This window comes from Molossus molossus, unplaced genomic scaffold, assembly GCF_014108415.1.
Source record: "Molossus molossus isolate mMolMol1 unplaced genomic scaffold, mMolMol1.p scaffold_m16_p_17, whole genome shotgun sequence".
NCBI classification, from domain to species: domain Eukaryota; kingdom Metazoa; phylum Chordata; class Mammalia; order Chiroptera; family Molossidae; genus Molossus; species Molossus molossus.
This window is the reverse complement of record NW_023425352.1, coordinates 70943486-71063586: the sequence shown is the minus strand read 5'-3', so window position 1 is coordinate 71063586 and position 120101 is coordinate 70943486. Positions and strand designations below refer to the sequence as shown.

Genomic DNA, 120101 nt, shown 5'->3' with positions numbered 1-120101 from the left:
ATTGGGCAATGCCGGCCAGGCCAGCATTTTGTTTTCTTATGAAGTTGCTTAGTTGGCAAAAAGATTTGTCAAAAATTGTTACCCTGTCTAGATACTTAAAAATGATGTAATAAAACTAAATGATATCACAAATCAAATATTTAAATTTTAAAAATAGAGCTTTTAAAATAAGAAACTAAAAAAGCTGATTTTTAAAATCAGGTCCCTAAGTTGCTCAGTTTAAAGGTTTTGGTTCACACATGCTTGTCAGAGCTCCATTCATCAGCCAGATGAGCGGTGAGACAGAGCACCCAGCCCTGTCCTGCGGGAGCACACGCAAACGCTTGAAGATGGCCAGACCACGGTTTCAAAGTACAGGCTAGCAGACGCTTCAGTTGAAAGTAATTTGTTCGTCACAACAATTTGGCTTAAATAGCAATTTGGTTGAAAATGAGTATCACCTGCTTCTGTTTTTTTTCAAGTATTGGTAATTTTGGTGCATTATGGATTGTTTTTTGAGCCTTTGTGGCATAGTTTTCAGGAAAAGTTCTAATATTTGATTTTGTGTTTCTAATTGATTTTAGAAAAATTTGTAATTTTGATTTTTTTTCCTTTCAGTGAGCATGTTTTTGTAATAAGCAAAAAACAATAAAGAAAAATATACTGCCCTGGTTGGTATGGCTCAGTTGGTTGGAGGCCAGTACACTGGAGGGTCATGGGTTCAAGTTCCGGGCAGGGCACACACGCAGGTTGTGCGTTTGATCCCCGGTCAAGGTGCACAGGGGAGCTCTCATGTTGATGTTTCTTTCTCTCTTCCTCCATCTCTAAAATCAATTTAAAAAATGAAGAAGAAAAAGAAAAATATATCAAAGAAAAGGATCTGAAAATTTCAGGGTTTGTCGTCTTTTTCCTCTTAATAAATGTTTTTTTCCTAATAAATCAAATGTCAGTTATATGTGCTTGTCTGGTTGCTTCGACTTTGCTGCATTGCTGAATAATATTCAACAAGGTTTTATCCACTTTCTAAGGGTTTGTTTCCATGTTGTGGGTAACATGGAAAATAGTAGGACCTTTTTATCCCTTAAGCATTGCATGTAAGAAACAAGTGAGGTCTGAAAAATTAATTGTACTAAGGTAGGGTTTTGAAATCACTGGTAGGTAACTCATGCCTCTGTCATCTTTTTTGGTTTTCAGTTGAAGTTATGTTTTTTGTTTTCCTGTATGCAAAAAGGACAGCACCTCGATTCATTCATCACTCAGGATGCCTCACCGTTCAGCTCCATTTATTGATCACTGTGGATGAACCTCTTTAAAAGCAACTCGTTATTCTACATTAGCATTTCATTTTTGGAAATTTTAGATCAGTTGTGATTTCAATATGAGATTGGAGTTTGTATAGTAAGACAATATAAGCTAAAAATTGGGACACTTCTGTGATGCTGTTAAAAGCAGACACAACTGAAAAACATGCCGGAGGAGCGAAAAGGACAGAGTTGTGAAAGAAACATGTTATTGTGAAGCATAGATGTGAATACAGTTGCACTGAATTTGCTCCTTAGTGACGGGAAAAGACAACATGAGTGAAGCAGTGGAGTGAAGGCAGACGCTGGAAACGGCTGGAGTCAGCTAAGGGCAGTGGTCTGACTCCCTAATCTAGACAGCATGGAGCAGACAGGTATTTGCTACCTGTGTTAGTTAGGAAACTCTGGCGCTCAAGTAATAATATCCAAATAAAAATGGCATAAACTAAAGCCATAAGTTAACCAAGGTGGCTATTATCTAACTAGGATTCAGGAAGCCAGGCTATTCCATTGTTGGTATAGGGTCAGTGATGCCATCTGAGACCCAAGTGTTTTTCTCAGCAAGTTGGTGACGGTCTTTCCTTGTGGTTGTAAAATTGCTTCAGTAGCCCGGCTGGTGTGGCTCATTGGATTGAGCCTCGTCCCATGGACTGAGAGGTCCCAGTTGCCCGGGTTGTGGGCTCAATCCCCAATAGGGGGTGTGCAAGAGGCAGCTGATCCATGTGTCTCTCTCATATCGATGTTTCTCTCCCCCCTCCTCTCTTTCTTAAAAAAAAAAAAAAAAAACATATTAAAAAAATTTGCTACAGCAGTTCCATAGTACTTATGCAGACACAGCTGAGCACTGCGCAGGAGAACAGCAGTTTTCTTTCATACAGATCTCCTCGTTGGGGAAGAAAGCCTTCCCAGAGGCCTGCCTGCCAGCTGAAGTGCTCGTGAGCCCCAGGAGCTAGGAGTGGGTCAGTGCCCATGACTTCCGGCCACTGAGCTTCTGCAGTGCAGGCAGGTTCTGCCAGCAAAGGTAAAAGTGTAGAAGAGATAATTGCAAAGTTGACAACCAGTAGTGTTTGTCCTATTCGCCACAGAAAGTAACTGACCTGCTGTGTTATCTTATTGTGATCATCTATTTCCTTAGAATACAAGGTTTAAGAGGCATGAAACATTGGGGCTTAGGATGTTGTGGTCTCATGTTCAATACATTGAGAAATCTGCAGATTCTAATTCCCTTTGAAAACTATCATATTCTCTACATTGAGAAATTTGCAAGCTAGTTCCCTTTGAGCTCTTATATAGTAATGATAGTTTTAACATTATGCCTCCCCTTTTTCCAACAGCTTTTTATCATTGACAGTTTGTAAGGTAGCAGCTCCAAAATGTGATGCTTACTCTGTTGCCAGACAAGTAGACAGAAGAGAAACCTGTCCTCAATGTGCCAGGGAAAATTTGGGAATTGTAATGAAATGTCAAGTGTTGAAATGATTTCAGCAGATTTTCAGGTTAAGTTGCCATCAGCAATTCTCATTGGTGTAACACATAGGCAAGTAGCTTAAATGAACAAAAGAGGTCTAATCTGGTCTTTATGTTGAAATTAGGAGTTCTTGTCTGTGTGCTAAGGGTAGAAGTGACAGTTTCTTTGGACTCTGTGGTGTAGCAACACTATGAGAAGCACAGCTTGGGGTAAGGTACATGGAGTGAGTGTTCAAGGCCCCCTGTACCTATTACTGTCGTCACAGTTTCTCATCAAATGTGGAACCATTATGATTGCTTTCTCGGAGGCACAGCTGAAAGCAATGCAACAGATTCCATCTCAGATTCAGATGTTGATACCTGCCAGCATCAACGTGAAAGCTCTGGTTAGATTTTTTTGTGGGGGGGTTAATCCTCACCCAAGGACATTTTTCTCCATTGATTTCTAGAGAGAGGGGGAGAGATGGAGGGGGGGAGAGAGAGAAACGTTGATGTGATAGACACATTAACTCCCTACGACCCTGACTGGGGCTGGGCATTGAACCTGCAACCCAGGTACATGCCCTTGACAGGGAATCGAATCCACGACCCCTTGGCCCTAGAGCCAGTGCTCCAACTGCTGAGCCAAATGGGCCAGGGCTGGTGAGATACTTTTAAAAAATGGATAAATGCCCTTAGGCCAAAATAACTCCAGTGCTACTCTAGATGCCTGGTTTTCTATGTTTTTATTGATTTTCGAGAGAGAAAGAGAAACATCAATGTGAGGGAGAAACACCGATCAACTGCCTCCTGCACGCCCCCTACTGGGGACCAAGCCTGCAGCCTGGCCATGTGCCTTGACCAGGAATTGAACTGGGACCTCTCAGTCCATGGGAGGACGTTCAATCCACTGAGCCACACCAGCCGGGCAATGCCTGGTTTTCTATTACAGTTTTAACTGGGTGATTTCTTACTATCTTGGTATGTCTAATATTGGTCATGATTAACTTTTCTTTTTTAATCCTCACCTGAAGATATGTTTTTATTGAATTTTAGAGAGTGGAAGGGAGAGAGAAAGAGAGAAACATCGATCAATTGCCTTCTGCATGTGCCCCAACTGGGGTTCCGGGGATCGAACTCACAACATGGTTATGTTTCCTGACCAAGGCTCGAACCCGAAACCTCTTGGTGTATGGACAGTGCTCCAACCAACTGAGCCACCTGGCCAGGGCGTCATGATTAACTTCAAAAAACAAACAAGCTCTGCCCCAAAACAAAGCCCTGGCCCCTGTGGCCGAGCTGGGTGAGCATCGTCCTACGTGCTGAGAGGCTGCCATGCGACTTTGGCCAGGGCACGTGTCCAGGGTAGGGTTCCGTTCCCGGTTGCTGTGAGGGAGGGAGGCAGCCATTCCACATCGATCTTTCTTTCTCCTTTTATTTCTCTAAGAAAATCAATTAAAACATATTTTAAAAAACAAACAAACACAATATCCTTTTGTAATCTACTTGACGTTATACTAGATGTGTAGATTCATATGGGGAGAGGATATCTTACGTTATTTTTTAACCATGAGAGAGTATGGAGCATCTTTCATTACAACCACAGTCTCTTGTTCTTCAGGAAAGTTTTATAGGCTGATTTTTATTTCTTTGCACTGTATGGCTGTTGTTGTTGTTGTTTTGAATTTTAGGGACACTGTCTTGATGATTTGTTGGATTTGTTTGTTTCTGTTTCATGTTTCTGATTTAATGGGTTTTAGGCTGAAGAAGACATCCTGTGATTTTTACATACCATCTTTCTAAAACTCCATAATTACATTGTTCTTAAAACAGAAATAGGAACTTACTTATGTTCTTTTATTTGACCTTGATATCCAAATTAAAATATGGTGGTTCTCTACATTTAATTTTTTAGAACTCTTTAATAATTAGATTTACCAGAAGTGAAAAAAAAAGTTTATTTTTTGTTTATTACACTTTACATCTTTTGTTGTTGTTAATGTTTACCTGAGGATATTTTTCCATTGATTTTTTTTTTTTTTTTTTGAGAGAATGGAAGGGAGGGAGGTAGAGAGAGAGAGAAACATTGACGTGAGAGAGACACATTGATTGGCTGACTCGGATCAAACCTGCACACCAGGTATGTGCCCTTAATGGAATCAAATCTGCGACCTTTTGGTCCAAAGGCCAGTGCTCTCTAATCACTGAGCAACCGGCCAGGGCATATTACACTTGACTCTGTTTCACTTGTCCACGTAGGAACTATTTACTGAACAACTGTTACTGCCATCACTGGGGTAGTTGGTGAACGGGACACACAAGAACAGAGCTCTCATTTTCATGGGGAGGGTAGAGCGGGAGGTTGCTCTGCCACGGGACGGGGGCCCGCTGTACGCGTGCTGGTCAGGGGCGGCTCTAGGGCGGGAGGTTGCTCTGCCACGGGACGGGGGCCCGCTGTACGCGTGCTGGTCAGGGAAGGCCCTTCCAGGAAGAAACATGTGAGTGGAAACGAAGGACGAGTTGGAGAAACTTACATAAAGAGCTGTGAGCGAGGGGAGGAGTAGACTGGAAACGCCCTGACTGACGGAAGACCTCGACATGTTTCAGTAATGGCCAGACACCGGTGTGGTCCAGGTGGAGAACAGCGCATTCTGATTTTGGAGAGGTAGGTCATGTAGGTCTGTTTTCTGTGCTGCAGGAAACCTGAGTGGAAATATAGCAGGCATACATTTTCTCAGCCACAAGTTTGTGCAAAGATGTAGTTCATTTCTTTACAAGTTCCTTAGCTCTGGAACTTCTTATCTACTGGGTAGTAGAAAACAATCTTGCCAGTTTAAGATAAAGTCAGTAACTTCTGGTTTAACTTAATTAATTCAGACCCTTGGGTAAAATTTTAGTTTTTCCAGATAGGTCTCCCCCACACCTTTTTTTTTTTTCCTGGCATGGAGAAGCCTTTTAATTTCTCCTGGCTTTGAGAAGGGGGCGTTTCATCACTGCACCGCCCTCTGTCATTGGCCATTGCTAAGGTCACCTTGACGGGTGGTCTCGAATAGCACTGTCTGCTCTGCTCAGCTGAGGCTGGTGTCTGCTCCCGCCATGGCCTCTGGTCAGCAGGTCTGTGCCTGCTGGGCTCTCAGTAAGCATGGACTTGGCCCAGTGGCCCGGAGCAAACTCCGGAATGACTCTTCCATCCTGCTGGCAGGCTTGGGTCCTGAGGCAGCTTTCCCGGAACATGGTCTGGGCGTGCACTGGCCATCGCTGCCCTGCACCTTGATGTTAGGGACACGGTTCTGCCTGAAGGCTTGCGGTTTCCTGGGCCACATCTCTTATTCTGGGTTCTTCCCCACAGATATGCCGTAGGTTTTCTCACCCCAAGACAATACCAATGGGACAGGTGGTAAGAATTCTGAACTTAGAGCCAAGCTGTCTTCTCACTGGTCTTTCTCTCCACATTCCTCCCCCAGGTTTGTATGTCCTTTTCATTGTTATCGGAGAATTGCACTTAACATTGTCACCTGCCACTTTCTCTGTGCTTGCAGCTCAGCAGTGTGAAACCTTTTCCCTCTCCGGCACACATGAGCTAATCACTGAAGGTCTGTGGCACACCGAAAAGTAGGTACAGTTGCGATTCGTTCCCACCGGGCAGCTATTGTGTTGGCTATTTCCCTTTTCTATTTGACAGTCTAAAGGAAAAGAGGTCAGTGCCACTAACGAAATAGTCAGGTATCACGTTTTAAAAATTCTTGCAGTACACTGGGTGAAAATCGTGGCTGTAGTTTTTTTGCTTTGTGTTATCAGAGATGGGGGTGGGGGTGGGGGGGTTTGCAAGGGGGGTTTCTTGGTGAGATGCCCAAGGTAAAGAGAGCACGGAGCCGATATCAGGAGGGATCCACAAAAGGCGGCAGCACCTTCATTCCCAGCAGAAGCAGCCCCTTTATTCAGTTCTTCTAACGGCTTTTACAGACTCCAGACCTGTGCACCGGGATCATCTACACGGGGCGCTGCATGGCGCATGCGTCCTACGCTTTTGCTGTGTCATGCTTATGTGAGAAAACAGGGTCTGCGCCTGCGCAGCCTGCTCCAGGTCCTGAACCATGGCCTCTGTCAACAACAGGCCAAGTTCCCAGGCCCCAACACTCCACCCCCAGAGGCTGGGGTGTCGGGACTTGACCTATAAAGCATTTCCCTGTGCCCAGGACAGGGTGCAGCACGTAACTAAGGAGCCTCCATCAGGCCTGCAGGGGTGTGTGCCCTGACACGTGGTGGATCAGGCCCGTCCCCACAGGTCCTGCTGCATATCCTTCCCCACGGGGTCGGTGTCCTATCAGCCATTTCCAGGCTGCCCAGCGAGGCAGCCGTAGAGTTGGTCTCTGTGCGCCGCCCAGCTATCGGTGCACACGGCCGACTCTCATCAGCACTGCCCACAGAGCTCTCAGGCCGGCCCACTGGCTAGAACATCCAGCTCCGGTATTGTGCCAGAAGGTATGCGTACGTTGCAGGGCCCCCGCAGCCCAATTCAGCATTGGCCTCCGCAGAACCATCGGTGCACCAAGCACCTGCCGGAGGGGAGGCTTCCCTCCGCAAAGGGGCGGGGCTTTCCTCAACCCCCCGCAGAGGGCTCCTCCCGTCCTGCCCTACACTGCGTGGTCGTGCGTGGTCGTGCGTGGTCGAGTAGCCCCAGACCGTAACCAACCCTCTACCGGGTGCGTGGTTTGCACTGTGGCAGGACAATGACCAGTGATACTTTCACCGGCCAACAAGGCAGCGCACATCGCCGCCCACTGCTTCTCAATAAGGGAGTGACGACTCCCAGCTCCCTTCAAGGACCAGAACCTGGTAGGACTCTTCCAAGCCCCATGTTTCTGCCAGAGACCCCAGCCAAACCCCGAGTCTTCCACCTGCAAGTCAGGAGGAACTGCAAAGCCAGATCTAGGACTCGCAGCTTCTGCGCCTGGGCTTCCCCCACTTCGTGGCCAGAAACGCTTGCTCCACCACAGGAGACCAGTCCCAGGCTGCCCCCTTTCGGGCCATGCGGTGGAAGGGCTTCATCAGCGTGGCTGACTGGGGTATAGAGGTTCCCCAGAACCCTAGCAGTCCCAAGTATGTCTGCAACTGTTTTCACTGTTTCTGGTCGGGGATAGGCCTGTATCTTATCTATAATTGCTTCTGGCTTGACCTTCGTCTTACCCGACCAGACAACACCCAAGTGTCCTTGCCACGGCCCACCTCAGCCCACCAGGGCGTCTCCAGGGCTGCGTGCTCTGGCTTACAGCTCTGCAAGGGATCAGAAGTCATTACAGTCGTCCCTCCCACTTTGCACTTCGACTTTCGCGCCTTTACTGTACTGCAGTCTTTTCAAGTATAGTATTTGGAAAAACCGCGATAGAGTGAAGCCGGGAAAGGCGAAGTGCGAAGTGAGGAGGGATGGCTGTGTATGCTAAATGGAAAGAGTCAGTAGCAAGGGAAAGATTGAAGGCATAGGAAAAAGATTGAGAATCGTCCTGAAGAGCAGAAGGGAAGAAGTGAAGATGCTGAGCTTGAGTAGGACTAGGGATGTAGTTTCCACTGAAGTGGGGATAACAGAGAGGATGGTGCAGGTGGGAAAGTGGGTGGTAGGTAAGGAATTTGGGGCATCAACACACTTGATGTAGTCGGGGGATAATGTCATCAGCTCCGATCATAGGGGGGAAGATGGTGACTGTCTCAAGGTCTGGGTGGTTCTTACTAAAATGTAGCATGGGCTGGGCCAGTGTGGCTCAGTGATTGAGTGTCAACCCTGTACCAAGAGGTTGCCTGTTCGATTCCCGTCAGGGCACATGCTGAAGTTGTGGGCCCGATCCCCAGTGGGGGCATGCAGGAGGCAGCCAGTCCATGTTCTCTCTCCCTCTCACTCTCTCTCTCTCTAAAATCAGTAAAGAAAAAAAGTTTTAAATGTAGCATGATATTTTGCAGCCATTGTTGTAAATAAGATGGAGCTTGACAGGAACCTAACTTGATAAATGTAGCCAACTGCAAAGAAGGTGTCAACATGCAGTTGACCAAATAATGTATCATAAGCAATGGCTAAGCCTCCCTTTGGGGGACAGAGCTTTTTATGTGAACCCCCTGTCTCTACTTGCTGCAAGTAAATGAAACTACCTAATGACAACCACGTCTGGCTCTTGAACAGAACATCTCCAGTGGTGAACCCCGGGAGTTCGGTAACAATTGTAGGGGAGAGCTTGAGGAAAAAGGAAGAATTTGAGGCCATTGAGGGAAATAAAAAGACTAACTGAATTGGATTATCTAGAAGAATTTTAGCAACACATTTTCCCTGATTCTGGTACATATAGTTCTGTGACGATTCCCCCGTCGGGCCACCAGCCTGAGTGTCTAAGCAGACAAGTGGAGCAGTTGGGCTGATCTTGGGCTTCGCTGGCCATTGTGACAGGAGGTAAGGAGACGAGAGATTCCAGCAGTGAGTGTGGGAGGTGGTGGGCATTGAGTCTAGGCGAACAGGGAACGAATGAAACCAGAGAGGAGCTGCTGGAATATGAAGTGGTCAAGACAGATGTTGACATTTAAGATGAAAAGGAGGAACGGTGGCCCGTTGTGCCTGGATGCCAGGTCCGGCTTCTGACGTGGAGAGGAAGTGACGGTGTTGGAGCTGAGATGAGGGGGCTGTAGAGCGGGCGTGTCCAGGAGTCCTACGCAGGAGGTGAGTGGCTGAGAGTGGGAGCAGAGCGAGGGGTGGAGAGATTGTGAACCAGGTTCCAAAGTCTCTACTGAATGTGGGAGTGTGACCAAGAGGTCAGCAGATGACAGTAATGAGAGAGAGGTGACAGCAGATGACATAAACCTCAAAAGAGGTACTTTTATTTGAGGGTAAAGAACTAAGGGTGAACAAGGAATGAATGACTTCTGTGCTTTCATCTGTGAAGTGAGAGAAAGGATACTGCTGGAGTGTTACTTCAATTGGTTCAGAGTTTAGGGTACTTGTTTACTGTGGAACAGTGTAAAGGGTTAACAGGAAGTGTAGCTATTGAAGGATGTGTGATTTTCGAGGAGAAATTTGATTGGAGTGCAGCAGGAAAGGAATTAATTGGAGAGGCTTAATTATCCGAGGGGCTTACATTTTTTATGGTTGTGGTGATGATGAAGAACATGGTGGTCTTAGGTGATGTCAGAATTTTTTTTTTTATCCTCACCCGAGGACATTTTTGCATTTATCTTCAGATAGAGCGGGAGGGAGAGAGGGGGGAAGAGAGAGAGAGAGAAATATCAATGTGAGAGAGACACATCGAGTGGTTGCCACCTACACAACCCCAACCAGGGCCGGGGACAAACTGCAACCGAGGTACGTGCCCTTAGCGGGAACCGAACCCGGGACTCTCCAGTCTGCGGGCTGACGCTCTAACCGCTGAGCCAAACTGGCCAGGGCTGATTTCAGAATTTCTATTGATTTGTGGGAAAATAGGTTGATACTGACAGACTGAGATTCTGGCTTCTGCACGCAGCTGGGCGACTCCGTTGTGCTCAGGTTTGCTCAGCAGTGTTGAGCGATCTGGGACCCTTGGTCAGCTTGCCGTGAGGACCCTAGGATGGAGCTCTTGACTTCTTTGGCAAGCCCTGGCCCTGGCCCTGGCCCTGGCCCTGGCGAGGAGGGAGGCAGGGGTGGCAGTGACTGGTGAAAGGGTAGAAGCACTTCTGAAAAGCCTGACACATACTGCTCAGAAGAAACTCTAAATGGAAGGGTAGCGTGATTGACACTTTCAGTAATGATTGTAAGTTTCACAAATGGGCACAATAAGCACTGAAGGAAGAAAACACCATCATTTGAATATTGATTTCAAATCTGTACAGTGGAGGGGGTGAGACGGAGAGGGATGGCCATGTCTGGATGATGGAAAACGTCCTGATGCAGTTGAATCCAGGCTGGAGGATGGCCGACCAGGCTGCACACAGGCTCTCAGGCGCTTGAATGACTGCTCTGATCAGGCAGACGGTCACTTAGCTACGGAGGGCTGCAAGGCCATCTCCTTTTCCCTCCGTGCACATTCTCCAGGCACTCAGTCCACTTGCTGGAGCCTGTGCGGAGATATTGCTGGTTTACTGTGAGGGATACAGGCCAGGAGCAACCATGTGGAGGAGAGGCGGGGGTGGGGTAGGGGCGGCTGGAGCCTCCGTGCCCTCTGGACATGCCAGCCTTTCGTACCTCCATGTTCACAGTCGGGAAGCACTAGCCTTGTTTTTTTTAAAAAACATTTTATTTCTCAAAAGCAGTCTTCTTGAGGGATGGTCTGTGAAAAAGTGGGTTCCATCTATACGTTTGGAAACGGCATCTCTGCCCACCGCGGTGATTCACTATAAACACTGACTCTCACCAGCTTATAAGGCTCAGGGAAATGCTGTTAGCACTCACCGTTTAGCATTATTGAGCACTTCCTATTTTAAGGCTCTGTTCTAACAACCCCACGTATATTAGTCTGTCTAATCTTTATAGGAACTCTGTCTTCTAAGTTGTCCGGGTGGTGAGACAATGAGCGACAGTGACATGGCTGGGCCAGTAGGTGGAAGGGCCAGGGTCCAGACCCCGGTGACAGGCCGAGGGCTTTCTGCAGCATACTGTACTGTGTGTGACCAGTCATGGAGCTGGTTGTGTGTTAAGCCTACCATTTCTCAAGCTTGTTTGGCTCAGGAAACACATTATGTCTGGGAGAGGCTGCTTTGAGCCAGCCTACACTGGAGACCTATTGTCTTTTAAACACCACCATTTAGAATATAACTCAGTTTTAATTTTTTACCTTGCTTTTCTGTTGATAACATTGAATGTTTATTTATTTGTTACCTTTTTTCTACTTGAAAGCCTAATATGTTGACCTCAAGCCATTTCATGTTGTCCTTCATAATGACCTCAGGAGTTTTTGCAAGATAAGTACTCTGTAGGACTTTTGCAGTACTAAACCCATTTATAATCCATACCTCTATTTCACTGTGTCTTCTCTGCTCTCAAGTATATTATTATAATTTTTAAAAAATGTTACTTTACAACTTAAGAAACTGACAACTGTGGAACATTATAATACTTGACATCTGAGTTTGAACCTTGGCGTGGCCTCTCTATTTGGTATGTGACCTTAGAAAAATGTTACTTCCTTTCTCAAAACTTCCGTTTCTTTTAAATGACAAGGTTAATATCTTGCAAGGTGGCTATAAGAATTAGTGGGAAAATTCAGGTGGTGTCTGGCACATAAAAGGCTCTCAATAAATGTTAATTACCCTCTTTATTCCCCTAGGGAGGTTGTCTCAATTCTGTACTGTGAATGAATTATGAAAATAGTTTTAAGAAAGATCTATTTTAAATTTGAACTATCTCAGTGTTATGCTGCCATCAGCCACACTGCTGACAAAGTGATATTGTCCTCATACAGGTTGTATGGGAGTTCAAACCAGTTTCCTTCCGGCTTTTCAACTGACATAATAGCAAAACCTGACTGGGCAAACATAAGCCTATTTATTAGATCACTTATTATTAATGTTAAACTAGCTTTGGTGCTGACTTCTCCTGTTCTTTTTGAAATTTCACTGTTGTCATTTAAAATCTGACAGACCTTCCAAGCACCATAGAATGCTTAGTGGTTTAACTCACTCCCCGGAACAGGTGGGGAACACTCTCCAGAGCGTCCTCTCCACCCAGCAGTGTGCTCCAGAGCACGCGGGTCGGCAGGATGGCGGGAGCTGCATGGCCCCGGCAGGCAGCTGTGGGTTTGCGCACAGTACTCGGCATATATGACCAAGCAGGCATAATCATTGAAACGAAGTCTGGGGAGGTTTCAGTTTCGCAGTTCCTTACTCCCTGAAGCAAAAAGAAAATGGGTTTGGTTTGAGCTGTATGAGGGGAATCTCTAATATTGGATTCTAAGTCTCTCTGATAGCCTTGATACATAGTAAACACTTAGTACGTATTTGTTGATGGACTGAATTTGATTTCGAATCTTAAGTTTGTGCCTTTAACCTTCTTGAACCTTCTGAGCTTCAGTCACCTCTTATATAGAAAAGGAGGTACCAGTATTTACTTCTCAGGATTGTAACAATGAAGTTTATGCATTTAAACTAGCCAGCACAGCCTGGCCAGTGTGGTTCAGTGGTTGAACATCGACCCCTGCACCAAGAGTTTGCTGTTTCGATTCCTGGTCAGGGTACATGCCCAGGTTGTGGGCCCAATCCCCAGTGTGGGGGCATGCAGAAGGCGGCCAATCAATGTTCTTTCTCATCGATGTTTCTGTCTCTCCTTCTCTCTAAAAATCAATAGAGAAAAAAATACAAAAAAATAAATAAATAAAGTAGCCAGCACGGCCCTGACTTGTCACACAGTTGGTTAGAGCATGTCCCATCTGTCCCATCTGTCCTGTCTCATCCATTGTTCCCCTCACCCCCAGTAAGCCAAGGTCTTGGGTTCTGTCCCCAGTCAGGGCACATGCAAGAAGCAACCAATAAATGCATGAACAAGTACAAGTGGAACAACAAATTGCTGTTTCTCTCTTCTCTCAAATCAATAAGTAAACATTTTTAAAATGAAATCAAATAGCCAGCGCTGCATGTGGCACACGCAGCACACAGCGCATGGGCACACAGTGGGCACACAGAGCATGGCCTGCTTCACCGACACCTCCCTTCATTCCTCAGTGCTGGTCTTTTCTAGTACTTTCTCCTTTCTCATTCCGTAAACATAAGAATCTGTGTTCAAGAGAGATTACAAGTGTTTGACGATTAAACTGAAAATATGTTCTTTTGTAACCCACATTTGGAATATTTTAGCAAAAATAATTGTATATCTGACAGACCTTGGTTTGAATCCTGGGATTGAAGTATACTAATGTTATGACCTTAGGCAAGTTATTAGCCTGTGTAGAGTACCAGGAACCTGAGATGAGTACTAATGTGTAAAGCGTCTAGTTCATTGTTTGGTTTGTGTGGGCCCAAAATAGTTGTTACTGTTTTAAGTTGAAACTGTTATTTAATCTAATAATTTACATGGTTCAGATATAGCGTAGCCTACTCACAGAAACCCCAGTAAGAGCAGTCAGGAAGACCGTGAATGAACATTGGGCATATTCTGTAGGTGGCTGAATTTGACCTTGCTTAGAATCAGGGTCAGCAGAAGTTGTGTTTTCTACTATATTTGAAGCAAAATAAATGAATGGGCTATTATTGCACTTGGCATGACTTTTTAATTTTATATTAATTGGGTGTTTTATTTCCCTACTGAATATCAAAATTAAAAAAAAAATGAATGTCAGATTCATGAGTGCTAAAGCCACATAGACTTTGCTATCTAAAGTTCTTAAAAATCTTTTGCTGATCTTGTTTATTAGAAATAAGTATGCTTCTCTCCTGTACTAAAATTCAAGAAATGATATTGGTAAACCAAATTTAATATTCTGCTCACTTTAAATCTCCCTGAGTTATTTAGATATTATATAAAATTGGTTCCTACCCTGGCAGACTACACATTGCAAAGCTGGTGCTAAGAGATTTGTGAGAATACCTAGCAAATAGAAGTCTTCAGAATGGCATTGGGCATTACAGAAAAGCTTAATTTTTTAAATGTTTATAATGACCTTATCAAATCAGAAATAATGTTTTTAAAGGGGTACCAAAATACTCAGAATTTATCATGCAAGTTAACTTTCTCTGATGTTAACATCTATTTTTTGTTATGTAGGGTTTTGTTTATTAACTAAAATATAATTCACATAACCTAAAAGTTTCTGTGTTGTATAGTATATTCACAATGTTGTGCAACTATCACCATTATGTAGTGCCAGGACATTTCATCACCCACCAGAGGAAACCTCATCTCCATTGAGTACTTACTTCCCATTTTCCTTTCCCCAGCCCTTGGAAGCCACACTCTGCTTGTTTCTCTAAGGTTTTGCCTATTCTGATATTCAATATATTGTTTTATGTGTTTGGTTTCTTTCACTTAGCATGTTTTGTCTAAGTTTATGTTGTGATGTATATAAGTGCTTCATTTTTTATGGCTGAATAATATTTCATTGTAAGGATATACCACATTTTGTGTATCCATTCATCAGTTGATGGACGTTTGGGTTGTTTCCACTTTTTTTGCTGTTATGAATGATGCTACTTTGAACATCTGTGTATAGGTTTTTGTGTGGACATAGGTTTTCAGTTCTCCTCGATAGATACCTGGGATTGAGTTCCTGGGTCATATGGTAACTTTTTGAGGAACTGCCAGATGGTTTTGTCAGAGCAGCTGCATCATGTTGTATAGTTTTTAATGCTAATATACTTGGAAGAAATGAGAGAAAAGTTGATTAAAATGTTAACCTAAGAATATTAGTACTCATGACAGCCCTTTTGACAAGCCAGATTGAATCTCAGTTTACTTCATTTGCTTTTCAGAATCAACACATGAAAATATAAACCTACACCATAGACTCCGTGTCCAATCTTTGTGCCCTTATCCCCGCGCCGCCCGCTCCTGAGTTCGGATGTGCTTGTGGTGGATGCTGCACCTAAGGCGGGCTCTGAGGCTGGGCCCTGCTGGGCTTCTCCGTGGGAGTTCCCGTTTTACCGCAGAGCCCCCGAGCAGGGAAGTGGAGCACTGATCTGTCTGCGGGAAACATTTCTGAATCAAAACTCACAATAGGTTTAATTAATCATGATTAAACTTTTTTGGATGTAAAACTAATTTTCAAAAATATCACATAAAGACGGACCTCACTAAAAGCCTTGTGTGAAAGGTGCTCTGTCAGTGTAGCGGGTGGGCTCGAGGTGCTTTGTCTCCTCTGCTGCCGACACCGCCATGGGCTCCGCTGCTCCCAGGCCGCCGCTCGGCCTCCTGTGCTGTCCCCTTCATGTTCACGCAGCCTTGCTCCGTGACGTCACGTGAAATCATAGGAATTGGTTTCACTGGGGTGTAGAATTTTAAATCAGAAAGTATGTAAGAGAAATGCTGTTTGCGGAGTGATTTCAGTGCTATATTGGAGCCTGCCTAAGTGCTTCTCACTCTTTCCTCATTTAAGGTGACAGTCCATGTGAAGCCGATGTTCGGAAGAAGAAATGGGACTGTCAGTCATCCCTTAAAGCCCGCAGTGAGCTCTGGCTCTCTAGGATAAAGTCATCTGTATTTTGTAAGGATATTGTAGAGAGATTCAGTTGTTTTGAGTAATGAAAAATTAAAAGGAGTTCTTTTTTTTTTTTTTTTTAGGAGAGTTTCAGGTTTCAAAATATAAAAGTCAGGGCAGGAGGATGTCAAGGGGTGGAGGAGAAGGAGGGACATCTGTAATACTTTCAGCAATAAAGATACATAAAAAATATGGAAGTATCATTGTGGATATTGAATATGTTGTTTACTGAATTCTATAATTTTCAGTTATTTTTGCAATTATTTTGGTTCCTTACTATTTATGCTGTATTGGGTACTTTTACCTACTGCACTTTTGGAATGTGTGAGGATAGTTGCATCTGAGCTAGAGAAATACTGGCTTTTAATCAGGATTTTTGTCTGAATCTTGATTAAAAAAATTTGGGGGGGGTCATAGGATTACATTTGCAGTTAATAGCCTCTTATACTAACAAGTATTACAGAAACTGCAAATAAAAACATCTACCTCAAAAAGTTAGAACTATCATTTAATCTAGCAATTGGGTATATATCTTAAGTAAATGAAATTTCTATCCAAAAGAGATTATCTGCACCCCCATGTTCATTGCAGCATTGTTTACAATAACCAAGAAATAGAAACAACCAGGTGTTCACTGATGGATGAATAGATAATGAAAATGTGACACACGCACACACACACACACACAGGAATATTATTCTGCCATAAAAAAGGGAATCCTACTATTTAAAAAGGGAACCCTACCGTTTGTGACAGCATGGGAAATAAGTCAGACCGAGAAAGACAAATACTGTATGACCCCACAAAAGTGAAGGCATAGAAACAGAACGAACAACAGACTGGTGGTGGCCAGAGGCAGGAGGTAGCGCTTGGGGGAAATGGGTGAAGGTGGTCAAAAGGTACAAACTTGAGTCGTGAAATAATAAGTCCTGGGGATATTATGTGCAGTATGGTAATTATAGTTTATAATACTGTATATTTGAAAAGTGGCGAGAGTAGATTTAAAAAATTATATAAAAGAAGTTCTCATCACAAGAAAAAAACACTATAACTACGTGAGGTAATGGGTGTTAACTAAATTTAATGTGATAACCATTTTGTAATATATACATATGTCAAATAATTATATTGTACAACTTAGACCAACAGTGTTATATGTCAATTATATCTCAATAAAACTGGGGGAAATGTATTCCCAGATAAAATATTATGGCTGCTATTTTATTTTAACGTATTGGTAAAGGGAAAGAAGCCAGGAAAATTTTAGAAGTCAAGTTTTATATTGCAAAAATCTAGCTTAGCGATTTATACACACTTAGAAACAGCAGGGTGGTCTGCGGTCAGAACGCGGTCTCTGGGAAGAGTGACTTATGCAGATGGTGTGGAATCGCCCACTCTTTATTGCTCTTGGGGTCCAAACTCTGGTCTTGTTGCCCGAGTTCCTCCAAGTGTTCACTTATTGGGACATTCTAGTGCATTTCTCCATAGAAATAGTGCTCTTAATTCTAGGTATACGTTTATTAAATACATCTTTTAAGTTCTAGATAGAAGGCAGGTACTCTGTTATATACTGTTTATGTTTACAAAGGTACAAAGATGAAAAAACAAAGTATGACACATTCCTTAATCTCAGATAGCTATTATTTTGTTGGGTGAGAGAGCACAAAAGAAGTTACCAAATATGATTACATTATTGCATTATTTCTCCGTGGTTCGTAGGTACTGATGGGTTAAGCTGACCTTTGAATGCTGCCCAGGATCTCAACTTCATTTTATAATTTTGTCTAAAGAGAAACATCTTCCTCAAGTTTTTGTTTTTTTCCCCCAATCCTCACTGAGGATACTTTTTTCCATTTATCTTCAGATAGAGTGGGAGAGAGGGAGGGAGGGAAAGAGAGAAAGAGAGAGGAACAAACATCGATGTGAGAGGGACACAGAGACTGGGACCCCGACCAGGGCCGGGGACGAACCTCAACCGAGGTACCTTGACCAGAATCAAACTTGAGACTCTGGTCCGAGAGCCAATGCTCTAGCTGCTGAGCCAAACCAGCCAGGGCATATGTTCCTCAGGTTTTATGATAAAGTATGATTGGACTTGGAGAACACAATCTGTGAATATTTTGAAATGGAGAAATGCTTGCCTCAGCATTACTCAATGAATGTATAGTTGGTACAGAGTTTTCAGGTCTAATTGCAGACTTGCCTAGTGTGTTGATTGATCAGAATTAAGTAAAAAGTGTAGGAAAACGGAGCGTGGGCTAATTAGTTTTTCAGGTATGGTCAATAATTCAGTGTGATAAACATCTTTATAAACAACTTTCAGTAATTGTTATTTCTGTTTCTGATGGATAATCAGTTTCTCTTCCTACCTGCCTTTTAAAAATCTTTATTGTTGTATTACAGATGTTCCCCCATTTTCCCCCATTGATCCCCTCCTCCCTGCTCCCACCCTGCGTCCTGCCTTCCCCACTCTATTGTCTGTGTCCACTGCACATAAGTTCTTTGGTTTATCTCTCCCCACCCCCTTCCCTTTGAGGTTTGTCAGTATATTTCCTACTTCCCATGTCTCTGGGTCTATTTTGATTGTCAGCTTATTCTGTTCATTATATTCCACAAATAAGTGAGATCGTGTGGTACTTGTCTTTCTCTGACTGGCTTATTTTGCTTAACATAATACTCTCCAGGTCCCTCCATGTCGTCTCAGAGGGTAAGAGATCTTTCTTTCTTACAGCTGCATAGTACTCCACTGAGTATATGTACCACAGCTTTTTTTCTTTTGAATCCTCACTTGAGGATATTTTTCCATTTATCCTCAGAGTGGAGGAGAGACAGAGAGACAGAGACATTGATGCAAGAGAGACACATCGATTGGCTGCCTCCCACACAACCCCGACAAGGGTCAGGACCAAACCACAACTGAGGCACGTGCCCTTGACAGGAATCAAGCCGGAGACTCCTTGGTCCAAGGGCCGATGCTCTAACTGCTGAGCCAAACCAGCCAGGGCACCACAACTTTTTTATCCACTCATCTACTGATGGACACTTGGGCTGTTTCCAGATCTTAACAATTGTAAATAGTGCTGCTGTGCACATGGGGGTACATATATTCTTTCTGGTTGGTGTTTCAGGCTTCTTAGGGTACATTCCTAGAAGTGGGATCACTGGGTCAAATGGCAGTTTCATTTTTAATTCTTTGAGAAAACACCATATTGTTTCCCATAGTGGCTGCACCAGTCTGCATTCCCACCAGCAGTGTACTAGAGTCCCCTTTTCTCCACACCCTCACCAACACTTGTTGTTTGATGATTTGTTGATGGCGGCCATTCTGACAGGTATGAGGTGATACCTTATAGCCATTTTAATTTGCGTCTCTCTGATGATTAGAGATGTTGAGCATTTTTTCATATGTCTCCTGGCCATTTCCTGTTTGGAGAAGTGTCTATTCAGGTCCTCTCCCCATTTCTTAATTTGGTTATTTGTCTGCCTTTTGTTGAGCTGTATGGGTACTTTATATACTTTGGATATTAACCCTTTATCTGATATGCCATTGGCAAATATGTTCTCTCAAAGAGTGGGTTCCCTTTTCACTTTGATGCTGATTTCTTTTGCTGTGCAGAAGCTTTTGACTTTGATGTAGTCTCAGTTATTAATTTTTTCCTTTGTTTCTCTTGCCTTAGGTGATATATCAGTGAAAATTCTGATACGTGTGATGCCTACCACCTTTTTAAGAGACATATGTGAAAGGGTTAGAGGCCTTATATTTGAGTAGACAAGGTAAGCATTCAAGTGAATTCTTTAGTGTCATTGTGACAATTGAAGTGAATGATTTGATATAAAAATAACTTTGGTTATTTATTTATTTTTTTATTGATTTTAGAAAAAGAGGAAGGGAGAGAGAGATAGAAACATGATGAGAGAGAACATCGATTGGCCGCCTCCTGCGTGCCCCCCACTGGAGATGGGCCCACAACCTGGGCATGTGCCCTGACTGGGAATTGAACCAGTGACCTCTTGGTGCAGGGTCGACGCTCAGCCACTGAGCCACACTGGCCGGGTTCATTTCCGTTATTTAAAAAGGAGTGAAGTATCAGCTGTGTCAATAGTGTTTGTTTCTCACATTGCTGTGAGCACTTCATGTTCATTATCTGATCAAGCCTCACAACAACCCCATGACAGACACTGTTCTTCCTGCTTCCGTCTAGGGACGGGGCACAGAGACCCGAGGATTTATGCTGCTGGCGTCATGCTTCCGGCAAGATTATGATAGCGTGAGAGTAGTGTTTCTTTATTGCCCCCCTCCCCCGCTAAGCTTATTTGTTTTTGTTTTTTAATCCTCACCTGAGGATATTTTTCCATTTATTTTCAGATAGAGTGGGAAGGTGGGAGGGAGGTAGAGACAGAGAGAGAGAGAGAGAAACATTGATGTGAGATAGACACATTGACTGACTGCCTCCTGCACGACCCAACCAGGGTTGGGACTGAACCACAGCTGAGGTCTGTGCCCTTGACTGGAATCAAACCTGCAACTCTTTGGTCCTCTGGCCGACGCTCTAACCTCTGAGCCAAACCGGCCAGGGCTGTTTTTTATTATTATTTTGCTTTGCAGGACAAGGTTGTCACCTTTTTTAGTTTCCAGAGGTCAGATTTAGATGCCAGAGTAGGTTTTATGTCCTTGGGAAATCCTTAGGTACCTATGTCTTTGTCTTCACATTTTTATTATCTTCATTTTTTCAAAGTTACAGTTTAACAAGTAAAGTAGTTTGTCAGGGCTTGTTCAGGTGAACAGCAATTCTCAGTCTTCACCTTAATTCTCCTTCTTAGAGGTAACCATTCTCAATTCTTAGCTGTTTGACATTTTCAAGTAACGTATTTGAATTGAATTTACTGAGTTTTCAGTTTAGGACATTGTTTGTATGTTTTCTGTGTCCTTATGAACGGAACCTAAGATTTTCCACCAATTGCCCAGATGTCCTGTTTCCTTCCATGTCCTGTGTTCGGTCAGTGTCCTGGGGCTGCAGTGTCCGGTCTGGAGTGGTTTCGGCGGCCGTGCAGTGCTCGCTGTCCGCGTCGGACTCCTCCTCTCCCTCCTCCCTCTGTCCTGGCCTTCCTCTTCTTGGCTTACTCCCACGTTTTGCTGAGAAAAAGAGTGAATGGGAGGCAAGTTATTTGATACCTTGCACTTCTGAAAATGCCTGTATTTTCCTCTCAACCTTGATTAATAGTTAGGCCTGTCCACGTTTAATTCAGATTGGGAATCGTTTTCCTTCAGAATTTTGATGATCTTGTTCCTTTGTCATCTAGCTTAAACTGTGGCTGCTGAAAGTTCAAAATCATTCCGATTCTTCATCTCTTTCTACCTATTTCTCTATGCCTGGAAGCTCGTAGGATATTTTTTTTGGTTTCCACTGGTTTGAAATTTCAAAATGCTGGGCTTTAGTGCCGATGCACCTTTCAAATGCATTACACTGTGCATTCTGGGTTTTCAATAGTAAACGTACATTGTTTAACTGGGACGTTTTCCTTAATGATTTCATTGATTTTTCTCCTCTGTTGTACAGGTATTGGATTATCTTGACTAGACCTCCAGTCTGTTTTAGGTGTGGCCCATCCTTGGTACTTGTTGACTGTGGTTCACTGTAGGATGGTGATCTGACTGCCACTATCAGGGAGTCTTGATATCTGCTCCCCATTTCTTTTTCTTTTTCCAAAAAGAGACGTCTTAGTTCCCTGCCTGGTGTGTGAAAGCTGGTCTCCGGGAGCTAAGTGAGGGAAGTGTGTATGTGTTTCCCTAACCTTCCTGGCTCCATCCAGCCTTCTCCCCAGTGTGTGTGTCCTTCTGCTCGGAGCCTGCTCCAGAGAGGAATCCTGCAGAGTTCTGCTTCGTGACAGACACGTAGCCAACCGCATGGAATGGGAGACACTGAAGGCTAAGCCCCTTCTTAGTGAGCTCTAGCGGCCCTCACTCTGTTTCTGGAGGTGCGGCCTGTTGAGTCCTGAGTGGCTGAGGCTCTGTGACTGGCAGGTTGGTCTGGCTCTCCAGCGGTGGGTTTGGACTCGGCTTGTGTGGATCCTCTGAGTCCCGTCTGCTCTCCAGCCTCCAGGTTCTGCTCATGCCTTGAAAATGCCTTCTTGGCATTTTCGCAGTTTTGAGAAGGAATGAGATTAAATGTGCATGTTTATTCTTTGATTTTTACTTAGAATCTAGTTCTAGACTTTTTGTGTTTAAGCTTTTGTCTATTCATTTTTTTTTTCATCGTGATGAAATACATATAAAATGTATTAACCATTTTAAAGTATTATTAACCACTTCAGTATCATGAAGTACATTAGCAGTGTTGCACAGCCATCACCACTATCTCGTTCCAGAACTGTATCATCTCTGCCAAAAATGAAGCCCATACCCACTGCGGGGCCGTCTCCCCTCCTTTCCCCAGCCCTGGCAACCACGGCGTCTCTGTCTGTGCGCCTGCCTGTTCTGGCTGTTGTACCTAAATGGATCAGACATGTGGCCTGAGTCACATATTTTCATGTAGCATAATGTCTTTGGAGTTCATCTGTGGTGCAGCACAAATCAGTACTTTCTTTCTTGACGACTAGTTTCCATTGTGTGGATAATACCACATTTTGTTTGTTCAGGCATCAGTCGGTGGACTTTGGTTATTTCCACTTGTCAGCTATTGTGAATAGTGCTACTGTGAACATTTGTGTACAAATTTATATTTGAACACTTGTTTCAATTCTTTTTAAAAATATTTTTTTGTAAGAGTTTGAGTCAAAGTGATGACATATGCCAGGGACCAGATCTCAAACGCTCCAGAGAATCTTGTTTTCATCAGTTCATTAGGGGTATAGACCTAGGAGTGAAATTGCTGTGATAATTCTGTGTTTAACTTATTTAGGAACTATTAAACTGTTTTTCACAGCAACTCCTTTAAAAATGTATTATTATTGCCATTTTCATTCACGTTTCCCTAATAACTAATGACATTGAGCATCTTTTCATGTTCTTTTTGTCCATTTGAATCTCTTTTTTGGAGAAATGTCAAAAGCATTGGCCATTTTTAAATTGGGTTGTTTGTTGAGTTGTAAGAGTTCTTTATATATATCAGATAATCTTCAGATATATTTTGCACATGGTTTTTTTCCTCTAGGTACTTTTCCCCCCTTGAACACCCGCATATTCTCTAGTTGTGATGTAATGTTGACAGAAATGGTGTCTTCTGTGTTTACTATTCTGGTTACCTGGAAGGATTGTATTTTAGGTTCTCTTAAAAAAAGGAGACTTTCTATTTTTATTTTATTTTTTTCCAAATACAAGCAAAAGTTTATTTAGAAAGGACAGGATTCGAAGAAGTGAGCCGTGGAGGAGGGACCCAGCTGGGCTGTGGGCTCAGGAAACAAGCTATAGAGGCAGTGGAAGGGCCCTTGGAAACTAGGAGGAGAGCAAGGCGTGGACTGGGCAGAGGAGAGGGCCACCGCCTGGGTGCTCCAGCCAGTGCTGAGCTGGGAAGGAGGGGCGGGCAGGCCTCCGTCCTGGGGCAGGGCCCGGGGGAGGGTCTCAGTAGACGCTGCCTCAGCTGTCCAGGTGCGTCCTTTCAGGGCCACAGTCCCCCTGACGTCCGCAGCGCGGCAGCGGGTGTCAGTCATCACAGCTGCTCCTGATGTCGGCCGTGGCCTCGCCGGCCTGGCCTTGCTGCTTCTCTGGCCTGGAGCTGAAACACTCTGTGACAGCGCGGAGGGACCTGGAGAGCATCACTGCGTGAAGTAAGCCGCACACGATCTCACTCACACGTGGAATGCGATGCACAAAATAAACCTGCGCGCAGAATGGAACCAGAGGCGCGGGTACAGAACACACAGAAAGGCTTCAGATGGTGTGATCAGGGAATGCGTCTTTTTGTTTTTTGGTTAATCCTCACCTGAGGATATTTTTCCATTGATTTTTAGATACAGTGGAAGGAAGGAAGGATGGAGAGAGAGAAAAACAATGTGAGAGAGACACACCAATCGGTTGCCTCCTGCATGACCCGACCAGGCTGGGGATCAGACCTGTGGGCCAACGCTCTAACTGCTGAGCCCGTCCGAGCAGGGCAGGGAATGCATCTTTGAAGAGGCGATGTTTGAGCAGAGCCCTCATGTCCTTGGGGACTGAAGAAAGTCTTGGGAAAGAGCCTGGCCTGAGTGGCTCAGCTGGTGAGCATTGTCCTGTTTCACGAAAGGTCGCCGGTTCAGTTCCTGGTCAGGACACGTACCTGGGTTGCAGGGTTGATCCCCTTTGTTTTTACCTGATGTCCTTGTCCTGTTTCAGGACCCCACCCAGGGCTCCACGTTACATTTAGTTAGCTGTCATGTCTCCTTAAGCTCTTCTTGGCTGTGAGGTTCTCATCCTCCCCTTGGCTTTGAGCAGCATTATTCGGGCAGTTTATGAATGTCTCTCTGTTGGTGTTCATCTCATGGTTCCTCATGCTTAGACGGGTTCTGTGTTTCTCAGAGGAAGACCAGAGAGGTTAAGTGCCATTTTCAGTGCATTATATTAAGGGTAGATTGTCAACATGAGCTAGCAGTGTTGACGCTGACCCTGATCACCTGATCAGGGTGGTGTCTGCCAAGATTCCCGACTGGGCAGCTGCTCCTCCGTTCTCCAGCTTCTGTGCCGTGCTCTTCGGAAGGCAGCCTCCGTGCAGCTCGCACCCAGGGTGGCGGCTCTGCTCCCTCCCTGCCGACGGAGCAGCTCTGTGAACGTCTGGAATTCTGTGCAGGATTCTGTGTCTCTTCTCCCGCATGTGTTTATTTATTCAGTCGTTGTTTATATCAGTATTGACTCATGGCTATTTGCTTTATATTTGAGGTCACAGTACGATTACTACTTTATTTTGATGGTGAAATTGTTCAAATTTGGTCATTCAGGGCTCTTTCCATTGACTCTTATGTTTCTTTGACATATCCCCATCAGTGTGTGTGTGTGTGTGTGTGTGAGAGAGAGAGAGAGAGGGAGAGCGAGAGAGCGCGAGCACCCACTTTCTTACTTTTTGGTGCCTAGATAATGCTCCAAGTCCATTTTGTATATTATCTGCCCTCATCGGCCATTTCTTCGAGGAGCCTTGGTTCCTTTTATTGGAGACCAGAGAAACCAAGATCTAGGTGCTGAATGTGCTTGATGCTATTGGGGCGTGGCTGGCTGTAGGTCTTCTCAGCTGACAGAGTCAGGAAATGTATGTGTGTATTTGAAGATCAGTATATGCACACTTCCATACTATTTCTGTGTCTACATTGTGCTAAGTGTGAGTTCTTGCTGAGGTGTCCACCTCTAGTCCATCACCACGCCTCCCCGTGCTTATCTGCAAATGCCTGTTTCGATAGTGAGACAGCTGCCTCACACCATTTGCCATCAGCCCCAGTACATGCAAAGTTCTCCCACAGTTCTGAAAATTAGTGGTTCAGCTTGAAGCAGAGGCAGCTTGCTGGAGCCCTGCCTGGGCTCCCATCCAGACCCTGCTGAAGTGCAAGTCCAGATCCTATCCTCTGAATATTTGAATCCAGTGCTGGGCTGAATCAGACTCAAGTTGCGTCAAAGTCCAGACCTAGCTCAGTTACAGATGAGATCGACTTAGACCCCATTCTGGTGGTCTGTCAGATGGGTCCGCTCTCTTTATAGGAGTGAAATATTACTTATTTCAATTCTAATGCATTTTTATAGAACATGTCTGGCTTAAAATAAAAATAATTAGCAAGATGCAAGAAAAGGTCAAGAGAGGAAACAATCATTGGAAAGGAGACTCAGAGATTATTTATTTACTCCTCCCTTCCTCCCTCCCTCCCTTCCTCCCTTCCTCCCCTCCTCCCTCCCTCCCTCCCTTCCTCCCTTCCTTTCTTGTTAATCCTCATCTTAGGATATTTTTCCATTGATGATTAGATAGAGTGGAAGGGAGGGAGAGAGACAGAGAGAGAGAGAGAGAAACATCAATATGGGAGAGATGCATTGATTGATTGCCCCCTGCAGGACCCCGGCTGGGGTCAGGGATCAAACCTGTGACCCTTTGGTCCTTGAGCCGCACTGAACCAAACTGACCAGGGTCAGAGATAATTTAGGTGGTGGAATTATCAGACAGGGATTTAAAGATAACTATTAAAAAAAAAATGCAAGGGTGTCTAATGGTAAAGGTGGACAACATGCATGAAAGGATGGGGATTTTTAGTGGAATCATAGAAGCTGTACCAAAGAACAGAATTGAAATTCTATAAGTGAAAATACAATATTGAAAATGAAGATGTATTACATAGGCTTAACAGCTTCTTCACATACCAAGGCAAGGCCAGCACATGTGAAGGAAGGTTGACAGACCACATACAAAGTGATGAGCAGAACAAAGAATAGCAGAGTGATAGAGAAGAGCTCTCAGATATGTGGGATAATGATGAATAGTCTCACATCTGTGTAATTGGAGTTTTAGAAAAAGAGGAGAGAATGTGGCTGAAGACATGTTTGAGGAGCAATGGTTAAAAAAATTCTAAAATCGATAAGAGGGGTAAACTCACAAATTCAAGAAGTTCAACAAACCCCAAGCAGATGAAATACAAAGCAAAATAAAAGCAAACCAAGAAATACAAAATTCCAGACCTAGGCACTGAAAACTAAAGAGCAAATCTTACAAGCAACAGAAGAACACATGAAATCACGAGAATAACCATTTGAATTATGGCTAACTTCTCACCAGAAAAAATAGAGGCTTAGAGACACTGGAATGGTACTCATAAAAATGATGAAAGAAAAACACCCATCAACCTAGAATTCTATATCCAGCAGAAATAGCCTCCAAAAATAAAGGCAAAACAAAGATATTTTTAAACAGATTAAAAAATGAACGAATTTATTTCTAACAGACCTAGACAGCCAAGAGACGCTAAAAATGTTTCATGAGCTAAAGAGAAAAGAGACCATGTATGTAGACCAGGGAGAGAATGAGTGAGGACAAGACGGAGGCACTGCAGGAGGAGCTGAAGGACGTGGAGGTGGAGGGAGTGAGGCTGGTCCAGGAGCTGGAGAAGGGGGAGAAGAACCGAGGAGGGGCAATCTGGGCTCTGGAGGCAGCCCAAGCACAGACCGAACCAGCAGGAAAGCAGTACCAAGGAGACTACAGTAAACCGCAGCGGCCGCAGCCCGAACGCACGACGAACTCGGAGCGTGGAGACCCGGCTGCCGTACCCCGATCCAGCGAGCTTGGCTGGGGAAAACCAGCGCGCTCAGCTCAACATTTGAGATCCACCGTGATGGCCCCTTGGCCATCATCAGTAACTTCAGACTGGGTGGTCACCCAGCTGTCCCTGTATGCTGGAATGAGATTAGTGCAGTCTGGGGACAGACAGCCTTGGAGTTTCAGGGGTCTTGCCTTATCCCCTGAGGAAGCCATTCCTATCTGCAGTCATTGGCAGAGTACCCATTGAGCTGCCCTTGTCCTGTGCCAGAGGCAGAGTGCTCTCTCTCTCTCCTTTTTTTATCCTCACCAGAGGACATGGTCAGAGAGAGACATCAATCGGTTGCCTTCTGGACACCCCCCAGCTGGGGTGAAACCCACAGCCCAGGTGTGTGCCCTGACAGGGAATGGAACTGGCAACCTTGAGGCGCACCCGACGGCGCTCCACCACTGAGCCGCGCTGGCAGGGCCAGAGCCCCTCTCGCAGCACAAGTTTGACGGCGGAGGAGGCCGCTCGAGGAGGAGGCCGCGGAAGGCGAGCTGGGTCTCTGCGTGCCCCAAGGCTCCGTGTGGAGAAGGGCCTGGAAGAAGACCTGGAGCCAGTGGGGCTTCTGTTTCGGCGGGATTCACCCGAACATGGAGGAGCGGTAGACAAGGCACCCACCCTCATGCTTACAAATTTAAATGGAGTCTCACTTGGTCTCCTTAAGGTATTGTCAAAAATAATTATTTTTCTATGAGAGAGAGGGATATTTTCTTGCTTGAAAATATTTTATTAGTGAAAATCTTACCAGATCAATTGTAAAGCTTAAGAATATAACAGGTTTATAATTTTAATAATTAGTGGTCACACAGACATTAATTTAAGAGGAATGACAGTGTTGCCCAGGGCAAACTGAAAGCCATTGGTGTCTTCCTCAGCATGACTTTGTCCTCCTTGTACCTGCCTCTTCCCTTCTTCCCAACCTGGCAGACAGTTCAGGATGACGGCAAGATTAGACTCCACGCGATGGGGGAGAGGGTTATGGAGGGAAGGGCTGAGGGTGGGCATGAGGGAGCGGGTGGGAAAGGGAGAGGCGGAGGTCTTCGAGGGTTTTACGAGAAAATACGTCATTGGCCACAGGTGTGTGTAGAACTTGGGGAGGGAGGGTATTCAAAGACTTTCACGTTTTCGCCGTGATGTTTAGTGTCACCCTCCTCCCTTCATCTCTGAGAAACTTTAAGTAGGTTTCTAGACATTGCTCAGTGAAAAAAAGACAACCAAATGGAACCCTGATCTGTAGAAAAGAATGAAGAACACCAGAAATGGTAAATATCTGCTTAAATATAGAGAAATTTTGGTACCTTCATCTATAACACACACACACACACATACACACACACAGAAACACACACAGAATATTGAGTATTTAAAGCAAAAATATTGGTATATGTGGATGTATGTGGGGTTTACAGCAATATAGATGTAGTTTAAAACTATGAAAATGCTAAAGCAGGGAAATGGCCTTAAACTGTCATAGTATACTCTTATTTTTTAAAATATTTTTTTCTTTATTGATTTTAGAGAGAGAGGAAGGGAGAGGGAGAGATGGAAACATTGATGAGAGAGAACATTGATTGGCCTCCTCCTGCACGCCCCCCATTGGGGGTTTGGCCCACAACCTGGGCATGTGCCCTGACCAGGAATCGAACGGATGACCTTGGGTCGATGCTCAATCACTGAGCCACACCGGCTGGGCTAGTATATTCTTATTCGAAGATAGGTTTTAATAATTTCAAGACACATATTTTAATCTAGAGCAACCCCTAGAAAATAACACAGAGAGAGATACTGTAAAAACAATACATCTGCCCCTGCAAGGTTAGTGCCATGGAAATTACCTCCCTACTTAAACACCTAGAAAACAGGATTAAATGCATGAAACAACTGTTTTCAGCCATTGGACCACAGTCAGTTCATGGTGATCCTCGAGTGAAGGAGCAGATGAGCCCTGAGGTGCCCGCACACTGCCCGGGCAGTACTCCTGGCAGCTCCGAGTGAGGACTGGGGAAGCGAGGCAACGAGACTGCGGGGCAGAGAACTGGGGCAAAGGGCACTGTGCAGAGACCCCCAGGGCTAAAGATCTCTGGAGGAGCAAAGGGCACTGTGCAGAGACCCCCAGGGCTAAAGATCTCTGGAGGAGCAAAGGGCACTGTGCAGAGACCCCCAGGGCTGAAGATCTCTGGAGGAGCAAAGGGCACTGTGCAGAGACCCCCAGGGCTGAAGATCTCTGGAGGAGCAAAGGGCACTGTGCAGAGACCCCCAGAGCTGAAGATCTCTGGAGGAGCAAAGGGCACTGTGCAGAGACCCCCCAGGGCTAAAGATCTCTGGAGGAGCAAAGGGCACTGTGCAGAGACCCCCCAGGGCTAAAGATCTCTGGAGGAGCAAAGGGCACTGTGCAGAGACCCCCAGGGCTGAAGATCTCTGGAGGAGCAAAGGGCACTGTGCAGAGACCCCCAGGGCTAAAGATCTCTGGAGGAGCAAAGGGCACTGTGCAGAGACCCCCAGGGCTGAAGATCTCTGGAGACGTGCGGGGTCTTTCAGAGTCTTTTGTTGCATACCCATCTGCACGTGCAAAGTATGAAACTCCACAGCACTGGGGAAGGCACAGGGGAATTAGTACGTGACAATCCAGGAGCTCCCATAGTGCTGGGATAATGCATGTCTCCACTACACATACAGGCGGCAATGGCTAGAGACCTTCAAGTGGGGTTAAGTTAGCCATACACTAAAGACCTCTCTAAACCCATGCTAACAAAGCTTAAAAACAAGTTTCAAAAGTATCTAATTGTAAGTACTCAACTGTGTGGCAAAACTAAATCTTGATCGCCTTTAACTGGACTGTGTGCCAAAACGAAGTCCAGCGCTGTTGTTTTAATCCTCACCCAGGACATGCTTAGAGAGAGCAAAGGGGAGCGGGGGCGGGAAGAGAGAGAGAGAGAGAGAGAGAGAGAGAGAGAGAGAGAGAAAGAGAAACATCGATGTTAGAGAGAAACTTTGATTGTTGCCTTCTGTACATGTCCTGACCAGGGATCAGACCTACAACCCAGGTATGTGCCCTGACCGGGAATTGAACTGGCAACCTCTTGGTGCACAGGATGACACTCGGCCAACTTAGCAACTCTGGCCAGGCTCCAACACTCTTTAAAGAAAGACAGTAAAAACCAGCACCCAGCAATGAAAATGTCCACCCTCAAATAAAATATTATTAGCGATATTAAACAAACAAACCGGATAAGGACCCATAACTAGGAGAAAGAAAACCAATCAATTGAAAGAGACCTGGAAGTGAAGAATCATCTGAAATATTTCTGATGATAGAATTGTTATACAAGGATGCTGAAACAGCTACTGTAAAATGTGTTCCTTATGTTTAAGAAGGTACAAGAAAACGTGAACATGATAAGGAGATATATGAGTGATAGAAAAAGGACTCAAATGGAACATCTAGAGATGAAAAATATAATATCCAAAATAAAAAACAAACTACTGGATGGGTTGATTTTTAACCTGTTCAAAATGAAATGCAAACTGACAAAAAGATGAACATTATTTATAGAACATCAGTAACCTGTGGAACAATATTAAGTTGCATAATATATGTATAATTGGAATCTTAGGAAAGAGAGGGTAGACAGAAAAATTATTTGAAGAAATAATGACCACAAAATTTACAAATCTGATCAAAATTACAAGCCTGCAGATCCAAGAACCTCAAAGAATACTAAGTAGAATAATCATAACTAAAATCATACCTGGATAAATAGTAATCAATCTTGTGAAACTCAGGGAAAAAAATTCTTAAAAGTATCCAGAGGAAGAAAAGGCATTACTTAAAGTGGAACAAAGCTAAGATGAAAAACTATAGCCCTGGCAGGTTTGGCTCAGTGGTTACAGCATTGGCCTGGGGACCAAAGAGTCGTGGGTTCGATTCCGGCCAAGGGCACATACCTCGGTTGTGGTTCGTCCCTGGCCCTGGTTGGGTCATATGGGAGGCAACTGATTGATGTGTCCCTCTCACGTTGATGTTTCTCCCTCTCTCTCTCCCCATCCCTTCCACTCTATCTGATGATAAATGGAAAAAATATCCTCAGGTGAGAATTAAGAAGAAAAAGAACATCAGAAAACTATGGAAGCCAGAAGACGCTGAATCAGAATTTCAGAGTACTGAAAGAAAAATAAATGCTGTCAATATAGAGTTTTAAACTCAGTAGAAAAATATGTTTAAAAAATAAAAAGCCCTGGTTGGGTGGCTCAGTTGATTGGAGTACCGTTCTGAAAAGTTGCAGGTTGGATTCCCAGTCAGGGCACATACCCAGGTTGTGGGTTTGATCCCCAGTCTGGGTGCATACGGGAGGCAGTTGATGTTTCTCTCTCACATCAATGTTTATCTCCCTTTCTCTCCCTCTCAAATTAATAATGACATATACTTGGGTGAGGATAAAAAAAAAAAAGAATTATTTCAGACTAATAAAAAATGAGAGAATTTATTGCCAGCAGATTGGAGCTATAAAAAATATTAAAGGCCCGCCAGTGTGGCTCAGTGGTTGAGCATCAACCCTGCACCAAGAGGTCACCGGTTCGATTCCTGGTCAGGGCACATGCCCAGGTTGTGGGCCAAATCCGCAGTGGGGGGCATGCAGGAGATGGCCATTCGATGTTCTCTCTCATCGATGTTTCTATTTCTCCCTCTCCCTTCCTCTCCCTCTAAAATCGATAAATAAATATTAAAGGAAATTCTTCAGGCAAAAGAAAAATGATGCCAGAAGGAAAGTTAAAATGTGTACACCGAGTTCTAGAAATAATCATGCGAGTATATTGTAGTAAAGATATTTAACTCATTTTTAATCTCTTTGAAAGATCACTGATTGTATAAATAAAAAATAGTTGCAGCAGCCCTGGCCAGTTTGGCTCAGCGGTTAGAGCATCGGCCTGCGGACCAGAGAATCTCAGGTTTGGTTCCCGATAAGGGCACGTACCTCAGTTGCAGTTCTTCCCTGGCCCCGGTTGATGATGTGCAGGTGGCAGCCAGTCGATGTGTCTCTCTCTTACATTGATGTTTCTCTCTCTCTCTTCCTCCCGCTCTATCTGAAGATAGATGCAAAAATGTCCTCGGGTGAGGATTAAAAAAAAAAAAAAGTTGCAGCATAGCCCTGGCCAGTGTGGCTAACTTGGTTGGAGCATCGTGCTGTATACCGAAAGGTAGAGCGTTTGATTCCCAGGCAGGGCATGTACCTAGGTTGTGGGTTTGGTCCACGGTTGGGGTGTGTATGGGAGGTAACTGATTGATGTTTCTCTCTTACATTGATGTTTCTCTCTCTGTCTCTCTGTCTGTCTGTCTGTCTGTCTCTCTCTCTGTTTCTCCCTTCCTCTCTCCCTAAGAATAAATAAACATATCCTCAGGTGAGGATTACAAAAAGAAATTGAAAAAAATAGTTGCAGCATATAGTTTATGACATAAAGAAGTGAAATGTATGACAAAAATAGCACAAAGAATGGGAGGAGAAAATGGAATAATGCTGTTGTAAGGTCTTTAAATTAGGTTAAGTGGTACAATATTATTTGGAGACAGACTGTGTTAAGTTAAATATATAAATTGAAAACCTTATAGCAAGGTTATAAAAGTACAAAGGAGAAATGATACAAATAATAGCGCAATTAAAGGTGTGTTTGGAGGAAACTTATTGCATTAAATGTTTATGTTAGAAAAGAAGAAAGGTTTAAAATCAATGATCCAAACCAGCCTGTGGGTCAGGTCTTGTCCATTACCTGTTGTGTGGCCTGTGACTTAAGAATGGCTTTTACATATTAAAATAACTGAAAAAGGATCAAAAGGAGATATATTTTGTGATATGTGAATTCACAATTTGAAAAGGGAATTCAAATATTGATGGCCAAAAGCTTTACTGTAACATAGCCGTACTCATTTGTTTATGTATTGCTTGTGGCAAGTTTTCTGCTCTATCTACAGTGTAACTATTTGTGACAGATGGTATGACCTGCAAAGCCTAATGTATTTAGTTTCTGACTATAGAAAACAATTGCCAACCTTTGCTATGGCTCCTATAGATACTAAAACAATAATATGTGCATATGTTTTACTGTTACCACTTCTATTCAACATTGAACTATTGGTTGTAGAAAGTATAATAAGCCAAGAAAAAGAAATTAGTAAGGTACAAAAATTGGAAAAGAAGTAAAATTTTTATTTATATATGATGTGATTGTGTACTTAGAAAGTCCTAGAGAGTCTACAAAAATACAATTCTAAAAATGAATTTAACAAAGTCAATACACAGAAATCATTTGTAGTTCTTTATATAGGCAATAAACAATTTAAAAACTGTAGTAAAAACTATCATTTTTGAAATACACTATCATTTAAAAATACACCAAGTACCTATGAATAATTCTAACTAAAGATATGCTTTCAGCACAGAAAGGCAGAGACTGTTGCTAATGTTAAGTTAAAAAAAAAAGACTTAGATGAATGGTGATATACCATATTCATGGATTGGAAGACTCAGCATTATTAAGATGGAATTCTCTCTAAATTATCTATAGATTCAGTTTTCAGATTCAGATTAGTATCCTAGTAGGCTTTGTTTGAAGAAGTAAATTGATTCTATGAACTTACTGAAATGCAAAGCAGTTAAGAATAGCCAGAATAATTTTGAAAAAGAACAGAGTTGGAGGCCCTTTGTTTCCTGATGTCAGGATTTTCCATAAAGCTACAGTAAGCAAGATAGTGTGGTATTGGCACAAGGATAGAGATAAATGTAGATCAATGGTATATGGTAGAGAGCTCAGAAATGGACTCACATTTTCCCACCTAAGTGTCAAATCAACCCGGTGGGAGAGAGAAAGACAAATGTTGCTCCAGCTTGATGTCTAGGTGGAGAGAATGAACTACCACCTCAAGTCCACACACACGGACAGATTGGCAGTGGATCACATGTTTAAAAAACAAAAGCCAAAACCAACAACTTCTGTATTTTCTCTCACTTCATAACAATTCTCAGTACTTAGTGGCTTGAAGCAACAACCATTTATTACATTATAGTTTCCTGTCAGGAACTCAGGAGGAACTTAGCTGGGCAACTCGGGTGCAGTCTCTCACAAGGGGGTAGTCAGGATGTTAGCAAGAGTGCAGCCACCTGAGGGCTGCCTGGGCCGGGATCCCCTCTGTGGTGGTTGCTCCCAGAGCCTGTGGGCCCGAGGCCTGGGCTCCTCACCAGCCGTAGCCCGGAGGGCTCTGTTCCTACGGGGCTGCTTGAGGGCCTGTGGTGGCAGCGGGCTCCCCAGAGTGAACGGCCCACAGGGTTTCAGCTGCCACAGCTTCTAGGGAAACAGGAAAATATCCTGATGACCTTATATTCTTATGGGGTATTTGAGGACTTCTTTTTTTTTTATCCTCACCCGAGGACATTTTTTTTCTTTGATATTTTGTTCAGATAGAGTGGGAGGGAGAGAGAAAGAGAGAAACATCGACGTGAAAGGGACACATCGAGTGGCTGCCACCCGCATGACCAACCAGGGCCGGGGACAAACTGCAACCGAGGTACGTGCCCTCAGCGGGAACTGAACCCAGGTCTCTCCGGACCGCAGGCCGACGCTCTAACCGCTGAGCCAAACCGGCCAGGGCAAGGATTTCTTAATAAGATACTAAGAGAAAAAAGATATACAAAAGGAAAAAATTGATAAATTAGACCTTATCTAAATTTACATTATTGTTCATTAAAAGATACCACTAAGAAAATAAGTAGGTAAAGCATAGAGTAGGGAAACAATATTTCTAACACATGTGTCTGTCAAACCACTTGTTTCCAGCATATATAAAGAACCTCAATAACCCAGTAGCAAAAAGAGGAATAACCCTCTAACGTAATGAAGAAAAGACATGAACAGACTTTTCCCAGAAGAGGCTATACTAATGGCCAATAAACACTCGCAAAGGTGCTAAACATCACTTAGCAGGGAAATGCCAAGGGAGCTCGTAGTGAGGTGCGGCTCCCACGCTCTAGGTGTGAGGATGCAGACCGGGGACAGTGTGGTGCGCTGGACGGTGCGTGGCCGGCGGGCCTGCACTGGGCAGCGGCTGATGAAACTCAGCATATTGTCTGTCCTGTGCTCTGGGAATTCTAGATATTTGATGAGGAGAAATGAAAACATGCACAAAATGATGAATTCAAGGATGTTCATAGCAGTCATATTCATAATAGCAAAGATCGGAAACAACTGAAATGTCCATCTGTAGGAAAATTGATTGGGAAGTTGTGGTGTATTCACAGTACTCATAACTGATACGCCCAATGACACAGATGAATCTCAAAATCATGCATTAAGCAAAAGAAATTAGACATAAGTGAGTATTTTACTGTATGGTTTATAACTAGTTCAAAATGAAAGAAATCAGAAAATGAAGTTCTGATAGGAATCAGAAAATAATTCTTGGTTGGAAGGGGAGGGAAACTGTTTAGCAAGAGACCCGAGAGAGCTGCCTAAGGTCCACGGAAATTATCTGTAGCTTGTTTTGGTGGTGGTTACACGTGTGTAGACAATTGTCACTAGTCATCGAACAGAGCTCTTAAGACCTGTGCATGTTATTGAATGTTTAATTATACCTCAGTATTTAAAAAACGAGTGAACAAGAGTACGGGGCAGAAAGAGGAGGCTTGAGGGACAGCTGTGTGCAGGGTGCCCTTGGGGTGCTCCAGGTGGAGGAGAGCAAGCGGTGAGGTCGAGGGACAGCCGTGTGCAGGGTGCCCTTGGGGTGTCCCAGGTGGAGGGGAGCAAGCGGTGAGGTTGAGGGACAGCCGTGTGCAGGGTGCCCTTGGGGTGTTCCAGGTGGAGGGGAACACGCGGTGAGGTTGAGGGACAGCTGTGTGCAGGGTGCCCTTGGGGTGTTCCAGGTGGAGGGGAGCAAGCGGTGAGGTTGAGGGACAGCTGTGTGCAGGGTGCCCTTGGGGTGTTCCAGGTGGAGGGGAGCAAGCGGTGAGGTCGAGGGACAGCTGTGTGCAGGGTGCCCTTGGGGTGTTCCAGGTGGAGGGGAACAAGCGGTGAGGTTGAGGGACAGCCGTGTGCAGGGTGCCCTTGGGGTGTTCGAGGCTGAGAGGAGCAAGCAGTGAGGTCGAGGGACAGCCGTGTGCAGGGTGCCCTTGGGGTGTCCCAGGTGGAGGGGAGCAAGCGGTGAGGTCGAGGGACAGCCGTGTGCAGGGTGCCCTTGGGGTGTCCCAGGTGGAGGGGAGCAAGCGGTGAGGTCGAGGGACAGCCGTGTGCAGGGTGCCCTTGGGGTGCTCCAGGTGGAGGGGAGCAAGCGGTGAGGTCGAGGGACAGCCGTGTGCAGGGTGCCCTTGGGGTGTTCGAGGCCGAGGGCAGGAAGGCATCTCTGTCTTCAGCAGTTTGTTGTATTTACTCCATAACTTGCTGGCAACAGGATTTTAAATTGAATATTCAGTTTTTTTGAAGATTAGTATCCAAAAGAGTAAAGAATTCAACGTGGATATACACAGTACACTGGTTATTAGTACTCAAAGTTGTTTCGGTTATTAGTACTCAAAGTTGTTTCGGTTATTAGTACTCAAAGTTGTTTCTTAGCACAATGAATTAAGATAACAATTTTTACTGATTAAATTAGATTAAGGAATGAAAGAACAATTTCTTTTTTTTATTCTTGCCTGAGGATATTTTTTGCATTTATCTTGAGGGAGAGAAGAGAGAGGAAGAGAGAGAGAGAGAGAGAGAGAGAGAGAGAGAGAGAGAGAGAGAAACATCGACGTGAGAGAGACATATCAAGTGGTTTCTACCCACACGACCCCAACCAGGGCTGGGGACAAATTGCAGTTGAGGTCCGAGCCCTCAGCGGGAATTGCACCCGGGCCTTTCTGGTCTGAGGGCTGATGCTCTAACTACTGAGCCAAACTGGCTAGGGCAAAGAATAGTTTCTTTTTTGCCACCATTTGTATCAGTTGTTATGGACAACACGTTTTTCTTATATTGCAGAGAAATGGTTTCTAACTTCAAGGTAAATGGTGGTAAACTGAATACTGTTTTTTTTTTTTTTAAGTCTCTCTCTCTCTCTCTCTCTCTCTCTATATATATATATATATATATCCCTTTATTCTAGAGAGAGAGAGAGAGAGAGGGAGATAGAAACATCAATGAGAGAGAACATCAACTGGCCGCCTCCTGCATGCCCCATACTGGTTATCGGGCCCACAACCTGGGCATGTGCCCTGACCGGGAATTGAACTGGTGACCTCTTGGTGCAGGGTCGACGCTCAACCACTGAGCCACACCGAGTGGACTGAATACTGTTTTTTCTTTAGATAGTAAATAACGTCCACACATTGTTTTCTATAATGCCCTTATTTTACATATCAGTATATGGAAGGAAAAGTTCTGTGTGATATTTTGTAGTCTTCATGGTTTTGAGTGGCTAGGTAGCTTGCCTCGGTGTGGATGCACCATAATCCATTTAACCAGACCGCAGTGCACGTCCCCCTGGCTTCTCTAACACACACAGCACTGTGAACGCCCCGTAGCTAAGTCCGCTTTCCCTGTGGGTCATGCTCCCAGAGGCACAATGCGGACACAGAGGGATGCAGAATTTGAGGACTTTTGACATGCTGTCCGTGTCGACCCCCAGAAAGGTTGTACTAGTCTGAACCTGCCAGTTTAAGTCACTCCCCTGCTTGTTCAATGGGTAGAAATGTTTTCTCATTAATTCATAATTTTTTTTTCAGTTTATTACAAGCATGAATGTTTTCAGTCTTTTTAACTGTGTATTTTTTCTGTGATATATGCCTGCTTGTCTTTACTTGTTTTTTATTACTTTGTATGTCCATATGTGTACATGCTTGCATACTCCTAATACATTAAGGATACTAATCCAACTGTAATTTAAAATCACTATTTTTCAATTTGGAAATGCAAATGAAACAACAATCAAGTACTTCTGGACCATTACTAAGTAGTGAAATTACTTGTTCAGATGCTAACAAAGTTGTGGTAAGGCTGGGGTCCTGGGAGTGGTTTGTGGCATGCTAGTGTGTCCAGTTCTTGTGCAAACAACAATAAGCACCAAGAGCCATGTTACCCCGTAATTCCATACCTGGGAGTTTATCACAAAAATAACTGAAATTTAATGCTAACTGCCCCAAATAATTTGTTGCAGCAATGGCTATAATGGTGACAGTGTAGAACAAATGAATGAATGAATAGTGGTTCACTAAATTAGATCCATTATTAAAATCTTAAGCTAGCATTAGAAAGCTCAGGAAGATGATAGGTTGTAGTGGCCGTCTGGACTGGAGCAGGACCCAGAAGTGTGTCAGCTCTCCGAAGTGCTCAGTCAGAGCGCTGGAGGGGCCCTGTGGGCTGCCTTTGTGTCACCGGGGTGTGAGGAGAGTTCTCTCTTTCTTCTTTGTTGAGTGTTTTGGGGTGACACTGGTTAATATAATTATATAGATTTCAGGTGTGCAATTCCACAATACGTCATCTGTATATTGGTGTGTGTTCGCCACCCCAAGTCCAGTCTCCCGTCACCCTTATCTTCCCTATGCCCTCTGCGCCCCCCCCCCCGCATGCCCTTCCCCCAGTGGGAGCCGCGGGGGGTCAAGACAGACGTGCTTCAGTGACTCCTCTGTGCCCACCTCACAGGCACTGTCAGGCCGTGGGCATTCTCAGGTGACGGGCAAAGAAACGTCATCCCCTCTTGGCACGTCAGGAAGTTTATTTTTTATTATGGATGTTTTTTAAATGTACAGAAAAAGAAAGAATCGTATAATGAACCCATGTGACTGTCATCTACCTTCAACAATTTCAGATTTACGTTTTTAGTGAGGTACAGAGCAGAGTTTTTTTTTTTTTATCCTCACCCGAGGACATTTTGCATTTATCTTTAGATAGAGCAGGAGGGAGAGAGGGAGGAAGAGAGAGAGAGAAACATCGATGTGAGAGAGACACATTGACTGGCTGCCACCCACAGGGCCCCTGGTTGGGGACAAACTGCAACCAAGGTACGTGCCCTTAATGGGAACTGAACTCGGGACTCTGGTCCGCGGGCCGATGCTTCAACCGCTGAGCCAAATTGGCCTGAGCCAGAGCAGAGTTTTAAGAACCACATTCATTTTACTCCAAACCCGTGTTTTAATCACAATCTTATGCTGCCTTTTTATTTTATCCTTTGATGCTATTAGTAACTTTATGGTGGTTAGTGTTTCGGATAAAATAGGACAGAGAGGCATATAGCAGTGAGTTTTTAGTGTGGTAATAGATGGGGACAGCACTTTCTTTTAACTACATACATTTTGCAATAAGCATTTTTATTTGCAGTGTTCTGCAAAGACAAAACCTGCTGATACAGTTCATCCTGTTTTATAAATCTTTGACCCATTCATCAGACTCTGACCACTTTAAAGATAAAGGATTATGGCTGTATTGGTTTTTCTGACTGAAGTGGCCTTCTGCAGATTGAGAAATTGTATAATTATTAACTGCTTTAATGGATATGTACTTGCAAGTTTCATCTGGTATCTTACTGAGCTTTAACCCTGTGAGTACACCCGGAACATATCGGGGATCACTGAGCTTTATCAGCTGTCCATAGCTTATCTCTTCCATCTGCGTGTTTTTGCTCCAATAAATAATTGTGTTTCCCCTTGCCCTCACCACCTCTTATCCCCACCTGCTCACACACTCACAGCTCCTGTAAATTAGAGGGTTTAGGAGCAGCAGCCTTAGGTATAAAAACTTAAAAAAAAATTACAGGACCATACTTTCTAGTCAGTTTTTTTGTTGGGGGCAGGAAGTCCCACACTTACAGGGGTATATATTTAGACAAATAAGTGGAGGCACACTGAAGTAATTATTATGTCAGATAACCTGTGTTTTATAGAACTTTGATTTGCTTTAGACATCTCTTGGAGATCTTCCCTGAACTCAAGACTGCTCTGTGCCCCCCACCCCCACCCCTCGGCCTTTCACCCCCCCTGCCGAGGGGTGAACTTGAATCCAAGGGCTCTAATCCTGGCTGGATACAGGGCCACTTAGTCAGGTCTTCCCTTCAAGAAAGAGGCTGAGGCCCTGGCCGGTTTGGCTCAGCGGTTAGAGCGTCGGACCCCAGAGCAGAGAGTCCCGGGTTCAGTTCCCGCTAAGGGCATGCACCTCGGTTGCAGTTTGTCCTTGGCCCCAATTGGGATTGTGTGGGTGGCTACCACTCAATGTGTCTCTCTCACATCGGTTTCTCTCTCTCTCTTCCTCCCTCTCTCCCTCCTGCTCTATCTGAAGATAAATGCAAAAAAAAGTCCTCGGGTGAGGATAAAAAAGAAAGAAAGAAAGAGGCTGAGGGACATTTGAGATCTTGCTCCCCAGCATATGTTGTTGGTTTGGTTCAAATGGTTCTTATAAAAATTAAAAATAAAAGAGAGAAACTAAATAGAACATTGCTTTTTTTATCTACTGTGATTGTGTCAAATACAGGGATACTAGAAATAGGCCTGATGTTAGGGAGAGGGCTGGTTCAGTGATAGATTGGTAAAGCATAATTGTGTATTTAGCAGTTAAGTGAATGGGGTTAGGTGAAACTCTGCAGAGTCGTGTGGGATGAAAAGAAGAGACAGCCCGAGGAGGAAGAGAGAGAAACTGGAGGGGTAGAAACGTCAGTTAGGAAAGAGAGTTTCAGTCAGTCGTCAAGTACTGTGAGTACCTGTTGGGCAGGCTGGCTTCACTATTGTCTTAATAGAAATGGGAAACAAGTCCGATCGCAGGACACTTTGGAGGACATGTTAGGTGGGGACACAGCAGTGGGTGTCCTCTCTCCTGGAGTGTTTGGAGATTACCTGCAGCAGGCTTGGCCCCTGAGCGAAGCCGCTGGGGTTGCTTTCCTGGACCCTGTGTTGTGGTGGGAGGGAGGGATCACTCAGGGCTGTCTTGTACTTCTTTATTCTGAATGTTTAAAATCAGTTTTAAAATTTTGTCGCTAACCATAGTCCAGATAGCCTATGAAAACTGCACATGATGGGCAGTCTTACTTTGGTTGAGTTGCCCCAGGCTTCGCCCTTCTAGGGACACACACCTGCATTTAATTCTCAATGGTATTATTGTATAATTGTTTGATAAAAAGTTTCAAATGGCAGTCAGAGAAGGATTGAGAGCTGACCTTTGGATTTGGCTATTACAGGTCATTGGTTTCCATAGCAAAATCATGTCATAGCAAAATAATTGGAGTCAGAGCCATATTTAAGTGGGTTAAAGAATAAATGGGAAGTGAGAACAACAACAAAAAGCAACATAGACTTTTTTTGTTTGTTTTGTTTTTAAGATTTGAGGCTAAAGGGGAAGAAACCATTGGAGAGAAACCTAAAGATTGGAGACAGGGGAGTTCATTATCATAGTAACTTTATGCGTTTAATTTGGATATATTCTCACCTACATGTCAGGATATGTTTCTTGCTCTTGAGCTTGGTTTTCAGATCTTTTGAAGGAAAGGTTTTTGCTGTGCTCTTAGGGGCCCTCTAGTGGCCAATCTAATAATGACATGTAGGTAATAAAATAGATCTAATACACTGAGTTATTATGCAAGTTATTCTTTCTTTGAGGATTACATGAGGTGAGATGTGTGGTTATAGCAGTTAATGATGCTTAGTCCTCTTTGCTGTGCTATGGGTCAAAACTTGACCTGAACTTACTATACTTTTGTTTCCTTGGTAATAATTCCCTGTTACTAACTGAACTTTGCAGTATATCTTTGTTTTAACTGCTAATGCATTGACAGCTACCATCATTGTTCTCAATTCCTATTCTGTAGTGTTAGATTTAGTTCCATTGTTATATAACTATTGCAACATCATATTTAGTTTGAAGATTGTGAAATAAAAGCCTGAATTACCAGGCAAACTAGATTTTATTATGGAAATAATGCACATCCATTATTCATTACAATCAAAATTTAAAAATATAGACATTTAAAAAAGTTTCCTTAATGTTGCTTCTCAGAGTTTTTTATTCTAGGGTTTTAAGAAACATTGTATTTAAAACAATATAGGAACACCTCCGTAACCACACTTAGTTTTAAAAGAACATATTCAGGACTGTGTGATCCAGTTACCCGTGGGACCTGCAGGGTGCGGGGGCACCAGAGAGGCCTGTGCGACCCAGCTGCGCACAAGATAGGCATAGAGGATGTGAAAATGGAGGCAGAGTGACTGGAAGGTACATAGACGATTTCCCAGGACCAAACAGGAATTACAACTAAAATAATGACAAGTCCTTGGAGAAAAGCAACAGTAAAGCAGCAGGACAGGACCATATAACCAGGGACACTGGTAGAATCTGCGGAGGCACAAGAGGGTGGCAGGCTGGGAGCCCACGGACAGCAGCAGACTTAGCTGTGAGTAGCGCCCTTGGGGAAGAAAGACGAAGCCCGCTCCACAGCTCAGAGAGCCAGGACAGTGCTAAAATAGCTACAGCCACTCACCTGGGGACTACGGCAGAGGGAGGGCAGACTGGGCTGGAACTCTGTGGGGACACCCAGGATTTGAAGGGCACTCAGAGTTTTTGCTGAGTTGTGGCCACAAAGGACGGTGGCCAGTGTGCTCCTTCCCAGAGCTGTGGGGAAAAGCAGCAGCCCCCCCGCCCCCCCCCCCCACCGAGATTCAGCCTTTCCCAGGTGAGGCAAAGAAATGCAAATTGAGGCTCATTAACAACCAGAATCTATCCCACCCTCTGGAAATCTTCTTATGCAGAACACCAGGGTTACATTCCAAGGCACTGAGTAACAGACTACTAGCCACCAGGAAAAAGCTAGAGGATAACTGAACCTTTCCTGGGCTTGCAAATCGACCCAGGAAAGTAAGATGTGACAGTGGTGTTTAACGTGGGCCCACCCAGGCCCATACAAACCCAGTAGAGAGAGCCACAAGCAGCAGAACACCAACAACCACAGGAAAAATTTGGCAGGCTCGAAAACCCACTGAGATAGCCAAAATGGTGAAACAAAGAAACAAATCCCAAATGAAAGAGCAAGAGAACTCTATCGAAGATGAGATAAATGAAATGCAGTTAAGCAAATTATCAGAGGTTGAGTTCAGAGCCATGATCTTGAGGAAGCTCAACAGCATGCGTAAGAACATCAGCACCATGAGTAAAGATATAAAAACATTAAAAACCAACAAAGTGGAAATGAATAATGACATAGCAGAAATTAAGAACACATTGGAAGGACTAACAGCATAGAATAGAAGAAGCTGAGGACCAGATCAGTGAATTAGAAGATGGTAGAAAAAAATCAACTAATCAGAAAACCAAAAGAAAAAAAACAATTAAAAAACAGGAGGATAGTTTAAGAGAACTGTGGGACAACTGGAAACATAATAACATTCACATCATAGGAGTCCCTGAAGAGGAAGAAAATGGGCAAGGGTTACAGAATATATTTGAAGAAATAGTGACAGAAACTTTCCTAACTTGGTGAAGAAAGAAGGCATTCAAGTTCAAGAAGCACAGAGAGCCCCAAGTAAGAAGAACCCAAACAGGCCCACACCAAGACACATAGTAATTAAAATGCCAAAAATTAAAGACAAAGAGAGAATCCTAAAAGCAGCAAGAGATAAGCAACAGGTTACCTACAAAGGAAACCCCATAAGGCTCTCAGCTGACTTCTCACAAGAAACACTACAGGCCAGAAGGGAGTGGAATGAAGCAATCAAGGTCATGAAAAACAAGGATCTGAATCCTCTACCCAGCAAGACTACTCTACCCAGCAAGGCTATCATTCAAAATAGAAGGTCAAATAAAGAGCTTCTCAGACAAAAAAAAAAAAAAAAAAAAAAGGCTAAGGGTATATATTAACACCAAACCAGCACTGCAAGATATGCTAAAAGAACTGTTGTAATTAGTAGAAGAAATAGGAAGAAAAATAGAACCACACTAAACAAAAATGGCAATAAATAAGTACATATCACGTATAACCTTAAATGTGAATGATTTGAATGCTCTAATAAAGAGACACAGAGTAGCTGACTGGATAAGAAGGCATGACTCACATATATGTTGTTTAGAAGAGTATTTTGTTAAAAAAATACTCACATAGGTTGAAAGTGAATGGGATGGGAAAAAATTGTTTAAGCGAACGGAAAAGAAAATAAAGCTGGCGTAGCAATACTCATATCTGATAAGGTAGTTTTCAAAATGAAGGCCATAAATAGAGACAAAGAAGGCCACTACATAATATTGAAAGGATCTATCCAACAGGAAGGTATAACCTTGGTAAACATATATGCACCCAATATAGGAGCACCGACATATATTAAAAATCTTTTGGAGGACTTCAAAGGAGAAATCAACAGCAATACAATCATAGCAGGGGACTTCAACACCCTGCTGACATCACTGGATAGGTGCTTTAGATAAAAAATTAACAAGGAAACACAGACTCTAAATGAAGTGCTAGATCAAATGGATTTAATAGATATCTACAGAGAATTACACCGAGAACTGCAGAATTCACATTCTTCTTAAGTGCACATGGGACATTCTGAAAGACAGACCACATGTTAGCACACAAACTAAGTCTCTACAAGTTCAAGAAGATTGAAATCATATCAGGCATCTTATCAGATCACAATGGCCTGAAACTAGAAATCAAATGTAACAAGAACATGTAAAGAATTTGAAAACATGGAGGCAAATAGCATGTTATTGAACAATGAAAAGGATACACTGGAGCAAGGAAGAATTAAAACTTCCTTGAAAAAAAACCAATGAAAATCGAACACACAACAACACAATCTATGGGGATGCAGAAAAAGGCATTGGAACTTCTAGCCAATACAGGCACCTACCTAAGAAATCAAGAGAATTCTAAGAGACATCTAACCTCACAACTTAAAGAATAGAAAGCAAACCCAAAGAAAACCCCAGAGCAAGTAGAGGAAGGAAATAGTAAAGATACAGAGCAGAAATCAAATGAATGGAGACAAAAAACAATTCAAAGATCAATGAGAAACAGAGCTGGTTCCGTGAAATGAGAACAAGGTTGTGCTTTTGCTTTGAGCGCGACCTTAGTAGACTCACCAAGAAACAAGAAGACGAGATGAACCCAAATCCACAATCAGAAATGATAAGAGACAAATAAATAACTGAAAACACAGAAATATAAAGGATGTTAACAAATATTATGAACAAATATACGGCAAAAAAAAAAAAAAATTCGAACATCTAAGCAAAATGTACAAATTTCTAGAAACACATAGTCTCCCAAAATGAACCAGAGATAGAAAACTTGAAACAGAGCAATCTAACAACAAAGAAATGCAAAGATATAAGCAGGGACCGTCCAGCCAAACAAAAAGCCAGTCCCGGACGGCTTCACGGTGACTGGGAAGTTTTATCGAACATTCAAGGCAAGAATAATACCCCATTCTCCTAAAACTATTTTAAAATTTCAGAAGACGCGAAGACTATCTAAACTCGTTTATGAGGCCAGCATAATTCTATCCAAAACCAGAAAAAGACACTACAAGAAACGAAAACTTACAGGCACTATCCTGTATGAACATAGATGCAAAACTGAACAAAATACTAGCAAAATGAATCAGCAATCATCAAAAAAAAAAAAAAAAAATTATGCACCATAACCCAAGTGGGATTTATCCCAGGGATGCACAGGCTAGCCTCCAGTATTCGCAAATCAGTAAATGTGATACACCACATAAATCAAAAATGAAAGGTAAAAATCATATGATCATATCGTTAGACGCAGAAAAAGATTTGACCAATAGATCCACCTAGTTTGATTAAAAACAATCAGCAGTCTGGGAATAGAGGGATCATATTCGAAATAATAAAGCCATGATGAAAGTACCTTACAGCCAAAATCATTACACAGGGGGCCAAATCTAAAGCATTTTCTCAGACAGGAACAACATCAACATCAAACTCAAAAGCTTCTGCACAGGGAGAAAATACTATCTATAAAAACGGAAAGGCTACCCACTGTAGTGGGAGAGCTAATTGACAAATGATATATCATGAGAAGGGGTAAGTTCCAATACTTATGTAAGGGCTCATAAACTCCCAAAAGGCAGACAAAGAATCCAATAAAAAAATGGCCAGAGAGTGATAGACACCTCTCCAACAGGACATACAATATGGCTAAGGAAAACATATGAAGAACTACTCAACATCACTATCACAGAGCGATGCAAATAAAACAACAATGATGTATCACCCCCACCTGTCAGAATGGACACCATCAACAAATCATCAAACAACAACTGTTGGAAAGGGTGTGGAGAAAAGGGGACTCTAGTGCACGGCTGCGGTGGAATGCAGACTCCCGGGCATACACTATGAAAAACAATATGGTGGTTACATCCCCGAAAAATTAAAAATTGATCTTCCCTTTGACCCAGTGATCACTTCTAGGATATTACCCTAGGAAAGCATAAAACACAATCAAGAAAGAATAAGTACCCCATGTGGTAGCAGCACTATTTACAATAGCCTAAGATCTGGAAACAGCACAAGTCTGTCCATCAGTAGATGCACTGGATAAAAAGCTGTGGTACATGTACACATGGAGTACTCTGCAGCTGTATAGAAAGAAAGATTCTTAGCATTTGAGACGACATGGAGGGGACCGGGAAGTATCATCTAAGCAAAACAAGCCAAACAGAAGAAAGACGAGATCAAATGATCAGTTATTTGTAGAATATAGGAACATAACAGTCTGAGGAATGGGGCAGTCCCAGAGACACTGGAAGTGAGGGGTACAGACTGGACACATCCCATAAAGAGGGGTGGTGGGGAGAGATAAACCACAGAAATTAGATGCTGTATGCATGAACAGTGGACATGCACAACAAAGCTGGGGACAGGGCAGGGAGAGAGGGGTAGTGGGGAAACAGTGGTGGAAAAGCAGAAACATCATGTAAGAATAATTAATTTAATAATAATAAAAAAAAACGAACGAGACAGTATGACACTTTTGCCACTCGAATTAACATAGTACTAAAGTCTTAGACCACAGCAATCCACATGAAGAAAAAATAAAAGGGATCTGATTGGAAAAGGAGGAAGTTAAACTGTCATATTCGCAGATGACATGATAATGATGTACAAAACACCAAAGAATCCATCTTCAAAAATTTACTAGACTTAATAAAGATTTGCCAAGCAGCGGATACAAAATTAACGTCAAGAAATGATACATTCTATAAACCAATGCGGAACCACGAAAGAGAAACTAAAAAAAATCCAATTACCATATCAAGGCAAAAATATAGGATACCTAGGAATAAATTTAACCAAAGTAATAAAGGATCAATTTGCAGAAAACTACATTCATTGAAAAAGAAACACAGGAGATATAAAAAAAAGGAAAGCCTTACCTTGTTCATGCATGGAAGAATTAACATCATTAAAATGTACTACTACCTGAAGCAACGATAGATTGAAGCAATCACCCAGCAAAGTACCAAAGACATACGTCACAGAACTAGAACAAATATTCAAAAAGTTCATATGGAACCAAAAAAAAGCATCGAATAGAACAGCAATCTTGAAAAACGAACAAAGTTTGGAGGGAAGACCAATAAGAATATAGGCAAAATTCAAACTTAGTAATCACAAATTATGTAATAATAACATGATTAAAAACACTAATTAACAGTATATATAAATACTATCCATATAAATAAGATGCATCAATATACAAGAACCCATAATAAGATCAAGGATCCTGTAACCAGATTTAGGGTATACTGCCCGAAAGCCACGGTAGTCAAACATCCTGGTACTGGCACAGACAGCAGATAGATCAAGGGACAGAATAGAGAAACCAGAAGAAATGGGCCCAAGAACCAATATGCGAATATATTTGACCAAATGTGGCAAGAACATACAGGGAAGAACGACAGCCTCTTAATTAAACGATGTTGGGAAAAATTGGACAGCTACATGCAAAAAAATGAAACTAGCCAGCAAATTCACCTACACACAATAAACTGAACATGGAATAGAGCCTTACATGTATTCAGAATCCATAAAAATCTGAAGAAAATGTAGGCAACAAAATTCAGCCATCTACGCAGCGACTTTTCACTGTATTCACCTAAGGCAAGAGAAACAAAGGAGAAAATGACACAGTGGGACTACATCAAACTCAAAAGTTTTGCACAGCAAAAGATACAGTCTCAAAATGGCAGGCAACCCACTGTATGGTAGAGCATAATTGCCAATATATGTCAGATAAGCGTTAGTTACCAATATATAGAGAGTGCTCAGTCACAAGTCACAAATGGAGACAAAGACCCAATTAAAATTGGGCAGAGGACTAAATAGACCCTCTCCAAACAGGACATACCAGGCTAGTTAAGCATATGACGGAAATGCTCAACTATCGCTAACCATCAGAGAGATGCATTAAAACCCCAATGAGATATCACCTCACACCTGTCGAATGGCCGCCATCAACACATCATCAAACAATCAGTGTTGGCGAGGGTTTGGAGAAAGGGGACTCTAGTGGCACTGCTGGTTGGGCATGCAGACTGGTTGCAGCCACTATGAAAACAATATGGTGTTACCTCAAAATATTAATTCCATTTGACCCAGTGATCCCACTTCGTATGATATTCCTTAAGAATCTGAACCCACCAATCAGAAGTGAATATATGTCCCCCATGTTTGTAGCGCACTATTTACAATAGCTAAGATCTGGAAACAGCCCAAGTGTCCATCAGTAGATGAATGGTAAAAAAGCTGTGGTACATACACACAATGGAGTACTATGCAGCTGTAAGAAAGAAAAATCTCTTATTTTTTTTATTTTTATTTTTATTTTTTTTATCCTCACCTGAGGACATTTTTCCATTTTCTGTTCAGATAGAGTGGGAGAGAGAGAGGGAGAGAGAAGCATCTACATGAAAGGGACACATTGAATGGTTGCCACCCGCACGACCCAACCTGGGCTGGGGGCAAACTGCAACCGAGGTACGTCCCTTGTTGGGAACCGGACCTGGGTCTCTCTGGACTGCAGACCGACACTCTAACCTCTGAGCCAATCCTGCCAGGGCAAGATCTCTTATCCTTTGAGATGACATGGAGGGACCTGGAAAGTATTATCCTAAGTGAAACAAGCGAAATAGAGAAAGACAATTATCATATGATCTCACTTATTTTTGTAATATAATGAACATATCAGTCTGAGGAATGGGGCAGTTCCAGAGACGTGGAAGTGGGGTACAGACTGACAATCCTCAGAAGAGAGGAAGGGGGGAGAGATAAACCACAGAACTTATATGCATGTATGCATGAACAGTTGTCAACAAAGCTGGGGACAGGGCGGGGATGATGGGTGTGGGGAGAATCAGTGTGGGGAAAGGAGAAACCTCCGTAACAAAAATAAATTAATAAAAAGAAAACAAAAATAAATAAAGTAGTCAAATTCACAGAGACATAAGGTAGAGTGATCGGTGTTAGCAGTTAGGGGGTGGAGGAATGGGGAGTTTGTGTTTAAGGGTACAGTTTTAATTTCACAATATAAAAAGATTTCCCGATGTGGAGCAGGGTGAAGTTTGCACGGTAATATGAAGCTATATAATACCAATAAACTGCACATTAAAAAAAAAAAAAGAAAGACCATGTTCAGTACATTCCCGTACCTCCCTCACAAAGGTGCACACAACCCTGAATTTGGTGTTTTATTCTCAGGCCTGTTTTAAGACTCAGTATATTGATATCATAAGTTATATATATATTTCAAATTGCTCCGGTCATTTAAAGTTATGTTTATAAGATGTGTCCATGTTGACTTGTAACTCTTGGTCATTTATATTTGTTTCCACATAGTAGTCGCAGAATAGTGCAGGATTTACGGAATAAATAAATCATGGACTTTTAGTTCTAAATTTGTTGCTTATAATATCTCTCATGATCACTCTTATATGTGTTTGCTCGTGTGTGTACAGAGTTCTCCAGGGCAGGCACTTGGAAGTGGAGCTGTGCTGGCCCACTGGCCCAGTGGTCAGGGGTCCCGGTGCGGTGTGCTGTGTGCCCTCAGTGCTGTGCTGGCCCAGTGGTCAGGGGTCCCGGTGCGGTGTGCTGTGTGCCCTGAGTGCTGTGCTGGCCCAGTGGTCAGGGGTCCTGGTGCGGTGTGCTGTGTGCCCTGAGTGCTGTGCTGGCCCAGTGGTCAGGGGCCCCGGTGCGGTGTGCTGTGTGCCCTCAGTGCTGTGCTGGCCCAGTGGTCAGGGGTCCCGGTGCGGTGTGCTGTGTGCCCTCAGTGCTGTGCTGGCCCAGTGGTCAGGGGCCCCGGTGCGGTGTGCTGTGTGCCCTCAGTGCTGTGCTGGCCCGCTGGCCCAGTGGTCAGGGGGCTCGTGCGGTGTGCTGTGTGCCCTCGTGATGTGCTGGCCCAGTGGTCCGGGGTCCCAGTGCGGGTGTGCTGTGTGCCCTCAGTGCTGTGCTGGCCCGTGGTCGTGGTCGCCCGGGCGGTGTGCTGTGTGCCCTCAGCGCTGTGCTGGCCCAGTGGTCAGGGGCCCAGGTGCGGTGTGCTGTGTGCCCTCAGTGCTGTGCTGGCCCGCTGGCCCAGTGGTCAGGGGTCCCGGTGCGGTGTGCTGTGTGCCCTCAGTGCTGTGCTGGCCCGCTGGCCCAGTGGTCAGGGGTCCCGGTGCGGTGTGCTGTGTGCCCTCAGTGCTGTGCTGGCCCGCTGGCCCAGTGGTCAGGGGTCCCGGTGCGGTGTGCTGTGTGCCTCAGGTGCTGTGCTGGCCCGCTGGCCAGTGGTCAGGGGTCCCGGTGCGGTGTGCTGTGTGCCCTCGTGCGTGTGCTGGGCCGCTGGCCCAGTGGTCAGGGGTCCCGGTGCGGTGTGCTGTGTGCCCTCAGTGCTGTGCTGGCCCGCTGGCCCAGTGGTCAGGGGTCCCGGTGCGGTGTGCTGTGTGCCCTCAGTGCTGTGCTGGCCCGCTGGCCCAGTGGTCAGGGGTCCCGGTGCGGTGTGCTGTGTGCCCTCAGTGCTGTGCTGGCCCAGTGGTCAGGGGTCCCAGTGCAGAGTTTTCGCAGACTGCTCAGATTTCTTCCCAGTCCTGTGGGGATGCACCAGCATTTCTTTCTTTCTCTCTCTTTTTTTTTTAAATATATGTTTTTATTGATTTTTTTAGAGAGAGAGGAAGGGGGAGAGAGAGAGAAAAATCAATGTGAGAGAGAAACGTCAGTCAGCTGTCTCCTGCACGCCCCCCACCGGGGATCGAGCCCGAAACCTGGGATGTGCCCTGACTAGGAATTGAACTGGGATCTTTCAGGCTGGGCCACCAGTATTTCTTTTTTTTTTTTTTAATCCTCACCTGAGGACATTCCTCCCTTTTTTGTTCAGACAGAGTGGGAGGGAGAGAGAGGAAGAGAGAGAGAGAAACATCGACGTGAAAGGGACACATCCAGTGGCTGCCACCCGCACGACCAACCAGGGCCGGGGACAAACTGCAACCGAGGCACATGCCCTTAGCGGGAACCAAACCCAGGTCTCTCTGGACCGCAGGCCAATGCTCTAACCGCTGAGCCAAACCGGTATTTCTTAAAACAACAAAAACAGAAGACATCTTACAGGATATTTAAAACATGTACACAAGCAGAGTGATTAGTGCAGTCAGCATGTGGCCCTTCTTGTTCCCTCTGCACCCTGCTGCCTGTCCCCTCCCAGGTTCTGAAGAAATCTGGGCCATCACACCTTTTTATCTGCAGACGCTCATTGTGCGCCTTCAGCTCATACCTCTTTCATAATAGCTTCACTAACATTGTCCTACTAAAAAATAACAGTCTCTTAATGTTATAAAACATCAAAGTTTCAGTTTCTCCATTTGCCTTATATGTTTGCATGTGTCTTCAAATCAGGATCTAAATAAGGTCCAGACACTGTAATTGGTTTCACTTTACAGATTCCTCCCCTCTCCATAACACCTACCTGGAGATGTTAGCAGTCATTAGTGATCATTGCCTAGAAAATCCACTAATTTATTAGGAGTTGCAAAGTGGTGCTATTCTATCATTTTATAAGGGGTATCCTCGCGTCAAATTGTTGGTCAACTTGAATACTGTTAGTAAAGAAAGAATATGTAGAGAAACATCGACATGAGAGAGAAACATCGATTTGAGAGAGACACATTGAGTGGTTGCTACCCATACGAGCCCAACTGGGGCCCGGGACAAAACGCAACCTAAGCACATGCCCACAGCAGGAACTGAACCTGGGTCTCTCTGGTTAGTGGGCCGACGCTCCAACCTCTGAGCCAAACCAGCCAGGGCATCACCGACTTTTAAAACAATTACTTAACCACCTAGTATCCTCCGAAGGGGACCACTGAGTGAGTTTGTTGTCGTTATCCTTATGACCTCGTGGGTTTAACAGGTTCGATGTGCTCAATCCATGCAGGGATCATTCTCACTGATGCTCAGATTGCCCCGCTCTGACCAGTGGGAGCCTCTCGAGGATGACTCCTGAGTTCTGTTGACACGGACCTAGTAGTCTGAGCGTTGTCTTGCTTTCTGGTGTGATGAGATTTTTTAGGTTCATCTTGTACATTTTCTACCCAGAATGCAGTCAGCCGTTTTTCAGAGCAGTCCTGCTCACATAGCCACTCTCTGCCTAGTACGTACCCAAATCCCAGTCTCAGAGGGAAAGCAGGTGCTCGTCCTAACACTGTCCACGTGGACAGTTCAGGCACAGGGAGCAAGCTGTTCTCATCGGGGCGCGGGGCGAACCCTCCTGAAATCCCAGCCCCAGCTGCCAGCCCAGGGCCCACCTTTCATTTTATTGTGACCCTGTTACAGGTGTCCTCCTGTCCCCTCCGCCCAGCCAAGGCCTTCGCCACACCATTGTCTGTGGCCATGGGACAAGCAGCCTGCCCTGCGGAGGTGCCTGTTAGAATTCTGTGCAGTGCGGCTAAGTGGAGAGCTGGGTACGGAGTCAGCCCAGAGGAGAAGCTGTGACGGAGATGTGCATGTGGTTGTCACTAGTGCGGAGAAGAGACATCAGCCCTGAGACGGAATGCAGTCCCCTGGGGACTCCGCACAGCGAGGGTCCCAGTACTGGGTCCCTGAGCAGGAAGCTGCGAGGAGAGGCTGGAGGGGCAGCCTGAGGCAGGCGAGAATCCAGAGGGTGCACTGTCCCCAAGCCACACCCAAAGAGCCTTTCAAGAAGGAAGGCACGATCAGCAGTGGCAGGTGGTGCTGGCGGGCTGGGCACGCTGGGCACACTGGGCACGGAGAGCCGGCGCATGCAGCGTGAGGGGCTGCGTCAGTGAGGTGCTTGTCCCATAGCCCGAGCCGAGTGGGTTTCAGCGAGGGTGGAGCAGAGGCAGCATAGACAGCTTTTCCTTTCAGGAATTTCACTGTAGAGGGTGTAGAAAAATGGAGCAACAGGCGAAAGGGTACAGCAGGAGAGGAGTAACAGCGTGAGAAAGAATAACAGCAGCTTTTTCTGTTGACAGAGGTGCTTCAGTACAGAGAGAAATACAGTGATCTAGAGAGAAGGGGAGATGTTGTGGAGCCTGCGTAGGAAGGGAATGAGATCTCGTGTCTCGGTGCCGAGGAGGTGCCTCAGGTGCAGCGTGGCAGTCCCTCCCAGTGACAGGAGGGCTGACGAGATACACGCCTGTGACAGAGGAGGGCAGGCTCCCGAGAGCTGTGGATGGGGTGGTGGCGGGGCGCCCGCTGCGCTTGCGGGGCGGGAGGGGATGCTCAGAAAGTGAGAAGGTAGAAGGGCATCCTGGAGAGTGAATGGAGAGAGAGAGGATTGCTAGGTGCCACCTGGAGGTTAGTGTTAATGAATTTAAAATGATTGTGGATTTTTTTTTTTTTTTGGTTACCCCAACCATTGGGTTACAGGTGCAGAGTAGGCGATGAGTCCAGTATTGTTTGAGTGCACTGGCACATGCCTTGGAGAGGGGAGCAGTAGGACTGGAGAAGTGTGACAGGAAGTGTGACAGGATTGGCTGTGGAATCTCAGCTGGATGAGGGGGGGTGAAGAGCGAGGCTTTTAAACGTGGTGCCGCGGTGTGTTTGTTGCAGGTCCCATGCGGCCAAAGAGCTGTCGGAGTTGCACAGCTAGAGGGAGTAAGCTGGAACATAGGGGAACGTAGGCAGGGAGCTGGAAGCTTAAAGCTGAAGGTAGGGGAGGGTGTGCAGTCATCGATAACGGTCCGGTACATGACTAGAAGGATGGATAACTGAAGTCGGGTGGAGAACAGAATAATGGACGAGAGGTGGTCAGGCCATGGAAAGGGTCATCCACACTGTCATTTCTTCGCTTGTCCCTCCCCTCCTATGGACTGCGAACTTTCTGTACTTCCATATAGACTTTTCATGATTGGAAACCTTATCTTTTTATAAAGGACCCTGTACTCTAATCACACGCCCTTAAGCATGCCATGGCCTCTCATAACTGCCCTCACCCAGGCTGTGTCTTTGCTGACGCTCTTGGCCGTGACGCTTGCCTTCCACAGGAGCATTCTCCCCGGTAGACCGCATTCCTGCTCGTCCTGTAGCAGCTATTCCATCACGGGAAACATGCGCTGTTTTCCTCTCCTTTCTGTTTTTGTTCAAACAAACAAATAAACCACCACCAGGCTGACCGTTCCCTTAGGTCACGAACATTATCTGTCTTTTTGTCCCTGTAGCTCTGTTTAAAAAGTTTTCAAGAAACTCTAGGAATAGATCTATTTAATACATACTTTTTGATAAGCAGTTATTATCAAGTAAATAGTGGTGTGATTATTTTTTCTCAGTCAATATGATGCTTATGTCAAGTGTCACAGGCAATGAGCAGAGTTTAAATTAGAATGAGTCTTTTTATTTGTGTGCTTCAAAATGACAATTCTTAGTCTTTGTATTTGAGAGATTAACAAGTGTAGAAGCAATTCATGATTGTGCTCACTGGAGTGAAGATCGATAATAGAGTCACCTGTACATTCTGAGGATAGCCTCAGTTTCTTACTTTCTTTCCCTCTGGTTTGAGCCTTCTGTTTTGGTCTTTGAGATTGAGTTTACATTTGAATGTAGAAGACCCTAAATTTACTGAAATAATTTGTGTAGTAAAGAAAACAGGGCCCTGGCCAGTTTGGCCATGTGGTCCAGAGAGACCTGGGTTTGGTTCCTGCTAAGGGCATGTACCTCGGTTGCAGTTTGTCCCTGGCCCTGGTTGGTCGTGTGGGTGGCAGCCACTCGATGTGTCCCTTTCACCTCGATGTTTCTCTCTCTCTCCCCCCTCTCTCCCTCCCACTCTATCTGAACACACACACACAAAAAGAAAATAGGAAATTTAAACATGACCATAATACAATTAAACAAATGCCTTTTCCCCTTCTCTACTAACTTAAATGGTGCAAGTTTATACAACACAAGAAATGAACATACTAAGAATTTATTTACTCATTTGATGTTAGTATACTTATTTATTTTCCTTAAAGAGAGTATCTTTTAATAGTATCTAGTTTAATTTTTTTTATTTTCATTATCTCTCTTTTTTCTGTTTTGTGTTGGTTTTAGGCATATAGCTTAGCGGTCAGCCGATCACACACTTTGCATAGTGTCCCCTCGTGTTCCCAGGGCCCAGCTGGCACCGTGCACAGTTGTCATAGCGCTGCTGACTGTTTCCTGTGCTGCGCTCTCATCCCTGTCATCGTTTTGAAACCACTTAATCCCTTCAGCTCTGACCCAGTCCCAGCCCTCCTCCCCTCTGGCACCACCAGTCAGCCGTCCTCTGTGTCTGTTTAGTTCTGTTTGTTATTTTATTCTTTGGATTCCACAAATAAATGAAATCATATGGTCTTGGTCTTTATCTGACTGACTTATTTCCTTGGGCATAATACTGTCTAGGTCCATCCATGCTGTTGGAAATGGTAAGATTTCTTTCTTTTGCCCTGGCCAGTTTGGCTCAGCGGTTAGAGTGTTGGCCTGCGGTTCAGAGAGACCCAGGTTCGGTTCCCGCTAAGGGCACATACCTCGGTTGCAGTTTGTCCCCGGCCCTGGTTGGGTCCTGGGGGAGACAGCCACTCGATGTGTCTCTTTCACATCGATGTTTCTCTCTCTTTCTCTCTCTCCCACTCTATCTGAACAAAAAATGGAAAAATGTCTTCAGGTAAGGATAAAAAAAAAGATTTCTTTCTTTTTCATGGCTGAAGAATATTCCATTGTGTATGTGCACCACAGCATTCTTACCCACTTGTCTGCTGATGGGCAGTACGGTTGTCTCCACATCTTGGCTGTTGTAAATAACGCTGCAATGTAGTTGTGAGTACATGAAACACAGAGTTTATTCTTATATTGTTATTTATTAATTATTATATTATTTTCCATATGAACAACTAAACGTACTTATGCCCCACCCTGTATTCTTTCCACTTAGTGTTTCGGGTTTCTTCAGATAAATCCCAGGAGGGGGATGGCTGGTTCATCAGGCAGTTCCAGCTTTAATCTTTGAGGAAGCATCACACTGGCTTTCATGTTGGCTGCACCAGCGTGCGTTCCCATCGGTTGTGTGCAAGGGCTCCCTTTCTCCACGTCTTTGCCAACACTTGGCCTTTGTGGGTTTGTTGATGGCGGCCATTCCGACAGGTGTGAGATGATTCTTCATTGTGGCTTTAGTTTGCATTTCTCCTGATGATCTGTGATATTGAGCATCTTTTCATATGTCTATTGGTGGCCACTGAGCATCTTCTTTCAAGTGTTTTCTCAGGTCCTCTGCCTATTTTAATTGGATTATTTGGGGGCTTTTTGGTGTTGAGTAGTATGAGTTCTTTATAAATATTGGAAATTATTATAATTATTTTTCATGATAAATGCAACTCATTTATGTAGACGTTTAAGCTCTTGCACTAGGTTTTTGCGAGCTGATGAACACTGACTAACTATAACCACACATTCCCAGACAGTATAAATATATGGTTGAACTAATATCAATACACACTGCCATTTTATCAATTACATAATAAAACAAATTATTAAGTATCCAAATATTAAGTTAGACAGCTCAAAAGGCATATCAAATATTAGATAACTGCTCAGTTCATTAGCAGAAACCAACTTCTTTTTTTGGCAAGAGAGGGTGGGAAGAAAAAAAAATCACACTTCAAATAAAAATAAGTTGGTAAACAACTTCAGAATGTATGAAGAAAAATACAAGAATTTCAGAATTTTTATGATTAAGAATTGTTTTAGCTACAGCCAAACCATGTCTACCTTTAAAAAAATATTTGCTGAAGAGTATATTTTACGTTAACCCCTTATCAGATGTATCATTGGCAGATATGTTCTCCCATTCAGTGGGTTGTCTTTTGTTTTGTTGATAGTTTCCTTTGCTGTGAAAAATTATTTTAGTTTAATGTAGTCCCATTTGTTTATTTTTTCTTTTGTTTCCCTTGCCCAAGGAAATATATCAGAAAAAATATTGCTACGAGAAATGTCTGAGATTTTACTGCCTGTGCTTCTTTCTAGGATTTTTATGGTTTCAAGTCTTACACTTAAGTCTTTAACCCATTTTGAATTTAGTCCTGTGTATGGTGTAAGAAGGTGGCCTAGTTTCTTTCTTTCTTTTTTTTTTTTTTTTGCATGAATCTGTCCAATTTTCCCAGCACCACTTATTGAATAGATCACCTTTACCCCATTATATGTTCTTGATTGCTTTGTCAAATCTTAACTGACCATATAGGCATGGGGGTATTTGGGGGTTCTCTGTCATGTTCCATTAATCTATATGTCTGTTTTTATCTCAGCGCCATGATGTTTTGATTACTATGGACTTGTAATATAGTTTGATGACAGGTAGCATTATTCCTCCAACTTTGTTCTTTTTTCTCAGGTTTTTTTTGTGGTTCCATATAAATGTTTGGCTTATTTGTTCTAGTTTTGTGAAATATGCCATTAGTGTTTTTTTCATATCTTAAAAAAAAATCCTCACCTGATGACATTTTTATTGGTTTTGAGAGAGAGAGAGAGAGAGAGAGAGAGACAGACAGACATTGATGTGAGAGAAACAATGATTGATTGCCTCCCACATGTGCCCTGACTGGGGATTAAACCTGCAGTGTTTAATGTATGGGACAATGCTACAACCACCTGAGCCTGGTGAGGGCACACCATTGGTATTATGATATGAATTGTGTTGAATTTACAGATTGCTTTGGGTAATATGAACATTTTAATGATGTTAATTTTTTTATACATGAACATGGTATATGCTCCCATTTATCTGTGTCTTCTTTGATGTCTTTATTCAGTGTCTAATAATTTTCTGAGTACATGTCTTGTACATCCTTGGTTAAATTTATTCCCAGATATTTTATTTATTTTTACTATTGTAAATAGGATTGTTTTTTTTCTGTTAGTTATTGGTGTATAGAGATGCAGTCAATTTCTGGACACTTATTTTGTATCCTGCTACTTTACTGAATTCATTTATCCATTCTAGCAGTTTTTTTGGTGGAATCTTTACAGCTCTCATATAAGGAGTATCATGTGATCTGCAAATAATGACAGCTTTCCTTCTTCATTTCCAGTTCGGATGACCTTTATCTCTTCTTGTCTGATTGCCATGGCTAGGACTTCCAGTTTTATGTTGAGTAAGAGTGGTAAAAATGGACATCACTTTCTTGTTTCTGATTGTAAGGGAAATGCTTTTAGTTTTTCCCTGTTGAGTATAATGTTAGCTATGGGTTTGTCATATATAACTTTTATTATGTTGAGGTATGTTCACTGTATTCCCACATTGCTGAGAGTTTTTTTTTTAATCATAAATGGGTGCTGGTTTTTAGATATTGTACCAACCTTGTATCCCAGGAATAAATCCCACTTGATTATGGTGTATGATCTTTTTAATGTGTTGCTGGATTCGGTTTGCTAAAATACACTTTTTTCATTTTTATTGATTGATTTGAGAGAGAGAGAGATTTGTTGTTCCACTTACTTATGCTTTCATTGGTTGATTCTTGTATGTGCCCTGATTGGGGATTGAACACGCAACCTTGGTGTTATCGGGCCGGCACTCTAACCAACTGAGCTATTTGGCCAGGACCATCAGTCTATTTAGATGTTTTATTTCTTCTTGATTCAGTTTTGGAAAATTGTATGTTTCTAGGAATTTATTTTTTTCTGTTCAATTTGGTGGCATGTAGTTATTTGTAATATTTTCTTACATTCCTTTGTATCTCTGTAGTGTCAGTTGTTACTTGTCTTTTGTTTCTGATTTTATCTATTTGTATCCTCTCCCTTTTTTTCTTCATGAGTCTAGTTAAAGGTTTATCAATCATGTTTATCTTTTGAAGAGCCAGCTCTTGGTTTAATTGATATTTTGTATTGCTTTTTAGTCTCGATGTCATTTATTTCTGCTCTAATCCTCATTATTTCCTTCCTTCTACTCACTTTGGTCTCTGTTTTCTTTTTCTAGTTCAGTGGTTCTCAACCATCCTAATGCCGTGACCCTTTAATACAGTTCCTCATGTTGCGGTGACCCCCAACCATAAAATTATTTTTGTTGTTGCTTCATAACTGTAATTTTGCTACTGTTATATCTTAGGCGACCCGTGAAAGGGTCATTCAACCCCCAAAGGAGTCACGACCCACAGGTTGAGAACCGCTCTTCTAGTTCCTTTAGGTGTAAGGTTAGATCATATATTTGAGATTTTTCTTGCTTTTTGAGGCAGGCCTGTATTGTTATGAATTTCCCTCTTAGGACTGCTTTTGCTATGTCCCATAGATTTTGGATTGTTGTCTGTTCATTGTCATTTGTCTCAAGGTAATTTGATTTCTTCCTTGATCTCATTATTTCCCATTCATTGTTTAGTAACATGTTATTTAGCATCCATGTGTCTGTGTTTCCATTTTTCTTTTGTAATTGATTTCTAGTTTCATGCAATTGTGATAGAAGAAGATGCTTGATATGACTTAAATCTTCTTAAATTTATTGAGATTTATTCTGTTTTTGAACGTGTAGTTTATCCATGTGCGCTTGAAAAGAATGTATATTCTACTGCTTTGGAGTGAAATACTTTGAAAATATCAGTTAAATACATCTGGTCTATTGTGTTGTTTAAGGCTGCTGTTTCCTTGTTGATTTTCTGTGTGGAAGACTATCCATTGATGTCAGTGGAGTATTAAATTATCTCTTATTATAGCCTTTGTTTTAAAATCTATTTTGCCTGCCCTGGCTCAGCAGTTAGAGCATCGGCCTAGGGACCAGAGAGCTCCGGGTTCAGTTCCTGCTAAGGGTATGTACCTCGGTTGCGGTTTGTCCCCGGCCCCAGTTGGGGTTGTGTGGATGGCAACCAGTCGATGTGTATCTCTCACATCGATGTTTCTCTCTCTCTTCCACCCTCTCTCCCTCCTGCTCGATCTGAAGATAAATGCAAAAATGTCCTCGGGTGAGGATTAAAAATAAACTATTTTGCCTGATATAAGAATTGTTACCCCAGCTTTTTTGTTTGTTTATTTGTTTCCATTTGCATGTAATATTTCTTTTCCATCCCTTTACTTTCAATCCGTGTGTATTTTTTTCTTCTGAGGTGGGTCTGTTGTAAACAGCATAAATATGGGTGTCTTTCCTTGAAGCATTTAATCCATTTACTTTTGATGTGATTATTGATAGGTACATATTTATTGCCATTTTATTCTTTATACCTTTTTCTCTTTTTTTCTTCATTTTTTAAAATATGTTTTCTTGTTGATTTTAGAGAGGGAGGAAGGGAGAGGGAGAGAAAGAGAAAGAAACATTGATATGAGAGAGAAATCTATCAGGTGCTTACTGTACGCACTCTGACCAGGGACTGAACCAGCAGCCTTTCAGTGCATGCAACCATGCTCAGCCAACTGAGTCACACAGGCCAGGGCTCTTTTATCTTTTTTTTTTTAATATGTTTTTATTGAATTTTTAGAGAGCGAGGAAGGGAGAGAGAGATAGAAACATCAATGTGAGAGAGAAACATCGATCAGCTGCCTCCTGCATGCCCCCTGCTGGGGAACGAGCCCACAGCCCAGGCATGTGTCCTGACTGGGAATGGATCCAGGACTTCTCAGTCCATGGAACGACAATCCACTGAGCCACACCGGCCAGGCTCTTATCTTCTTAAACTAGCCCCTTTAACACTTTCTTGTAAGACTGGTTTAGTGGTAATGAACTCCTTTTTGCTTTTTCTTGTCTGAGAAGCTCTTTATTTCACCTTCAATTTTAAATGCCAATCTTACTGGGTAGAGTAGTCTTGGTTGTAGGTCCTTGCTTTTCATCATTTTGAATATTGCATGCCAATCCCTCCTGGAGTTTCTGTTGAGAAACCAGCTAACAGTCTTATGGGAGCTCTGTTGTAGGTAACTAACTGCTTTTCTCTTGCTGCTTTTAAGATTCTCTCTTTGTCTTTAATCTTTACATTTTAATTATGATATGTCTTAGTGTTCATCTTGTTTGGGATTTCTGTGCTTCCAGGACCTGTTTATCTTTTTCTTTCACCAGGTCAGGGAAGTTTTTAGCCATTATTTCTTTAAATAGATTCTCAATTTCTTGCTGTCTGTCTTTTTGTTCTGGTACCATGTGATGTAGATGTTGCCATGCTTCATGTTATGCCTGAGGTCCTGTAAACTGTTTCCATTAAAAAAATTTTTTTTTTCTTAGCTGCTCTTATTGAGTGTTTTCTGCTACCGTGTCTTCCAAATTGCCAATTCAGTTTTCTGCTACATGTATCCTTCTGTTGATTCTTTCTAGTCATTCTTCATTTCAGATATTGTATTCTTCATTTCTGGCTGTTTTTAAAATATGTTTTCTATAAATGTTTGGTGTCTGTATGTTGAAATTCTCACTAAATTCCTTGAATATCCTCATAACCATTGTTTTGAACTCTGTGCCTGGTAAATTGCTTGCCTCCATTTCATTTAGCTCTTTTTCTGGGCATTTCTCCTGTTCTTTCATTTGTTGCATGTTTCTTTGTCTCCTCATTTTGGCTGCCTGTCTGTAATTGTTTCTGTGTGTGCGGTAGATCGGCTTTCCTTCCCAGTCGTGGTCTGGTGGCCGTATGTAGTAGGTGTCTGGTGCAGCTCAGTGGTGTGGCCTCCCTGATGACCTGAGCTAGGTGCTTTAGGAATGTCCCTTGTGCTGGTTATCTAGGCCTTCTTCTTGTTGTTGAGTCTTAATTGCTGTTGACCCATTTGTGGGTGGGGTTGTCCCTGTGGCTGGATCGACCCTGAGCACAGTGTATAAACTGCTCTGTGGGGATTGACTCTACAAAGCTGAATTCCCCCCAGCAGTGTCTGGTGTCTGCCAAGATGTCCTTTTGTGTGTGCCTCTTGTGGAGCTAATAGGGTAGTGTTCTGATGTGGTCTGCACCCACTGGGTGTGTTGTTTCTGGGCCACTTAAGAGGAGATCCAGTGCTGGTTAATAATGTCAGGCATGGCCTGTGCCCAGCCTGGGCTACCTGTTTGGAGCTACACAGTGATCCAGATTTTGTGGCTGCCTCTGCTGGGCACAAGTCGGAGTAGGAGGGGCCTACCTGTGCCCCAAGGCTTATTTCCACCATCACAGAGCCTAGGGGCAGGTCAGCAAAAGACCCAAGGCTCCCAGAGATCCCCTCTTACCTGTTAGCTGCCTGTTAAGCTTAGTAACGGCAAGAGCCTCTGGTGGTATGTGTGTTGTGTGAGTGAACTAGCAGGTAAGGACGAGTGGTGTTCACCAGATTGATACATGTTCAAACTTGGCACCAGTACTGGGTTTGAGGCCACTCAACCACAGTCTTGGGGTACATCAAGTTTAGCTGCCACCTGCCAGGGCACGGTCTTGGTGGTTCATTAGGGTGAGGCCAACAGTGTTCATCAGGCGCAAACATGCCAATATTTGGCTGTGTGAATGGAGGGCTCTGCACAGGAACGGTGGCGCTATCTGGCGTGCCAGGGGAAAATGACCCTGCCCAAGAACCATACAACTGTGCTTCCCGGGGTCTGCCCCGCTGTCCTGGAGTGCCTTCTGTCGGGCAGGGGAGACACTAGGCTGGCACAGCCGGCTGACACTGTTGCAAGCCCAGCAGTTCGGGGCCAGCAGGAGTTGGGCGGGGGGTGAGGCTTGAAGCTCTCCCTGGCAGGGTCAGTGAGTCTCCCTTGGGGGATGGGATGCCGCTGCTCTGGCCTGTTGGTGGGGTGTCACACTGGAGGCCCCCACTCTGCTGAGGCCAGGAGAAATGGCTTTTGCCCCAGAGCAACACCGGTCTGTCTCTGGTCCTTCCCAAGCTCACTCTCAAGATCCCTTCGCGAAAGTCTACACTACAGACCCAGGCAGCCGATTCCTCCACCCATCTGGTGTGGGCTTGCCAGATGGGGCAGTAGGGGTCTGGAGGCTGAGGCTTGAGCAGTCCCCCAGGTTGATGCAGTTTGGAGGGGTGCGGTCAGCCCAGGAAAGATGGCACTGTGGTGGTGTGGGAGAGAAACAGCACAGGGACTCTGGTGGTTGTCTCTTCAGCCCCTTCCCAGAGCCACGCAACCCAGTGGGTCTTCACAAGACTCCAGCTCACCCCGAGCCACCTTCCCTCCCCGGAGCCCAGGGTGAGTGGCTGCCAGCCAGGTTGTATGAGCCAGCCCTTCAAGAGGGCGCTGGGTTTGCCGCTGACTCCTGGTAAGCAGCACCCCTGCCGACCTTTACAGCGACATGGGCGTGGGTGCCTCTTCTGCTCTGTGCTTCTGGCTGCGGGGCCTCGCCTGGGATTGAGACCCCACATTACTCAGGGGGAACCCTCGCACCGGACATCTCTGGATTCGCAGTGGCTGCTGTGGGAGCAGGGTCAGCCCTTTTCATCCTCCTTCCAGTCTCGGTTTGGCTCCTTCTGTGAATCCATGGTTATGGAAATTCTATGTTTTAGTTGCAGTTCCAGTTCGAGCCTGGGTGGAGGTGAGTGTAACTTCCACCTACTCCATCACCATCTTCTTCCTCTCTCTATTGTAATTTATTTAAAATTTTTTTCTTTATTGATTTTAGAGAGAGAGAAAGGGAGAGGGAGAGAGAGATAGAAACATAGATGAGAGAGAACATGGATTGGCTGCCTCCTGCAGGCCCCCCACTGGGGATTTGGCCCACAACCTGGGTATGTGCCCTGACTGGGAATCGAACTGGTGACCTTTTGATTCCTGGGTTGATGCTCAACCACTGAGCCACACTGGTCGGGCTAATTTAATTTATTAAAGCAGGTCTTTACATGAACATTTTTCTGGATATTTTTATTTATCTTTATGATTTATATATTTATGAATTTCATAACTAAATGGAGTATCAATATAATTCACCTCTATTCATTGTGGATTTTTTTTGTTTGTTAATTCTCATCCAAGGATATTTTTTCCATTGATTTTATTTTAAATTTTTATAGACTGGAATGGAGGGAAGGAGGGGAGAGACAGACATTGATGTGAGAGAGACACACTGATTGGTTGCCTCCTGCACACGCCCTGATGGGGGCTGGGGGTTGACCCTGCGATCCTTTGGTGCATGGGCCGACACTCTTACCACTGAGCAACACCAACCATGGCTATTACTTGTGTTTTTGATGAATAATTTATATTACATTTGCCTGGCCCATGTGGCTCAGTGTATTGAGTGTCATCCCATAGACTGAGAGGTCTGGGTTCGATTCCTGGTCAGGGCAGATGTCTGGGTTGCAGGCTTGATCCCTAGTAGGGGCGTATAGGAGGTAGCTGATTGATGCTTCTCACATTGATGTTTCTATCTCTCTCTCCTTCTTCTCTCTAAAAACCAATAAAAACATACATTTTTAAAAAAGATATAAAGATCTACTGACAAAATACTAATTTTAGATTTTCATTTTTTTCAGAAACCATGAGTAGAGGATCTGAAATCCATATTTTTTGGGGTGCTCCAATTGGTCCATTGAAAATGACAGTATCACAGGAACCAACTTCTTCAGTGTCTACTGCTGACCCCTGGACAAAAGTTCAGCTTTTATACAATCAACATTCTTTACATCTGAAGGATGAAAAATGCAAGAATAAAAATGTTGAAGATGATCAAACCCTAGGAGCTACTGGCTCTCCAGATCTTCTCAGTGGTCATTGTTTAACCAACTCTAGGCATAGATGTGTTCATGTGAAAGGTGACTTTATACATTGTATTTCTGAAGCACAGACTCTAGAATCCGAGAAGAGTCACCCCTTAGGGATGAGTGATGGAACTAGGTCTGAAGTCCAAATATGTGGATGTAAGGGTCAGCATTTAACTGAAGAAGAGAAGTATCAAAAGCTTTTCAGTGAAAATAAGAAAATCACAGTTGAACAGCATAAACATCAGTCGAATATATGTGGTCAAAACGTCCAAAAAAATTGCTTTCAATTAGACCCTGAGTGTGTATCTGCATTGAATTTGGTCTGCAGCACTGAACAGATTGATGCCAGGCCAGGCGCTGTGGACATGAGGTACATACCAGCAGAACATGAAATTCGAAACCAGCGTCTGGAAAAGAGTTCTGACACCGTAGATAAACCAGGGTCTGGAGAAGCAGTTAGGAAGGTCTCCGACCTTAATGTATCTACCGATACGGAATTTCTCAGTATAGTGACCTCCAGCCAGTTTGCTTTCTTAGCTCAAAGGAAGTGTAAAGGGGAGAATTCTATAAATAAAGAGACGGAGATTGAACCAGAAGCAAGTCATGGGGAAATAAAAGTAACTAAAGATAATTTGATTCAGCCTGATGATGATTTTGCAGAAAGACATGAAAGTAGAGAAAACCAAGCATATTCCCTTGAACTTTTTAGTCCTGTTTCACCTGAAAGGAAAATTAGCCACGTTCACGTGAAGCCTGATGAAGGTCTTGAAGAGAACGTGGGCTCTCAAGAACTTTTCAGTTTAGAAGATAAACTGCCCTCAAATGAGATACGTATTGAGTCATATAACTCAGGAATACTCTGTTCCCAGGTGAATGCCCTCCACAGAAGTTCTGGTAAACGAACTTGGACCTCTGAAGGTCAGTTGGGCCATCTTAAAGTTCCCCCCGTTTCCAAGAAACTTAAGTTGGTTCCTAGAGCAGGAGGCCCTGCCGCAGCAAAGGGCCAGCGTGTGTCTGGGTTTAAGGGCAGCCAGAAAACAGCACTGCTTGCCAACTGTGACTCTAAAAGTCGGAAGTATAATTGTTTAGTCATAGTGCTATCTCCATGTCACGTGAAAGAAATAAATATAAAATCCGGACCTAATTCTGGCTCTACAGTGCCTTTGGCAACACTCATGGTGATTGACCAGTCAGAGGCGAAGAAGAAGGTGGTTCTGTGGAGGGCCGCTGCGTTTTGGGCACTGACGGTGTTTCTTGGAGATATCCTGTTACTCACAGGTGAGGCCATCGCGGTGGAGCGCGGTTTGGTTTACAGAGCTGCCGGCATTGGGCCTTCCTGCCTGAGGACACGTCTTTCCCTTTGACTCTCGGGCCCCAGCATCACTGACCCTCTCGTGATGCCGTGTGGGCTTCCTCGTCCTCTGCGGGCCGGTGCTCTGTGCATTGCCTTCTCTGGGCCTGTGTTCCGGCCTGCTCAGCCCTTCCCTCCCTCCGCTTCCTTCTCCCTAAGCGGCCCTCCCTGGCTGCTCCCGCCCCCCCTTCTCCCTGGCTGCTCCCGCCCCTCCTCCCTGGCTGCTCCGCCCCCCTCCTCCCTGGCTGCTCCGCCCCCCTCCTCCCTGGCTGCTCCCGCCCCCCTCCTCCCTGGCTGCTCCCGCCCCCCTCCTCCCTGGCTGCTCCCCCTCCCCTCCTCCCTGGCTGCTCCCGCCCCCTCATCCCTGGCTGCTGCTCCCGCCCCCCTCCGCCCTGGCTGCTCCCGCCCCACTCCTCCCTGGCGCTCCCGCTGCACCCCGGCGCCCTCCTCCCTGGCTGCTCCCGCTCGCCGGGCTCCTCCTCCCTGGCTGCTCCAAGCCTCCCTGCTACCCGCCTCCCGGGCTTGCTACCCGCTCCACCGTCTCCTCCTCCCTGGCCTGCGCCCCCCGCACGCTCCCTCCTCCCTGGCTGCTCCCGCTCCCGCTCCCTCCTCCCTGGCTGCTCCCGCTCCCGCTCCCTCCTCCCTGGCTGCTCCCGCTCCCGCTCCCTCCTCCCTGGCTGCTCCCGCCCCCCTCCTCCCTGGCTGCTCCCGCTCCCCTCCTCCCTGGCTGCTCCCGCCCGCTCCCTCCTCCCTGGCTGCTCCCGCCCCCCTCCTCCCTGGCTGCTCCCGCTCCCGCTCCCTCCTCCCTGGCTGCTCCCGCTCCCGCTCCCTCCTCCCTGGCTGCTCCCGCTCCCGCTCCCTCCTCCCTGGCTGCTCCCGCTCCCGCTCCCTCCTCCCTGGCTGCTCCCGCTCCCTCCTCCCTGGCTGCTCCCGCTCCCGCTCCCTCCTCCCTGGCTGCTCCCGCTCCCGCTCCCTCCTCCCTGGCTGCTCCCGCTCCCGCTCCCTGCTCCCTGGCTGCTCCCGCCCCCCTCCTCCCTGGCTGCTCCCCTCCCGCTCCCTCCTCCCTGGCTGCTCCCGCTCCCGCTCCCTCCTCCCTGGCTGCTCCCGCTCCCGCTCCCTCCTCCCTGGCTGCTCCCGCTCCCGCTCCCTCCTCCCTGTCTGCTCCCGCTCCCGCTCCCTCCTCCCTGGCTGCTCCCGCTCCCGCTCCCTCCTCCCTGGCTGCTCCCGCTCCCGCTCCCTTCTCCCTGGCTGCTCCCGCTCCCGCTCCCTTCTCCCTGGCTGCTCCCGCTCCCGCCCCCCTTCTCCCTGGCTGCTCCCGCCCCCCTTCTCCCTGGCTGCTCCCGCCCCCGCCCCCCTTCTCCCTGGCTGCTCCCGCCCCCCTTCTCCCTGGCTGCTCCCGCTCCCTTCTCCCTGGCTGCTCCCGCTCCCTTCTCCCTGGCTGCTCCCGCTCCCGCCCCCCTTCTCCCTGGCTGCTCCCGCCCCCCTTCTCCCTGGCTGCTCCCGCTCCCGCCCCCCTTCTCCCTGGCTGCTCCCGCTCCCGCTCCCTTCTCCCTGGCTGCTCCCGCTCCCTTCTCCCTGGCTGCTCCCGCTCCCGCTCCCTTCTCCCTGGCTGCTCCCGCTCCCGCTCCCTTCTCCCTGGCTGCTCCCGCCCCGCTTCTCCCTGGCTGCTCCCGCTCCCGCTCCCGCTCCCTTCTCCCTGGCTGCTCCCGCTCCCTTCTCCCTGGCTGCTCCCGCTCCCGCTCCCTTCTCCCTGGCTGCTCCCGCTCCCGCTCCCTTCTCCCTGGCTGCTCCCGCTCCCGCTCCCTTCTCCCTGGCTGCTCCCGCTCCCGCTCCCTTCTCCCTGGCTGCTCCCGCTCCCTTCTCCCTGGCTGCTCCCGCTCCCCTTCTCCCTGGCTGCTCCTGCTGCGTGTTCATATGTCAGCCTTCGGGTCAGAGCATCAGGCTCAGTCTTTGCTTTCTTACAGTTTCGTCTATGTATGTTTTATTTTAAGCCCTTTTCTTTCGCTATGTTAGCAGTTTCATGATAAAGAGACAGTGTTTCTACCACTTTAGTTGATCCCTAGTAATGCTGTGTACATCACATTCTTTTTGAGGGAACAGATACAGAATTTCTACTGCACTTGTTAATTATTGAAATGATATTAATCACATTTGGAAATATGGAAAAGGAAACTCCTGATACCATCCCGAGCTCACATGGCCATCTGTAGAGTTTTGGAGTGTTACCAGGTATCTTCCCTATACTTCTTAAAACTTGTGTGCATGCATATATAGAAGCTCATATTTATTGGGAATTGACTGCACGCTAAACCCTGTTTTAGACTTTACATGTGTATGTCAACTCTTTACAACTATATGAGGAAGATCCTGGTTGTTACCATTTTCCCGTTGAGGAAACAGACCTAGAGAAGTGAAGTAACTTCCCAATGTCACACACTCCAGGAAGGATCTCACCCGGACTCCAGAATCCACACCTTTACTCTGTAGCTGTAATCATAAAGAACAGAGAGTTCTTTGTTTTTTATCCTCACCTGAGGACACCTTTTTGATATTTTGTTCAGATAGAGTGGGAGGGAAGGAGAGAGAGAGAAACATCGATGTGAAAGGGACACATCAAGTGGTTGCCACCCACATGACCCTGAAAGGGGCTGGGGACAAACTGCAACCGAGGTACGTGCCCTTAGCGGGAACCGAACCCGGATCTTTCTGGACCGCAGGCTGACGCTCTGTTCACTGAGCCAAACGGGCCAGGGTGAGCATAGAGTTTTTCATCTTGCTTTTTCACCTGACATAAAAAATTTAATATTTTGTTACAATTCTATATTGATTTTAAGTCAATACACAGTGTATCAGAGCAGAAATACCAGTCATTTTAAGGGTGAATCTCAGACCAGGAAGAAGTTGATTTAGCTGAATAACATGCCTGAAAAAAGAATGTGATAGAGAAGAGGTATAGGGTCAGCCTTAGAAGCTTAGGAAAAGAAAACATCAAGGCAGTCATGAGTAGTTTCCAAACAGTTTGCTGGGGATGAGAACCTTAGTAACACCTTGGCAGTGTGTGGGATCGTCAGGTGCTGCCTCCAGTGGAGACAAGCATGGGACTGTAGCTGACAGGTGTAGCATAATCTCGTCCCACTGGCAGTATCATCTTATTTGCTAGTAGGCCAGTCCATCTAACTCCTGTCCTGATGCAGTGCTCACTCTCTGCTGCTGATCGGCTCCCCTAGGAAACTTCCTGAGGTGTGACCAGTAGCAGTGGCAGGGCTGTGGGAGGATTCCGGAGGCAGACTCAAAAGCAGAGGGTTGGTGACAGGTGGGAAGGGAGAGGTGGAAGTTCAGGATGACCCCACATTTTAATTTACCTGGCTGGCAGCATAGTGCCAACAAGTGACATGGGTAGTAGGAGAAGAAAAGCAGGTTTGAGCTGAGCTGAGTTGGGGAGCCGATAGACTGTCCAGTCAGGAATGCCCATCAGGCAGTTGTGGGCACATGGCTAAAAGGGTTTGAAACTGAGGTCTGGAATTAAATTTGGAAGTAATTGGAATTTATACATCTTCGTTTTTCTTCTTTTCTCTAAGTTAATTTTCTTTTTGCTCTTAGTATATCTTTATGCCTTTAACATATTATTCACTTAAATTAATCCTGCCTGGGATCAGTCTGCTTCTAACTTACAGTTTTGCTCTGCTTAACATTCTCTCTGCCTCTTGGTGTGTTTAATTCCACGAAATGATTCTTTTCTATCCTAGCTCGTCCACTCCCCCCCTTTCCAAATTGGGAACGATTCCTTACCTCCAAAGTCTTTCACCTTTAACATCCAGAGGTGATTACCGTGCTACTTAGGGAAGAATGGTCCAAGTCCGTCATATGTTGATATGTGTGTAGCAGAACTGGTAAATGCATCCTGAATGTTATGTGCTCTTCTAGGCACTGTTGCTTTGGAACCACTGTTTTGCTTCTTGGTCCTGAATGATATACTTGCCTCAGAAATGTACATTGTAGCATTTATCTTATGTAAACAAAAGTGATGAATGTTCTTGGTGAAGCAGTGAGCTTCCATATTGATATTGTTTAAATATACAGAAGCAGTTTTGTTATTTTACCTACATACAGATATACCTAGACTCAGATTTCAGATTTGCTCTTTTATAGTTTTGTGCCTTTAGGCAGATCATTTAATGTATTTGAATTTCAGTTGCCTGGTGTGTGGGAGGATTCATAATATTTTGTTATGATTGGTAAGTTAACATAGAATGATCCGAACTTTCCCCCCCCTTTCTAGATGTTACTATTCATGAAGGTCATTGTGTTGGTGAGACAGTACTACAATCAACATTTACCAGTCAGTTGTTAAATCTTGGGAGTTACTCATCTGTCCAGCCTGAAGAATGTAAGGAACATTTTACATATAATAATATCGTAGTACTTAAAGTATATATACGCTTTAGAAAAAAAGTAGAACTAAAATGGTAATTTTATAAAATGTTTTCTAAATAAGTTTGCTGGAGCATATTGCTTTATTTTGTTTAGTAAGAATGAAAACATAATTTATAAAAATGATTACCGTGCTACTTAGGGAAGAATTATCAAACTTGTACATTGTAAATCATATGCATTTTAAGAAATATTGGGGTTCATGTTTCATTTGCTTAGAGAATCAGCATAGTGGTGGTTCTTAACCTTTTCGAGAGTCATAGACCTCTTTGAGAAACTGTGGGCCATTTCTCTAGTAAAATGGACTTAAGCAGATAGACCCAAAATTTTGCATATAATACTAAGTGGTTCCATGGACCTCCAAAGTTCTGTGAAATTTCCTAGCCTCTGGTTAAGAATCTTTGAGGTAATGAAAGAAGCGCAGGCCGTAGACGGCTGTGGTTTGAGCGCTTGTTGTTCTATCTCCCAGTGCTGGGAAAGCTCCTTCCTTCTCTGACGTTCATCCTGCTTCTTTAAAGTAAGCTGTTGAATGAAGAAACCAGTAGCTGTCTTTTTCTCCAAGAATAAAAAAAGGAAGACAAAGTAAGGGAGATAGTATAAACTAGTAGTTATTGTCTCTGGACTCAAATGGACCAGCATTTGAGACCTGGTCCTAGAACTTCCAAAGTCTGTGCCTTTAGGCAGGTTACTCGACCTCATTACACCCCTTTCTCCTCTCTGTGAAATGGAGATCAAAATGCACACGTAGCTTATAGGGTTGTGGGAAGATTAAACGAGAGAATGAATGTACGGTGTTGAACCCGCATATGATATAATAACAATATAGTAAGATTAGTGGGAGAAGTATTAAGCAAAATATATCTTATAAAATACTGAAATAGTAATCATAGAAAAATAGCTATCAGTATGTATAAGATTACACAAAAGATTAATTAGAATAACAAGAAGATAATGCACAGAATTCCAACCTCTGAATAATAAAAATTCAAAAAGAAAGGCAGTGTAAGCAGAAAAGAATGATAACAATGAGAACAACAACAGTGGTGTTTGGGAAGCGCAGGATTTTCCTGTATCCTGCCCTGCCCCACACTAGCTCAGTGTTGACACTGAGGCACCGTGTCCTGGGATACAGTTGTGAACAGTGTGCGCCTGGTGCCTGCCTTTGGGGCACTCACATGCTGCGTGGAAGACAGACATGGAAATGAAATATTTGCAGGCGATAATGAATGCGCTGAAGGAAAATAACGAATAGAACACTTGGGCTGTGGTTGTGAAGGGCTGATCCTGGAGTGGACTCAGAGGTCAAAGTTATAGGAGTTCAGGTTGGGAGATAATGGGAGGCCAGTGGAGATCATGAGAAGTGAATGGATTTGAGATATAGCCGTGAATAGGGTTAACAGGATTTCCTGGTGGTGTGGGTTTGCAGATGAGGGAAGAAGAGAACTCTACTGCTGAGTTTCTGATTTTAGTAAGTAGGTTGCCTGTATTAGGAAAGACTAAGAGGTAATCAGTTCATGGGGAAAATTAAGTGTTCTGTTTTAGGCATGTAAGTTTTAGATATCTCTGAGGTACCCAAGTAGAGATGTCATATAAGCATTGGAAACAAAGTCTAAAACTCAGGAAAGGTTTGAAATTAAGACATAAATTTTAGAATTATTAGCTGTGTTATTGGGATTGATTTTTTTTTTTTTTTTGAGAGTACATTTATTAAAGCTGGGGACAGTGAAACAAAGGAGGAGTTTAGTCTAGAAGAAGAAATAGGAGAGAGCCCTAGGCAGTGCTCTGCTTTGGCTCTCTAGAAATGGTATAGGAAAGAAGTGAGCCACACTGGGCTGCATGGACTCACTGAGAAGTAAGTCACAGTGACAGAAGTGAGGCAAGGCAGGCTGCTTTTAGCTCACTGAAAAGTCTAGGCTAGAGGAAGTAACAGGAGAGAGTCCAGGCAGTGCTCTGCTTTGGCTCTCTAGAAACATTACAGGAAAGAGGTGAGCCAAGGGGGAGTTGCTGTTAGCTCACCATGAAGTCAGAGGAAAGGGGGCCTTGGAGACAGGTTCAGGGAGTGAGCCTAGGATGAGCTGCTGCTGCCTGTTGCTCCCCTGGTTGCAAGTCTTGTGGGAACCCTGAGAGTTTAGGAGAGAAAAGTAAAGATGCATCCCTGAGAGGTAAGAAAGGCGTGGAGGTGCTCCAGAGAGCTCACAATATTGGGATTTATAATGTGGAATATATATTTATTTGGTCTTTGTCCCCATTTCCAGTGCAGAGCTCTTAAAACCCTTGGAACACTTTTTCAAAATATGTTTTTATTGACTTTTTTAGAGAGAGAGGAAGAGAGAGAGATAGAAACGTCGATGTCAAAGAGAAACATTGATTGGCTGCCCCGCGCATGCCCCCTACTGGGCATGTGCCCTGACCGGGAATCAAACGGGACCTCGCAGTCCATGGGTCAGCCAGCGTTCAGTCCACTGAGCCACACCAGCTGGGCAAACCCTTGGAATTTTTTAAGTGATAAGAGTAATCAAGTTGTCTTTATACTCATAATGAACCCCTTTTGGAAAGCACTTAAGGATGGGGACTGGTTCCTAGGGGAACCAAAAAGGTGATTAAAAGGTTGAACATTTCTGTACCCCTCCCCCAAGGAGAGAAGGGCTCAAGGCTGAATCAATCACCAGTGGCCAGTGATTTAATCAGTCATACCCATGTAATGAAACTATTAAAATCCCAGCAGGACAGACTATGAAGCTTCTGGGTTATTGAATGTGGAGATGCGGGAGAGTGGGGAGCTCAGAGAGGGCATAAGGTACTGTGCCCCTTCCCACATACCTTACCCTTTCATCTTTTCCATCAACTGTGCATATATATCTTTTACAATATCCTTTATAGTAAACTGGTAAGTGTGACTAAATGTTTCTCTGAGGTTTGTGAGCCCCTTTAGGAAATTAATTGAATCTGAGGAGGGGCCTGGGTGAACATTCTGACCTATAGTAGATCAATCAGAAGCACAGGTGACAACCTGGGCTTATACTTGGCATCTGAGATTGGGGAGAGGAGGGACCCTCGTGTAGAACTGAGCCCTGCACTTGTGGGATCTGATGCTATCTCAAGGCAGGTAGTGTCAGAATTGAGTTAATTGCTTGGTGGTGTGAAAAAAAATACATCAGAATAGGTGTCAGAATCATAATAACATAAAGATAATATTCATTTATTTTATCATTTAAAAAACTTTTACCTTAGAATGCCCAGCCAGTATGGCTCAGTGTATTGAACATTGACCCTTGGACTGAGAGGTCCTGGTTCAATTCTCAGTTAGGGCACATGCCCTGGTTCCGGGCTCCATCCCCAGTAGGGGGCGTGCAGGAGGCAGCCGATAGATGTATCTTTCACATCAATGTTTCTATCCCTCTCTCCTTTCCTCTTTCTCTAAAAAAAAATAAATGAAAACATTAAAAAAATGAAATGAAAAATAATTTTAAAAAACCTTTTACTTTTGAAATTATAGACTCACAAGGGATTACAGAAATAGTTGATACAGTTTCCTGAGCCCTGCACTCAGCTTCCCCAGTGGTAACAACTTACATGACTTTAGTGCAGTACCATTACCAGGAAAGTGACATTGCTATAATACCTCGACTACAGACCTTATGCGTATTCAGTTTTCACATGCACTCGTGTGTGTGTGTGTGTGTGTGTGTGTGTGTGTGTAGTTCTGTGAAGTTTGATCTCATGTATAAGTTTGTGGTAATACTGCCCCAATAAAAATATAGAACCGTTTCATCAACACAAAGGAGCTTCTTCATGCTACCTCTTAAATAGTCATCACTGCCCCTGGTCCAGTCCCCGTCTGCCCTCTGACAACCACTAATTTGGTCTCCATCGCAACTTTGTCATTTTGAGAGTGTTACATAAATGGAATCATGTAAATGATTCAAGTAAATGAAATCATATTATCTAAATGTAACCTTTTTTTCACTAAACATAGTGCCCTGAGATCCATCCAAGTTGTTGCATATATCAGTAATTATTTCTTTTTAGTGCTGAGTAGTATTCTAGAGCTTGTTTAATTATTCAGCTCCTGAAGAACATTTGGGTGGTCTCCCTATATGGGTTACTATGAATAAAGCAGCATTGAACTGTTAAAACAGGTTTTGTGTGAACATATACTGGGTTTCCCAAAACACCCTACAGTGTCTGTAGATATGCTACCTTTTGAAAATGAAATGTATTTTAATAAATACTAGCTTTATAATTACACTTTTTTGTGTGAATACATTTTTTGGGGACACCCTATATTTTTAGCTCTCTGGCATAAATGTCTTAGTGCAGTCACTGGATTCTATGGTATGCACACGTTCATAGCTTTCACAGTTCTGGAAGAAACTGTCAGACTAGTTTCCAGAGAGGCGGCACCATTTGACCCTCCTACCAGCAACGCCTCTCCCAGTTTCTCAGCGTCCTTGTCAGCACTGGCATCATCCTGCTTTCTAGTTCCCTGTTTTAATCAGTGTGCAGTGATATCTCATTGTGGTTTTAATTTGCATTTTTTGATGTCAAGATCTAATAGACAGAATATAACTAATGAGATACATGCAGTATAAATAGAGTAGTGAACAGGGTAGACCTGGCGTGTATTAGTTGAACTCCATACTCGAGTAATAGATACACATTCTCTCCATGCTCCCATCATGCCTTCAGGGACAGGGTCCTACTAGTTAGTCACAAAGGGAATGCAAGTAACTTCTGTGAATAGAATTCTTACAAACATGCTGATCAAATGCTGATAAAACACGCTGATATAACTAGAACTTATTGACAACAACATAATAGCAAAAAGATCCTTTATCTGACAAATTTAAAACCTATTAAGTTCTGGGGAAAGGGAGAATAAAAACTGGATATTATAGAATTTTTAAGAAGTAATAACAATGAAAATACTACATGTCAGAATCTACGGGATACATTTAAGGCAGTTATCAGAGAAAATTTTATTAGCTAGCCCTGGTTAGTTTGGCTCAGCAGTTGGAGCGTCGACCTGCGGACCAGAGAGTCCTGGGTTCAGTTCCTGCTAGGGGCACGTACCAAAAAAAAAAAAGAAAGAAAAGAAAAATTTATTAGCTAAACATTTTTATCAATAAAAATAAATGAATTAAATTTCAAGCTCAGCAAATCAGCCAAAGAACAACAAAGTAGACTTAAAAAATCACAAGGAATGAAATAATAAAGATAAAAGCAGAAATTAATAAGAATGAAATAAACAGTGTTGGGAAAATTGGTCAGGTACATGCAAAAAAATGAAACTAGATCACCAACTTATACCATACACAAGAATAAACAAAGTGGATAAAAGACTTAATGTAAGTCGTGAAACCATAAAATCCTAGAAGAAAACATAGGCAATAAAATCTTGGACATCCTCCCTGGCAGGTGTGTCTCAGTTGGTTGAACAGCATCCCATGCACCAAGACGTCACTGGTTCGGTTCCTGGTCAGGCCACCTGCCTGGATTGTGGGCTTGGTCCCCAGTGGGGATGTGCAGGAGACAGATGATTGATGATGTTTCTGTTCATTGTTGTTTCTATTGCTCTCTCCTTCTCTCCCTAAAATCAATAAAGGCATGTTAAAAAAATCTCAGACATCTTGTGTAACAATATTTTTACTGATATATCTCCTTGGGCAAGGGAAACAAAGGATAAAATAAACAAATGGGACTACATCAAACTAAAATTCTTCTGCACAGGAAAAGAAACCATCAACAAAATGAAAAGGGATCCCACTATATAGGAGAACATATTTGCCAATGATACATTTGATAAGGGATTAATTTCCAAAATATATAGAGAACTTATACAACTTAACACCATAAAGAAAACCCAATTAAAAAATGGTCAAGGGACCTGTACAGACACTTCTCTAAAGATGACATACAGATGGCCAATAGACATGAAGAGATGTTCAACGTCACTAATCATCATAGAAATGCAAGTTAAAGCTACATTGAGATATTACCTCACACCTGTCAGAATGGCTATCATTAATAAATCAACAAGCAATAAGTGTTGGCAAGGATGTGGAGAAAAAGGAACCCTTGTGCACTATTGGTGGGAATGCAGACTGGTGCAGCCATGGTGGAAAACAGTATGGAGTTTCCTCAAAAAATTAAAAATGGAACGTCTTTTGACCCAGCAATCCCACTTCTGTGTACACATCCTAAGAACTTCAAAACAGTCAGAAAGAATATATGTACCCCTATGCTCATAGCAGCGTTATTTAGATTAACCAAGATCTGGAAACAGTTGAAGTGCCCATCAGTAGATGAGTGGATAAAAAAGCAGTGGTACATTTACACAATGGAATACCATGCAGCTGTAAAAAAGAAAACTCTTATCTTTGCAACAGCATGGTTGGGCCTAGAGATTATTGTGCTAAGTGAAATAAGCCAGTCAGAAAAAGACAAATACCATATGATCTCACTTATACTTGAAATCTAATGAACAAAATAAACTGACGAACAAAGTAGAACCAGAGGCATGGATACATGGAACAGTATGACAGATCAGAAGGGAGCGGGGAGAGGAACTGGATAAAAGAAGGTGAAGAGAGTAGCAAAGAACATATATACATAGCCCATGGACACAGACAACAGAGTTGGTGAAGGCCAGGAGAGGGATAGTGGGGGTGACATAGAGGTGGGTAAAAGTGGGGAAAATGGGGGACATAGGTAGTAATGTCAACAATAAAAAGAATAAGTGAGAATTGAGCCCTGGCCTGTGTGGCTTGGTTGGATGTCGTTCCGTGACTTGAAAAGTTGCCGGTTTGATTATTAGTCGGGGCATATGCCAGGGTTGTGGACTTGATCCCTGGTTGACAGCTGATCTATGTTTGCTCCCACATCAGTGTTTCTCTCTCTCTCTCCCCCTTCCTCTCTGTAAATATTGATTTAAAAAAATTTTTTTTAAAGAATGAGAATTGAAAAATATAATCAAAATCTTGTTTCCAAAAATAACAAAATAGATGAACAGCTCATTAATTTGATCAATTAAAAAAGGCAGAAGGCACAAATATACAACATAAATGACAAGGAGGAAGTAATTATTGAAACAAAAGAGGTTAAAAATAAGAGGCTACTACTAATCAGAATTTTATGCAAATAAATTAGAAAAATCTAGGTATATAATTTTCTTTTCTTTTATCCTCACCCAAGGACATTTTTGCATTTATCTTCAGATAGAGCGGGAGAGAGAGAGAGAGAAACATTGATGTGAGAGAGACACAGCGACTAGTTGCCACCTACACAACCCCAACAGGGGCCAGGCATGAACTGCAACTGAGGTACATGCCCTTAGCGGGTGCTCTAACCACTGAGTCAAACAGGCCAGGGCTAGGCATGTAATTTTCTAAGGAATTATAGATTGCCACAAGTTATCCCATTAGAGAGAGAAAGCTTAAGCAGACCAGCTTATAAAGCAAAAATAGAGCCTGGCCAGTGTGGCTCAGTGGTTGAGCATCAACCCATGCACCAAGAGGTCGCCATTTCAATTCCCAGTCAGGGCACATGCCCAAGTTCTGGGCACAGTCCCCAGTGGGGGGCATGCAGGAGGCAGCCAATCGATGATCTCTCGTCGATGTTTCTATCTGTCTCCCTCTCCCTTCCTCTCTCTCTAAAATCAATAAAGAAAAAAGTATTTTTTAAATAAATAAAGAAGAAATAGAGATGGTTATTAGGGAATTACTGTAAAGAAGAGTATCAAGCCCTGATAGTTTTACAGAAGAGTTATACCAAACCTTCAGAAACCAATTAGTTCCAGTGCTTGATGAATCATTCTAGAGTATTGAAGAAGGATACGTCCTAATTTGTTTTTATAAAGTAAATATAACCCTGACACCTAAACCAAATAAAGGCATTATAAACAAACACAGACCAATATTATACACGATCATTGATGCAAAAAAGTCTAATAAAAATATTAGTACATGAAATCTAACACTATATTAAGGAAATAAAAACCAAGAGAGATTTATTTCAGAAAAGGAAGATTTGTTTCATATTAGAAGATCTATGAATATCGTATACTAATAAATGTAAGGAAAAATTATATAATTGTCTCCCTAGATATTGAGGAAACCCCTTGACAATATCCAACACCCATTTATTATAAAAAGCACTCCAGGCAATAGGAATTGAGGGATACTTTCTCCTTCAGTATCAATAAAGATAGCATCAACACAGCGTTACAATTATAATACAATTGATACTGTATCAGTAAAATAGATATACTTAGTCCTAATGCCAGCATCTTACTTAATGGAGAAACATTAGAGGCATTTCCATTAAAATCAGGAACAAGATAAGGATGCCCAGTATCTCTGCTGTTCTTCATTATACTAGAGTTATTAACCAATGCAATTAGACAAGAAGGGGCATCTAAATGAGTGGAGAATAATGAAAACTGTCTCTATGTACAAATGCTCTGATAACATCTCTGGAAACCTCCAGGGACTTAAAGATAAAACCAATTCAGACAGTAAAAGAATTCACTGATGTACCAGGATACAAAAATTAATGTTGAAAAATTAACAGCCTTCATATGTACAAATACTAAACAGAAGGTATAATGGAAGGGAAAACCTCATTTACAATAGCACTAAAGAAGGTACTTCAGAATAAGATATGTGCAACAACCTACATGAGGAAAAATATAACACTCCAAAAAGAAGTAAATGTGAACAAGTGGAAAGACAGTATTCCCAAATCTTGGATAGGATGACAGCATTATAATGATATCAGTTCTTGATAAGGTACTTTATAAATTCCATGCAGTCTCAATAAGAATACCAACCATGTTCTGACACATACAAGTTGATACTAACATACATGTGGAAAAACTAACATGTAAGAATAGCTAGGAAAACACGGAAAAGGAAAGCTATGGGACTAGCCATTAAAACATACTACAGCCCTGGCTGGTTGGCTCAGCGGTTAGAGCGTCAGCCCGCAGACCGAAGAGTCGCAGGTTCGGTTCTGGTCAAGGGCTTGTACCTTGGTCGCGGTTCGTCCCCGGCCCTTGTCGGGGTTGTGCAGGAGGCAGCCGGTCGATGTGTCTCTCTCACATCGATGTCTCTCTCTCTCTCTTTCTGTCCCTCACACTCTATCTGAAGGTAAATGGAAGAATATCGTTGGGTGAGGGTTAAAAAAAATACTATAAAACCTCTGTAATTAAAACAGTGAGGTACTGTGCATGGATAGACAAATAGCCCAGTGGAATTGAATAGAAAGATCAGAATTAAAGCCACGTGCATATCATTTAGTATATGACAAAGATGGCATCTGAAATCACCGAGGTAAAGGTTAATTTTCTACTGAACTGAGGCAACTGGGTAGCCATTTAGAAAAAGGCAATTAGATCCCTATCTCACAACAAATAGAAGAATAAACCCCAGATGTATTCAGAATCTCAATATTAGAAGATCATACAACTGCTAGGAGGAATCATGAATTCCTCTTTAATCTTAGCAAAAGGAAAGGCTTTCTTATTACTCCAAATCCAGAGGCATTAAAAAGTAAGACTGATAGAAAAAATAAGACTGATAAACTTGACTACAGAAAAATAAAATTTTGAACGACCAAAACAACATAAACAAAGTCAGAAGACAACTGGTAAACTTTGAGAGAATATTTGCAATATACAACTTAGACAAAAGGCTAATATTCCTAACATAGAACTCTTAAAATTGAATGACAAAGGACCTGATGGGGGAAAAGACATGAGAAGTTAAATTTAAACTACACAGAAATATCATTTCTTTACCTATCACATTGGCACAAAATTTTTAAGAAGACAGGCCATTCCCTGGTGCAGCGGTGGGGGAAGAGGCTCTCATGCACCGCTGGTGGGGACGCACGCCTGCACACCTTCTGCAGGGCGTGTGGTGACATCTACCAGCCTGGCTGCTAGGAGTCTGTCTTGAGGATACACTGTAACAACAGGAGAAAACCTGTGCACAAGTGTATTCACTGCAGTGTTGTTTCTGATTGCAAGACACTGGAAAGTATCAAACTCCCCAAACATAACAGAATGGTTGATTAAATTATGGTACAGTCACGTAGTGGAATACTATGAAATTATAAAGAAAATGAAAAGGCTGCTATGTGAAAAACACAGAGCTTAAAAAAATAAACATAGTATGCTATTCTTCATGTAAAAAAGAAGGGAATAATGAAATCATGTGTATTTCCTCATCTGTGCAAAGAAAGGAAGAAAGAAAAGAAAAATGCAGGAGGGATAAACCGAAAGCGAAAGAGCTGGGTCACCCACAGGGCGTGAGTGGGAGGAGTGGAAGACGCTGGAAATAGGGTAGCACTGCCGGGGAGCAGGGCAGCTCTGTGAGTCTGCCTTGTACAGCTCTGACTCACGGAGCTGTGGTCATGCCCCCCCCCCCACCCCGTAAACAGGGTTGAAGCCACCTGGAATGGGGCGGAGGGGCACCCCAAGTGGATGCTGGCACTAGCATGTGAACCTGACAGCATTAGAAATGAAGAAAATAGCTACATAGAAGGTTGGTGGTGGGGAGAACACGTCTAAGTAAGTGTGGAAAACGGTATGTTTACTGGATTCTGCAAGGCTGGAGATCAGAGGACTAGAAGAATGCTGTGGTTTAACGAGGACACGTGTTTCTCAGAGGGGAGCGAGTCAGCAACAAGCCTGCACGCACTAGAATTGAACAGGTAGGCCCTGCAGGTCGTTGGCTGGGAGAGCATTGTCCCGTGCCACCAAGGTTGAGGGTTCACTCTGTGGTCAGGGCGCATGAGGGTGAGAATCCACCCGTGAATGCAGAAATAAGTAGAACAAGGGATATGTTTCTCTCTCTCAAATCAAAACAATTGAACAAGTGAGTGACTACATTGTAGATCATGAGAACTGGTTTCTCACTGTCATAGAAATTATGAAGGGGGAAGATTAAAAAGAACCTTTTGTTTTGGAGTCAGACATATGAGTTATAAGCTCATGGTTTTCAGTAAATAGACTGGCAGTTAAATAGGTTAAAAAGATGCAGAAATATGGATGTGTGGTATGGCCGCTTCCTAGGTCTGCCTGCTGAGGCACGGAAGCAGTGACCTCGGTGACCGGGGCGCCCAGTGCCAGACCCGGTCTGTCGCATGTTCTCCCCTCCAAGGGCCGGCATGCCGGATGGAAGCGGTCCCCGCGGGGCTGGGTGGGGGACGAATGAACCTGTAAACGTCTGGTGTCATGAGACCTGTTGGAGGTGCACCTGCAGGCCCAAACTGGAACAGTGTCAGCAATGAATAAATGATGACAGAGCTGATTGTAACTCCCAGAATATGATATTCTCGGGTCCTTGCCAATATAAACAAACATTTAACTGCCTGGCTGACTAAATAAATAAGAAGGTTCCATTCCTCAGAATGGAGGTTCAGTGAATAAATGTGAGAGGAAAGAGAAAAACAGTCACCATTAGGCAAACACCGCAGTAATAAACATTGTGAGCCAGGGTCCACCGACAGACCCTAAGATTAGCAGGACAGACAGTGTCGGCTCACAGGGAGAAACTGCAGGCAAGGGACGGGACGGGCGGACCTGACCCGAGTGAGTGGCCGAGTCCGTCCAGTTTTAATTTGGGGATTTCCTTAAAATAAGGAAATTTAAGTTTAATTTTTTTTTTTTATGAATATTTGACGTTGCCACATCTTGGAAACCATATTTCCAAGGAGCTAAATGGCTTTTAAATAAAATTAATAACATTTTATGGTTGTTAATACAATAGAAGGTTAAGGAATGTTCTGAAAATAAGGTGGTATGCAAATGCTTTGCAAGAGCTTCAGGAGACAGATGCTACAGGTACTGCTGGTTTTAGAGCTGATCTAGACTCAAGTCAGGCTGATCTAGTTCAATAATGTCATAAACGTCCCGGGCCCCGATTCCGGTGGAGATCATCCAGTGGAACCCCCGGGGAGCTTCAGGTTCTTGTAGACGATGTGAACCTTTGTAGAACTTGGACTGATTGCAACTAGGTAACCTTGAGAAGTTACTTCAAAGTCTTGGTTTTATCTTATATAGGAATTTATCTTGCCTTTTTTCACAGGTTAATAGCCAAATAAAGTAAGGTCTTTTTGTTTGATTTAGGGAAATGGTTATCAGTTGTTACTTTGAGAATATTGCAATTGTTTTTATTCTGAAAGAATAAACCAATTTGGTTAGCTTTTTGTTTTTTTTTCAAGTAATAACAAATCTTGAGAGCACTCTTACTTCTGATCAATATATTACACGTTTGGAAAAGACTTCTGTTCTCATGATAATGAGGTGTTACATATTATATAAACCTAGCCCTGATAATGTGAGAGGTTATCAATTTATCATAAAGATTATTAAGTACATAAATCAAGGGTTCACACAATGATTCATGAACTATACTATTTTATTTGGAATCTAAATAATTAGATGTTTCTGTATAAATTTTTATGAAGCAAAGATAAGAGATCTTTCTCCCCCCCCCCCAAAAAAGCTCCATATTGTAGCAAAGAATAAAGCAGAGAAGTTATGTACAAGTTCACAGAACTCCCTATTGACAGTGTCAGAATCGGAACCAGCTGTCCTGGTTCCAGACGTGCTGGAAATTCGGAAGAGGGGCTGGGAGATGGGGTGGGCGCACTGGAGCTGTGGGGGAGGTGCTGGAGTTGGTTTCGCTGTGATCTAGTTGATCTCCTTATCTCCACTCTTCCTCTCTCTCACTCATCTTTCAAACTCTCCACATTCTTTCTCTTATGCTCATTATCTGGGTTAGGGATATCACCATTATTTATAAAATTCATTTAGGAATTGAACAATCTGAATTAGAATAGATTTTATATATCAGATTTTAAAAACCTTAAAACTTTTTCTGATCCATCCACCAGAAATCTTGATGTCATCTTTAGTCTTTTCCTTACCCTCCCCCTCTAATTGTCTCCTGGATTCTACCTCCGAACAGTTTCACAGATCTGTCACCTTCCCTCTTCCTGCAGCACTTCCTGATGGGCAGCCGCCAGCACCCTTAAGGTGGCCCCTACTCTGTCTCTGTGGAGTGTCCATAAAGTTGGAGGGAAGACGCCTCATGTTTATTCTCACTGACTGCTGACTGAAGTCAGTGTTTCCTGTCTTTGTGAACAAGGCAGCCGTCCACAGTAGCAGTAGCGCTGTCCTTGGCCCCGTGGAAGCACATCGGTCCTCACGTCGCACTGCTTGTGGGGGTGACCTGGGCACCATCTGTGCCTGTGACACGTGGAACACTTCCAGCATCAGTAGTGTTACGTATTCTGCTATATCTTGTTACGTAATGTGTTGATGAGGCACATAAATTATCTCACAGTTTAAAAATATTTTGATGCTATATGTCCATATAACTGGTTTTGTAATCCTATTTCATTTCATGCACTTAAAATATTATTATATAATAAAAATATTCTAAAATTATATAATGGTAATAATTGCACAACTTTGTGAAACACTAAAAAACACTGAATTGTATACTTTAAAAGGGTGAATTTTATGTATATGAATTATAGCTCAAAGCTGTTATAAAAAATACTATTCTGATAATGGGTCTTCACTTTATCAGACTACATATCTGCAGTACCTAAACCCCTTCTTTTTCCTGGAAATATATCCCCCACCCCCAGTTACTACCTAGAAAACTATACATTTTTCTAAGAGCCAGATCAAACATTCCCTCAATAAAACCCCTTCCAAGTTCCCTGGGCCGTTATTGCTGAGTGTCCTTAGGAATGCTTACATACATCTCTTATACTTTAATCCCAGTGTTTGTGAATACCTAGGTTGACAGTCCCTTCAGTGTTGGGATCATGACATGATACGTCTTTGTACCCCTATCACCTGGTATAATGCCTGTCAGTGGATGGTCCGCTGATGAGTGAGTGGGTAATGAGGCTTTGGTGTGGCATCAGAAATACATTAGGATGAGCATGTTCCTGAGGGAAGGAAAGAAGAATCATTTGTTCTTTCCTACTGAAATTAGTTAATAGTCTCTGCTTTCCAAAAAGTACTTGTGTTTTTTTGCTAAGATCTTATTTTGTTCAACAAATCAATCATATATTCAAACATATCTCTTTCCTTCAGGGAAATTAAAATTTAATCAGCAAATGAAAATTAAAATTTAATCAGCAAATTTTAAAAATTAAAAAAATTTAATTAGCTAAACTCATCAATCTGTACATTTAAAATATATGCATTTTATTGTATGTAAAGTATATCTCAGTAGCCAGGCAGCTCAGTTGGTTAGAACATCATCCCGATAGGCTGAGATTATGGGTTTGATTCCTGGTCAGGGGTTTGATTCCTGGTCAGGGCATGAAAAAAAATGGGTTGTAAGTATATCTCAATAAAAAACTAGAAAAAAAATTGAGACAGGAAAGAAAAACATCTAGCTGGCATAATGACTGATGAATTAAATAACTGATGTGGTGATCAAGAGAAATATTACAATGCAGCACATATTCCAATGCCAAGTGAGAGTTAGAGATAAAAGGAGGAATCCCTGGGAGGCCAGAGTGGCGGTGGTTATTCTTCTATGGTGTTTGAGTGGGTAGAGAGGCGGGTGGCAGCCTGGCCAGTGACGACGGTGAGGACGGAGACTGACAGGTGGGAAACAGTAAATAAGCCATGTTCCGGGAGTCGGGTGACAGATTTCAGATGTGACCTGCGAGTCTTGAGGAAGAGTGGCAGTGGGTGGGCCAGCTGGGGAAGATGCGATGTGATGAGAGATGAGAGAACCAATCAGATTTAACAGTGACGGAGGAGTCAAAGATAATTGAAATGTTTGTCTTGGCTCATTGGGGAAGAACAATGCTTAATAACAGAACAGAGAAGTGAGGGGACGGGGCAGGCGTTGGTAGGAGGTAGGACGCCTACTTCTGTTGATTGAAAATAGCAAGCTTATCTTTGCATCTAAACTGAGTCAAGAATAAACGACGTTTTGTAGAAATAAAATCATGTTTTACACTTAATCATACTTCATAACATAAAATACAGTTCTAAGAAAATACTGCGTTGTCGAGAAGATGTCCTGTTGCCGCTTCTCTTTCAGATTCCAGCATAGTTAGTGAGGTTGTACTCAAAGACTTGCTGGCGTACGTGTCTTCGAAACACTCCTACCTCCGAGCCCTCCCTCCCAGGCAGCCCCGGCAGGGGAGCGGCGTGGGGTTTGCCGAGCTGGAGCGGCTGCAGCCGGATGCGCTGGTCCACGCAGTGCTGCGGGTGGTGGCTGTCACTGTGCTGACAGGTACTCGTTGGGGGCACCTCTTACCTTTAGATTCTAAAATAAGATGCAACACCTCCTTAGTGTACAGTGTGGTTAGCATTATCTGTTTCCCATTAGACATTATGACGGAAATAGTCCTTTTTCTTTTCCAGAGGCATTATATAGTTACAGAGGACAGAAGCAAAGGAAAGTTATGTTAACGGTGGAACAGGCCCAAGGTCAGCATTTTATGCTTGTATTATGGGGTCATGGAGCAGCCTGGTATCCTCAGCTTCAAAGGAGAAAAGGTAAATACAACGGAAAGCTTTAACCTATTTATAGTTAGGTGAATGGTTAATGCTTATGAGCCTAAGAGGAGAATCTTAAGAGGTTAGATTACATTTGAAATATAAGTGATCGTGATTAAATATTCTTCTGTTTTAATTTTATACCCCCTGTAAGCAAATCAGTAATCTGAAGCCCTGGTCGGCTTTGCTCCGTGGTTAGAGTGTTGGCCTGAGGACTGAAGAGTCGGGTTTGATTCCTGGTCAAGGGCACCTACCTCGGTTGCAGGTTCGATCCCCAGGCCCGGTCAGGGTCATGAGGAGGCAACCAATCGATGTGTCTCTCTCACATCTTTTTTTTAATGTTTTTATTGATTTGTTTATAGAGAGGGGAAAGGAGAGAGAGAGACAGAAACATCAATGTGAGAGAGAAACATTGATCGGCTGCCTCCTGCACGCCCCTGTCTGGGGAATCAAGCCTGCAACCCGGGCATGTGCCCTGAGCGGGAATCGAACCGGATCTCAGGCCACGGGCCCACACGCAGTCACTGGGCCACACCGACCAGGCTCTCTCTCACATCCTTCTCTCTTCCTTCCCCTCCTACTCTGTCTAAAAATCAATGAAAAATATCCTCAGGTAAGGATTAAATAATAAAATAAAATAAAAAGTCCTCTATAATTACGGCGGTAAAATAAAACCTTCCATTTATTCCCAGGTATAGTACTTTACCATTTTAGTGAAGATCTTATCTCCTTCAGATAATGTTCTTCAAAATTTTAATTCTAGAGAAGCTTCTAGAATTTTATTCAGCCAAAGTACTCTGGTAAATAAACTTCTCTCTGGTTATAAGGCAGATATTAGAGGAGTTGCATTAACTCTTTCAAATCACAATGTTACTGTTTAATAAATTATTCTCTTTCAGGTTTTTATTCCGATTATTTTAAATGTATGGACTGTTAGCCATCCATAGAATGTTTATGTTTAAAATATAACCCATAATTATATTTTCTTTACAGCATAAATTAATAAGTTATCATGTATTGAATTAAATGGAATTGATGTTTCAATAAAATTCTGTATTTTCCTTTTGATATTATGACATCCTTTAGTTGTAACAGTCAAGGATATTATAATTAGTGGCTCATGAGTTATTTTACCCTGTTAAATTAATTCAGAGAGTAAGTGTGTGATCATTCATTTTACCCAAATGTCTCTTCCTAAACTTTTACCTACAAAATAGTTACCTAAAGATAGGATCTGTGACATTGTGTCTCTTAATCATTAATAGCCTATGACTAGGGTTTGAGATAAGTCTGACTTTTGACTTTTATGTTAGGATCAAACAGTGACAAATATTTGTTTGGTTGAGAAATCTGACAAACGTGTCAGTGACAGTCCAACCATTCTTATTGACCAGCCCTTCAGAGCCCGAGCCCGGTCCAGTGCGTGCGGCTCAGGCCGCAGTGTAAAGGCGATGGACACTGACCACAGTGCCGGAGGGGGAGGGCGGGATGGGAGGGAGGGTGTCGGGGGGAGAAACATCTGTAACAAAAGTAAATTAAAACAAAACAGCATATCACACACACACACACACACTATATATATATATATATATGTATATATATATATATATATAGTTAAAGGTATTACTCCAGTTCTAATGAAACTATAGCAAAGCAGCCTGCTCCATGCTTAATATAAATATCCTTTAAAAATGAATAGCTATTCAGTTAATAGAAGAAAAACTATAGTTGTCTTTAGATAATTCTGTAGTATTAGGGTTATGTTGAAAATTTATGAACACAGGCATTGAGATGTAGTTGGTCTTTGTCATGTGTTCAGCACAGGTTATTTATAGCCTCATTCTTAGTTGTGGTGTCGACCTCAGTACCTCAGGATACTTTCAATATGGGACAAAGCCAATTTCGAACCATCATTTAAGTAAGTGATTTCTACTTTCAGAAATTGTTAGCATTCTATCTATTCATTCATTATTTCTTGAAGCATTCTCTATTAACCTTTCTTTATCTTAGCACTGGTTTTACTTGTTTCCAAGAATTAAAAAGACTCACATTTAGGTGATATAATCAGAAATGATTATGCTGAGTCACTATTGATTCAGTCATGATTGAATACTGGAGATAACAGAATTGATGTTTTAGGGAAGAATAATAAGAAATTCCAAGTTCACATTTGGTATGCCTCATATGTAGCAAGCATTGGTCATAGATTCCCAGTGAGGGTGGACTAAAGACCTAAATTACAGTTCTGAAGAATACTTTGGTACACATAAAATAAGCCATTAAGAACTAAAACCATTTCAATGCAATAGCCTCCTGAAATTATTTAATAGAAGTCTAATATTTAAAACATAACATTAGAATAAAGTACTCTCATGACATTGCTAATTAAGCACAGAGTAAATGCAAATAATCCTAATATTTGTCGTTATGCTTAATGCAAAATCATAGTTGTATCTTCATGGAGGTTTGAAACCCATTCACACTCTTTTTTAGTTAAATCATTTTTTAATTTTTTTATTTACTTTTTAATCTTCACCCAAGGATATTCTCCTATTTATCTCAGATAGAGTGGGAGGGAGGGAGGGAGGGAGGGAGGGAGAGAGAGAGAGAGAGAGAGAGAGAGAGAGAAAGAAAGAGAGAAACATCGATGTGAGAGAGACACATCAATCGGTTGCCTTCCGCACGACCCCGACCAGGGCCAGGGACAAACCGCAACCGAAGTACGTGCCCTTTACCAGAATTGAACCTGTGACTCTGGTCGGCGGGCTGATGCTCTAACCACTGAGAAGCACTGGCCAGGGCAGTCATTTTTTATTTTTTAATTATAGTTTACATACAATATTATATTAGTTTCAGGTGTACACCCCAGTGACTAGACATTATATAATTTACTAAGTGATCATCTCGATAAATCTAGTACCCACCTGACACCATACATAGTTATTAGAATATTACTAGCTATATTCCCTATGCTGTACTTTATATCCATGATTATTCTATAACAACAAGTTTATACTTCTTTTTTGAATTTTATCTTTTTAAAATGTTATTTAATTTTTTCATCACCATGTATTCCCCCTGTACCCTTTTTACCTCCACCCACCCCCTTCCCCAACCTCTGTAATCACCACACTGTTGTCCATGTCCATGAGTTCTTTCTTTTTTTCTGTTTAGCACAATCCCTCCACCCCCCAACAGTTTTGTATGTCTTAATCCCTTCATCTGTTTCACTACCCTCTCATCTGGCAACCATAAAATGTTCTCTGTATCTATGAGCCTGTTACTGTTCTGCTTATTTGTTTATTTTGTTTTTTTTAGATTCATTTGTTGATAGATATGTATTTATTGCCCTTTTTTTGTTCATATATTTATTTCTTTATTTAATTTATTTTTGGAGAGTGGAAGGGGAGAGAGGGAGAGAGAAAGGGACGGAGAGAACCACTGCTTTTGCTGTTTCGCTTGTTGATGCGTCGATTGATTGCTTCCTGTATATGCCCCGACGGGAGATCAAACCCGCAGCTTTGGTATGTTGGGAGGACACTACCGAACTGAACTAGTGCCAGGGCTTATTGTTCATATTTTTATCTTTATTTTCCCCTTTTTCTTAAAGGAGAACTTTTAACATAATGCTGGTTTGGTGGTGATGAACTCCTTTAGCTTTTTCTTGTCTGGGAAGCTCTTTATTTATATCTCCTTTGATGCTAAATAATAGCTTTGCTGGGTACAGTAATCTTGGTTGTAGGTCCTTGCTTTTTATCACTTTGTATATTTCTTGCCACTCCTTTCTGGCCTGCAAAGTTTTTGTGAGAAATCAGCTGGCCATCTTATGGGAACTCCCTTGTCGGTAACTAACTGCTTTTTTCTTGCTGCTTTTAAGATTCTCTCTTTGTCTTTAATCTTTTGCATTTTGATGATGATGTGTCTTGGTGTGGACCTCCTTGGATTCATCTTGTTTGTAACTCTCTGTGCTTCCTGGACTTGTATGTCTGTTTCTTTCACCAGGTTAGGGGATTTTTCTGTCATTAATTTTTCAAATAGGTTTTTAATTCCTTGCTCTCTCTTTTTTTCCTACTGGCACCCCCATAATGTGAATGTTGGTACACAAGTTGTCCTAGAGGCTCCTTACACTATCTTCAATTTTTTTGGATTCTTTTTTTTCTTTTTGCTGTTCTGATGTGGTGTTTTTGCTCTTTATATGCCAAATCACTGATTTGATTCTCAGTTTCATCTATTCTACTGTTGATTCCCTGTAAATTATTCTTCATTTCAGTTAGTGTATCCTTCAGTTCTGACTGGTTGTTGTTATGGTTTCATGTCTTTTTTTGTTCTGTTGAAGTTCTGTGTAAGTTTAACCATTCTTCCCCTGAGTTCCTGGAGCATCCTTATAACCATTGTTTTGAACTCTACATCTAGTAGATTGCTTGTCTCCATTTTGTTTAGTTCTTTTCATGGTGTTTCTTTTTCTCTTCTTTTATTAGGGACCTGTTTCTTTGTCTCCTCATTGTGGCAGCCTCCCTGTGTTTGTTTCTATGTATTAGGTAGGGCTGCTACATCTCCCAGGCTTGGTAGAGTGGCCTAATGTAGTAAGTGTCCTGTAGGGTCCAGTGGCACAACCCCCCCTGACCACCCGAGCTGGGCACTCCAGATTTGCACTCCATTTGGGCTGTGAACACCCTCCTGTGGTAGCTGAGCTTTGATTGCTGCTGGCATGGCAGTGGGAGGGGTTTTCCCCAGGCTGATTGGCTATGAGGACTGGTTGTGACCACCATGGAGGATCAGCTGTGCAGGGGTTACTCCATGGAGCAGGACTTAACTTCAGCAGGGCTCTGGTGCCCACTGATTCTACCCCTCAAGCGCGTCGCTTGTGGAGGTGGTTGAGTGGTGCTTTGATGTGTTCTGAAGCTGTCCAGCAGGTGCACTGGCTCTTGGGCCTCCCAGGAGTTGTAGGCCAAGGTCAGCTGCTGTCTGTGCCCTGCCTGGGGCTACCTGGCATGAGCTACAAGGTGATCTGCAGATGGCTGCTACTTGTGCTGGGCTTGGAGGTGCCCCAGAGAGGGCAAGCTGTGAATCAAGTCCGGCTGCCACTAGTGCCAGGCCTGGTGCCACTTAGTGAGAGGTATGGGGCTCGCTGAGGCCAGATGCTGCTTGTTGGAGTTATTTTAGGAAAGTCTGAAGCCTGAGTCAAGACAGTCCATTTGTATAGAAAAGGCACTGGGAACAGCTTGGCTGGGCCTAGAAGTTGGGTGGGGTGAGGTCTCGGGGAATCACCAGGGTGGGGAAACAGCGTCAGCCATGTGATGGAGTCTTCGGGGAGGCTCAGCAAAGGAACAACGAGCGGCCTCTGCCAGCACTTGTCTGGGAGCAAGCTGCCCCTCCAGCTCTCGCCCTGATGCAGACACGTCAGTCGCTCATGCCTTCCGAGCTGCTGCCCCAGCTCGGAGCTCAGAGGCAGTGAGTCTCAGTGAGTTTGTGCATGGGCCCTTTAAGAGGAACGCCCGGGACTCAAGCCACCTGCTCACTCAGCCTCCATCACTGCTGGTGTTTGCAGCTGGAAGTCACGGGGACTCCTCTTCCTGGCACTGGGGCCCAGGGCTGGGGGCCTGGTGTGGAACTGGGACCCCTTGCTTTTCGGTGGTGACTCTTCACCTGATATCCCTCCCAATTTTTATCCACCATATATGGGTGGGACCAGCCTGTTGCATCTCTTTCCCTCCTACCAGTCTCAATGTGGCTTCTTTACATCCTTCATTGTAGGACTTCTATGCAGCTAGATTTCAGGTGTTTGTGAATGATGCTTGTTCTGTAGTTTAGTTGTAATTTTGATGTGATTGTAGGAGGAGGCAGGTACTGACCAGAAGTCTGATTCTGGCTCCCCCCCCCCCCATTCACACCCTTAATTCATGATTCAAATATAGAAATATAAGATTGTCTCAATACCCTGCTCCCGCAGACTTATCAGCCTAACCGGCATGTGACTCCTTTCTATCACTTAACATGCCCTTCTTCCCCTGCTTCGGTACCTTGGACTGCGTGTTTCCTCTGCCTGGGAGCTTTCCCTGCCACCCGCCCACGTGCATGGCTCCTGCATCTCAGCTCCCACGTCCTCTGCGGGGAGCCTCACACGTGTGTGCAAAACACTCTCCATCAGGTCACTCTGCGTCCCACTCTGCCCCCGCACACGTGTGCGCGTAACACTGTCCATCCGGGCACTCTGCGTCCCACTCTGCCCCCGCACACGTGTGCGTAACACTCTCCATCCGGGCACTCTGCGTTCCACTCTGCCACATCACACGTGGGGTAACCAGCCTATTGGCTGGCTTGATAATTAACTACTTTTCTCAGATTGCAGATTCTGTGAATAGCTTATTTATCATTTTGTCACCATTACATAGCATATGCCTGCCCTAGAAAATAACTTTCTTTATGGATGAATGAAAGAAAAATAAAATACAGATTAGGCAACCTTTTGAAATTCCCACTGCCTTTAAGGAACAAGAGACTCTAGTTTGAGGAGGAAATAACTGCTTATTTCAAGTAATAAGAAAAAAATTGTAAATTTAACCATGCATGCACATGAAAGTTTTGCAATCCATGGGGTGTATTAAGAAATTATATTTAAACTTGGGCACTGAAGGCTTGTCGTTAGAACTCTACTTTGGTTAACTTAAACAATGAAGGGGTTATATTTGCAGTATACAGATGTACCTCATAGCATGTAAGGCAGGAGGGCATATGGGTTTCTGGAGGATGTGGCACTAGGAGCTGAAAAGCTTTGTGGGTCAGGCAGCTTCTCCGTGCATCTGCTTTATTCCCTCAGTGAGGATTTTCTCTGCTCAACCACGTGGAAAGCAGGTGCTTACTCTGTAGCTCCTGATTTTGCTTTTATTTTTAAGAAATCAGTCCCATTTCCAGATCTTCAGCAAAGAGAGTCAGATTGCCCAGGTGGGATCTGATTCCATCACCTGTGGCCTGGAGGACTAGCAAAGAGGGGCGCCTGAGCTTGTGCCAGAGGGCCGGGCTGTCAGAGGGGCATCGTGTTCTGGGTGGGCACACATTGGAATTCACTGCCAAACACATGTGTGTCCACTGGCCTGGAGAGGGGTGTGTGATATATTATTTAGTTTAAAAAGCAGATTATACAACTTCCTGTGGAGTAGGATCCCATTTTAATAAAAGTGTGTATCTAAGTATATATTTACACTTACAAATCTGGAAATAGTAGGTACTAAAATGCTAGCAGTGGCTATCTCTGTATGGTCTTTATACCTTCAGTTTTAATGTTATGTGCGTAGAATCTGTTAATTTTTCAGCCTTTCAGTATGAAAAAGTTTAAACATATGTAGAGTACCATTATTCAGCTTATTAAACCATAGCCAATCTCATTTCACCTATTAATTCCCTTTTCTTTTACTATCTAAATATTTTATAGTAAACATATTTTATCTTATAATTAAACATAAAATCAAACTTATCTTTTTAGGTAATGTTTGGGATATCCAGCTAAAAATTTGAGGAAAAAAATTAAATTAAATGTATACTTCATATTTGTGCAGAAATAAATTGCAGATGCATTAGAGACTCCAAACATTGTTTAGAGAAACAATGAGCAGTGCAAGAAAAATGAGCAAACTTGTTTGGAATCCAAAGTTAGTAGGTTAAGTGAAATGCAGCAACAAAAACTACTATGCCATATATACAAATCATAATATACATATTTAAAAGACAAGTGAAAAAACAGAAAAATGTTGCATTTTGTCAGGATATAATACAGTAAGCAAAAGACAAATGTCTATAAGGATAAATGGGTAAAAGGTATATGAATAGGCCCCAAAGAAGAAATGGCCAATAAATATAAGAAAAAGATCACTTTTTAGTAATAGAAGACACACAAATAAAATAATGATGTATGATTTTTCTCCTAAGAAATTAATAGGGAAGATATGGGGAGACAGTGACTCTCATAAACTATTGGACATGTAAATTGGAAAACCTTTCTTAAGAACAATTGACAATCCATATTAAAGCCTTCTAATTTGTAATATCTTTGGCCTAATAATTACACTTATGGAGATTAATCATGGCTATGCATAAAGATGTAGCTAAAAATCTATTTATCATGGTACTATTTATAGTAGTGAAAAGTAAAAAACAATCAACATGCTCCAAAATAGAGGATTGCTCTAATAATTGTAAGACTTTGGTCTATCTATACAATGGCATACTATGCAGATTTTAAAATAACGGGAAATAATACTTAATGATATGTAAAATATGTATTTGACATATTAAGTAAAAATGAGACAAATTGAAAACAAATGTTAACTTTATTTTGGGGTGTTGAGATAGTGGCCACTATTTATTTACTTTGCTTATCTATGTATTTTATAATGAGACAAGAAAGTTATTGTAAAAATAGTGATAGGTTTTAAGCAGCATCTTGGACTATATATACTTTGGTTCCTTTTTTTTTTTTTTGCTTTAGTTCTTTCTAAGGATGACGTACTTAAAAAGGTAGTGACTTGTTTTAAAATTTCTGACAAAGTAAACCATGTCAAGTGAAAAAACGAAGGAAGTGGGTGGGGTGTATGAGTCTGAGTTAGGGTTAGATGTTGTCCTACAGTAAGTGATGAGCTGAAAAGACAGCTGTTACTATCGAAACTTAGTGGTAAGGGACCTCTTTCTGTTTTATTGTAGTTTTTAAAGTTGAATTCCTTATATAGAATATGTTTATTTGGCAAGGTCTGTGCTATTGTGGTTTTAAGAATTAGAATTATTACTGAGGAAATTAAAATTTTAAATTAAAAATGTATCTAAATGGTTTTTTGTTCTGGAAAAAAATGAGCTGTATAAGAAAACTAAGGTGCTGTAAATCAGTGAGAGATATTGATTATGGCAGACACATGTCCTTTTCTCTGTCATTATTATTTTTTTCAATCTTTGCTTGTAGATATCAAAATGAAAATTTGTTTCTCTGAGAAGCAGTTGGTTACAGTAAATTGCGACTGTTAAGGAGACCAAGAAATTTCTAGAAAAAAATTTTATTAAAATTATCTCTAGCATCCTTATCTTACTGCTTTAATACATTCATATTTTGTCTCTTTTTTATGTTTTAATTGATTCTTAAAGAGAGAGGACAGGGAGAGAGAGATAGAAACATCGATGTGAGAGAGAAACATCCATCAGCTGCCTCCTGCTCGCCCCCTACTGGGGATGTAGCCCACAACCCGGGCATATGCCCCAACCAGGAATCACACCGGGACCTCTCAGTCCATGGGGTGATGCTCAACCCACTGAGCCACACTGACTGGGCTCATATTTTGTCTCTCTTTTTTTTTTTTTTTTATACAAAAGAATATTTTAATTATTGTCCTTAGATACTATAAAGACTATACATGATTCGGAAATGAGACTGTACCAAACAGTGGTGGAAGAAGAATGGTCCACTCTACGCCTTCTCTTTTGTCTGGTCACTCAGAAATATAATGTTATCAGCTATGATTGTTGTTGCTTGTCGCCTCACATTATTTTTATCCATGTATTCGCCGTAGTCTACTTTCCCTTCCACAAAAATTCGAGACCCCTTTTTCACATACTGATATGCCACATCTCTGAGGCCTGGTCGGAATACTGAAATTCTGTGCCATGTTGTCTTTTGACTGACGTCACCAAGTTGGTATGCTTCATTGTCTCCTGATTTCCACATCTCATTGGTTGCTAGAGAAAATATTGTGACTGGGTTTTTCCCTTCCACCTGTCTCATGACAGGGTCCTGACCCACTCGCCCAAGCAACTGCACACGATTCAGAGCTGTAATACAGGTCTTCGAAACATTGCTTCTATTTTTCTGTTCCTACAATCTAATCTTCACTCTTTACTGACGCTCCAGCCGAACCAAGCCAGGAGGTCACTTCCCGACGCTATTTTGTCTCTTTATATCCAAAGTCCTTAGTGTGATAAAAATTGTATTTAACTGATTAGATCAAGTCAATCTGTTTAATCTGATTCTGAGCCTAGATTATTTCCTTTTTGACAATTTTTTGTTTTTATTTGTTTGTTTAAGATTGTATCTGGGAATTCAGGTATCTTCTTGCTCAGCGCAATTGCCTCCTAGAGACCCTGGAGTTACACACGACACCCTGGTCGTCCTGTGAACGCCTGTTCGATGATGACGTAAGGGCAGTCACATTCAACACGAAATTTCAGAAGAGCGTGTCCTCTTCTGTGAAGATGTCAGATTTAGCAACACACCTGCAAGATAAGTGTTCAGGTAAGATCTTTATATATGTAAGATATTGCTAGTTTTAATACAAACAAAGAGGCTACCATTTGCGAGAAAATTATATTGTTAAATATAAAAGTGAAATATAGATCTTTGTAAATTCCTGAATCAAATATGGGCATCTTCTTAGCCTTTTGCCTACCATTTTTTGAGGTTAATTTGTAATTATTAGGGATCACTTAAAATTTTTTGTGTATAGTTACTAGCAGCTCATCATTTAATTCAGTCTGCTTTTTAGCAGTAGATATTAGTTTGAATTTTCTGTAGTTTGATATGCAGGGAATCATACAGTATATACACTGTTTATCTTTAACATAGAAAATTATTTTGAAATGTATCCTTGCTGTTGTGTGTATCAGTAATTCATTTCTTTTTATTCTGTTGTATGAATATATTATTGTTTCTATCTGTTCATCTATTGATGGACATTTGACTTGTTTTCAATTCTTAGCTGTTACAAATAAAGCTTCTAATACCTACAAGTTGAATAGCTGGATTATATGGTATATGTTTAACTTTTTAAGAAACTGCCATATGATTTTGCAAAGTGGTTGTACCATATGTAGTGATTTTGGTATTACCTAATATTGCTAATCCGTGTCTTCTTGTTTTTTTCCTGATCAATTTGACTAGAGGTTTTCAATTATATTGACACTCCCCCCCGTCAGGTTCCCCCCTTCAGGTTTCCCCCCCTTCAGGTTCCGGGGGGGCCCCCCGTCAGGTTCCCCCAGGTCCCACGCCCCCCCCCCCGTCAAGTTCCCTCCCCCCCCGTCAGGTTCCCCCCTTCAGGTTTCCCCCCCTTCAGGTTCCGGGGGGGCCCCCCGTCAGGTTCCCCCAGGTCCCACGCCCCCCCCCCCCGTCAAGTTCCCTCCCCCCCCCGTCAGGTTCTCCCCCCGTCAGGTCCCCCCCCCATCAGGTTCCCCCCCCCGTCAGGTTCCCCCCCATCAGGTTCCTCCCCCCCGTCAAGTTCCTCCCCCCCCGTCAGGTTCCCCCCCCGTCAGGTTCCCCCCCATCAGGTTCCTCCCCCCCGTCAAGTTCCTCCCCCCCCCGTCAGGTTCCCCCCCCCGTCAGGTTCCCCCCCCATCAGGTTCCTCCCCCCCGTCAAGTTCCTCCCCCCCCCGTCAGGTTCCCCCCCCCGTCAGGTTCCCCCCCATCAAGTTCCCCCCCATCAGGTTCCCCCCCTTGTCAGGTTACCCCCTTCTTGTCAGGTTCCCCCCCCGTCAGGTTCCCCCCCTCAGGTTTCTCCCCCCCCCCGTCAGGTCCCCCCCTGTTAGGTGCCCCCCCATCAGGTTCTCCCCCAGTCAGGTCCCCTCTCTTCAGGTTCCGCCCCCATCAGGTTCCCCCTCCCATCAGGTTCCGCGCCCCACCCCCATCAGCTTCCTCCCCCCCCTGTCAGGTCCTCCCTTGTTAGGTCCCCCCCAGTCAGGTTCCCCTCCATCAGGTCCCCCCTGTCAGGTCCCCCTCCTTCGGGTTCCCCCCCCTTTAGGCCCCGCCCCCTTCGGGTCCCACTCCCTTCAGGTTCTCCTCTTCCAGCGCCTCTCGCCCAGGGCTCCCTGAGCCCGTTTTTGAAGGTTTTTAATCAAGGGTTTATTATGTAGGCTAATCAATTAAATCATTGGTCACTGGTGATTAACCCAAACTTTCAGAGATTGTGGCGTAGAGCTGAAGGCTCCAACCCTCGAGTCCTGCCTTGGTCTTTCTGGTGACCACCCCCAACCTAAGGTGCCTCTGGGCCCCCAGACAGGGCATGTAATTAGCATACAAAACACTCCTGTCACTCTGGAGATTACAAGGGATTAGTCCTGTGTGCCAGGGCTAGGGACAAAGACCAAATATTTGTTTTATTATTGTATCACAAGGTGAGTCGAGTTTCTTTCTGTACAATGGCTGAATGCCAGATTAAAATTTTATACATTGTGTTAATTCACGTAGGTATGTATATATGTTTTACAAGATATGATTATTGACATTAGCATTATTATATCATAAAACTAAGCTAGGGAGCCTGGCCAGCGTGGCTCAGTGGTTGAGCGTCGACCCTACACCAAGAGGTCGCCGGTTGGATTCCCCATCAGGACACATGCCCAGGTTGTGGGCCTGATCCCCAGTGGGGGGCACACAGGAGGTGGCCAATCGATGTTCTCGCTCATCGATGTTTCTCTCTCTCTGCCCCCTCCCTTCCTCTTTCAATAAAGGAAAACAAAAAACAGCTAGTGAGAATGCAAATAGAAAACAGAAATAACACCTCAAAAACCCCAACTTTTATTTTTTTATTTTTTTTTATTTTTTTATCCTCATCCGAGGACATTTTTCAATTTTTTGTACAGACAGAGTGGGAGGGAGAGAGAGGAAGAGAGAGAGAGGGAAACATCGATGTGAAAGGGCCACATCGAGTGGCTGCCACCCGCACGACCAACCAGAGCCGGGGACAGACTGCAACCGAGGTACATGCCCTTAGCGGGAACTGAACCCGGGTCTCTCCAGACCGCAGGCGGACGCTCTAACCGCTGAGCCAAACCGGCCAGGGCCCAACTTTTATTTTTATTTATTTATTTATTAAATATGTTTTTATTGATTTTTCAGAGAGAGGGGAAAGGAGAGAGAGAGAGAAACATCAATGTGAGAGAGAAACATCCATCTGTTGCCTCCTTCACAGCCCTTACTGGGGACCGAGCCCGAAACCTGGGCATGTGCCCTGACCGGGAATCAAGCCAGGGCCTCTCAGACCACCAGCCGGAAGAAACCCAGCTTTTAATGGAATACAGAGATTTATCCTCAGAGAACTCCATATACGCAGTTCTGCAGTGAAACATTTATTAATACTAATAATTTAAAATTAATATTTCTGGAAGATAAACAAGTGATAGAAAATTTACAAATTTTTATATGATTTAACTTTTATACAACTATCAAAATAGGAGGTAGGTTGCCATGGCCACAGAAGACTGGATTTATGCGAACGGTGCGTCATGGGGATGCGGTCGTGTCACCTACGTTCCTGAGAGTTTCATGTGTGTGTGCTCCCCTGGCCCCCCAAGCTCATGGAGCAGATGCTGCAGGGAGGAGTGCTGTAGGCATGTCAGCTCGCTCAGCCACCTCGTACGTCAAACAGCTGCTTGCTGAGATTGAAGACCTGGAACTAAATTTTGAAATAAAAGATCAGCAGAATCGGTGGCCGCAGCTCTGATGGTTGGTGGCACCAGGGATGTGGACGCCCTCGCCCGCTGGGCGTGAGGCTGGCGACCGGAGTGCTCCTGCAGACCCTGGAGCCGTGCTCCCTGACGGAAACCATGCCACACTGCCTGCCGCCAGTCCCTGGGGGTGTCAGAGAGGCCCTTTAGCCGCTTCAGTTCTGTGTGTGTGCAACTGTGAGGGCTGAATTAATAGCTTCTATCATTTTTTATGTGTTTTTAAGACAGAACTGGAGAGAGCACATGGAAGTACAAGCAAGTTTTTCCTAACTTGTTTCATAGTTAAGTAAAAGGAAGGAGAAAGGGATCGCCATGGGAGAATTTCCTTAAGGGAGTTTGCCCTTGCTATAAAGCTTCCCAAAAGCCGGAGAGGGATGAAGTTGTGCCTCACTCCTTGTAAAGACATGAAGATGGCCCAGGCCGGTTTCTCAGTGGTTAGAGCATCAGCCTGCAGACCAAAGGGTCTCAGGCTTGATTCCCTGTATAGTGCACATACCTGGGCCCCAGCCCTGGGCCAAGTCGTGTGGGAGGCAGCTGATCGATGTGTCTCTCTCACTTTGATGTTTCTCTCTCCCTCTCTCCTTCCCTCCCTCCTTTCCACTCTATCTAAAAATCAATGGGAGAATATCCTCAGGTGGATTAACAACAACAAAAAGAAGAAGAGAGCCCTGGCTGGTTTGGCTCAGCGGTTAGAGCATCGGCCTGTGGTCTGGAGAGACCCCGGTTCGGTTCCCGCTAAGGGCGTGTGCCTCCGTTGCAGTTTGTCCGCGGGGTCGTGCGGGTGGCAGCCACTCGATGTGTCCCTTTCATGTCGATGTTTCTCTCTCTCTCTCTCTCCCCCCCTCCCACTCTATCTGAACAAAATATTGAAAAGTGTCCTCAGGTGAGGATAAAGAAGAAGAAGAAGAAGAAGAAGAAGAAGAGGAAGAGGAAGAGGAGGAGGAAGAGGAAGAGGAGAGGGGACTGAAGAGGAAGAGGAGAGGGGACTGAAGAGGAAGAGGAGGAGAGGGCAGGGAGAGGGCATGTTAGCTGGGTCACGTGCTCGTAGGGATTTCTTCTCAGAGATGCAACTTGTTCTGCGTGAACCCAAAGGGCAGGGAGAAGGAGAACACCCACCTCTTCAGCCAAATAGATCTTCATTCCAAGTTGTAGACACATTACCTTTACATTATAGGGTCAATATTGAAGCCATAGTGGGTGAGATGATTTAGGAAAAGAGTGAAAAAGAGAAGACAGACCAAGAACAAGATCTCGGGGTTTATCCTTTGCCATAAGTAACTAAATCAACTGCATAATTAACCGTGTTTGTAAATTATAATTTTGATCCTATAATTTATAACATTTTTTGTTTCCCTTTTGTAGGAGTGATTCTCATCAAAGCCCAGATTGTAGAGCTATTATTTCCTGTTACAGCAGCTCAGCAAATAGTTGTGAATGCTCACAGCTCTCTGAAGAGCGTTGTTTCTTCTCTTCCCAACGTGACGTACACTGGCTGTGCAAGTTGTGGGCTGGAACTGGAAACAGACGGGAACAAGATCTACAAACAGTGTTTCAGCTGCTTGCCATGTACTAGGAAGAAAGTATTCTACAGGTAGGCAGCTAAGCAAGGCAGTCAGATGGAAGATTCATATTCTTATAGGACTGGAAATGACCAATAAATTACATCTGTCAACTCTCATTTTCTAGTGAGAACGAATTAGAGCTGATACAAGAGAACAAAATGTCCCGAGTGATAAATTGCTGTTTATGAAAGCAAAAATTGCTCAGTAATCACAACAGGATTTTAAAAAGCAGTAGTTGGGATATTTTATTGTCTTGAAGAAGCTATACTAAAGAAAATTCTTACATGGTTTACACTTTTAACCAAGATCTAAATGAAGAAGCTTAGTCACCCACCTTAACAAATCATTGGAATTTAAAGGTTAAATGTATTTCCCAGCTGGTGTGGCTCAGTGGTTGAGCGTTGACCCTGCACCAAGAGGTCGCCAGTTCAATTCCCGGTCAGGGCACATGCCCAGGTTGTGGGCCTGATTCCCAGTGGGGGCATGCAGGAGGCGGCCAGCCAGTGTTCTCTGTCATCGATGTTTCTACCTTTTTCCCCTCTCCCTTCCCCTCTCTCTAAAATCAATAAAGAAAAATATTTTTTTTAATAAAATAAAGGTTGAAAGTATTATGTGGTCTAAACTGTGAGCCGTGGAAGTAGTGAGGCGTTTAACCTTTCCCAACTTCAGTTTCCACAACTCCACATGAGAAAGCACAGGCCCCAAATGTCCTATGGTGAAATGGCTAACCAACTCAGTGAAGACACATTGTTTTCCAAATAGTAAAAGCTCAGTGTCTTGGGTAATCTTTTTCTTTTTACCTTATAAATCACGTGCCTTTACAAAATAGCAGTCAGTTAAAACATTTCACCACCCCTCCCCCAGAAGCCCCTGACCCACTCGCAGTCACTTCTGGTTCCCCTCCACCTAACTGAACCTCGGGTCGTTCCACTTTTTGGCTACTATAAGTAGCACTGATGTGGACATTCATGTACAGATTATTGTGTGGACATGTATTTTCATTTCTCTGGGGTGTGTACCCAGGAGTAGAGTTGCTGGGTCATGTGGTAACTAACCTTTGAGGACCTGCCACACCGTTTCCAAAGCTGCAGGGTTTTACCTCCTCCCTGTGCTGCGTGGGGCCACAGTCTCCCATCCTGGCCGGCACTTTCTTTTGCTTTTGGTTGGTCTCTCGAAGAAAGGTATCATTTCTAAGCCAAGATCATAGAGATTTACTCCTATATTTTCTTCTAAGACTTTTATAATTATTACTCTTACATATTAGGTCTATGATTTATTTTTAGTTAATTTTTTGGATGGTATAAGGAAGGGGTCCTGCTTCATTCCTTTGCATGTGAATACCCCAGTGGCATGGCATTGTTTGTGACAAGGCTGCTGTTCACTAGTGTATGCTGTCAGTCGGTTTCCACAGGAACTGCAAGGCCAGTGTTCGCTAGTGTATGCTGTCAGCCGGTTTCCACGGGAACTGCAAGGCCGCTGTTCACTAGTGTATGCTGTCAGTCGGTTTCCACGGGAACTGCAAGGCCAGTGTTCGCTAGTGTATGCTGTCAGTCGGTTTCCATGGGAACTGCAAGGCCACTGTTCGCTAGTGTATGCTGTCAGTCGGTTTCCACAGGAACTGCAAGGCCAGTGTTCGCTAGTGTATGCTGTCAGTCGGTTTCCACGGGAACTGCAAGGCCGGTGTTCACTAGTGTATGCTGTCAGCCGGTTTCCACGGGAACTGCAAGGCCGCTGTTCACTAGTGTATGCTGTCAGTCAGTTTCCACGGGAACTGCAAGGCCGCTGTTCGCTAGTGTATGCTGTCAGTCGGTTTCCATGGGAACTGCAAGGCCACTGTTCGCTAGTGTATGCTGTCAGTCGGTTTCCACGGGAACTGCAAGGCCAGTGTTCACTAGTATATGCTGTCAGCCGGTTTCCACGGGAACTGCAAGGCCGCTGTTCGCTAGTGTATGCTGTCAGCCGGTTTCCATGGGAACTGCAAGGCCACTGTTCGCTAGTGTATGCTGTCAGTCGGTTTCCACGGGAACTGCAAGGCCGGTGTTCGCTAGTGTATGCTGTCAGCCGGTTTCCACGGGAACTGCAAGGCCGGTGTTCACTAGTGTATGCTGTCAGCCGGTTTCCACGGGAACTGCAAGGCCGCTGTTCACTAGTGTATGCTGTCAGCCGGTTTCCACGGGAACTGCAAGGCCACTGTTCGCTAGTGTATGCTGTCAGCCGGTTTCCACGGGAACTGCAAGGCCACTGTTCGCTAGTGTATGCTGTCAGTCGGTTTCCACGGGAACTGCAAGGCCACTGTTCGCTAGTGTATGCTGTCAGTCGGTTTCCACGGGAACTGCAAGGCCACTGTTCGCTAGTGTATGCTGTCAGCCGGTTTCCACGGGAACTGCAAGGCCTATGTTCGCTAGTGTATGCTGTCAGTCGGTTTCCACGGGAACTGCAAGGCCGCTGTTCGCTAGTGTATGCTGTCAGTCGGTTTCCACGGGAACTGCAAGGCCGGTGTTCACTAGTGTATGCTGTCAGTCGGTTTCCACGGGAACTACAAGGCTGGTGTTCACTAGTGTATGCTGTCAGTCGGTTTCCACCCGGAACTGCAAGGCAAACACCAGGTTTAGTTGGGGGTCTTTTAGGAATTGCAACATTGGAGACACAGACTGAGGTAGAAAACCAAATGTGTTCCAAGAGGGGAAAAGGGACAGTATGTATAGACAAAAAAGGGGACTTTCAAAGGGATGACCTCAGTCGCTGTGAAAGAGCTGTTTCTGGTGCCGGCCAGTGTGCTTACACTAGGCCATAGGACTGGTTGCATATGTGTTTTGCTAGGTGAACATTTTATTTCGTCATAGTTTTTCCAGCCAGTTCTAGGAATTGTATCACAATGTAGCTGTTTGTGCTCTGACCCAGTTCTGAAGGTCAGTGCCCAGAGGGGCTGTGTTAGCTCCGCTCCCTGGAGGTCTCCAGGCTCCAGGCTGTGTGCTCTGCGACAGAATTAACTCCACTGTGCGGTCCGCGTCTTACCCCACCCGGCGCTGAGCAGTCTGTGGGACTCGGCAGACACTGAGTACATATGTTTTGAAATAAAGAATGGAGTAAGAGAGAGAGCCTGGGGCAGGATTGTAGACTGAAAAAGAGGAAAGGACCTAGAATCCTCCTGTGTGTAAAGGGGGGAGTAGATTTTGGAGGGAAATCAGTGCATTGTTTTAGCTGTCACATTGAATTCCCCTATATTCATGAGTCTGTTTCTAAATTCTATTCTCAATTTATTTTTTAAAAATTATATTTATTTATTTTTATAGGAGGTAATACATACCATGGTAAAAATGCAATCTGTAGAGGTAGGAGTGAAACAAAAAAAAATAAAGGTCTTTCCTCTCCACCCTCCATCATCAGTGCTCCTTCCATACATATTCTTCCAGTAATTCATTATGCTCATGCCGTTCATAGATAGATTTAATTCACATTGTTTGTTCATGTCCTTTGTTCCTTAGAGTATATAGCACGGTCTACCTTCCCTAATAGCACTTACGAATCTTGCGCGTTCTTTCTAATGCTACGTAGTACACCACTGCCCGATGTGCTGGAAATGACCCACCCACCTCCTTCTCTAGTGCGGGCCAAAGCCTTTGTTTCTGACAGCAAGACTCCGGTGGGAAACATCACTTGAAATTGCTATTATCTTTATTTTTGTTTCAAAAAAATAACGTATACAACAGTGTAAAACAATATTTTCTTATACTAGAATCTGACATTTTAAAATGAATATAGAATAAATCTAATTTATTATTTGAAACTCTTTTTTAAAAGGCCTTCTCTTATTTCTAGGATGTTTCAGAATACCCTAGAGTTATTTAAAAAATTAAAATTAACCCTGCATAAAAACCCAGTGCTTTTTGAAATACTGCATTTACACATTCTTTTAAACGTGCAGTCTTTTGAGGGTCGTGTGCTCCTTACTCTTTTGCAGGCCGGCGCTAATGACTGTAGCTGAGGGAGTACGGAAGGTTTGCGTCCGTGTGGGGTCAGAGCTGATGGAGAAGATTCTTCTCAACATCTCTCCTGACTGGCTCGGCAGAGTTATCGGTAAGATAGCGACACGCCGTGGAGAGCTTATTCTTTGTGAAACCATTCATTTCAGGAGTGTAGAGTGTAATTGGAACAGAAAGAACACTAGACTTTAAATTAAGGCTTAACTTTTGTCAGAATAAAAGAATAATAATTTAGCTTGAGTGAAACACAAGACTGTGTCAGGTAAGACTTGCTCTACACCTGTCTCAGCACATGAACAGAGGGAAGCAAGCACCTTATTTTTTCTTACTCTAAAGTGTCAATTGGTAGTTTTTAAAAAATTAAATTATTAGAGGAACATTTGTTAATAACATTATATAAATTTCAGGTGTACAATTTTCTAATATATCATCTGTAAATTGCATTGTGTGCTCACTACCCAAAGTCTAGTCTCCTTCCTTCACCATATATTTGACCCCTTATCCTCTTCATCGCTTGCCCTCTGGCATCCACCATACCGTTAGTGCCTTAGTTTTTTATTTTTTATTTTCTGTACCTTAGTTTTATAATAGTTAAGTAAATGAATGAGTGACACTGTATATGTGAAGATAGTCTACTGCCAGTAGAGTGGATTTACAGTATCTTTAGCCATGACATTAGGTATAGTCAGTGGCTAACAGCAAAGTGAAGATAACCCATTTGTCAGATTATCCTGAGACAATTAAAGTCATACTTCTTGATACTTAATGAAATTGTAACCATAAGTGAAAATATGGGCACCAATTATAAATTAGTCATCAGACATTCAGACTATCACTAATGTAGTTTTTTTTAGCTTATCAAATTGAAAATGCAAAAATTTTAATTATTGTGAAGAATTTCATACCTCCATAAATATGATATTGGCCGCCCAAGATTTCTAGACCCAATCCAAGAAAGACTGGTGGTGCTGGTCAGGGAACTAGTATAGTTTGAGCATAGTCAGTAGTGCCTTGTTTGTCTAGTATTGAGCAGCCTGCTAAATAACTCGATTAGATGTTCTAAAACAAGAAGAGGAAGAATATAGGATGAATGTAGAATACAATGACACTTCTGTCTATAATTTTAGTATTTTTATATTATCAAGATTTGATATTCATTAAGTAACTGATTTAAGGTTCTGTTTTGTGTGTGTGTGTGTATATATATATATATATATATATATATATGAAATAAGAAAGGCCTTTTAGGAGTTTCAAATAATAAATCAGATTTATTCTATATTCATTTTAAAATTTCAGATTCTAGTATAAGAAAACATTATTTTACCCTGTTGCGTACATTATTTTTTTTGAAACAAAAATAAAGATAATGACATATATATATGTATCTATATGTTATATATATAAAACTATAAGAACTATAGACTGGATAAATATAAGAGTACTTTTAAAAGAATTTTTTTCCGATTACAGTTGACAATGTTATATTAGTTTCAGGTATGAAACCAGTGATTAGACATTTATATAACTTACAAAGTTTTCTTATATGTAATTTATTGTTTCTGGTCTTATATTTAGATCTTTAATCCATTTTGAATTAATTTTTGCATGTGGGGACAAACAGTAGTTCAGTTTCATCCTTTTGCACGCGGCTTTCCAATTTCCCAGCCCTTTGATCGAAGGAGCTTTCCTCTCTCCACTGTGTGTTTTTGGCTCCTTTGTAAAAAAATATTTCCCACATACATATGTGTAACTGTTGCTATTTTAATTTTTTTTTTCCTCACCCGAGGACATTTTTCCATTTTTTGTTCAGATAGAGTGGGAGGGAGAGAGAAGAAGAGAGAAAGAGAGAGAAAGGGACACATCGAGTGGCTGCCACCCGCATGACCAACCAAGGCTGGGGACAAACTGCAACCAAGGTACATGCCCTTAGCAGGAACCAAACCTTGGTCTCTCTAGACTGCAGGCTGACGCTCCAACCGCTGAGCCAAACCAGCCAGGGCACTGTTGCTATTTTAATGATGTGCCTTGGTATGAGCCTCTCTGGGCTCATCTTGATGGGGACTCTGTGCTTTTTGGACTTGTACAATGGAACCTCAGTTCTCAAACTTAATTTGTTCAAGAAGCCTGTTCGAGAATTGATTTGTTCAAAAACCAAATCATTTTTTTCCCATTAGAAATAATGTAAATTGAATTATTTTACTCCAGACCTCCAATGATTCCGTTTTACCTTTCTTATATACAGTGCATATCTAATGTACTGTCTAGTCTACAAACAAACACTGTTTTATTTAGTGAGGCACCCCTGACTGTCCTTAAATCACTTTTGGTGCTCATTCCAGAGGTGTCCTTCAGGAGGTCAGCATGCAACACCTCTGCTTTTCACATATCACTGCCTCCAAAATGCTGTTGCCAGCTAACTGCTTTTTGTTTATCCAAATCAACAAGTTTTTCTCTCTCTTCAAATGCCTGTGATCATTGTTTCTTTTACACCCTTAGCAACATCAGCACTCTTGATGGTCTCTTGATGTTTTATAATTTTGCTAATCATCCATTTTGCCAGCAATTAAAGGGAAAAAAACCACAAAAGTATTCACAGCACAATTTCCTGAGATGTTAATTATGTGAGATTTAGTCCAGCTGGTATGACTCAGTGGATAGAGCATCGTCTCACGGACTGAGAGGTCCTGGTTTGATTCCCAGTCAGGGCACATGCCAAGCTTGTGGGCTCGATCCCCAGTAGGGGGTATGCAGGAGGCAGCTGATCAACGTATTGCTCTCACATTAATGTTTCTATCTCTCTCCCTTCCTCTCTCTAAGAAAACAAAAAAACAAAAAAACAATGCAAGATTTAGCGGTAAACTGACTCAAATTTTCTCATTTGCTAATGGCCTGAGAGACACATTTTGTTATACTGATGTATCAGCAGGAAAAGATTGTCAGGTCAAGAACCGAAATTTTGTTCAACAACTGAGACATTTTTTCCGTGAACAACTTGGTCGAGAACTGAACTGTGAGGTGGGAAATGTTTGAGAACTGAGGTTTGACTGTATGTCTTTTTCCCTTACCAGGTTAGGGAAGTTTTCAGTCATTATTTCTTCAAATAGATTTTCAATCCCTCACGCTTTCTTCTTCATCTGGTACCCCTATGATGCAGATGTTGTTATAAGTGATATTGTCCCAGAGGTCTTTTAAATTATCCTCACTTTAAAATTTATTTTTTCTTTCTGCTGCTCTGATTGGGTGTTTTTTGCTGTCTGTCTTTCAAATCACTGATTTAAACATCTGCTTCATCTAATGTGCTGATTTCTTCTATTGCATTCTTCATTTTAGTTGTTGTAGTCTTTATTTCTAACTGGTTCTTGTTTATAGTTTCTATATCCTTTTTTTATGCTGTTGAAGTTCTCACTAAGTTCCTAGGGCATCCTTATAACCATTGTTTTGAATGCTATATCTGGTAGTGTGTTTGCCTTCATTTCATTTATTTCTTTCTTTGGAGATTTTTATTGTTCTTTTGTTTGGGACATTTTTTTTTTTAACCCTCACCCAAAGATATTTTTCTATTTATCTTCAGAGAGAGAGAGACAGACAGACAGACAGACAGACAGACATTGATGTGAAAGAGACACATCTATTGGTTGCCTCCCCCAGGACCCTGACCAGGGCCAGGGATCTAACCACAACTGAGGTACATACCCTTGACTGGAATTGAACCCTTGACTCTTTGGTTTGTGGGCCAACACTCCAACCACTGAGCCAAACCATCCTGGGCTTTTGTGTGTGTGTGTGTGTGTGTCCTCATTTTGGCTGCTGTTTTGTGTTTGTTTATAGGTATTAGGTAGATCTTCTTTGTCTCCCAGTCTTGGTAGAGTGGCCTTATGTAGTAGGTGTTCTATAGGGCCCAGTAGTGCAGCATCCCTGGTCACCTTATCTGGATGCTCCAGGTGTGCTCCTTGTGTGAACAGTGTGCATCCTCTTGTTGTAGTTGAGCCTTGATTTCTGTTGGCACATCAGTGGGAGGGATTGACCCCAGGGTGATCAGCTATGAGGATTGACCATGACTACAGTGGGGGAGTTGCTGTGCAGGGACTGACCTCATGGAGCAGAACTCATTTCAGTAGAGCTCTGGTGCCCACCGAGTCCACCGCTTGAGTGTGTTGCTCATGAAGGTAGTTGGATAGTACTCCAGCAAGGTCTGAAGCTGGCCACCAGGTGCACTGGCTCTGAGGTCTCCCAGGAGGTATAGGTCAAGGTCAGTTACTGCTTGTGCTCTGCCAGAGACCACTCAACATGAGCTAATGGCTATTACTTGTGCTAGGCTTGGAGGTGCCCAGGAAATGCCAAGCTGTGAACTGAGTCTGGCTTCCCCTAGTGCTGGGCCTGGTGCAACTTATAAGTCAAGAGGTCTGTGGCACACTGAGGCCAGATGCTGCTTGTTTGGGGTTTATGAACCTTTGAGAGATTTTAGGAAAGTTCACAGCATGAGCCAAGGCAGGCCATTTGTGTGGGAAAGCCACTGGAGATGGATTGAGTGAAGCAGGGTTTTAAGGAATCACCAGGGTAGGGCGAACAGTGTTAGTCAGCTTGATGTAGATTCAGATGTAATGCTACCTGCACCTGCAGGGGGAGGGCTTAGCAAACTAACAGTGGCTTCTGCCAGCACTTCTGCCTTTGGGAAAGCTGCCCCTCCAAGCCACTGGCCCAAAGCCAGGCAATTCCTTCCTTCCCATGTGTCCCTGGTGCCTTTGGAGCTGCTGTTCCAGCCCTGGAGCTAAGAGTGAGTGAGTTTGAGTGAGTTTGCACAAGCCCCTTAAGAGCAGCACTTGCCACTCTGGCAGCCCTTCGTCTCACTCAACCATAATTCCACACTGATTTTTGCAGTCAGAAGTTCTGGAGACTTTTTTTTTTTTTTGTATTTGTACTTGTCAAATTATTTTTTTAAATCACTTTTAATTTTTCAATTACAGTTGACATACATTATTATATTAGTTTCAGGTGTACACCCCAGTGATCAGACATTAGATAACTTACTAAGTGATCATCTCAGTATATCTCACATTCTTCTGACACCATACAGTTATTAAAATTTTATTGACTATATTTCCTATGCTGTACTTTACATCCTCATGACTATTCTGTAACTACCAATTTGTATTTTCCCTTCACCTTTTTCACCCATTCTCCCAATCTCCCTCCCATCTTGCAGCCATCAAAATGTTCTCTGTATCTCTGACTGTTTCTGTTCTGCTTGTTTGTTTACTTTGTTTATTATTTATTTTTGTTTTTATTTTATTAAAAATTTTAATTTAATTAAATTTTTCCATCACCATTTATCCCTCTATGCTCTGTTCCACCTTCCCTCTCTTCTGCAATTACCATGCCCATGAGTTCTCCCTTTTATTCTTTTTTGCTCAATCACCCCACCCTGTTTACTTTGGTTTTTTTGGATTCATTTGTTGATAGATATGTATTTATTGCCATTTTATTGTTCATATTTTTTATTTTTCTTCTTAAAGAAGACCCTTTAACATTTCACATAATACTGGTTTGGTGGTGATGAACTCTTTTAGCTTTTTCTTGTCTGGAAAGCTCTTTATTTTTTATTTTATTTTATTTTTTTGGTACATGCCCCTAGTGGGAACCGAACCCGGGATTCTCTGATCCACAGGCTGACGCTCCAATTGCTGAGCCAAACTGGCCAGGGCTGGAAAGCTCTTTATATGTCCTTTGATTCTAAATGAAAGCTTTGCAGGACAGAGTAATCTTGGTCGTAGGTCCTTGCTTTTCATCACTTTGAATATTTCTTGCCAATCACTTCTGGCCTGCAACGTTTCTGTTGAGAAATCAACTGACAGTCTTATGGGAACTCCCTTGCAGATAACTAACTGCTTTTGTCTTGCTGCTTTTAAGATTCTCTCTTTGTCTTTAACCTTTTATATTTTAATTATTATGTGTCTTGGTGTGGACCTCTTTGGTTTCATCTTGTTTGGGACTCTGTGCTTCCTGGATTTGTATGTCTTTTTTATTCACCAGGTTAGGGAAGTTTTCTGTCATAATTTTTTCAAATAGGTTTTCAGTTCCTTGCGCTCTCTCTTTTTCTTCTGGCACGCCCATAGTGTGAATGTTGGTACACTTGAAATTGTCCCAGAGTCTCCTTACACAATCTTCGTCTTTTTGGATTTTGTTTTCTTTTTGCTGTTCTGATGTGGTGTTTTTTGCTTCCTTGTATGCCAAATCTCTGTTTTGATTCTCAGGTTCATCTAGTCTACTGTTGATTCCCTGTAAATTATTCTTCATTTCAGTTAGTGTATCCTTCAATTCTGACTGGTTGTTTTTTATGGTTTGTTGTTTTTTATGGTTTTCATGTCCTTTTTTGTGCTGTTGAAGTTCTAAGTTTAACCATTCTTCCCCTAAGTTTCTAGAGCATCCCTATAAACATTGTTTTGAACTCTACATGTAGTAGATTGCTTTGTCCATTTTGTTTAGTTCTTTTCATGGAGTTTTGTTCTTTTCTTTCATTTGGGACATGTTTCTTTGTCTCCTCATTTTGGCAGCCTCCCTGTGTTTTTTTCTATGTATTAGGTAGAGCTGCTACGTCTCCCAGGCTTGGTAGGGTGCCCAGTGTGGTAGGTGTTTGGTAGAGTGCAGTGACACAGCCTTCCCAATCACCCAAGTTGGGCACTCCAGGTGCACCCCACTGTGTGGGCTGTGAACACCCTCCTATTGTAGTTAGCCTTGATTGCTGTTGGCATGGCCATGGGAGGGATTTACCCCCAGGCCAATTGGCTACAAGGAGTGGCTGTGACCACATGGAGGATCAGCAGGGGTTACTCCATGGAGCAGGACTTACTTCAGTGGTGCTATGGTGTCTGCTGAGTCCACCCCTTGAGTGTGTTGCTTGTGGAGGTGGTTGAGTGGTGCTTCAATGTGGTGTGAAGCTGTCCACTGAATGCGCTGGCTCTGGGGCCTCCCAGGAGATGAAGGCCAAGTTCAGCTGCTGCCAATATTCTGCCCGGGGCCATCCAGCATGAGCTCCAAAGCCATGTGCAGATGCTGCTTGTGCTGGGCGTGGAGGTACTCAAAAGAGGCCAAGCTGTGAACCAAGTCTGGCTGCTGCTAGTTCTAGGACTGGGACCACTTAATGAAAGGTACAGGGCATGCTGAAGCCAGATGCTGCTTGTTTGGGAGATTATAGGAAAGTCTTAAGCCTGAGCCAAGTCAGGTCATCTGTATGGAAAAGCCACTGGACATAACTTGGCTGGGCTTGAAAGTTGGGTGGAGCAAGGTCTCACAGAATCAGTAGGGTGGGGTAAACAGTGTGAGCCAGGTTGATGGAGTCTCAGATGTGGTGCCCGCCTGCTGGCTCTGTGGGGAGGCTCAGCAAAGGAACAGCGGCCTCTGCCAGCACTTCCTTCTGGGAGCAAGCTGCCCCCGCCCAGCTCTTGCCCTGATGCCAATCAGTTCAGTTCTTCTCCGTATGTCTCTGGGGCCTTTTGAGCTGCTGCCCCAGTGCTCCAGCTCAGAGGGAGTGAGTCTGAGTAAATCTGTGTGCCGGCCCTTTAAGAGGAGCCCCTTCGCCTCCCTCCGCCTCAATTCCCGCTGGTTTTCACAGCCTGAAATTTTTGGGACTTCTCTTCCTGGCACAGGAATCCTGGGCTGGGGGGCCTGGTGTGGAGCTGGGACCCCTCGCTCCTGAGGGGGCACCTCCAGAGCTGAGGTGTCCCCAGTTCGTATCCGCCAGCTCATCGCACGTCCGCACCCCTCCTGCCGGTCTCTGGGTGAGCTCTGCAGTCCGACCTTGTCGGCTTCCGTGCAGCTGGGTCCCGGCGGTGCTGAATGACGGTGGCTGGGGTGCAGGGCGCTGGCTGTGGGAAGTGGCCAGTGTGGCGGTCACCTGCTCTGCCACCCTGACCGGAAGCCTGAGAAGCTTTCTGATCATAAACTCTTCCTGTGTCAGGCCGAATTTAAGAAAACATTAACCTCAGTTCTGTTGTGTCGAGCAGCAGCAGCTGTACCCCAACCGCACATGCTGTGCCCCTCCCGGTCAGCAGGCTGCGTCGCCCTCCTCCCGGCCTTCAGAGGCTGGGCGCGAGCGGCCGGCGCCCAGGACACTGAGGGTGTGTCTCTTCCTAGCTCCCGGCGCAGAGGTCACCTACGGCATGGTCGCCGCGGACGTGCTCCTGGCCTTGCTGGCAGCCGGCGGGGCGCCGTGTGACCTGACGGTGCGGAGCCTCTTCGCCGGGGACCCGAACGGCTACCCGCTGCAGCAGGGCTTCTCGCTGCTGGGCTTCTCCCCCGCTGTGCGCACGCGCGCCGCGCCAGGGGGCGCGCAGGCGCAGCCGCCCGAGTGACTGGTCGGAACAGTGAGTGACGGCTGTGCCTGGGCTGTGTCAGCGCGGGGCGGGCGCGGGCCTGCAGCCTGTGCGGACATGCGCAGTGATTAAATACCAATGTGAGGAGGAGCTTCACGTACCTACAACTGTATTTTATAAAGAGCTAAATAAATATATTTTATAAAGAGCTAAATATATAAAACTTTTTTTGTAAGAAAATTCTGGTAGGGTTTTTGTTTTCGTCTTTTTCTTTGTTGCTTCTAGGGCAGAGGTTTTCAACCTTTTTCATCTCAGGCACACATAAACTACTAAAATTCTGCAACACAGCAAAAAATATATTTTTTGCTGATCTAACAAAAAATAGGTATAATTTTGATTCGTTTTCACTGCATGGCTATTGTGTTGGCTGTTGTCCCTTTATTTATTTATTTAATTTTTTTTTTTTCTCCTCACCCGAGGACATTTTTGCATTGATCTTCAGATAGAGCAGAGGGAGAGAGGGGGGAAGAGAGAGAGAAACGTCAATGTGAGAAAGACATGGAGTGGCTGCCACCCACACGACCCCAACCGGGGCAGGGACAAACCGCAACCAAGGTACGTGCCCTTAGCGGGAACCGAACCCAGGTCTCTCCGGTCCGCAGGCCAGTGCTCTAACCACTGGGCAATACGGGCTAGGGCTGTTGTCCCTTTTCTATTTGACAATCTAAGGGGAAAGAGGTTAGTGCCCCTGACTAAAGGTTGGGTACTGCATATTTTAAAATCCTTGCAGTACACCGGGTGAAAGTCGCTGTTCTAGAGAAATGGCCTAGCAATACAGGCAGCACTTCCCAGAGACTGAAGTTCACTTCCCGTGGTCCTCGCTCTCTTCCAGGCACCGCGCTGAGTCCTGACGGGGGACAGGTGTAGGGCATTTCCTCAGCAATTGTCCTGCTTGACTCACAAACTGTTTTTCCTTATTCCTACTTTAATAAACTGTCAACATGAATTGATTTGCTTAATTATAATTATACATAATAATGGATTAGTTCAAATAAGCCTATGTTTAGACAAGTTCAAGATGAGCATGTCTTTGTATAAAGAAGCATTGAAAATGAGGAAAGCAAGATCGTGTTTCATTTTATAAAGGGAAGAAGAGAGTCATATTGTTAGTTCATTTCTAGGAATCTGGCACCTTACTGAATTTACTTACCTGCAAACACTGAGCAGTTTGTCTCATCATTATGACTGTGGGAAAGCTCATAGATGGGAATCACCAGTAGGGCACCATGGAGCGGCACCGAGCCTGCAGATCTGGATCTGGGGGAGTGAACAGGTTAATAGCATGGCTTGAAAACAACTGCATCGTAATGAAATGAACAAGTTTATTATGTCTGTGTTTTGTTAGATTCTTTCAGTTCATTGAAATTGTTTTCTCTATTCAGGTTTTTTAACATATGCAAAAATATGTGTAGGAGAGTGCAGACACACAAAAGTCCTTTTTCATTTGTTTGTTAATCCTCACCCGAGGATATTTTCCCACTGATTTTGAGAGAGAGTGAAAGGAAAGGGGTGTGGGGGGGAGAGAAACATCAGTGTGAGAGACACATCAATTGGTTGCCCCTGACCAGGGCCAGGATCAAACCTGCAACCCAGGCTCATGCCCTTGACTGAAATTAAACCCTCAACCCTTCGGTCTCTGGCTGATGCTCTAACCACTGGCTGAACCAAACTGGCCAAGGTCAAAAGTCCATTTTCCAGTAGAGAAAGATCCATGCCTTTCAGTAAACCCTCAAAGGCATCTTTGACCAAAAGAAAAAAATGGTAGAAACTGTGAGTTAATTTGTGGAAAAAATAAGGAGGTAAGAGCAAAGGATTTCTATAGTTTTATCTAGTACCTAATAAGATGGGTAGAGACAGAGCTGTCCTGTTTTGTATCTAGAAATACTAGAATTCAAACAAAATAGTTGCCCTCCCTGGATAATTCATCCGACAGATGATGAAACTCGAGCGCAGAGCTGCTGTCCTCTAACCCAGGCACTTCCAACCCTGACCACGGTAGGAGCAGGGCCTGATGTAGCACCTGTCCGGTCAGGGTAAGCCCACCCAGAGAGCTCTTCTCTGAAGTCTGCCCTTCTCCTCTTTGTCCTCGAATGTGGCCTAGTCCCACTATCAACCAAAACAGAGTCCCCTGGAGTGGGCGGCTGTGCACATCCTGGTGGGAAGAAGCCAGTGAGACAGAACAGCAGGTCGCAGCAGTGTCTCTTCACAGCGTTTGGTGCGTATTTCATGGGCTGGCACATCTCCAGGAACCCATAGTTAGGCTGAAAACGATATCTTCCCGTCCTGGGGAGTCAGACCTGTCTCCAGAAATCATCTTCTGTTTAATTGGGATTAGTGGAGCCTCAGCTCTTAGCTGTATTCTTTACCTGAGATGTACAAGTGAGTATATTTCAGCTACTCTACGCATTTTCATGAAACTCCGCTCGGTAGCCTGAGCGTGTCAGTGAATTGACTGGCTCTGCATCTGGCGAGTCCGTGGCAGGTGTTTCAGGTGACCCTCATTCCTTGCCTCTGACAGCTCGGCCGAGAGGAACAGCTCTCCCGTCTCCGAGGTGCTTCTCTCCCCGCTAGTGAGGTCTGGGCTACATTTCTTTTACAGCTTGGATTTGCTTGTGGGGAGGTTCTGATCTTCAAGTGGGCTGGCAAAATTGGACATAAGGTGTTTTGCAGACATTTGCTGAGAGTATGCCATGTGTTAGGCACTGGTAATACAAAGACAGATGAGAGGGCCTGCCTTTGGTGAATTCATAGACACGCTGGTGGAGAAATACTAAACAAAATAATAGAATAATACTGCTGGGATTATATCTGTGCGGAAAAGGCAAAAGATTTAATAGAATAGGTTTATTGTAACTCTTGGTTGCAAGTGATAAAAACCCAACTCACACTAGCTTGAGCAAAAAAATGGAAGATATTGTTTCATGTAACTGAGTTGAATCCTTTGGCTGAAATTGCCATCTAGGTACCCAACCCCCAATTCTTTTCCTTCCCTCTGTTTCTCCCATTTCTTTCCTTGCCCTGTCCTCCCCTCCTGTGCTTCTTTCCCCCTCTCCTGCCCCTTTGCTCTATCTTTCCTCATTTCTCGGCCTTTCTCGTCTGTGCTCATGGATAAAAGATAACTGTAGGAAGCCCCACACTTTCCTCGTCATGGAAAGAGACTGTTCATGTCACATAGCAAATTTTGTGGAAGGACTGATGGAATCTGCTTTGTTCACCTGCTCTCTCCCGGTGACCAGGGTGGCAGGGCACTGGGACTGAAAGGGCCGAAACACACACGAAGCGAGGCCCCTTCATTAATGAAAGGGGAGCCCGAGGCAGGCACACACATGCCGTGGCGGTGGAGGGTGCAGGAGGCTCACCGGGGAAATATTTAACCTGCATTTAAAACACTGTCACCACAAAAATAGAGGGATGGGTATACACTAGCATAGCATATGTGGAAAATGGAAGACCTCACCTAGGGCTAAAACAATGAATGACCCTCCCCACAGGACGAACAGGAGAGACAGACACCGCAACACAGACGAAACATTTCTGAGCAAAGCTGAGCTCACAAAGCAGGGGAGGTTGTGTCTGCAGGTCCAGCTCGGTGTGTGAACAACGCTTTGTGCACAGCACCGCATCACTCTATGGTACCAGTTCGTCAGCCGTAAAGCAGAATCCTGCAGTGCTGGGAAGTTCCCTCTGGGCCACAGGCGAGTTCTCGGATTCCAGTTACTTCCGTTACCATTGTAATTCAGGCTTTGAGACAGGGTTGTAGAGTCTAGAAATGGAATCTGAAGTCATCAATGATACATTGATTGTAACACTTCATGTTCTAAAATCACACTCATGGGGTTTGAAGCAGATCAGAAGAGGGCTTTGATTCCGTATGCTGTTCTGAGAGTAGACAGACAGTTCTACAAAGTTCTGGTAGGATCATCCCTTCACAGTGGTCAGAAATTATCATCATCTCCAGAACTCTCCTAAACTGTGACCCAAGGCCCCAAGTTAAAGACTAATCTTACATTACCGTAGGCTCAGTACAACCTGGATAGTTGACCAAGGGCTACAACATGGCTTTCTTAGAAGAAAATACCTGATTTCTCAGAACATTCTAGAATGAAACAAAAACTAACCATCCCTATGCTTTCATTCCAGATGCTAAATTTGTATGCTGGAGGGTTTCTAGATGGTGCGGTACAGGTCGTGCATCAGAACGATGCAACAAAGTGTTCATTTTTCCTAGTTTAACACTGGCCCTTGTTTTGATGTCAGTGGTGGTGGAGTGAGGTTTACGTCAATTGTCACCTGTATTTGGAGGTCTTGAACTGGGTTTGCTATGAAGTTCATCCCACCCTCTGCTTCCAACTGGAGGGAGGGCACGCATCGGCACTGGGACAGCTGCTCCCACTGCTCCCCAATTCCCTGACGCCCAGCTCCTCCAGGGAGTTGGGGCAGGGAAGAAACAAGGAGGGGCAAGAGTCTCCTTAGAGACCGGCTCTGCTCCAGTCCTCATCTGATGCGCTCTGCTCTTCTGGCCCGTCCTGACTGCTGTGCCTTCGGTGCGGCAGGCCGCCGCCGCCTCTCCTGGGGCGTGGAGGGGTCTTCGGAGGACGTGCATGCTGGCGAAGTACGTGCAGCTTCTTGTCGTGGGCGAGCAAGCCCCTCCCGGTCTCTTCAGTCTCTTAACTCCCTCCAAGTGTCACCTCCTCCCTCTATGCTGATGCCTCTTCGCCTCATGCTCAGATAAGCACAGCATTGCAGTCAGCAAATTCTCGGCACAGTCACACATTAGAGAAGCAAGGAATTGCCCCTGTTCGCATAATGTGTAGTACGAGTCAATTTACATAACACTGTGATCGTGCTGCCCGGAAAACTCTTACCCCAGTGGTGTAGTGGTTGCCCTGGGTGGGGAGTTAAGGCCTGGTTTTACTTTTTTCTTCATTATTATTATTATTTTCTTTTAAATATGTTTATTGATTTTTTTAGAGAGAGACAGGGAGAGAGGGAAACATCGATGTGAGAGAGAAACATTGATTGGCTGCCTCCTGCACACCCCCTACTGGGGACCGAGCCTGCAACCTGGGCATGTGCCCTGACCGGGAATCGAACTGGGACCTGTCAGTCCATGGGGCGACAGCGCAATCCACTGAGCCACACTGGCTGGGCCCTTTATTATTATTTTTATCTGACAGAACAACTAGGAAAATCTCCAAGGAATACAAAATTTACATTACAAATCAGTAATAAGATATGGTGGCATTAATAAGAAGACAGATGCACTGATATAACAGAAGGAGCCCAGAAAGAGACGCGTGGGTGTGGGCTTAGCGCCCAGGCGGTGTGGCGGCCGCTGGGACAGGGGGGCCTGAGTGAGCAGTGCTGGCTTACTGACTGGCCTTTGGGGAACAGAAACTCGAGCCCAGAGCTACAACTTACCAAGCGTCTGTTCAAGTAGATTCTGTAACAGACATGAGAGGCAAAACGAGAAACCTTCCTGAAAACGGAATAGCAGAGGATCTGCACGATCCCAGGGTCTGAAACACCTCCTGAGAACGACAGCAAAGCCCTGCTGTAGAAGACTGCTTCATCTGACTGCATTAGAATTAAAAACCTTATCAAAAGAAAGCCATAGAATGAGAGGAAATCAACCAAAAACATAGTAGTGAAATAATTTTAAAAAGAATGGTAGAAACATTGGCAATTCATCAAATGGAAAGAAACTCCTACAAGTCAGTGAGCAGCCGGACGGAGAAGCGGGCAGGTCGGTGACCAAGCATCCCCAAGGAGGAGTGGCCCACGGAGCGTCACGGCGCTGAGCCGCACTAGGGCAGCACCTGTGAAACCTACCGAAGTCCCTGGACAACTCCCGTCGCTGGAGAGGATGTAGTTTGGCGCATCTGCTCTGGAGAACAGTGGCATTATGTGCTGACTGGGAAGATATGCAGCGCTGTATGACCCAACAAGTTCACTTCCAGTTCTATAGCCCCCCAAATGTGGGATGAATCCCAAAACGTCGTGTGGGGTGGAGGAAGCCACACAGAAGAAGGCCTGCTTTCCATTCCCTGCGTCAACTTGAAACCGGACAGAACCAAACCGACACCTGTGGCGTTGAATGGTTAGGTGTGAAAGCAAAGAAATGATCGCGCAGAACCAGGTCAGAGGTGGTTCTGACGGGGAGGAAGAGGCAGCGCTTGGGAGGGCGCAGGAGGGCAGACGCTGGGAGGCTGGGTTACCGGTCGGCACCT

General features: G+C 43.8%; 2 protein-coding genes across 2 annotated transcripts; one reads left to right on the top strand and one right to left on the bottom strand.

Annotated features, from left to right (window-relative positions):
• Positions 1–8759: 8759 nt before the first annotated feature.
• Positions 8760–113850, top strand: SHLD2 (shieldin complex subunit 2). Its single transcript, XM_036264866.1, has 12 exons — positions 8760–9159; positions 15135–15865; positions 19537–19633; positions 66311–66430; positions 70783–70890; positions 86024–86218; positions 86350–86484; positions 88304–88402; positions 96545–96751; positions 101317–101545; positions 105478–105593; positions 113633–113850. The coding sequence occupies exons 4-12, from the start codon at positions 66328–66330 to the stop codon at positions 113848–113850; spliced, it is 1410 nt and encodes a 469-aa protein (XP_036120759.1). The 5' UTR covers positions 8760–9159; positions 15135–15865; positions 19537–19633; positions 66311–66327.
• LOC118632665 (single-stranded DNA-binding protein, mitochondrial-like) lies at positions 95857–96334 on the bottom strand (the record flags this gene model as incomplete). The annotated part of the gene is made up of 1 exon (XM_036265898.1): positions 95857–96334. A coding segment is annotated over one exon (405 nt), but the record flags the coding sequence as incomplete, so codon positions are not given.
• Positions 113851–120101: the final 6251 nt, after the last annotated feature.

Coding starts and splice junctions, on each gene's coding strand:
- SHLD2 (XM_036264866.1), top strand. CDS start 66,328: ATGGTGATTGACCAGTCAGAGGCGAAGAAGAAGGTGGTTCTGTGGAGG. Junction 70,891..86,023: donor ATCTGTCCAGCCTGAAGAAT/GTAAGGAACATT, acceptor CTTCTCTTTCAG/ATTCCAGCATAGTTAGTGAG. Junction 86,219..86,349: donor GGCTGTCACTGTGCTGACAG/GTACTCGTTGGG, acceptor TTTCTTTTCCAG/AGGCATTATATAGTTACAGA.